At 39.7% G+C, this 121,896-nt stretch overlaps 2 protein-coding genes across 6 annotated transcripts; one reads left to right on the top strand and one right to left on the bottom strand.

Moving 5' to 3' along the window:
- Window positions 1-425: 425 nt before the first annotated feature.
- On the top strand, window positions 426-38,130 carry gfm2 (GTP dependent ribosome recycling factor mitochondrial 2). Of its 3 annotated transcripts, none has more exons than XM_051929511.1 (22): window positions 426-532; window positions 2,438-2,602; window positions 6,582-6,652; window positions 7,604-7,664; window positions 7,859-7,907; window positions 9,045-9,142; window positions 9,410-9,535; window positions 10,208-10,296; window positions 11,671-11,759; window positions 12,091-12,151; window positions 12,905-13,090; window positions 14,329-14,409; window positions 15,807-15,955; window positions 19,097-19,237; window positions 24,607-24,706; window positions 26,115-26,292; window positions 29,553-29,629; window positions 30,480-30,618; window positions 34,214-34,402; window positions 34,659-34,774; window positions 36,183-36,365; window positions 37,652-38,130. In XM_051929511.1, exons 3-22 carry the CDS (start codon window positions 6,587-6,589, stop codon window positions 37,772-37,774), a joined length of 2,301 nt encoding a protein of 766 aa, XP_051785471.1. In that variant the 5' UTR covers window positions 426-532; window positions 2,438-2,602; window positions 6,582-6,586; the 3' UTR covers window positions 37,775-38,130. The 3 variants fall into 3 exon arrangements, with proteins under 3 accessions (XP_051785471.1, XP_051785470.1, XP_051785472.1); XM_051929510.1 differs by having other exon boundaries at window positions 463-677; XM_051929512.1 differs by lacking the exon at window positions 2,438-2,602 and having other exon boundaries at window positions 463-677.
- hexb (hexosaminidase B (beta polypeptide)) lies at window positions 38,124-102,304 on the bottom strand. 3 transcript variants are annotated; one of them, XM_028805678.2, is made up of 14 exons: window positions 101,708-102,300; window positions 87,420-87,571; window positions 83,120-83,185; window positions 80,741-80,787; window positions 75,439-75,549; window positions 74,149-74,250; window positions 70,750-70,882; window positions 65,435-65,615; window positions 60,872-60,958; window positions 58,421-58,493; window positions 53,183-53,357; window positions 43,812-43,902; window positions 41,018-41,122; window positions 38,124-38,401 (listed from the first exon to the last, which is right to left on the bottom strand). In XM_028805678.2, the coding sequence occupies exons 1-14, from the start codon at window positions 101,950-101,952 to the stop codon at window positions 38,338-38,340; spliced, it is 1,632 nt and encodes a 543-aa protein (XP_028661511.2). In that variant the 5' UTR covers window positions 101,953-102,300; the 3' UTR covers window positions 38,124-38,337. The 3 variants fall into 3 exon arrangements, 2 of the variants coding, with proteins under 2 accessions (XP_028661511.2, XP_028661510.2); XM_028805677.2 differs by lacking the exon at window positions 53,183-53,357 and adding an exon at window positions 47,115-47,298 and having other exon boundaries at window positions 101,708-102,298; XR_007935370.1 differs by lacking the exon at window positions 38,124-38,401 and adding an exon at window positions 47,115-47,298 and having other exon boundaries at window positions 41,065-41,122; window positions 101,708-102,304.
- Window positions 102,305-121,896: the final 19,592 nt, after the last annotated feature.

Raw genomic sequence — 121,896 nt, 5'->3', positions numbered from 1 at the left:
CTGCATTTTTAACACTCTTTAATTTAATATTGTTTTTTATCAGTATGCTGCTGCTGGAGTATGTGAATTTCCCCTTGGGGATTAATAAAGTATCTATCTATCTATCTATCTTATCTATCTATCGACTCCTATTTAACACTAACGTTTCACTAGAGACAAATGTTTTCTAATGCAGTGGTTTAAGTTAAATCCTAGGTACCTCCTGTGGCGTCAGTTTAGGTAATGTTCTTCTCTGAGATTCTATTTTTCCTTCTTGTTTTTATTTGTTACTCTTATATGCCTTAAATAATTTCTACAATGTGTAATTTCAATTTGTATTGATATAATTATAATCAATAAACGTTTTAAAAAATATAGTCTATATGAAGCGTCTGTGTTCATCTCTTCTCTAGGATGCGACTGTATTACAACGGAACCAACGAGCGTCGGATTGTGTTACTGCCGAGGGGGCTTATTTTACAGCTACACAACACGTGTTTTCCCACTGTCATAGAGTATGATTGCTTTCTGCGGATTTTACTGTAATGATAACGTAATTTGCACCAAACAGTGGCAAAGTAATTAAACGCATCGCTGTTAATGGAATAAATAATGTTAGTGTAATTGCTGGATAGTGATTACCGACTTGACTGGTGAATTTAACAAGAGATGAACGAGCACAGTGGAGCGTAGTGCAGGTAAGATGAGTGACGGATTTCCAGTGACTGCCGGTCGGATTTGTGACTTATTTAGTGTTGTGTCCCGTCAGAAAAGCTGACCGCTAAAGGTCCATCTGGCATCACTGTCTGTTCATCTCTGTCAATGTGATAAAGTGTACTGGGAGAGTGAAGTGTCCCATTATTTTTGTAGAAGATGGACTTTTATTCATAGAGGTATAGGTAACGCGGAACAGAAGACCAAGTTAATAGCACGTTAGGGCTCTAAGATTTCGGTGTAATACGATTCTGCAAATATTAGCTGAGTAGAAAAATACATTTAGTGTTGGGCGAAGTGCAGTGTTCTCGTCAAAATAGTTCAGAGCTAAGGAAAAAAGCAAACCGTGATTACATAGAACAGCAGTTTCAAAGTCACTTAATTAGCGCACCAGAGTGGCGCTTACTTGTTTTACGACCGGGCTTTTAATCAGGTGCTGATTCGTTTCCTTAACGTTTTTCAGTCATGCGGATTTAAGTATGAACTGCAGTGTTTTGGTTAGCATCTGTTAGTTGTACCAGTATGACCAATTGTGGGCGTGATTCTTCCTTTAAATGTACTTATTTGGCGGACGTCTTTATTGAAAGGCAACGTACATTTGGTTACATTTCTTTTGTTTTTCCAGTTGGAGCACAGGCAGCGTTTGGAGGCCAGACGTCCCGGTTTCAGGCTATGTGTCCAGTTTTGGCTGACCACACGATTCTTCCATTTCACCAAAATGGTTGGAATCTTTGAATTGCAGATTCATTCACTTAAAAAACAACAAGAAGCTATATTCTACTTTAAAATCTAGAATAGTATCATAATAGTGTAACAACTTTAAAACCAAACAATAAGAACAATATAAAAAGCAAGCAACAAAATAAGTAATTCACGCATAATAATAATAATAATCATCATCATCATCTGTTGAATTTTGACAATAAATAGAAAAAAAAAATAGTTATACAAATAGAACCACATATAACACAGTAAAAGTGTGAGAACATTAAAATATGACTTAAAAAAAAAATAGATTTCAGTTTTGGATTAGTCTCCTGCAATTCCGTCCTTTCTGAAGCAATCTCCCATACATAATTATCATTTAACTGAACTGAGATTCAGTCTACTGCAAGTCTCTTGTCTGCAGTTCAGTACACAAACTTGCAATGGTTCTCCAGACCAGTTGGGGCATACTATTTCATTCAATCAGTCAGTGTACTGAGACGGTCATAGTCAGTCAGAGTGAACTGATCAATGGGAGGTGCTTGGTCAGTCAGCACACAGCTAATCTGTGGGAGCCAGAATTTTGGCTGGGTTGTAGGGGATCAAATACTTGTTTCTCTGAATGATATGCAAATCAATTTATAACTTCTACATAATGTGTTTTTTCTGGATTTGTGGTTGATATTCTGTCTCTCTCCAGTAAAATGAAACTACCATAAAAATTAGAGACTGTTCATTTCTTTGTAAGTGAAAAACTTTCAAATTCAGCAGGGGATCAAATACATGTTTCCCCCACTCTATACATATCATGTCTGTTGAACTACACTGTATGTGGAAACCCATATATTTTTTTGGCATTTACATCTGTCACTCTTTGTTCATCCCCACTTTGTGGATTTAAGTAAAGAAGCAAAGTTTGCAAAAAATGGAATCAAAATAATACAATGTTTGGAGTGCCTTTTGTATTTAATACTGTTACAGAAATACAAAACTTTCTTGCAAAAGTAAATTGCCAAATGGTGTATTTTTCTGACTTTAGAATGAGAGCAGAAAAAGGTGAAGAACAAGGAGCTGAAATAAATGCAAGCATGACTCACTGATTATGATGTTTGCTGAGATGAAAAATCTCTAGGCACAAAAGTACCACGTTTGAGAGCCTCTGAAGTAGTGCCATCTTCTGGTTCCTGATTTCCTGTTTCTTCAGGTATTTATAAAACACTAAGGCCGGGTTTATACTTCACGCGGCGTGACACATACCCCAGTGGACGCTCCTGCTATGCAAGCGTTTTATTTATACTCGTGCGCATACTTTACATAAATCTGGTAGAATCCGCCAGATGGCAGTGCAAGATATTATCACGGTGAGAACAGGTTCAGCTTCGCTGTGTTGTGAATTGCCTGAAACACCCATTAAATTCTGATGACACCTTACCGCAATATCTCTGTAAAGGATGTTTAATGATTAAATCCATCAATCCAGGGATGTGTCCATTCCAGCAAGCATTGGGCACAAGGCAGAAATAATCCGTGGACGGGGCATCAGCTCATCGCAAGGTGCATACAAGCACTCGCATACACTAGCGTCATTTTAGTGTCACAAAATCTGCATATTTTTGTAAGGAAACCGGAGTACACTGGACACACAGGAAACCCAGCAGGAAAACACGTAAACTCCAGGCAGGGAATACCAGCGACGTGACTCCCTGCGAGACAGCAGTGCTACCGCTCCGCCACCATGTCATCCCCATGTGTGTTATTATTAACCGTATTCATTATTTAAACGAAATTAACGATTTATCTGTAAAATGTAACATCCATACTTTAATGCATTTCATCATGAAAGTGATATCAAGTATAAACCTTAATGATTCTAAATGTGCAGAGAGTTGGAATATCGTACATTTAATGTGTTCTGTGTGGTGATCTATTGCTGTTTGCCGCTGCTGTTAGGTCAGGAGGAAGTCCAAGAAAAAAAAAAGATTGGTATGTGAGACTTTTAAAATGTATCGTGTCATTACGATTGGGACTATGCGACGCTTGAATATCAAACCACGACGAATGCATTTGTATGTCGACATTTTGCTTCACCTCATCGAACCATTCATCAAACATCGAAGCGTGCAAATTGATCTCGTAGAATCCACATAGCGACTTTCTGCCACATGTAGATAGTAACCAGAGACTCTGATGTCACATTCCAACTTTTAGCACACTGTGCCCCCTGATGTTTTGCTGGTACTGCAACTCGTGCACACATCGCGTTAATTTCTGAGGACCTGCTCAGAGGATGCGTCAAATGAACGCTGGGAATGCGTGGCAGCCATGATGCGTGCACGTACGCGTTCTGAGTGTGAAGTATAAACGAGCCTTAAGAATCTGAAGTGAGTTATAATTTGTTCATTTAGTTAGACGTTGAAATAGTTATTCAATGAAGGCTCTTGGATTATAAAAATGTAGTTGCTCATTAGCAGTCATTTTATTCTCTAGTGTCAGTGTTTTAGGCATAGGTTAAATCATAGGTTAAGAAGGCTACAGTTTACTGTCTAACAAGTCTGAAGGGGCTTCACAGAAATTCAGATTTGTATTTTTTTTTATTATAATTTCATATTTGAAAATCTCCATAAACTAAGCCCTTATGTAAGTCTCAGATGACCTAACATCCCCAGCAACTCAGTGCAAACAATTTGTGACCTTCCCTGTCAAAATCAAACAGTTCTGTTTTTTCTTAAGCTGTAGAGGCGGCTTATGTGACTGATGTGCCTTAACTTTGAAGTGTAATTCATATAATCCATCTTTGAGGAGTAAGGGACATTGGTTTATTGGACTCTGCAAGCAGAAAGGATATTCATCTTTTTTTTGCGTCATGTACCACAGCATTATGGAGAAAAGCAAAAAAATAAAAGTGACATTGTGTCTGAAGCTGCCGTACTTAAAAAGCATTCACACAGCCCTGGCACTGTTGGACAGCACATTGTTGGTTGTCAGGAAGAAGGATGAGCTTGTAAATTTTAGAAATGTGAAGCAGTGTTGGAAAGTCATCATAGAATTGTCTAATTTATCATTCCTTGCAATAACTGGTCATGTTATCTGACCTCCTCAGGTGAAAAGATCAGCAATTGGACTGAATATATATATATATATATATATATATATATATATATATATTTGCAGCTGGAGATCCACAAATCTTCATCAGAGGATAATGCTTAGACTTACAAGAATCAAAGGCAATATAAGCATTATCCTCTGATGAAGACCCCTGGCAGGGGTTGAAAGCTCAGGAATAAAAAGAACTTTATGATACGTGATTAATTTTTTCTCCCTTTGTGGATCTCCAGCTGCAAATATGCAAACCGTATCACAGACCTTCTTCCATATATATATATATATATATATATATATATATATATATATATACACTATACTGTATATTCAGTTTTCAATGGCAAAAGATGACTTAAAACTAAAAGAGGTATACACATTGCCTCTTAAATCGTGTCCTAAATGAAGGGATGTATATTCCACCTAAAGTAATGATACAGTACCTGCTAGTTTAAAGACTTGTTGAAATGACTGTTTAAAAATTGTTGAATGTAATTTTTCCAACTAAATTTAAACAACAGCATTGGATTTTTAATAACAACCAACTGCCTAGTTTTATAGGCCAGTAGTGGGAAATCTCATTTCTTTAAATCTTCCATTACAGTTGTTCTTCTGTTCAGTTATACTTCTAAATCAAATGACTACATACTGTCTTTCATGACAACCAATTGTGTAATTAGACTTAAACAGCTTTTTTGTTTGAATACTTGCTTAGTAATACTTTATATAGGATGGAAGAATTTATTTATTTATTTAACTTTAAACTCTGATTTGTCCATATTGCTCTATTAAACAGAGATTATAGTTGTAATAGGCAAATGTGGAAAAAATATATAACACTAGCTTTAAAGAGCTCTGAATTTAACTAATTTCACTGCTCTTGGATAAAGCAATACTGCATATATAGTATAATGGCGCAGCTAACTGTTTACTTCCTTGGCATTAATTAGATAGATAGAATTCTATCAAATTACGGTTATTTGCGACTTGGACTCAGGGTGACGGTAATGATCTGCTTTAGCAGTGTTATTGGGGGGGGGATGGGACAGTATTCTGCAGCCATCTAGTGAATAAAATAACACTGTGCAAAAAAAAAAAAGAAGAAAATCATGAATATTTTTATGCATTTTGTTACTGTAAGATAACTCCTCAATATTCAAATGGGGTGGAGCCTTCAAGCAAAACACAATGGCGTGTACACAAGAAGGTGTAAAGTCAGATGAATCATGTGATAGTGATAACAATATGAACTGGTCATCAGACATTGACATGGATAGTGAAACTGGGGCACATGGCCCTGTACGATTGATCACCTGGCGGTACACCGTGGTGTAAGAAGGAGCGTGGAAAAAAGGCAAATAATTGTGATCAAGCAGAAGGACAAAGAAAAACGTTAGCCCTCTAAGCACTCCTCACAACATAGTAACTGTCATTTGTGTCAGGAGAAATATGGAAGTCTATAAGCCTTGTGCTATGGTTGCCTGATATAACACAGTGGAGTGTATTGATCATATAGTTCAGGCACTGACATTCTACCCTCTCTTGTTCAAGCAACAGAAAAAATATTACAAGAAAGTGTTCAGAGAAACACACTTGTGCTGTCCTGATTATGATATTGGGCTGTGTGTGATTGTTTCAAAATATGCCACAAAAAGAGTGTGTATAAAATATGAATCAGTACAGCAGTGGGCACTAGACATAACCTTTCCTACTTTACTTATGTTGATGTTTTGATATCTTCATGTTTGTTACACATAATAACATTATTTCTTGTTTTAAAAAAAATTAAACATTTTTGATTTGTTTTTTCAGGGGTGCACACAACGCTAAAGAGGCTACTTAACAGTACAATAATAACAGACACCAATAACAAATCATAAAAATAAACTTGAAGTATTTTTGGCAAAGATTAATTTATAAGTTTATTTTGGTTTAAAACATATGGAGTAGTCTGTTTTTGAGTATTATTTATCTTCTTAACATCTACCCACCCATCCATTTTCAAATCCGCTTACCTTGAGCAGTACGCTGTAATTAGCCACTTACTAGAGATTTTTTTTGTTTTGTTTGTACTTTCATAGTGGTGATGATCTACAGAGAACACAAGATGCTGTTAAGAATCTGCAAATTGAAAATTTCCAAAGTTTCAAGTGTAAGTTTTGGACCAAGTTTATCTTTACACTAATGTGTATTTTAAAAGTAGCATTCTGAAAACCAGTTAGATTTTTTAAGTAGTGTATTAAGCAAGGGTGTTGTGTGATATAATCTAGTTTATTCAAGAAGGTTTGAATGTGTGTGTTTTATGCTGTAAACATCCTGCCAAGCAGCATCTAGGCATACATTTCAGTGCAGTAGTTTGTGGTAGTCCAGTAAATTTAAAACAGATGCTGTTGGTCCCTGCTTCTGTGGGATCTGAGGACACTACTTTTTCTTGTGGTCTTCCTTGCCTTTCTTTTTAATTCTAGTGAAGCAACACCAGAGCTCACAGTCATAGCTACTGGCACCTGCACTTACATTTTAAAGCACTCTTGCTAAGTTTGTATGCCTTTGAACTTTACCAACCTTTCTCCTTCCATTTAACACCTCACTTACCACAACAAACGCAAGTTTCTTTCTTTCTTTCTTTCTTTCTTTCTTTCTTTCTTTCTTTCTTTCTTTCTTTCTTTCTTTCTTTCTTTCTTTCTTTCTTTCTTTCTTTCTTTCTTTCTTTCTTTCTTTCTTTCTTTCTTTAACAGGGCACTGACCTGTCTTCATTCATCTGTGCACACTCTTAGTCAGTGGTGCTGTTCATGTGGCCTGTTAATTGTTTGTTATATCAACTTAATTTGCATAAACTCCCCTCCTAGTGCAGAACAGTCAGTTTACATTTGCATAGCTACAATTTAGACCCCAAAATACTGATGTATCAGGTCCAAAATTTGGACTGTGACGTGGTCCGTGGTCTTCCCCTGATCACAATAGTGAGTTGTGAAACTTTTGGCAGTGTGGATTTGTATTAAAGATATTTCATTTTACAACACACACACATTTTGAGCTTATATAAAGTACTCTGGCAAGTGTGAGCACTTAAATAGTTTATTATTGTTAATTTTTCTGTTTGTAGTTCCTGAAATCACGCTTCAGATGGAATCTTCAAGAAATAAAACATTACAGTACATGTCCAGGTAATTTCAGCATTAATTGTTGCTTTTTCTTGTTGATATGGCTTCCTTAATTGTGCAAGAATACTATTTTAAAGTTCTTAAAATCTGCAGTTTTGTACATTTAAGCAATCTGGACTAGCATTTTGAAGAACTTGCTATATAAGAAAATGGAGTTTAGATTAGTTTTATTTAATACTCTGATATTCTGTTTGCAGGTGATCAAGTCAAATCTGTGAGAACAGTTGTTAATCCACATATATCCAAGTGAGTACAATTCAGGTGTTTAATTATTGGTTGTATATTAAATTTAGTTATAAAATTTGAGTGAACAGTGCTGTCTCCCTTTACCTTAACTATTTAATTTTTTTTCTCAGTATGTTAAATAAAATATTTACATTTTTAGCACATGGTTAAAAATACATACTGAAAGGGACACTATAATCAGTTATGTTATTTGAAACTTTATATTAGCATGATGTTAATTTAGTCCATGTTATTCATGTGAAGCTTCACACTTAACATGTGTAGTGAGCTTTCAAAATTCATGAAACCTTTTTAGCTTTCACAGTCACAGGGACCTACAGCCTATGCTGGATGCACTGGAAACATGAAAGCAATCAAAGACATGGTCATAGCCTGTGACACGGCACACTAGGGCACACACCGACATACATGCATATTGGACTAATTTAGATTTACCTGTCAGTCCCAAATCTATAACTTAGAGAAGTGTAATGGAAACAGGAGTACCTGAAAGAAAAATTGCCTTGGGATAAAGTGCAAGATTTATGCAGATGGTTCCCAGGCCTGAATTCAAACCCACTTTCCTGGGGCTGTGATGCAGCAGTGCTAATCGGTGTGCTTCTCGGTATTTGCTATATGACTCTTTTTATTACAAATAATTCATTATATTGACATAAATGTAATTTTATAATCAAAAACTGAAGGAGCTATACTTATATTAAGTTATAAAGTTAATCTGTGTGTGACTTTACTGAATAATAGAAAAATAAAAAAGGGTAGATGACACTAATGCTTCATAATGGTTTGAATTCCTCTTTTTTCACAGTGTTTCCAAGATGTGCATTAACTCCTGCAACCTTAAACTAGCCAAGGTACTTTTCATTTAAAAGTGCATGGAGTTAATGCAAACAAGATGGATATTATATAAAAAAATCTTTGTGAGTTTACACTTTGCAGAAATGAACATTATGGGCAAGATATGTAATAATTTAAGTGCTATATAATTTTATGAAAGGTTTCTGAAAAACTTATCAACAAATTCAAAGCCAGGTTTCACTTGTTGGTTATACAGAATATTTTTTTTTCTTTTCTAATTTTTTTACTCATAAACTGAATGTGCAGAATTGATTTTTTTTTCTTTTTTTTCCATTTTGACAGAATTCGTAATATAGGTATCCTGGCACACATTGATGCTGGAAAGACTACAACTACAGAGAGAATCCTTTACTATTCCGGATATATTAGGGCACTTGGAGGTGATAATTATTATATTGACAGCTTGCCACATTCAGAAAGTTCAATTCTTTTTAAATAGTGTATTAATTAGTCCCTCTCTTCAGTGTGTGCTTATTTGCATTTTATGGAGTGAGGTTTTTCTTATTTTTTTTTCATTTGAAATGTGCCTCTTAACAGCTGAAGAGGTGCACTGTAGTTTTTCTTAGTACATAACAGCAAAACCCTGCCTGTCATATTTAAATACATCATTTGTGATTCCTTTTAACAGTATTTTTTAATTTATTCAGATGTGGATGATGGAGACACAGTCACAGACTTCATGGTGCAAGAGAGAGAAAGAGGCATCACTATTCAGTCTGCTGCAGTAACCTTTGACTGGAATGACCATCGCATTAATTTGATTGACACACCAGGTAGAAATTGGATACCAAGGTGTTTAATAATTGGTTTCTTTAACTTTAGCACAGTATAGAAAATGTGATTCTAGCATTAATTTTGTTTTTCAAATATAACAGTTATATTCAAGTTGTTATCAAATGTTATGTAAATAATTACAGTTTTTGAGCTGTTCAGACCTTAATGCACTCCTAGATTCAGTGTAATAAAAACTAAGTAGGCTGACGAAAGTGCTAATGTGATATATATGCTGTTGAGTGGAGTTTTTTTTTCCTCTCCTCAGTTGTCAACTACCCATAGTTCCGTGATCATTTTAATGGACAGAAACTCATAGGTTTCCTTCATGGTGATCAGTTTGTAACTGCTTTGTTTTTGCTGTTTTTATACAAATCTGTAATTAGTAATTTGCAAAGTGGTCATTGTATTTTTCGCTGTGAACTTGTTACAATGTTCTGAGCCTGCACTCCATGAAAAGCACTATTCAAAAATGAGAATATTTTTGCAGCTTTTCACGAATGCTTATAACATAAGATCTATCTATCTATCTATCTATCTATCTATCTATCTATCTATCTATCTATCTATCTATCTATCTATCTATCTATCTATCTATCTATCTATCTATCTATCTATCTATCTATCTATCTATCTTTAAACAGGGGTATAAATGTGTTTGCATTGCACGATAGGTCATGTAGATTTCACAGTTGAAGTGGAGCGAGCATTGAGAGTGCTGGATGGAGCTGTAACGGTTTTTGATTCTTCAGCAGGAGTTGAGGTGGGATCATTTTTACGTTTGATTGTTTGTTTTAGTGAATTATTGAGTTATTTAGCCCTAATTATACAGAATAATGGAGCTTATTTTCAGGAAGTATGCATTCTTGATTATCAAGAATATTTTGTGATCAGAAAAAAACCAATGATGTAATTTCGACAACTGCTCAACAATAGTTTGTTAACATTAGTTTATATTTTCACTTGTTTGTGATGCTTAGGTATTTTTGCCATGTTTGGATGGGTTATCGGCATCCTTGATCCACATTGAAATGGTGGTACATTTTGTCTGGTGTACTGTTCCATCTCCATTTTGGGAATGGTTTGGAAAAAAAAAAGCATTACAAAATGTTTCATAACAAATGAGTCACTGTTATGTCTAGTTGATCTAATTGTTCAATTATCTTGCCTACTATGATAGTAACGTTTAGGAAGAAATCAGAAATTTGTATTTTTTGCCTTTAAACATTTAACTTCCTTTTACTATTTTCTTTTTAATTCATGTTCTGGTTATTGAAGTCTTTAGTATTTATTTTATTTGCACATATATCTGCACTTTTTATCAATAATTGTATTTGGATATAATTAAGGTAGTAAAGCCCACAGAACAAATATAGTAAAAGAATGCCAAACATTAAAAGCAATGAAGAAAAAAAGTGGACAGTACTTTTTTTTAACATTTAAATATCATACTAGTACACTTTTCTGTATGAAAATATGAGACGGGGAAAAGGCCAGTTAATTAAGCAATTGGGTGAATTACAAGTAAAACTGGGCCATTGATCTTTGAAACAATTTGGATTGAAAACCTGCAGCCACAGGGGCAATGTTTTACACAGGACAATGAAGTCATATATATAGTGTTTATAGTGAACGTTTTAGTTATTCTACTGAATGTTTTGATTCTAATAAAAAAGAAAACAACCTTAAGTGATGAGTAAACTACAACAGATTTGCAAATACAAATGGATTTATAAATGCACATTGATAGATTAAAGAATCATTGTCTGAAAGTAATTTAAAAGAGGCATCTTCTTTGGGTTTGGACATTGGCATCAACAGATCTCTAGGTATAACGTGTGTCAGCAGTATTCAATAAAAGTGCATTAATAATTCAAAATGTTTAAGATGCCTAATTTAGCATATTATACAGTCTGTTCTGGTTTATTTGTTTATTATGTGAATTACTTGGCTTACACATAAATTTCATAAAACAATTTTCTAGATGTCGGATATTTTAAAAAACTGCTTCAAAAGTTTTTATTATACTGTACAAAACTTTTATATAGAGTATAGAAAGCTAAGGTAATTACATTATATGATTTGATCTAGTATTTTTATTTATAGAGCCTACTGAACTGATTCCCATTTTCTTTAGGCACAGACAATGACTGTGTGGAGACAGGCAGATAAACACCATGTGCCAAGGATCTGCTTTCTTAACAAAATGGACAAAATTGGATCAAGGTAGCCAAACACATTCTCTTTTTAAAGACGTTATCCTCCTCTCAAGTAACTAAAAATCATACTAAAAATATTTTTTATTTTACATCCATTTTAATGTGATATTTTGTTACAACTTCCTTTTTGCAAAGTGAATGCTGAATATAGAGAGGAATTATGGAGGATTTTCAGCTCTTAGCTAACAGGAGCATTAAATGTTATTATCTGTTTCCAAGCATATATTGTAAGCCTTCATATTTAAACTCATCAGATTAGATGGCTTCTTGAAACAGTTATTCAATGTGCTGCTTTTTTATGCCCTCTCAGAAATGTCACTATATTTTTTTATGTTTAGTTTTACCTACTCTGTTGAGAGCATCAAGAAAAAACTGCATGCCAAGCCCCTTGTTCTACAGGTAATTTTTACACACTTATATTAATATGGAAAATAAACAAAGACAAAATTCTATGATGCATGTTAGAATTAGGTAAACCATCTAAGATAGTTTAAGAGTGTTATGTTTTCTAACTATGGTTGTGTAGTTTTCTGACCAGCAGTCATAGTCAAATTATCCTTCCCCACCCCATACCATTCTTCTTTATTATTTCTCTCTGTACTTGATTATATTAAACACCTTTAACTAGCACTTTTGCAGTCAGTCGAAAATGTTAATTAAAGAGAGTTGGTCTGGGTGTGCTTCTTTTATATTGATGTCTTCTTTTCTCACACCTAACAGTAACTGCAAGATAAGATACTATTTTGGGTGTGATGCCCCCGTCAGTACTCCCAATATTCCAAATACTCTATACATTCTTTTCCATGCAGAAAGTGTAGTTTCAACATTCATTAATAGTAATATAAACATTTTTTAACGGGGCATAAATGGAGATATACAAAGGTTGGTATTGGTTGACAGTTTATTTTCCTATTATATAGCCCAGTGTAGCTAATTTGGAAAGGAACTTTTAATGATACGTAGTATTTTCCTAACCGCACAAACACCACACACATAAACCAAAAGAAAAATGTTCCCAGTTTGATTAAAAATAAATAATTTTAGTTTTTGAAGTGATGCTGGGAGTGGATCTAGCCCCATGACCCAAAGTTGGATTAAGGTGATGTGAGAATGTTCTGTTGTATGTTTCTTCCTATCGTGTGTCTTCTTTAGGTTCCCATTGGAACAGGTAAAAACTTTAAAGGAGTTGTTGATCTTATTACTAATGAAAAAGTTATGTGGGAATCAAATTCCAATGAAGATGATGGAAGAATATTTGAAAGGAAACCTTTGACTTCAAAAGATAACCCTGCCCTTCTAAAGGAAGCCAAAGATGCCAGAAATAATTTAATAGAACAGGTAACCAGTTTAAAATTTGTAAACAATTGTTTTGTGTCTCTTTTAAGGTTTCATTTTCCAAAAAACTTGAGGAAAGCTTAGTAACTTGCTTAGATTGGGGCTGGGTACATTAAAAGGGAAACTCTGACTTTTTTAAAAAGTTCACTAAAGTTCTTACTTACAACGTTTGGAGTATTTCCTCTGTGGCTTACAAAGTGACAAAGTTTGTTGAATGTGTACTACTAATTCAACGTATGAATATTCTTAAATATAAGAACAGTCATACTTTGGAGCTTATCATAATTTTTGCCAGATGTTTTACTAATACTCAAGGAGCACCTGGGACCTGAAATCTGGTCTCCTTATTGTGAAGTAATATCACTAGTACTGTGCGTCCATGCTGCCATTTTGCCCACTAATGTACTGGCCTTTTCTTAGCTCTGTTATCCATTGCCTTGTCTGTTCATTGTAAGACTCTGTCATTGGGAGTATTACAGTATATGTGGACTTACTGTATATAGTGATATTTTAAACCAAATAAATTGGAGTTATGGAAAGACTGGGTTAGATAGCAGCTGAAGAAAAATCAGATATTACAGAATAACTGTGCATTAGTAGTCTTTTCATTAACTTTGTGTCACAATTAATGACTTTTGTATTGGCCGATGAACATTCTATGTCCATATACAGTATGTATCATCAGAACCTTGCAACAACAAAGTTATTTTTTATAGCAAATGTAGGATATATGACAAAAGCTCTATGGCTTTAAAGAAAAAGATGGAAACAAAAAATAATTTTTTAATTTCTGAAAAAAAAAAAAAACAGTCCTCAGTAGAGTCAGATTCTTTCGAATCAAATGAATGTTCTAGAGACATAGAGACAGCTCTGCTCAAATAAGGAAACAATGTTTTTAATTGGGTCAGCACAGACTTTTGTAAAGATGATCAGATCTTTGTGTCAGTCTTTAAAGAGTAACTGTTGCCATGCATTTCCTGGTACTTTCCGAAAAGATTATTATTTAGACCATTAATGGGTAGTTTTATCACATTAAGTTATGGTCGTCATTGTTTGTAGTCTTGAGAAGAACTTGGGCAATTTTTTTTTTAAAATCAGTTTTAATGTGCTGCATAGAATAAACCAGATTACAAGAAACCATTTATCATTACTGTTTTTGCACCAGCAATTTGAAGGGTCATGGCATAGCTGCAAAACCACATTAATGACAACAGTATAAATAAGGTTATTTTTTTTATCAGGTTGCTGACCTTGATGATGAATTTGCCGAGATAATTTTGGGAGACCTGTGTGAAAATATTGATGCAGTGCCATCTTTACAGGTTTGTATTAAGTTTAAAGACAGCAGCATATGAGTCCTTTTAATTCACAGATTGATTATAGAAATAGTCTGCTTTAATAGGCTAATAATACACTATTTGAAATTAAGAATACATATTTCATTACTTTGAAATACAGTTTATAAAGCTGGTCTGGTGTTTACCATTTTACTAACCTGAAAAATGTGTCCTGGGACAGCAGTATGGATTCAGAAACTGTACCCGCCTCTTTTTTATTTTTCTTTTTTTTTTTTCTCCATTGTGTGTACAGTAAGAAGATTAAATTAGAAAATGTAGTATGTTACAAATAAACTACATTTTTCTGTACTCCTATCAGTTTTCTTTTTACACCTTTTTCCTCACGGGGCAATGGCAGCTGTAGAATAGAACAGCTCTCAGTGAAAAGCATGGACTTTAAATGGCATATCATTTTTTTAGATGGCACCCTTAATCAGTCACACAAACATTGTGTCAAATTTGAGTTGTCAATTTCCTCTTGTCTACACTAAGGGAGGAGACTGGTGTGAACACTTTCAACTTATGTAAACTCTCCATTTAAATAATCATTACCAGATTTGAATTATGTTCTTCATGCTGTAATAATAATTACACTGACTAGTGTAATTTATGTGTAGATTTTTTTTCTTTTAATCAGAGACTAGATATGGCATAAGCACACTGAAATGCATTTGATTGTGTACTGTAGAAATAAAAAAATATTATAATTATGGGTATTGGGTGGCATTGTGACACAGTTGTAGCGCTCCTGCCTCGTAGTGAGGCAACTGGGGTGTTCCTTGCATGGAGTTTGCATATTCTCCCCATGTCCATATGGGTTTCCTCTCATAGTCAAAAGACATGAAGGTCAGGTGAATTGGCGTTGACAAATTGCCCTGTGGTGTGCTCCTGTCTTGTGCCCTATGATTGCTGGGATAGGCTGCAGCTGCCCTGTGACACTGCTCTGGATAAGTGTGTTTGGAAGATGGATGGGTGGATTATGAATAGCAGTTCTGCCTCATGGATCTAGCATGGTGGGTTTGAATACTACACCCTATCTTCCTTGTGGAATTTACATGTTGTCCCTGTGTCTGTGTGAATTTCCTACCACATCTCCAAAGTGGAACCATTGTAGTTAATTGGCAACTCAGAATTGTGCCTGTGCTTGTCTGTGGCCCCCAGCATGGACTGATGTCCTGTCTAGGACTATTTCCTACTTTGCCTAACCTGTTATGACTTACACTTTTCTGTTTCTTACATGCAAAGAGCCCATATCTGATAACACTGGTATAATATTTCAGTATAAAGTAGGCATACATTACTTATTTTATTATTTTATTAAAACAGGAGTTCTGACCTTTCTTCTTTTTTCTTTTTTTTTTGTTTTTTTGTTTTTCACTTAGCTCCAGGCTGCAATTCGTAGAGTCACACTGGCCCATAAAGCTGTACCTGTTCTATGTGGAAGTGCCTTAAAAAATAAAGGAATTCAGCCCTTGTTAGATGCCATCACCTTGTATTTGCCTGCTCCAAATGAGCGGAACCAGGAATTATTGTAGGTATTTCTTTGAATCTGTAATTCAGTGTTGTCAGAAGGAGAGAACTACTTGGCAACTACTTGGCATAGCATGTCCAGTTAACTTCCTACCTATTTGAACAAAAAAAAAGTCCATTTTACTTCATTTTATTTTGTTAAAACAGGTAATCTGAAGATGGATGTGTCAACATTGACATTTATATTGAAGGTAGATTCGTTTTGAAAGATGACATAATGTCAGACCTGAAATAATAAAACAAAAACTATGAACAACTTGAAATATAAATGAAGCTTACAGGCCCTGTTGTTTTCTTCATTGTGCATTGGTAGCACAGTTTCTTGTCCAGGGTTCAAATCCCAGGTGTTGCCTTTGTGGTGTTTGCTTGTTATCCGTATGTTGGCATGGGTTTCCACCACATTCTCCAATTTCTCCCACAGTCCAAAGACATGCACCTTAAGTGGATTGGGGATGCTAAATTAGCGTTTGTGTGCGTGTTTGTGTGTGAGTGTGTTCATCCTCCAATTCACTGGCACTCCATCCAGGAATTGTTTCTTTGTTCCTGTCTTGTTCCCTGTGTTTGTGGCATTGGCTCCGGATCCCCCATGACTCTGCTCAGGATGAAGCAGGTTAGAAAATGGATGGGTGCTCCTTCAAAAAATAGAACCTGCAGCATGTGTGCTTTCTATGAAGCTTATAATGTAGGCACAGTTACAGTATTTGCCATTAGAGAGTCTTCTGTCCACATACTTTGTGTTATGCTCACAAATAAAGGAAAAGGACATTGCACCAAAGTATAGATTTGCACCAAAAGTATAGATTTGCTGTAAGAGGTCAGCCTTTTTATAATTATTTGGATATCATATTACTGAATTTTAAGAGGACTTTAGTGTTATATGTGATTTGGGAAACATGTTTTCTTTAGTGGTAAAGTTCTTCTCTGGAGCCTTTGATGTCTCTGTGAAGCTAGTCCCACTTCAAAGAGTGTAAGATTATATTCCTTGGCCTTTCTTTTGTGTTCATAATAAAAACGTTTATAAAACAGGACTACAAGCTAATACAGCTATTTTTTTCTCATCACTCCAGAGTACTATCTGTGCTGCTCACACTGTGTAAACCTTTTAGGCAGCCAAGATTTTCTAACACTGGCCACACTGCTGTTCCAGAGATATTCTGTGGGTTGGTTGGTTGGCAGCATGCGCTGAGACCACGTTGCCGCACCCACCTCTGTGCAGCTTTGCAAATGTATTTATGGTCTGTGCCTCTTCTTTTTGAAATTTACTTGCTTTATAATTGTTTTTTCTGTCTTTTTGAGTTTCTGTAGTCCCTCCTGTTCACAGTAATAATACTGTATTGCATAACTGGAATGTGTACTAATATTAAATTAAAATGCTTACTTTCAAAGTTACACCTGTTTTTGGGAATTTGTTATCAATCAATTCCCAACTTTTACTTTGTCTATCACATGCCATGTAGCCTTTTTTGTAGTTTTATGTTGTATATCTTGTCTGATTTATGACATTCATTTTGTGCTCATCAGTGCTGCCTTTTATTTGTCTATTTGTGTTTAGGGTGCAGTGGTGGCAAATTGTTGTAGAATTGTCGTAGAATTCTTGGTTCAAATACTGTCCCACTTGCTGCCTGTGTGGAGTTTAAATATTTTCCATGTGCCTGAGTGTGTGTTCTTCCAGTAACCTTGGGTTTCTCCCACATTCCATTGACACAGAGGCTTGTCTGTTTGATACGTTTCACACTGGCCTGAATGCCTGATGCTGACAACATACCTGTTTAAAAGATTTTTAATTTATTGATTAATTCTGCATTTATTTGTGTACTGTAATCTGTTTTGTTATGTAAAAGGTCTTTGAATGGTGTGCACAGTTTTAAAGATAACTTCACACATGGGTTCAACATTTATAATATAGTATTCATTGTAAGCCTTCAATTGTCATCTGATTGGCTATATTTAAGTTTTCGAGACTCTGGGTTTAAATGGATTTTTGTTCACAATATAAATAAACCAGATTAACATTGGAAGTAGAATTAATTAAAATTCAGTTCAGCTTTTCAGGTATATGAAATGTAATAAATTTAAGACATCTTAATATATAAAGAAACACATTATGGGATATCTTAAACTCATTTCAGGATACCTCAGATACATTTTAAGATATCTTAAATTCATTATGACACATCTCAAAGTCACTTCTTTGGACTTTCCTAGTTTTTCAATAGCACTTCTGATCATTTTAAGATATCTCAAACTGTACAGGAAGCTGTTTTGAGATATTTAGAAGTATATTTCAGATACCAGAAAACAAAAAGAACGTTGTTTTGAAATAAATGGAAACACATTTGACATATCTCTAACTATATTTTCGATATCTGGAGATGAACATTCTAATATGAAATAACATTTGTCCTTTTATAAATATCTTAAAGTACATACAGTATTACTATGTCTCAAGTGGTGCAGAAACCCATTTTGATATCTTAAAACTGAGTCAATGTAATCTTGTAATCTTTGAAACACATTTCGAAACATCTTAAAATGACAGAAGGTTCTGTTGAAAAGGTTAGCCATTTTAAGGGGAATATCTCAAATTGCATAAGTCAAGATACCTGGAAATATATCTGAGACATAACAAATCTGAAAGTGACTAGGATATCATTTTAGGGTACCTTGAAATGCAATTGAGGATTTCAAACAAAAAATACATTTAAGTTAGCTTGAAATAGACTTATATTGAGTTGTCTACAGTGTAATTCACTGTCAGATATCTTAAAATGCATTTTTAAATCTATAGTTAATTTGGCTGCCTATATCAAGTGTTTCTTTCTACTGCTCTGTTTCTTTATTAGAAGTATAAGTCGTGATCACTTTGTCTTTTATCGAGAATGGTGGGCTTTTACTTTTCTTTTTTTTCTGATCAGATGGATAATTCAGTTTTTTGTGTGTATGGGAAAAGAGCATCTAAATCTACACCTGCTTTATTTCAATCCTGCCTTCCAAAAGTAGATCCATAAAATCTATACAGTGACAGGGCTGTTTGTGTAAAGTACATGGTACCTTATTTCAGTAGTTTTAAAAACATGCTGGTCTGACCAACTGCCAATGATGTATTAACATGTGTTTCTTCTTTTTTTTAATCTTCATGTAGGCAGCACTATGGGGATGAATTGTGTGCTCTGGCATTTAAAGTCCTACATGATAAACAGCGTGGTCCATTAGTATTCGTCCGCATTTATTCAGGAACTATGAAGCCGCAGTCTTCCATCTACAATATTAACAAAAACATCACGTATGTACCAAAACTGATTTTTACTTGATATGTTGTTTTACTTTGCAGCATTGTGACGATGCGGGTTCGCTCCATGCTCCCATCTGACTTCTGGGAGCTCTTGAACCCGACACCGTCGGTAATGTCACTGATGAGCTAGGCAGTGAGGCACAACAAAGCAAGGGGATGGTGCAAAAGTGCTTTTATTTAAAATCAACAAACAAAAACAAAGTATCCAAATTAAAGTGCAGTGCATCAAAAATTTTTAAATAAATAATCCATTAAAACAGAGGTGAATCCGTGGAGGTTTAAATTCAATAAATACATCCTTTTAAAAAAAAACAATGAGGTTAAAATAACAGCTGGAAGCATCCTTTGTTTAAAAAATCCGGTGCATACTTCTTTACCCCGGCTACTCCCCTGCTTCTCCCTTCCGGGCCCCACATCAGGGGAGTCACCCTACCAGCAAAATGCAACTCCTTCAATACGGGTCCGGTAGCCCTCCAATCCCTGGCTACGTTGGGCTCCAGCCGGACCGAGACTTGGGTTTCTTCCCCCAGCGGCCAGGGTGCTCACGCTGGGGCTCAACACGGCCAAAGCCTCCACGACTGCCACTGCCTTCTTGGCGTTACGCAGTCAGCCGTCCATGATCCTGATCACTCCTGCTCCTCTGCTGAAAAGCTCAGCAGGAGTGACCCAATCCATCCACCCTGAGTGTTGGCCAAACATTCTCTCAGGGCTCTCCTTCCAGCTGACTGCCTTTGCTCAAGCGAGCCTGCTGTCGCTCGCTCACTCGCACTGGCTCCACACTTCCACTCCCTTAACCTCCATCCTTCTCCCTTAACTTTTCTGTCTACTCCTAGCTGCCTCGCGCTTCTATTTATTACGGGTACGTGGATCAGATGTTGCAATTAGCAGCTCCCAGCACCAATTACGGATGCGGACGACTCCTCACCTGTGCACTTTAGTGAGGACCGTCCGCATCACGCATCACACGGGAACCACTCTTGCCACACATACCACGTCCCCTTGCTAAGCCGCGAATGTGGTGATTATTTATTTAAAAGGTGGCCTTTTTGACGTGAGCTGTGGACCCTCTACACCACAAGCATACAGTTAAATTTTGATAATTAAGCCTTGTCAACACTGGGTAGTTTTTTGCAAGTAGTCAGACTATATTATACTTTATACCAAATATATAGAAAAGATTTTTGATTTTAGTGAATCAAAACAAAGTGTAAACATTTTACTACATACACTTCTTGCAGTAGGGAGTTGGTCCCTATTTGCTATCATGATATGGCTCAGTATGGTATCAAAAATGCACACCACAGCTGCTAGGCCACATCAAGTCTGCCATTTTCCATTGTGGTTGTAACTTAGCAGATGATGAATCTGTACTCCAGATAGCTTGTCCTCCTTTTTCCTTATAATTCCTGGTAATTTCGTTATAACCCTCCTCAGATCATCTCAGGAATTGTTCAGACCTTCTGAAATGGAGCTTTACTCTTCTTGGATAACCCAGTTTGTATCTTGGCCAAGTGATGTACTTTAATAATTTTCACATATTACTTACTATACTATTTAAAACATTGTTTTGCTTTTGTCAACGTATTCAGTGTATTACATGAAATTACACTTCACACCAGCCAGGGGTTTTCACCGTTTCCTCCTCTTCTTCCATCAGTGTTAGTGAACTGGAATTAGGGTTAATCAAATCCAGTGATACTATTCCAGTGCCTCATAGTTTGCATTCAGTAGCCTTTTGAAAATACACTTTCCTGTTATTGATGACAGGGTGTAGCTCAGTTTCATCATTGACAGCCATATTTCATTTGTGGAAAGGTATGACATGATGTGTCTTCAAACATGTCTCTTTCAGCACTGATGTTGTTAACCCCTGTTAGCTGACTAACTTTAGCTCCCCTGTTATGTGCGTAAGTTGTGTTGGTATTTACCTGTTCCTTTCATCCAGTGTTTGCCCTGACCACTAGGCTGTTGTGTCCTTTATGTATTTTGTATGGTTACTCTGTGAATTCCTTATATCAGCAATACTGTGATCCTAAAGAAAATCATCATGGTTGCTGTTTTTAATTCATTTTTGCTGATGTATGTCATGGCCTCAAGTTAGTTGAGTTCAAAGTGATTTTAACTTTAGTTGAGATCAGGTATCTCTCTTGATTTATTTGTGCTTCAGTCTGCTTACAGCTGCCTCCTTATTTAAATGTCTACACATGGATTCAGTTACTGTCATTCACTAGGAAGAAGAGGTTAACGTAAAGAAATGGGCATAAAGTGCATGTCTCAGTGAATCTGATTTCCAGTATTTTTATTCTTTCCCCATGTACTGACAGTGTTAAGTGTATTCAGAAAAACTTTGGAAATATAAACTTACATTTTTACATAAGCACCATACAGAAAGTAAAATTGTGGCCAGACTGCCTTGATCCATATATTAAGATCATGAGTTTTGATTCTCAACTTTATCAATATTCTTCTAGCCTACTTTGTTCTGTTTTGCCCCATTCACGACATTTTGATATTGAGCATTTGCCTTTTAAAAACTGAAATATAATACTGCATGTTATGGTTGCCTTAATATGCAAGGCTTATCCTCTTCAATAAGAGTATAATGAAGAATCTGAAGACAGCAGGCCATTAAAAATTCCTGGTCATTCTATTCACTGAATCATTCAAAAGCCCTTTTACGGTCAACTACTATGAATGCAAAGTGCAGACTAGACACATAAGTGTTTTTTGTTTTTCTTGCGTTAGAATAATACAAATTTGTTGGTACCCTTACAGCTTATTAAAAAGTGCTGTTGAAAAGCATTTGTCCCATATATACCTGGATGCCTTTGATATGTCATTGAGTAAAGCAAAGCAAATGTGAAAAGAGATCAAGTATTGCTTATTCTACAAAGATATACGCATTTGTTGTACCCCTAGAGAAGATTGGAGTGATTTTTCAAAATAGCTGGGTTTTTCTTTCTCTCCCATCAGTATCACATGTCTCCAGTTGTGAAATCAGACATTCAATTGATGTATGTGGAGAAAAGTAGTCACTCTGTTGTTTGGTATCATTGTGTATCCCACACTGAACATGAACAAGAGAAAGCAAAGGAGGGAATTGTCTGAGGAGATCAGAAAGAAAATTATATACAGTCATGTTAAAGGCAAAGGCTATGAGACCATCTCTAAGCAGTGTGATGTTCCTACAACAACAGTTGCAAATATTATTAAGAAGTTTAAGATCCATGTTACTGTAGCCAGCCTCATTGGATTATGTCAGCAAGACAAAATTGACCCCAGAACAGCGAAAAGGACAGTGAGAATGGTAGACAAAAAGCCAAAGACAACTTCCAAAGAGATACAAGCTGAACTCCAAGGTCAGTGTCTGATCACATCATCTGTCACTTTCTGAGTGACGGTGGGCGCAATGGAAGAAGATCCAGGATGACTCCACACTTGAAAGAAAAACATTAAAAAACCAGACTGGAATTTGATTGGAGTTTTTTGGCAATGCACATCAAATCTCTCTGTACACAGACAAGAAAATTAAGCCTTCAAAGAAAGAGCACCATAACTACTGTGAAACATGGAGGAGGCTCAGTTATGTTTTGAAACTACCTTTGGCACAGGATGCCTTGAGTCCTGCTGGAAACAATGAAATCTCAAGACTATCAAGACATTCTGCAGCAAAACGTCCTGCCCAGTGTCAGAAAGCTCTGTCTCAGTTGCAGGTCATGGATCCTCCAACAGGATAAAGGAATGGCTAAGGACAAAACATTGGACTGTTCTGAAGTGGCCTTCTATGAGCCCTGATTTGAATCCCATCACACATCTGTGGAAAGAAACGAAACATGCAGTCTGGAGAAGACACCCTTCAAAACTGACACGGCTGGAGCAGTTTGCTCAGGACGAGTGGGCCAAACGACCTGTGGACAGGTTCAAAAGTCTCATGGAGAGCTCCAAGAATTGCTTGTTTGCAGTGATTGCCTGTAAAGGTTGTGCAACAAAATGTTTGGGTCCCATCGTTTTTGTCCACGCCAATTTTGTCTGTGTTATTATTTGAAATATTCTGTTGAATCAAAACTCTAAAGCAAAATCTGATTTTTGTTAAATACAGAACAAACAATGATGGGTGCCGATTTCAGAGGCAATTGTGAGTTCTTTTTTCTTTTTGCCACTTCTGCATACTTACCTAACAGCAGTCTTTTTTAATAAAAAAGCAGAATGTGCATTTTAGTACTCAGTGGTTTGTTTCCTGTAAACATACTTTATTTCTAGAAAGCATAACCTTCTACATTATGTATAATGCAACATCAAGAACAGATGATTGCTGCTTTTTTTACCACTAGGGCTCGATTGCAGTCATTCTGTTTTTGTGTCATATACAACATATAACTTTAAACAATAAAAAGATGGAAAAATCTGTAAAATTAGCAATAGAAATACCCTACGACAATAACAATTGCGGAAAAGAAGAAACGTCTAACATAACATACTGCCTGTCTTATCGCACTTGTGTACCGGGGTTAACCAATGCCAAGAAGCAGGTCTACATCCAGCTGAGATGGTATTTGTGACGCATGTGTTCACAACCAAGGCCGTAACTCCAATGAAAGATTTTTACAACAGCACCTAGAATGGCCGTGAGTGCACTGCACAACTACGTAACTTAATTCACATCACAAAATTTGTTGAGCCCTGGCTGGTTGTTTTTGTAACTTATTTTGCAGGGGACACACACTCCCTGAAAAGTAGATTCTTTTACCTTGGGCCTAATACTAGTCCAAAAATATCTCCACACTCCTCCATATGGATGGAAGAGGAAAAAAATGCTTGCACACTAGCACACTAGAGAATAAATGCAAGTTTAGATGCTGATTTAAGTTTCTGAAATAAGTAGCCCTAAAGCTCTATTGTCATGTTTGCACATTCTTCCAGTGTTTATGTGGCCTTACCCAGGTACTCTGTTATTCCTCTTTAACTGTCTCCTGCTTTCTGGTCAGTGCCACAGTCTCCAGCCCATATAACATAGCTGGTCTCACTACCGTCCTGTAGACCTTCCCTTTCACTCTTGCTGATTATACCCAAAGACGAGCGTGTCAGGTTAATCGGCAGAAACAGATAGGCCCAGGGGAGGATGAATGAGTGAGTGAGTGAGCTCTCTGATGGATGATGTCCTTTTCTGGCTGGTCCCTACTTTACAGGTCCAAAAACCCCAACCCTGAATTGTATTAAACAGCTTTGAGAATGTTACATTATTACATTCTCAGGTAGCTCTCTCTAGATAAGAAGTAAATTAATTTCCTATGAAAGGGAATTATCTGTTAAGAGACATTTTGGTGATAGTATTCAAGATGCTTTTTTACGTATCTTTTCAGAGAGAGAATGAGTCGTCTGCTTCTCCCCTTTGCTGACCAGCATGTTGAAATTTCATCTCTGACCAGTGGAAACATTGCACTTACTGTGGGACTCAAGCAGGTAATTAGATTTTTGGACAGTCAGTACAAGCAGGGTGCCATGGGAGTGGAGATCTGATGTTGTGGCTCTAATCCCATGCTTGGTCGTTGTTTATGTGGAGTTTTCCTCCTGGTACTCTGGTTTTCCCAGTACTGCCAGGATATACTTCAGCCTGAGGCGACTCTAAATTAGATGACTCAAGTTGTGGAATGGTGTGTTATGAGTCTGTATAGGTTTTGCTTATAAACGGATTATCATGGGTGCTCTGTGGTGGTGAACTTTCTTTCTTTAGATATTCTGAAGGTACTATGATTTATATGCAATGTGGCAGGCGGCTGGCGTCCATGCCCAGCCGGGACGCCCCTGCACACTATATTCAGGGGGAGCAGCCCTGGACAGTGCAATACCTCCCCCTGGATGCTAGATGGCCGCCCCCCTGGTGTGGAGCAGTGCCTCAGTTTCCCACAGGGCTCCCTGGGAATTGGAGTTGGGTGCAGCCCTGTTGGGTCCCGCAGGCACCGCCAGGGAGTGCTGTGTTTGGGACTCCTGAGCCCGTGTGGGCAGCAGATTCATCACACCTGGAAGTGCAGCCGGAACTCGGTGATCAAGCACCTGGAGCACTTCCGGGTGAACTATAAAAGGAGCCAGCAACCACCACTCAGTAGCCAGAGTCGGGTGGAGGAGGACAAGGTTGCTTGGGAGGAGTGGTGGTGCCAAGGAGAGGAAAGTGCTTGTTGTACTGGTGTGATTAGTGCTGGGACTGTGTATTACCTGTGGGTCACGGGGAAAACGTGTGCCCACAGGGGAAGAAAATAAGTAGTTTATTTTATTGTACACGTGCCTCCATGTCAATCTGTGTCGGGTCAGGCGCTATATAGCGTCAAGCTTACAGCAGGTTATTGTGGTTAATTGATCTTAAATAATTGATCTAGTAAACAACAAAACCTCATTTTATATAGTACTTTTTCATACTGACCACTGTCTCAATATGCGTCACACATACAATAAAAATAGACACATAAATAATTCTAGAATTGCACTTGCAGTTTCTTAGAATTATACATTGAGTCTTCAGTGGAGATTTAACTTGCAGATTTGTGCTTTGCTTCTTAGTGTATTAGCATGGGAGATCTTTAACTTCCATTATGTCTGTCCATTTTTATAGATGGCCATAGTACATTAACACATTGACATCAGAACTGTGTCCTTTTCTGCTGTGTTGAACTATAGTGGGGATTATTTTTTCACACCTATTGTTTCACCATAATAAAATGTTTTAAGTCTTGCTTTAAGTATATCTCTTTACAATATTTTTATAACTGTATTAATTTCTACCTTGTGCATTATTATAACAAAGATGCAGAGTCTAACTTACACATTGCACCTTTCTTTGGAGATGTGCATTAATGTTTTCTCTTGCCACCATTAGACTGCCACTGGAGATACAGTTGTTTCAGCAAAGTCATCTGCAGCTGCTGCAGCCCGAAGAGCAGAAAAGGATCAGGGAAAAAACCAAGACAGGGAAAGGCTGATGCTCGCCGGAGTTGAAATCCCACAACCCGTCTTCTTTTGTACCATTGAGCCCCCGTCAATGGCCAAGCAAGCAGGTGAGATCCTAAAATAAGTATTGGGTTCATCACAAAGTGCACCATGTAAGAAGACTTACAACTTAACGTCCAGTTAATGGTTTTAGAAAATATCAGTTTAATTTTATGGGCTAGTAAATGTCTGTAAATCTTTTCTGTTCAAGCTGCAGCTTTTCATAGGCCTGTGTTTTCGGTCAGGCAGAGGCCTATTTTTCAACTTTTACTGAAAAAATTGTTTTACCACATGGTGTAATGTTCTTTGTGACATGAGTTCTGTATTCTTTTTACTGGTGACACATTTTCTGCTAAGAGGACAGCATTTATTTCACAGGGGAACATGAATGCCAGCAGACAGCTGATGCTGTTCTGCAATGACTGCCACACCAGCATTGCTTGGAAAAAAAGAATAAAAGTTCAGATAGTTGTTATATACACTAACAGTAAAACTATTGTTCTATGACTGCAATTTACTGATATGCTAAGCTCTTAGTTGTAACTTGTTTTCCATTGACTGTTATTCACATTACGTAGATCAGGGGGCCCCAACTTCCGGTCCCGGAGGGCCGCAGTGGCTGCAGGTTTTCATTCTAACCCTTTTCTTAATTAGCATCTGTTTCTGCTGCTAATTAACTTCCTTTGAATTCATTTTCATTGACTTGCTCTTGAAGACTCAGACCCCTTAATTGTTTCTTTTTCCTTAATTAGCAGCCAAACAATAATGAGATACAAAATGAGCCAAAACATGATCAGCAAACTGTGTCCATCATACAATATCTGAAAATAAAGAAAGATGAAGGTCTCAGGAATGTTGATCTGCTCAGGTCCGCAAAACATTTCAGCAGTTGCTCTTAGAAAAGAGAAAATCGACAATTTCACAAATGTCTGCTATTGCACAATGAGAGCAGCAACAAGCCTTGGAATTAAAGAACGAGTTTAATTAACAACAAGACTCTGCACCTCATTAAGCAGCTGGTTGGAATGAAATTGGTTGGAGTTTAAGGCCCTGACTTAGCTGGTCCTCTGTTGGCTCACTCACTTCACATTTCATTTCTGTTTAGGTGGCTTGTAAGGAAAGAAATTAAGCAATTCAGGGGAACAAATCTTAAAAAACAAGTCAATTAAAATTCATTCAAAAGAAATTATTTAGCAGCCTGAAATGTAGAACTACCAGGTTTAAAAACAGTTTTTTTCCTACTGCCGTTCGTCTTTTAAATGAAGCATTTTAGTATTTTACTAGGGGGCTCTGCCCCCTGCTCGCTTCGCTCGCCAACCCCTGGCGTTGGGACATGACAAAGAGTGAGATGTATGAATTAGATATAGAATAGTGTGCAGCTTTGGATGATGCGCATAGAAATATCAAATAAAGTATCAAGAAGCGGAAAGCAAATGTCTATGCATTGGAATGTAGGTGTGTTGTTTTCATCAGGACGTAAATGTAGAACAATATCTCTGTGAAATGGAGGCTCACCATCTTTACTTTGAAAGACAATTGCCACTTCATTAACGACGGGCAGATTGTATCGTCTTGGATCTTGTTCTTTGTCCTTTATCAAGACCAAAGCAAATGTAGTTGCCGCTATACCTTCTGCATTTGCTTTTGTATTTGCCTCCTTTTCAACTTCATGTAGCATTTTTATAGACTTAGCTAATGGGTGATTGTTTATGACATGAGTGACGTTTCTCATTATAAGCTCTGTGCATTGTTTGTTTTCAGGAAGGTTCATGCGTTGATAGATTGCCTCATCTGGATCTAGGATGTAGATTTGTGCATATTTGCGTTGTTGATTTGTTTCAGGGTGCACTGTTCCAATGCGATGCAATATTTGTCCACATATGCGAAAGCAGTATGGGCCATTGCCTTTTGGTGGCCTGATATGTACTCCAGTAGATGCAAAAGCAAATGAACTATTGTAGGATCTAATGCAGTTCATAAAGTTTTTACTTTCAGGCACATCGTTAGTTAGAAGCTTCTTTAGATATTCAGGATATGAATGTAAAGGAGGCAGTCTAATCTGACCTTTTTGACAACAACGTGTAAATTCATTACTTGTATTGCCAGTTGTTTCTTCTGTGAAGTTAAGTGAATGACAATGATTGCAAATGACATTCATTAATCCCAATGAATTTTCCTCAATAGTGGATTCCTTATTGAAGGCGTTTTCAGCCATTTTGCGTAAGCGTTTAACAGGTGTGTGGCGTTGATGTCCGCGACGGGCATGTTTCGCTTTTTGCGTTTGATTGCCTTTTTGTTGCATGTCCATTATTTGTGACGCGCTATTTTTTTCTTTTTTGCTGCCTTGCTGTTGTGCGCTCGTCTGTTCTTTTTTTTTGGTGTGTTTAGTTTCGTGTGCAATGTGTTTCGTGCTTTGCCCGCGTTTGACTACTTTTTTATGTGCCTTTTCCTTTTTTAGGTGCTTGTTGCGCCTCATTTCTGTGACTCCTTTTTGTATGTGCTCACTCCTGTTTTCTGTGGTCTTGTCCGCCTCTCGCGGCCCCTCATCCGCCTTTGTCGCCCTCTTTTGTCCGCCTTTCTCCGACTCTCGCGGACTCTTTTTGCGCCTGCGCCTCTCGCGGACCCTCATCCGCCTCTCTCGCCCTCTTTTGTCCGCCTTTCTCGGCTCCTCAGCCGACTCTCGCGGACTCTTTTTGCGCCTGCGCAGTACGTCTTTTTGCAGCTACGGCCCATTGCCGGATGTGCCTGCGTCCATCATCCGGTTTAGCATTCTCGGTTAGTAATATGGATTGTAGGCTGATTTTAACTATGTGTTTTTATTAATGTCTTGTGCATCATATTTTCGTTCTGCAGCACATCTTGGATGTTCTGCTGAATGACAAATAAAACTGAATTGATTGATTGAATTGATTGATTGATTGAAAAACAGGTCAGTAATTAAGAAAAGGGTTAGAATGAAAATCTGCAGCCACTGGGGCCCTCCAGGACTGGAATTGGGGACCTCTGACCTAGATAAATAATCATTTTATTAAACTCCTTGATTGCTGTCCCTCTTTGTGTGAGTGGTTGTGTCCACTCTGTGATGGACTGGTGTCTTTTCCTGGTTTAGTCCTAGTGTTGTGTCTAACGCTATCGGAATAAGCCATGCCTTTAGAAAATGGCTGGGATGGCTAGAGTTCATGTGTTTTGTATAATCTGTATCATGCTCCACTGTTCATGTGCATTTTTATTGGACATGTCCTGCAGTTGACTACAAAAAATGCTTTGCTTTGGTTAATATAGATTTACTTTGGGATGTAATGAGATCTTGTACATTTTTTTCTTGCAGAATTAGACCATGCCCTAAACTGTTTACAGAGGGAAGATCCCAGCCTAATTGTCAAAATAGATCCAGACTCTGGACAGGCAAGTGGAGTGTAAATCTTGGGAGCTCATGATTTAAGTGTAACTGGAATTCTCTCTCATCTGTCAGTAGTACTGTATATTGCAAATCAGCAGAATGTACTTTAAATAATAATACATAACTCACAAATTGAGGAACATTTCATAGTCAACAAAGCAGAACAATTGTGCTGTTTTGATAAGTATTAGGTGCAGCTTGGAAAAAGACCTGCCATCATGTCACAATGTGTTTACAGGTGTGTGTGAGCAGGAAGACCCCTTAACATGTAGGAATGTTAAGACTATTTATCTGTGACATCTGTTCAGTTTTAAAAATAGAGGAGCCAAAGCCTGCCCATTTTTTAAAACTTAAAGAATAATAAATGTAATTAGATGAATTTGTTTAAGGTACAGATGCAATTTAAACTTGACAAAACACATAAATATTGCATTTACATATATTTGAGATGCTTACATCCATCCATCCATTTTCCAACCCGCTGAATCCGAACACAGGGTCACGGGGGTCTGCTGGAGCCAATCCCAGCCAACACAGGGCACAAGGCAGGAACCAATCCTGGGCAGGGTGCCAACCCACCGCAGGACACACACAAACACACCCACACACCAAGCACACACTAGGGCCAATTTAGAATCACCAATCCACCTAACCTGCATGTCTTTGGACTGTGGGAGGAAACCGGAGCGCCCGGAGGAAACCCACGCAGACACGGGGAGAACATGCAAACTCCACGCAGGGAGGACCTGGGAAGCGAACCCGGGTCTCCTAACTGCGAGGCAGCAGCGCTACAACTGCGCCACCGTGCCGCCCGAGATGCTTACATGTTTTGTTTATTTGCTGATTTCATTTTAGACTGTTCTGTGTGGAATGGGAGAGCTGCACATTGAGATTATCCATGACAGAATTAAAAGGGAGTTTGGGATTGAGGCTGACCTTGGGCCACTGCAAGTGGCATACAGAGAAACCATTATGAACACGACTACTGCCTCAGGTATGTGACAAGGTCTTGAATCATTCATGGACTTTCTGCAACGCTGTAACAGATACAGCAGGTCTGGCAAAATGACATTAAGACATGGTGCTTCAGTTTGCTCCCACACTCCAAACACGTGCAGGTTAGGCAGATTGGAGTTGCTAAACTGACCCGTGTGTGTGAGTTCACCCTGACATGGACTGGCACCTTGTCTAAGGACACCCTGTGCCTGCTGGGATCCAGCTTCTCCATGACCCTACTCAGGATAAAGCCGGTTTAATAAATGGATGGACTGGTGGATATGAAGACATTGTAAGTGGAGCCTCTGTTTTAAAAAATGGAAAACTTCACTTGTATTTTGCTTTCTTTACATTAAACATTTGAAGAAGAAAAATGACCAACCCTGTATACAGTAGGATGCCAAGACATTACACACACAGGTCTACATTTACTCATCAATTAAGAACGTTCAGTTAATCTAGCATGTCTGTGTAATGGGGGTGAAAACCATTGGGAAAAATCGCACGCAGGCCCGTCACAGATAGAGCACTGAGGTGGTGTACTGAAGCAGCTGTCATGAACACTGAAACACACCGAGTACGAAGCAGGGCTTCCGACTATCAAGGACCAAACTCCAAAGTGACATGTAGTTCATGCATTTGTGGCTTGATTTGTATGTTTTTAATTGAACAGCAGAATCATTTCTGTTGTAGCTTTTAACACATGTTTCACGAGAGCCATTACTACCCTTGCTTAATTCTTTGTTGTGATGTGTGTAAATGATATTAGATTGATGGTTAGAGGTTTGCACAGCAATTCTGTGTATTTATAAAGATAGTAAGTAAAATTTGTCCAAGAAAAAAAAAAGTTTTTAGTTCTATCTTGAGAAGCAGAATCAAGTTGCATTTGTTGCATATTTCATGTAGTACTAGGGTATTGTACCGTGTTAGCCATTATGAATGTAGTGAAAAGTCAAGCAAAATGACACATTTTATTGGCTAACTAAAAAGATTACAATATGCAAGCTTTCGAGGCAACTCAGGCCCCTTCTTCAGGCAAAAAGAAGAAGGGGCCTGAGTTGCCTCGAAAGTTTGCATATTGTAATCTTTTTAGTTAGCCAATAAAATGTGTCATTTTGCTTGACCTTTCATTGCATATTTCTTGAGATTTAGCTTGTTGATGACATCCTGATGATGTAGAACTCTGAATTTAAAGCCGCTGTATTGTTCTAGCATGTGCACAGACTCAACACATTCATCTTTAGTTTTGAGTCTCAAAATGGGTCACATTGATATGCATTTGCAGAAGCAAAGAGGACAAAATATAATCAATCTTGTATTGAAAACTGAATGTGCTCACTGTTTGGGTTTTAGGTCATAATCAGGTTTGTCATGTTTGAAGTTGTCTCCATTGCCAGAGCCACCATATATTTTTGAATTCTTTTTCTTTTCCATTTGAAGTGAATGTTTCTTTTAGTGCCCATAATGCCTTTGACACGTAGGGTGAACACTTCACTAAACTGTACTTGGCACTAAACCAGTTGCTGTGATAACTTAATTTAAATCTCGTCGTCCAGAGTGACCGTGTTCAACACATTTATTCAAAAGGTTAAGTGTATCCATTTAAGTCTGGGCGTCTTGACACTTCTGGCTAAAGCTGATTTCTGACAGACAAGCACACTTTGACATAACATTTTTAATGGTGAACAGCACCTCAAAGAGAAAGCAAATGAAAACTACGTGACATGCACTGGGTTGCCATTAAACATAAAACACTTGCTTCCTTGTCAGAGGCCTTAGCTTAGAGGTGTCAAACTCGAGATCTGCAGGCCAGATCTGACCATTCTACATTTTTAAAGCAGCCTGCTTTATCAATATTCAAAATAAGTTGCCTAAGGCCTCACAGTGACTGCTTGATTTCAACGAAAAAAAAAAAACAAACACCTTTACCATGCTGTCCATTTTAAGTAGAGATTGTATCCATGTGTAATTTAGCCAGATGACATTTACTCTTAGAATTAAAAGTCGTTTCCAGTGTCTGCTTATGTGTACCACACTACACCTGAGTGCACAGAATGGAAACTGAGGGCTCATACAAGTGACGAGACAAGAAGGTGACACACCACACTGCCACAAAGAACTTGTGTTTTTGGCATGCGTGATTCTGATGAACATTATTGGAGTTGATATTAGTAAAGTCATAGATTAGCACCATCTAGTGGTGATGTTTCACATTTTTACTTTAGTTAATGATGTCATTGAGCTGAGCCTCTGGCATTGATGCAGACAGAGCACACATTTGTCTCGCAACTTCAGCTTTAAACCCTCAACTCAGTTTGGCTTTTGAAGGCATTGTCAGTGTGTAGAGACGTTTCACCAATGTTTATTTCTTTATATTCATGCATATTTGATGGACTATTAAACAACTGTTTAAACATTCTTAGTGGAATATTTAAAAGGTACAACATTTCTGTACTTGCCTTGTTATGGAAGCTTTCATTGCATTCAACAGTACTTGCAAGTACATTCTTACTAGCTGTGCCGAGATATGTACAGAGGATGTTTGCTATTCATTTGAATGTTATTTATTTTTATGTTTATGAAACAAATATGTAATTCTGTGTTTAACTGTATCTTATGATTTCACACGTCATTGTGTGTTGTTGATTTGCTCGTCTGTCCCAACTAGCTTAAGTAAACAAAGCCAACTGGAAACTCTTGTCTGTGTGGTCACTGGAAAAGCGTCAATCTAACGGTGGACTCAAGCAGGGCACCCAAGGCAGAGGGCAGGGCACAGCGTGATGCCAGTAGCTCAGCTTCACGCACACACACACCACTCCGCTCACTTTTTAAAGCTGCAGTGTCAGGGCAGGCCACCTTTCTGTGACTTGCCTGGCTGCTGCCACCACCCTACGTGATGCTTTTGTCTTTCCTGCTGACTTGAGTGTTGCATTAGGATAGAAAACACATTTGGATTTCAGGTCGTGTTAAATGTGGTTGCATATGGAAAAAGATGATCCGCTGTGGCAACCCCTAACAGGAGCAACCAAAAGACAAAGAACAAGTTAAATGTGATTGCTATCCATTTCTGACCAGCTCCAGATGTGGTCTTTGTGAATCCTCACCAGTGTGTTTAGAAATATTTTTTATAATGTTTAAGGTCAGGTGCCACCAGACTGAAGTGTGTTAATGCATGTGTAAATGAGAGTATTTTGCTTTATCTCCCAACAGTCGCTCTCACTTGACTTTATGCACCCAGATAATTTTTTCACTCCGTGTCGATTTTAATTCCCTGCCTGCTGGTAGTTTCCCTAAACCACTGCAATGTCTAAGATAAATAAAAGCTGATAAAAAGAGGAGGCCGTTTCAAGAGACATCATGATTGTGGTGAGCAAGCAGGTACCCATGAGTCTCATTTGTAAAGTTAATAAGACAGCGCGGCTTGTTGATATTTCCTGACCTGCATTGGGTATTTTGGCCCTCAAGAAATTTTGAGTTTGACCCCCTGCTTTAGCTAGTAGGCCACATCTACCCAGAAAAGCCCCTTTTAATTTGTTTTTGCATTCTTTATAGCCAGTACAATACATTAAAATGATTTTTTCCTTTCTGGGCAGACACACTGGACAGAACAATTGGAGGGAAGAGACACTTGGTGAACGTGCAGCTTACGGTGTCACCCTGGCCGCAGGAGGCATCAGTTTCTACCCCAGTGATCAGCTATGCAGAAAGTGTACAGGAAGCAGCACTGGCACAAGATATGAAGAACGCTGTGGAGAACGGAGTCCTCTCTTCCTGTCTTCAAGGTCCGTGCTAATCTGCAGTTACATCGAAGGGGGCACATTGATGCTCTTTCATTTTAATAGGCCAGCAATGGTGAAGCCAACTGGCAAGCAAATCAGTACTGGCATTTCAAATTTTTGATACAAGCTTTCTGTTGTTTTAATACTGGGTGATTATAAAAAGATTAGAGAAAATGAAAGAACAAGCAGGGACCAGTGGTAGATTGTGTATGCCAATAAACAAAAGACATTTTAAATGACGATGTGCTGCTTCTTCCAGGTCCCCTTTTGGGCTTCCCAGTGCAAGGCGTGCAGGTCACAGTGCTCTCCGTCGCAGCAGAACCAGGAACGTCTTTGGCCATGATTTCTGCCTGCTCTTCCCGCTGCACACACAAGGTACAATTTTTTTCCAAATGCACATGATTTACAGTCTTTCCCCCATGCTCGACATCGTAGGGTGGCAGAGGGGAGAGCTCAGTTGACATCGCCAGGAAGTGTTATGCTTCCAGTGCTTATGCTGCGTTCCATTTGAACCGGGAAGTTGAAATTTCTGAGTTCCAATTAGAAAGTTTCAACTAGAACACCCCACAAGTCAGATTTCTACTCGGAAAGTCGTGAGAATCTCACCAAACCTGACTTCAAAATCCAAGATGGCTGCACTGTGCATCAACAGATTATACGATTTATAAGCACTTTGGTCTGTTTGTGTCTCATTAAGTCAGTCGTACACGCAGTACTGTTCAACTTCTATCTGTGGACATGCTGTTGCAGTGTTTGGATACCCAAAGCACCTCGTAATGCATTCTTCTCAACTTGTTCAGGCAGTTTCCTGTATTCCAAAACACCAAGCACCACAGCTTTTCCTGGAGGTGTTTGTTTTTGAAATTTGGAACTCGAGACAGAAAGAAAAAAGCAGCAGAATATTAATAGCCAATTAGGAGAGAGGTGTTTTGATTTAGGCTGTAAAGAGTACAGTGGTGCCTTGGTTGCGAGCATAATTCATTCTGGAAAGCACTCGTATATCAAAGCAAATTTCCCCATAAGAAATAATGGAAACTCAGATGATTCGTTCCACAACCCCAAAATATTCATATACAAATGATTAATACAAAATATAAAGTAAAAATACATAAAACAAATTAACCTTCACTTTACCGTTGAAAAGAATCGTGGCTGGTGTGAGGGAGACGAGAAAGAGGAGATGAGGAAGTTTATGGTGTAGGACAACTTTTATAACTAATGGAATGCCTGTTATCTGTTGGCTCACTGGAATTGTTTTCTTTTTTTTGCGACTTTAACAAGGAAACTGTCCAATGGCAGGTGCTTTTACCTCCTTTTGAAGATTTCACGGAAATGTGACATTGCATTGTCGTTAAACAGATTCATCGCTCGCACACAAAATAAAAAAAATGCTTTACGCACACACACGTGGTCACAATGCTATAGTAAACGGTATACGCTTGTACGGATGTTGACTATACAAGTGAGGCACGCCGACTGATACTGAGCATGGGAGACAATTACCCACAATCCTGCAGAGAGAGAGAGAGAACCACCATTGGCTCAGTTGTGATCACGTGACACTCGGCAGACAGTGTATACATACTACTCGTATTGCAAGACCTCGATCGTTTATCAAGTTAAAATGTATTAAAAATATTTGCTTGTCTTGCAAAACACTAACAATCCAAGGTTTTACTGTATTAGTTTAAAAATTCACATTTACAGAAAATTAAAGGATTTTTCATCTAGCCACCATGCATTTACAGTAGATGACTGCTTTATTTTCCACTCTGGCGTACAGGCATTGAAACAAGCTGGATGTCAGATCTTAGAGCCGCTGATGAGTTTGGCGATTACTGTGGATGAGGACTATCTGGGCCTGGTGCTGGGGGATCTGGCGCAGAGAAGAGGCAACATTCAAGAAGTCCAAAGCTGTCAAGACAACAAGATGGTGTCCGCATCTGTGCCCCTCGCTAATATGATGGTAGGTGCTGTCTAGCAATCACATGGAGGTGTTCGTTTTAGTTTTTTTTTTTTGTCCATCAGCAATATGTGACGTCCTGTTCACTGCATACTGCTGTGCCACCTGACATTTTTAAACACAGGATGAGTCAAACTTATGTTAACACTAATGGTACTGCTATGTATATACTTATATAATTTATGTGCCACATATGCTACATGTGTTGAACATCAAGGCGAACAGGTCGAGACATTCTTGTAAATCATCTCACACATATGAAGTCTGTTTTGTGAATAAATTGTTTCCGCCATTCAAATGTTAACATAATTTAATTTTGACTCACCCTGTATAATATTAAGAAATGCTTTTGCTGTCACTGAATTTCCTGATTTGAAATGTGATTGATAGAATGTTAGTTGTCCTCAGGAGGAAATCTCAATAAATAAAGACTTTATAATGACAAACAAGTCCCTCTCAACTATATACCAGAATGACTAAAGACAGTCCCAGTATTGCTGTTGGTATAAAGGAGCCCCCATTGCGTTTACTGACACACTTCTGCTGGCTGGAAGTCCTCAGTGTTACTGTGTCAGAGAGGATGTGCAGCATTGTTCATAATGGCACACACACAGATTTGGGGGTCCAGAGTGCATCCCATAACTGAGCCCCCCTCTTGAATAAGTCTGGTTACAATAAGGCTAACACCTCAGTGGTAGAGGCCCCCATGGTGCTAAATAATCTCATTTTTTCTTAGGATGTTTTAGGTTTTTTACTTATTAGTCTTTTAACATGCCCTACTTATTATATAAAGCTTAGCAACCTGAGCATTCAATTTGGATGACACCTTTAACTTGACATTTTATTTTACACTGTTGTTCACTGACAATGAAGCAAGCCAAATGAAACAGGGGATTAGAGATGAATGAGATGCAATCCATCATATAAAGACAAACCTACATTTCCAGTATAAAATGTAGAAATAGACAATTGTTTTTGATAGAAGTTGATTACTTTCGTTTTTTAACCAACCTATACATTTACTAGAAGATGTTTGGTTATTGTTAGCACAGCTGAGACCCATTTTTCTGTTCAAACGAGGAGACCCACTTCAAAAAATCCACTCAGTAAAATCAAGTTGTGAGGTGAAGGTCCCTAAAGTCCTGCTCTCCAGCCACACTACTTGGTTGTTTATTCCACGCGTCTGTGGTTCTTTATGTGAAGTTCTCTTTATAGTCGTGTCCCCTGATGTGTCATCACCGAGTGTAATCCATTGCCTTAATGTTTTTGGCTCCTTCTCCATTTTCTAGGGCTATTCAACTGTTCTCCGGACATTAACCAGTGGGACAGCCACGTTCACTCTGGAGCTGTCCAGCTATGAGGTGATGACGTCACAGGACCAGAGTGCCCTTCTAAACAGAGTGAGGCACTGAGAAGTCCATACCTTGCACTGGACCGGCTGCATTTTCTTTTCTTACGCACTGCACTAGGACTTGGAGCTCAGGGGTGTGTGTTTTGTAAATTGTGATCTTACATGAACTGGACTTGATTACAATGGCCATTCCAGGCTGGTTCCTGCCTTGTGCCCAATGTTGCTGTCAAATTCCAGCTTCCCATAGCCCTGAACTTGGGGTTTGGAAGATATGAATGGATGGTTTTCTATGTTTACTGTAAATGTGATCAACAGTAGTGCTAAAAGGCACTTGATTGTATTAATCTTATTTTATTCTACACTGTCTTTAAAAAAAGCTGTAATTGAGTAAATAAGAGACATCAGATTACTTTATAATACAGAAATCATATTCATTTTTATTTTGCAACAAAAAACCCTGATCTGCATGAAATCATTACACATTAGATACACTTATTTGTAATTTAACATTTCACAGTAAACATAGTGACTTGTTTAAATGTTGTTGTCATCATCTGAAAAGTGCAAGCATGGGCTAATGGCTGTGCAGTGCTCCCTTTTGTCGTGAGGCGCTCCAGAGATTCACTACAAACCTTCGTACTCGTAGTCGCAGTGCCCTACAAAGAGGGGTTGAGCTCTTACGCCGCGCCTGTAGGGAAAACAAATGTAATAATTACACAGTAAGATGACGCTTAATAAATCTGTACTGTCTGATTATGGATAACAAACCATTACTATTATCCTCCACCAGAAGCCATCATATCAGGGTTCGATTCAGTCTGTCCATGTTCTTTATTTTGTTTTTTAAAGCCCTGTTCTGATAGGATCAGACTTCAGAACGTACGTCTATACAGTCACTGTTACCACAAAATATCAGTAATTTTTAACCACCGATTTGAGTGGGATATGGAAAAATTACAAAGATAAGCGTACCTCCTATGGCTGTTGTCACATTAAAACAGCCTCACGTGGTGTAGCTACGTAACTATTGGTGGCAACCAGGGTTAGGAAGATCTGCATGCGGAGCAGGGCTGAAGCTCTGTGCCTCATCCTCACCTCACATAGCCATTTGGGATGTGAGGGCACAGTTAAGGAGTTGTGCAAGAAATGTCCTTCTGTCATGGAGTCTTTCAGAGACTGGACAAAACATTGAGAATGTATTGTTGGCGTTAGCTTCTAGCTCGCCATCTATAAACTTACCTTGAAGTCAGACAATCAGCATGCATTTAGTGTTTGTTAAAACATTATTTAGACCTAGAAGAGTCAGGCAAGTTGTTAACCTACCAAAGCTGCAAGTTTGAGCCCTCTGACAGGAATTCTGTGTTTGGAGCTCCTTTGTCCACAAACTCGTCCACCACAGGAAATGACAGAATTTTAACAGCACACTGATGTGCTAACCTGAGCTTAGTTTTCAGAGATGCTTTAGCGCAGCCCTTAAAGAGTTATTGACATGAGCGATTCAGCTGGGATTAAAATTACCAATGTCCGCCTGTCATAATGACTTTATCTAACCATCTGGACCAACCCTGTCCAAATAGGGCTTAAGACAAGTAAGTCATTTTAAAAGTCTAAGGGGCAGATTATTAATATTTTTTTTCTTTTTTTGTAATGAATTTTTTGAGTGAAGGAATTTAAACGTATAAAAAGGGACCAGCTGAAAATGAGAAAAGTTAGAAACCCCACAGGATGACCACCCGTCCCACCTTAAATAAACCTTAGCAGCAGAGTCAAAAATCAACAAAAAAACATTGGTCAAAGTTAAGAAAAATAATTAGGCAACAGAGGCAGGAATCACACCACCGACTGAACCTAACTGTGCTGTAACTGTGACGTCAGTGGGCAACAAATCCTAGCAGGCTTCACTGTTGAGAGTTGAGTGGACCAGTTCTCAATGGACTCCAAGGACATGCCATTAATCCATGAGGGAGACAGTTGCCAATTGTCAAATGAAAAGCTCAGCTATTTTCAATTGAGAGGCATAAAGTAATTCACCTGCCACATTGCCAAGACTGCACAGCTCTGATTGGTGAGCGCAAATGAAATTAAGTAAAAACAACCCAAAGGACCGTGGAGGAGCACCGGCGCTGTCTGAACTCAGTTCCTCATTAGAGACACACGTGCACTCCGTAGCCTGTACATGCTGTGACAGACGTACAGGATACATCAGCGTGGTCTCCACACACGTGCCACTGCTACCCAGACATGCCCTGCATAAGCTTGATTACTCAACGCTGTCCCTACTTGAGTACTGGCAAACAAATACTTTTAAAGGTCTGCTGCGTAACTTAAAGCAGATGTAATTAATCTTTACAGTGCAAGAGCAACTAACATTTAGTGACTTGTGCCTGACCCGCTATAGCGTATACAGCAAACAACATAAATGTACAGTGCATCCGGAAAGTATTCACAGCGCATCACTTTTTCCACATTTTGTTATGTTACAGCCTTATTCCAAAATGGATTAAATTCATTTTTTTCCTCAGAATTCTACACACAACACCCCATTAATGACAACGTGAAAAAAGTTTACTTGAGGTTTTTGCAAATTTATTAAAAATAAAAAAATTGAGAAAGCACATGTACATAAGTATTCACAGCCTTTGCCATGAAGCTCAAAATTGAGCTCAGGTGCATCCTGTTTCCCCTGATCATCCTTGAGATGTTTCTGCAGCTTCATTGGAGTCCACCTGTGGTAAATTCAGTTGATTGGACATGATTTGGAAAGGCACACACCTGTCTATATAAGGTCCCACAGTTGACAGTTCACGTCAGAGCACAAACCAAGCATGAAGTCAAAGGAATTGTCTGTAGACCTCCGAGACAGGATTGTCTCAAGGCACAAATCTGGAGAAGGTTACACAAAAATTTCTGCTGCTTGTACATGTACATGTGATTTCTCAGTTTTTTTATTTTTAATAAATTTGCAAAAACCTCAAGTAAACTTTTTTCACGTTGTCATTATGGGGTGTTGTGTGTAGAATTGTGAGGGAAAAAATGAATTTAATCCATTTTGGAATAAGGCTGTAACATAACAAAATGTGGAAAAAGTGATGCACTGTGAATACTTTCCGGATGCACTGTATAAAGATGGCACATGTCACAAAGTGAAGGAGTCTACAGATAAGTCAAACTGGCCCTGTGGCACAACTCAGAGTGTGTCCAGTTGTGCTTATAAAGCTTCACTAAAACATCACTGAGACTACAAGTGGCTGGCAGATTTGTGAATTTTCCATTTGCTCATTAATGTCTACAAATGAACACCTACTTGACCATGCGGCAGCGGTGAAGAGTCAGGCGACTGTACGCATCATTGAGGTTTGTTACGTCTTCAGAACTCCACAGCCTTTCAGCAACAGCACTGGCCCGTGGCCTTTAAAAACAAGAAAAAAAAGTTTGTTATTAATTAAACAAGTCTGGGAGTTTGCTGAGCAACAATCACCATTGTGCATGGCACCGTATCTCATCTAGTATCTCTCTCAGGACAGAGACTGGGACTATGACATGCCGCTCTGAGAGCCCTGGTTACCGTTTCAAGGTTTGTGGTTGGCACACTGAGGACTGAACGTGAGCGCTTCATTGATGTGCCGTGTGACTAACACCACTTCAAACGTGTGTAATTCTAAGAAGTAAGAGCCGTCAATGACAGACACTGTAAGCAGTCAATAGGATATGTGTGGTCAGTGCATTTAATAGGCTTTGCACTTCTAGACAGAAACTGATTATATTCCTAGACAATATTTTATTATTTCTCCTTATAAGTTTAAACTGCTTTCTTTTTCTTTTATTATAAACAATTCTTGCTTTTTTCTTTTGTTGCATCAGTCTGTGAGAAAGCACTTCTTGTGGTTTGCTAGATGTTTCCACAGGTTTAGTCCCCAGTCAAACACCGATTAGATAATAAACCTAAAAGCATTTCCTTCCTAATCCATTTGGTTTGTTTAATAATAATAATAATTCATTACATTTATATAGCGCTTTTCTCAGTACTCAAAGCGCTATCCACGCAGGGAGGAACTGGGAAGCGAACCCACAATCTTCCACAGTCTCCTTACTGCAAAGCAGCAGCACTACCACTGTTTGTGACAGCAACCACACTGACCTGAGACCTTTGATATCCTTCAGTATGAAGCAAACCCTGGAGCTGTTCACATGAGATATGAATGTGAGCTGACCACAGCACGGACTGTGCATGATGGGGAAACTCTGTGCGAGCTGTGCCTGTCGTACTAGGCACTCTCTGCTGGTAACCAGGCAGTATGCTGAGAGTTTAAATATAAGTCCACACGTACATACACATTGACATCAAACAGTGTAATGGTATTAGCAACACTAGAACAACATTTTAAACAATCAATGAAATTAAGTGAAACAATTAAATATAATTTATATGTGTAATTCAATTTACAAAGGCAGCATAACAACATTAAAGAATAGATATATAAAAGTCAATGTATGTGTGTGTATGTTAGTGTGTTCCAGCATCACTTCCGAAAGGCTGGAGCAATTTTCATGAAACTTGGCACACATGTTTCTCATTGGTCGACTAAAAACACTGTAGGGTGGGGCGTGATCCTGCTGTCTTGTATGCATGTTATCATCCAGTTGACACTCAGAATGACCACCAGAGGGCGAACTGGAGGTGACTGCCAGCATTCTATATGTTTGAGCCCACAGCACCCCTGTTGCTTTTGAAATTAAATAGAGTTGGCAGGTTCCGAGCGTCAACTGGATGATAACATACATACAAGACCGCAAGACAAGCACATTAGTGAGTCTTCATTGTTTGTTAATTTATTTATTTTTTATTATATATTTCTCAAACAATTTAAAAAAAAAAAAAAAAAAACTTTTTCTCCTGGGCAATGCTGGGTATTATTATAATAATAATCACAGGAATAAAAAAGTACATTCCAATGAAAATGATCAGTTGAGAGTCAAAATATTACACAAGGTCAATTTGACCTGAAAGATCACTATAATACAGAAATGAAGCTAATCAGTCCACAATAATAGAAATTATATCATAAAGGTCAGAATCATGTAACATGTGGAAGAAGTGAATCCTCAAAATACGTTGGCCGTATCAACACATACTTCTGAATCTCAGGAATTATATTTCTGATGTTATCGGATTGTAAATTTTCATTGTAATGTACTTTGTTTTTCATGTGATTATCATTATATATACTGTATCTTTTCTTTATTGTTGTTACATTATATATATATATATATAAATTATTTCTCAGTTGTTTCACCTAATTTCATCGATTGTTTAATACATTAGTACTATATATTGTTCTACTGCCTGCTTGCCCTCGTGCTTGTTCTGCTGAATACTAATGGAGTTTTCCTGGCAGAACATCATGTGGGTTGTATGTTGAATGATTTTTATATAGAAGGTTGGTATAAAATAATAATTTGTGGTGTGATTAGTGTTTGATGGTGTGGCTTTGAGGTGATGAAACCCTTTTCCAGAGTGCATTTCCCATCATCGAGCCTGGTCCATTCATGGAGCTATCATGTCATCAGAAGGCCTGTTGATCGGCCGTGCCTTAGCAATTCCTCATCTGCTTACTTATTAATATATCTGTGACGACTCCTGCTCATGTGAACAAACAACTGGTAAAGACTGAGTGCAGCTCACTGCCCTTCTTCTCATAATGAACATAAATAGTAACATCAACTCTGCTGGAGTGATCTTTGAAGTAAAGCTTTTGTCCCACCTGAAGCCTTTTTTGTAGCTGGAATAGCAGATAGAGAATCCACCACATATAAAAAGGCACCTACAAAACTGCAAGAGCACACATTTCTGAAAGGCTGGTCTTTGGAGCTGCCTTAAAGCCTGAGTTTGAGTGAGTGTGAAAAGTCACATCACATGAGAAAAAAATGAACTTATCCTCAAGATGACAGCATTCAGTGTGCAGATAGGACTGGGGCCATAGTATTCCGCTTTCAGGTTGTTTAATATACGGGCTTTTGACATCAAATTACAAGGCCTAATAGCAAACTGACATTTCTATTTGACTGAAAGACATTGTGATAAGAGAAGAAAACAGTACCAGAGCCTTGACATGAGGTTGGTGGCGTCCACATACTCTCCCCAGAGACAGGCCTCTCCTCCAATCACCAGCTTCTTCTGCTCATCCGTCCCTACAGTTTGAAATTTAGGAACACAACAGTTAAAGAAGGAAATGTCTGAGAATGGAAGACATGAGTACTGTCAACACTTTAAAATGGACCTGTCATTGTATCTTTTGGTGAAAGCAACCTATTTAATCTAATGAACTACTGGCTGGATTAAAAAAAAAGGTGTTTATAAATGGCACCTATGCAGTGCTTTTATTTTTCTTTATTCATCTGTCACTCCAGCACATCAAACGAACACGTTGCACCACAAATGTTCTATGACCGTATAGCTAGGAAGGAGAGTGCATCTTTTAAATGAGGAGAATATCAAGAAAAAGGGTGGAGGGCTTCATAGAAAACAAACTGGAGCCCCACCATGAGTGAGGGGTCACCTCAGTGATGATGAGGAGTGTGATGGTGACTGCTGATACTGTCAACTGTTCAGGTTAGGCGCAGTGTATAAAAGTGAAATCACTGCTGTCATTCGGCTATTTCAGAGTAAAGTCTTGCTGTTCAGTAAGCAGGTCCTTTATTGGGACGAACCTGTGGCAGTGTGACAATTCCCAGCAGGGGCTGATGGAAGGATGCCTTGACCAGTGCACAGGTTAAAAAAAGATGGAGATCAGAGGAACAGTGCAGAGCTGCTACGTTTCCACACACAATGTCTAAGGCTATGTCTCCACTACTACATTTTCATTAAAAACAGATTTAAAACAAAAACCATCTCTGTCTACACTTGTGTTTTTGCATCATTTTCAAAAGTATCTCCACGTAAACTAAAATGGCTTAAAGTGCATAAGATGTAGCTGTATAAGACACCCTGGGCATGTGTGCATTGGCAAAAACAGGAAGAGGAAGTGTCCTCCTTGAAGGGATGATTACACCACCAGTCATGGTATTTATCACAACACCGTAGCGGCCAGTAAATTATTTGTCTTTTGTGCATGTATGCCACATTTCAACTGCATAAAATGCAATTCTGATGCATAAAGGAAAGCAACACAACAAACAGCCTGAAAATGAACTCCTTTATGTGCACTACATTGGAATCTGGTTTTCTGTCAAGGAATGAGATGTTGTGATGACCAGGATCCAATCAGAGAAGGGCCACGTAGTAAGCTTCAATAAATCAGAGCACAATTAGAGTCTGCCTTTTCAAAACGATGTTTTCAGTGGCCATTTACAGAAATACACGACTCGGGAAAACATTTTCAAAAGTCTCTGTGTTTGGGGGTTAAACAGGGCAGGGTAGTGAAAGGCAAAAATGAAGACTAATGTCTGCGGTTTAAAATGCAAATATATTAGTGTGGACCAAGCCTAAGTCAGGGGTCTCCAACTGCAGTCCTGGGGCCTCATGTATAACGCCGTGCGTAGAACTCACACTATAACATGGCATAAGCACAAAAGCGGGAATGTGCGTACGCACAGAAAAATCCAGATGCAGGAATCTGTACGTACGCAAACTTTCACGTTCTTCCACTACATAAATCACGATCAGCGTGAAAAGTAACGCATGTGCACGCGCCTTCTGTCCCGCCCCAACTCCTCCCAGAATTACGCCTCTTTGAATATGCAAATCAATATAAATAGCCTTCTGAGAAAAGACACTCTATGTCACTCGATCAACTTCCTTTTGTTGTTTATACCACTGTTTAAACCAACAAATAGCACATTTTTCCTTGCCTCCACTTGGTATTCGCTGAAATTATTCTATTTTCCCCCGTGCTTTTGCCATTGCCTTTTCACAGAACGCTGAGCTTAAGAGCTATTTATATTGATTTGCATATTCAAAGAGTTGTAATTCTGGGAGGAGTTTGGGGAGTGGCAGCAGGCGCGTGCACGTGCGTTACTTTTCACACTGACCGGGATTAATGTAGCGGAAGAACGTGGAAGTTGACGAACACACAGATTTATGCATCTGGATTTTTTTGTGCGTATGAACATTTCCGCTTTTGTCCATACATCATGTTATAGTGTGAATTCTACGCACGGCATTATGCATGAGACTCCTGGTCTGGAGTTGTAGACCCCTGACTTAAATACATGTGCAAATTTCCAAATTGTATTTATAAAATACATTTTAAAACATTGTTAACCAAAGTGACTTACATACAGTATAAAAGGCGAGAAAGAGACAGTACAAGTTACAAACATATGATAATTAGCACAGACACAAAACAAGAGGAAACAAAAATAAAGACATGCATCTGGACCAGGGGGCTCTGGAGGGCTGCTGTAGCTGCAGGTTTTCATTCTGACCCTTTTCTTAATCTGTGAGCAGCGTTTGCTGCTAATTAACTCTTTGCCTAGTTGCAACTGACTTGATTTTAGAAGGTTTAGTTTAAATAAGACTGTTCAGACAACTCCAGTTTTTATGTAAATACCCTCAATTTAATGTTAAAAGCTCTTAGTCTCATTTCAAAACCAGTATGCTCGGCCAGTCGAGCCACACTATTAGCAGTTGTGCCACTTATGGACTGCACTGTACACTGTAACTGGTACTGCGCTGTCAGATACTTCAAAGATTTCTGCACATCACTGTTGGGTTCTTTTTTCCTGGTTTTCTGTGGTGGCATCCAGTGCCACTGCCATCTTGTCAGAGCACTCGACGCCTTGTTTGTTGCTGAGCTAGTGATGGCTGCTACTTCTACTGACGAGTCCCGCTGCATTAAATCTTCTAGGATGGCCAATCAAAACAGAACTGGATCAATGGAGCACATTTAAGTGCTGTAAAATGCCCATGTGGACTCTCTGGTCTTTTGACCTTGGAGTCTCCTACAACATGGCTGTCAACCTCAGCAGTAATAGGCTATTCACCAGGTCTGGGGTTTGACCCCCCTGCTCTAGAGGTTTATTTTCTCCAGCTTTCTGCCGGCTGGAGTTTTTTGGTTTTCTCCCTGGGAATCGGTTCATGGTATCCTAACCCCATAGCACTACATTGAAGAACCCAAAATAACAAAACCTGAAAAATGCATCAACAGGAGAGACCATAACTGTCTGTCTGTGCCAATGCATGGCTTTCTGTGAGGAGGTCTGATGTTGCTGACTGTTATCAAATTTGGAAGGCTGAGGCGAGAGAAGAGCTAAATGTTTAAAAGAACTGCTTCAGAGTTTACGGGTGACACTTTGAGCAGAGCAGTGGTCTCATGACAGTTCTACTTACGTAACTACGAGCTCTTCTAAGACTAAAGCCGCTTATAACAGAGGAATAAAAAAAAAAGACAAACCCAACACACCGTTGAAACTGCGTGGATCAACTTTGTAGATCTGCTGCCAGTCTTGCCCGTAAGAGATGACGTTGAGGTACCAAGGAGATGAAAGAAGAGTTTGAAAGCCAGCAGCAGTAACAGCTGCCATTTCCATCTTGTACTGTTGGTCGCCGCTGCCCTTCCATACATGAACAACTGTGTCTAACTTTAACTAGAGACAGAAAGTGAACAACGGGGTTTATGTGCACTTGTTATGAAAGGCAGGTATTTTCATGACAGATCAAGCCATGTGCCATCATTTCAATCCCAAATTAAATGCTTGCACTTCAATCAGTCCTTCCAGTCATCTCCTATTTGGCCTTGTGACTCCACTAAACTGGTGACATTAAAAAGCGTTAAGAGTTAAAATACTTACAACCAGAACAGGCCTCCCTCCATAAATGGTGATACAAACATTTCTGTGATTTCTATTGCATCCATATTGCAAACTCCATGCTATATTGTGTGTCTAACTGAAAAGAAGCCAATGAAAACTTTGCAAAGTGCAAACATAAAGGGACAGATTTATTGACTGAATTTAACGCACTGAATTTTGACTGAAAATAAGTATTTGGTCACCTACAAACAAGCAAGATTTCTGGCTCTCACAGACCTGTAACTTCTATAAGAGGCTCCTCTGTCCTCCACTCGTTACCTGTATTAATGGCACCTGTTTGAACTCGTTATCAATATAAAAGACACCTGTCCACAGCCTCAAACAGTCACACTCCAAACTCCACTATGGCCAAGACCAAAGAGCTGTCAAAGGACACCAGAAACAAACGTGTAGACCTGCACCAGGCTGGGAAGACTGAATCTGCAATAGGTAAGCAGCTTGGTGTGAAGAAATCAAGTGTGGGAGCAATTATTAGAAAATGGAAGACACACAAGACCACTGATAACCTCCCTCGATCTGGGACTGCACGTAAGATCTCACCCCATGGGGTCAAAATGATCACAAGAACGGTGAGCAAAAATCCCAGAACCACACGGGGGGACCTAGTGAATGATCTGCAGAGAGCTGGGACCAAAGTAACAAAGGATACCATCAGTAACACACTACGCCGTCAGGGACTCAAATCCTGCAGTGCCAGACGTGTCCCCCTGCTTAAGCCAGTACATGTGCAGGCCCGTCTGAAGTTTGCTACAGAGCATTTGGATGATCCAGAAGAGGGTACTTTTTTTCTTCTTCCCATTGTATTTTCCCATTCCAAATACAGTGATCCCTCGCTATATCGCGCTTCGTCTTTCGCGGCTTCACTCCATCGCGGATTTTAAATGTAAGCATATGAGAATATATATCGCAGATTTTTCACTGCTTCGCGGATGTCTGTGGTCTACAGTACATGTGCTTCCTCAGTTGATTTGCCCATTTGAATTCAAACAAGGGACGCTATTGGCGGATGGCTGAGAAGCTACCCAATCAGAGCCTTCGGTTAAGTTCCTGCATGCTGCTGATTGGCTCAGCGACGGAGTGCTGCATTAACCAGGAAGTCTAATCTCACTCATTCAGCATTAACGCACGTTACTGCTACTGCTGCAGGAGCCGTATCCAAGCGCCAACAGAAGATGCAAATGATTGCAGAAAAGGTAAAAGTTTTGGATATGTTGAAGGAAGGAAAGAGCTACACCGCTGCAAGACACCATTACAGCATCAATGAGTCCACGATTCTTTTTATTTAAAAAGGAGGAAAAGAATATAAGATCTACAGCCGCAGTGTCCTTTAACCAGGGTTCAAAACGAGTTGCAAGTGGACGTGATAAGGCAGTAGTCTGGATGGAATCTGCTTTAGGGATTTGGATTGAAGAGTGCTGGAAGAAGAACAACGGCGGTGCTACACAGTCGCCTGAAGAGGCTCCTTTAGAAGAGCTGTAACGCTATCCTTTGTAGTGCAGTAAAATGAAACTCATCGTTATTGGACAAGTCATCGTGTCATTGTTGGTGAGTAACCATAATTAATTATTTACGTACAGTACTTATAACATGTACATAGTTTAGTGTCACTGTACACACATTTTACTGTATACAATTTTTCTTGCATTGTACGTATTTATTGCTGGTGGCCTGTCTGTCGTAATGGCTGTAACATATGTGATATCGGAGACACTCGATATCTTTAAAATAATATTTAGGTTTTACTGTATGTAAACTGTGTTTACATACATAATTTCAATGAATCTTACCTAATATCTAAGAGAATACAAAGGGTTTATGCTGTATAATTGTGCGTGAAATGTTTATAATAGTGTGGGAGAGTTTGTAAGGGCTTAAAATATATAAAAATAACCATATGAACATATGGTTTCTACTTCGCGGATTTTCTTATTTCGCGGGTGGCTCGGGAATGCAACCCCCGCGATGGAGGAGGGATTACCGTACTTTTTTTCCACCATAATTTGCAAATACATTCTACAAAAATCAGACAATGTGATTTTCTGGATTTTTTTTTTTCTCATTTTGTCTCTTATAGTTGAGAGAGGCCTGTAATTTTCATCATAGGTATACCTCATCTTTTTAAGTGGGAGAACTTGCACAATTGGTGGCTGACTAAATACTGTTTTGCCCCACTGTATCAGATGTGTTTTTTTTATTGCATATGTTTTCATGGTGGACTTTAAACTTGGTAAACTAGCTAAGATGTCGAGGGCTGTGTGAGATAATACAGGGAGGTGGGTGCGGACATAAAGTAACACGTTTAAAGGGGACTCCATTAACTGTTGTTCTAACAAATGACTTGCTGTTGCAAGTGTGCTGATGAACTGTCCTAGAGATTCTTGTCCCATCTTCAGGCTGTCCTGGATGTAAAACAGTCTAACATTCTTACACATTAAAAATATTGACAGCTCATTCCCTTTAACATCTATCACATGTTATATCTGGCAGGAATCATTCTGCCTCACTTCTTTCCCATTGGCACTTATAGGTTATAATGGGCAGCCGGGACACCTCTGTAAGGGAAGGACCGGGGGAAGAAGCTTGGACGGGGCAATAATTCCCCTGGGACGACAGAGGGCAGCAGCACCCCCGATTTGCTATAGTGCCATGGGGGTGTGTGGAGAACGGTTGAGCCCTCCTGTGCAGGACTGCCATCACACACAGAAGTGCAGCCAGAAGGTGATCATGGAACAGCTGGAGCACTTCTAGGTGGTCTATAAAAGGAGACAGCTGCCACAACTCAGGCAGCCAGAGTCGGGTGGAAGGAGGAGTGGAGGCAGCTAAGAAAGAGGAAGAAGGGACGGAGTATTGTGTGCTGGTGCTTATGTACTGTGCTGTAGAGAGCAGGGTGAAACGCTCCCCAATTACAAATAAAAGGTGTGTTGTGTGCCAAAGTCGTGGTGTCTGTCTGTAATCCGGGCTTCTTTCACAAGGTTTATGAATTCAGATGGTTTGAGGAACACTCAATAGCCTTTCCACTGGTATTAACTGATCTTATACGAGCCTCAACTACAACATCTGAATATAACTCAACTCCTGCACCATGAGCAATGGTGGTCAACAGAGTGAGTGACAAGATGAGCATAATGTTTTTATTTAACAAGTTTTGATAGAACTTCACCAACCAACTTAAATAAATAAGGTTCATACATAAAATGAAGTTTACTAACAGCCACTGCCAAGTTCATACCAAGAATGTCTGTAAGGTAGATGGTACAATGCCATACACAAGAATGTATAATCAGCATATCAATTGATATCATGAAAAGACCCTAAGAAATGAGAGTTAGTCCCGCCATGCAGAATGCCATGCAGAAAGTGATGACACTAAGAGAAGGTAAGCACAGATCCTGGCTTTACAACAGTCTTAAAACAAAAGTGCATATCTGAAATATACGTAGAAATAGCTAAAAGATCATAATACTCATGACGTATAAACATTGTCGGCTCCACCATCAGTACTCAATGTTAGTCATACAGCTGGATTAGGCAGGCTTGAAAAAGGAATGGACTAACAGAAGGATGTGAATGTGAGTGTCCCACCATGGCTGGCCTAAGGATGAAATGCTGAATGATGGGCCTGCTGCTTCAATGGCGCTGAAGAGTGTGTGGCTTTACAATGGGAAGAAGAACGTCAATTCTGATCATAAGTGTTAAAGAGATGAGAACACAACACATTTACCCTGGGACTCTCCAAACCAGAGGTCCCATTTAAATGAAGGCTTTGTTTTTTTTAACAAGTGCACTGGTTTGTTTGTAAAGATGGTAAAAAGGAGACAAACAATTAAAGCAGTTTACTGGACAGCAGCACAGAAAGGTTTCCTCCTGACAGCATGGCCACAACTCAGAGAATTGCACTAATATTTGGCTATTTCCTACAGAACATTTAACAGTCTAAACAGAAAATGTGAGAGTTTTGATAAATAAAATCTTTCAAAGAAAAGAAAAAAAAACAACAACTCGCTGATCTCTGTGGCTCTCTGAACCGAACTGGAGTCGCTTGCTAACGTTTGACTGTTTTTATTGTATGTTCATTTTATGAAATGCTGTACATGTTTGATTAGATTGTGCTTTGATCTTGGAATGTGTCCCAGTAGTGAAAGAGTGAATTTATCCTTTAGGTGGAAGCACAGAACGGATGCAAGACGACTCGTACTCTTAAAGGCGTGTATTTCAAGTTCAGTCCTGACCTGTCCAGCCCACTGTGGCTGAATATTCTCATCTCGTACCTTAATTAAGTAAGCTGCTATTCCCCAGATTCTATGTTGGGTGCTAATACAGAAATGATAAAACTGGGTTTGCTAAATTTGAATTGGACTATGGCTACCATGTACAGTAAGTGCATTACATTGGAATTGTATTTTTCCCTCTTTTAATTTTGATTATGATGAAAATATTTAAAAGCAACATGATTTCCATTTTGATTTTCCAGGTGTTCTAGTTATTTAAGCAGTTCTTGACAACTGCTTAACTGCAGACACAGACACTAGTGGGTCTGACAGAGTAAATGTTAATTTATGTAACTCTTGGTCAAAGAATAAGATCATCAACCCTTGACACAAAGTAAAATGAAAAACAAGGAAGCCAAATAGGTATGAAAAAAACAGATGTATATTGAATAACTTCTTTAAAATGAACTTGAAACTAAAACTTTACTATTAAGTATTGGTGCAACAGTGACAAAAAGATCTAACATGATTTAAATAAAAGCACTGCATATGAGATTTTATTTTAAATGTTTCAGTGGTCAACTTTAAGAAATGTATGTACAGTGTGAGATATGGCCGGCCATTCATCCTGGCCAATACCCCCAGGCCGCCAGATGGAGCCCTCCTTGCAGCATGGAGGTGCTCCGAATGCCAGCAGGGAATTATGGACAACGGAGTTTTTATGCACAGCCCTGCCTGCTACCATGGGGGCCGTCAGGAGTCGCTGCAGGGAGGCCCAAGGACATGTATTTCCCCTTTAACCCGGAAGTACGTCTTAGTCACAGCGACAGAGGAAATGACGTACTTCTGGGATGAAAAAGAAGAGTTTTGATCTGACCCGGAAGTGCTGAGAAGTCACACGGACTGAGGGTTCAGAAGCGCTTCCGGGTCAAGGATTATAAAGGACTCTGGGAAATCCCAGACAGGCGAGCTGAGTTGGGAGGCAGGGTGGCTAAGCGTCTGGGAGTGGAGGATTGTTTATTGTGTATTGTTTATTAGAGTATTGTGGAGTGGTGGTGTTTTGTGCATAGTATTATTATAATACAGTAAATAATTATTGGGACTTTTTACCTGGTGTCTGATGCATTGTCTGAGGGTTCAAGGGAGCGAGAGCACCCCCCTATCTGTCACAACAGTTATAACAGAGGTATTTGTGATTTAGTGAAGGTCTGCAATAAGACATTTGTTGTGGTAACCTAATCAAAGTTAACTTTTACTGTTTAAGGAAAAGACAAAATGGATTTTGTGTTTCATTTTGTGTGCCATTCAGCACTTTTGAGCTGATTTGTTGAAAGCACACAATTATTTTGTGCATTTCTATACAAATATAAAACTTTCATACTATTAGGTTTTCAAATTACATTTCAAGTACACCATTAAATAATCTTAAAAGATAAAGCAAATCTACTAACCATTAAATTTAAGAGGCTCAACTCTGTAGTATTTCTGCCAGTCCTGCCCATAGCTAATGTAATCTAGGTACCAGGGTGCCGACAGGATGGTGGGAAACCCAGCTGACGTCACCTTATTCAGCTCTTCCTCAACTTTGTTTTCCATCCAAACTTCAACTACGGCATCAGGTCTGAGCTGCAAAGATTAGAAGGCAGGAGGTACTGCTACATTACAAAAATGCTGAGCAGCACTTAAATTAGGAAACTATGTAATTACACTTGAGTATTTTATATTGCTTTAGTGGCTATGGCTGATTTCAGGGTTGACAGACATGTCAAATATCTGGCATGTTCCAAATTTAAACTGTTCCTGCCCTAAAGGACAATACATTTTTATATAAAACTTAATTAATAAAAAAAACACAATGATGTCCACCTTCTAAAGTCCGTCATGTTATACACATATCCCTCCATGATTAGCCTCCTACTCACTTTGCTTTTATTTCTTTTTCGATGAGTTAGTGTTGTTCAAAGAAACAATAAGTCTGACTTCCATCACTTGAGATGGCTTTCAAATCTAGCATATAGCAAAAATTAAAGTTACCTTTTACTAACTGCTCAGTAAGAGTCGGACGAGTTTCTACCTGTGGTTCCTGCAATTTGTTTTAATGTCTCTCTTTAAAATGTTGGTACAAAAAAATGGCAGAAATTTCATTTTACAATAAAATGAAATGTTCAGATCAGTATAAACATCTGTTAAATTAAGGCTCACAAACTTGGTCCTAGGCTAAGAAACGTAGCCGCTGGTTTTTGTAAGCACAAAGGAAATCTTGACGTGAATAAGCAATAATTATTAACAAAGCCTGCTTATTCTGAAAGATCTGTCAAGATTTAGCGGTTTTTAAATTGCTATTTTTTAGCTGCATTACAAGGGACAGCAACTTCTTCCATGTGTCAAGAGTTTTCCGTGTGAAAGCCTTTCAGGATCTTAAGTACCCTCCATCTGTCAACCAGCCCTTTAAAACAGCTTAGTTGAAAACAAGAGCTGATTTCAATGTTTATCACTCAAATTCCTTCAGGTTTTACCTCTCCTCTCTTCATAATGGTGAACATTTCTATTAAGTTAACTCTTACTCTCTGTTGGCTTATGCCAGAATGATTCACGTCCTTCCATTTTTCCTCATATTTCATAGTATTGAGTCCTTTTTTTTTTTTAAAAGCACTGTTGGAATTGCCTATTGGCCAAACTTCAGATATCCAGATGTGGTTTGTGACCTTGGAACGGTAGACAGATTTTGTGAGCACTTTGAAGAAGAATACCTCTAATGAAGTTAGAACTGGAAATCAGGCCGATTTTTAACATGTACCCATATGGACTAAAGTACTGGGACACACCTCTTAATTGTTGAATTCAGGTGTTTCAATCTGACCCTCAAGCACCTAGCCATGCAGTCTCCATGTATGAACATATGTGAAACAGAACGAGTCATTCTGAAGAACTCGGTGACTTCACGCATGGTACTCTGATAGGATGCCACCTTTGCCATAAGACGGTTCATGAAATTTCTTCCCTGCTGGATATTCCAGTCAACTGAAAGAGGTATTATTGGAAGGTGGAAGCTTTTAGGAACAACAGCAACCCAGCCACAATGCGGAAGAACACATTAAGTCATAGAGCAGGGTCAATGACTGCTAAGGTGCCTGGTGTATAAAGGTTGCCAATGCTCTGCTGATTCCATAGCTGAAGAGTTCTAAACTTCCACTGGCATTAATGTAAGCACAAAAACTGTGTAGGGAGCGTCATGGAATGAGCTGAACAGCTGCACGCAAGGCTCACGTCACCAAGTGCAATGCCATGAGTCGGAAGGAGTGGTGGAAACGTGTTCTATGGTGTGACGAATCACGTTTCTCTGTTTGGCAGTCAGATGGGCGAGTCTGGGTTTGGCGGATGCCGGACTCCACCATGAGGAGGGATAATGGCATGGGGCTGTTTTTCAGGGTTTGGCCGAGACCCCTTACTTCCAGTGAGGGACAATCTTAATACTTCCTCATGCCAAGACATTGTGGACAACTCTATGCTTCCAACTTTGTGGAAAGAGGTTGGGGAAGGCCCTTTTCTATTCCACCATGACTGTGCCTCAGTGCTCAAAGCAAAGTCCATAAAGACATGGTTGGATGAGTTTGGTGTGGAAGAACTTGAATGGCCCATACAGAGCCCTGACCTCCACCCCACATCTTTGGGATGAACTGGAATGGAGATTGTGAGCCAGGCCTTCTTGTCCAACATCACTGCCTGACCTCATAAATGCTCTACTGAATGAATGGGCACAAATTCCCACAGAAACGCTCCAAAATCTTGTTGAAAGCCTTCCAAGAAGAGTGTAAGTTGTTAAAGCTGCAAAGGTTGGACCAACTCCATATTAAAGGGTATGTATTTGAAAGCAATGTCATTAAAGTCCTTGTTGATGTAATGGTCAGGTGTCCTAACGCATCTATTTGTTACAGTCAGACTCACCCCCACATACAGTAACTCTTGATTGACAGTGGTCATGCTCTTCAGCGCTCGGGTTTACGCCCATGTAGAGGCCCCCCGAGTGCCAGTATATTTACTGTCCCATATTAGGTGCTGTTCGGTGGGAATTTTTACTTTTTTCTTTTTTTAATTTTTACAGGTGGAAAATATAGTCAATGCAATGTGAATCTGAGTTACAAAGGAGAGAAGTCCAACACTTATTTAAATATTCAGCATTTTTAGAAATAAAGGGTCTGGCATTTGAAAGAGTACTTTCTAATAACCACAAGGGGGCTCCGCCCCCTGCTCGCTTCGCTCGCCTACCCCCGGCGTTGGGTATCCTGAAATACATTAGTCGAGCTTGTTCGTTTTGGAGCCGTGCCCGCTTTGCCCGCGGCATTTCAGACGCGCGTTGTAGGCGCCTGCGTTCATTGATTTTTATCCAGGCGGGCTCGTGTTTGTATATCCGTCAGTCGAGCTCGTTCGTTTTGAACCCGTGCCTGCTTTGCTTCCGCAGTTTCAGACGTGCGTTGTAGGCGCCTGCGTTCATTGATCTTATCCAGGTGGGCTCGTGTTTGTATCGTTGAGCTGTATTGTGTTTGAATTTGGTGTAAAGCGTTCAGCGGTTTGTACAATCCCAAGCAGCACATTATTCCTAACTTCACTCCGCAGTAGTGCCACTCACAATATGGTGGTGACGCCTGCGCCTTCGCTCCGCAGTAGTGCCACTCACAATATGGCGGTGACGCCTGCGCCTTTCGTACTATCTTTGTGGACCTGTGGGGCCTCCGTAGCCTCTCACGTTTGACTCTGGGGTGCAGCGCAGAATCCTCTTTTCTGTGTGGTTGTGTCGTTAGTGGTAGCTATGGGCACGTTGTTGCTTCATTTCTCATTCACGTTAGATGAGCTCTTTCGTTCTTGGGCTGTGACTCCTTCGTTCGCGGTGGATACGACTTCGCTTGCGGTTTATGGAACGCGCGCCTGCGCAGTACGTCTCATGGTCCCATCGCCGTGTCCCTGCGTCCATATTCGGTGTATTCTCGGTTAGTAATATGGATGCTACCACCGGGAGAGTTCTGGACTAATAATAGATTATCCATAAGAACTGCCATGCTAGAGCATAAGACGTTTCCTGAACAACAGGAGGTCATTTGGTTCATCAGTGGGTGTGTTTGGTTAGCTAATAGCGAAGCTGTTCTAATACATCATTGGGATATTTTTTTCTGCTGCAACTGCAGGATTTGGTAGTCCGTTCCAGATTCCCAAAACCCTGTGTGCATTTCCCTCCTTCGGCCTTAAATGCACTTGCCCTTAATTTACATCAGTGTCTTTGAGTATGGTGTTTACTGTCTAAGTGAAAGAATTCTGCTGGATCAACTTTACCAATATCTTTGAGAATTCTGATGACTTGGATTAGATTAAACACACAGCCCTCTCTTCTCAAAACTGAAAAGGTTTAATTCTCTGTCAGAACAGGGCTTGTCCTTTAGTACTGGGATGCACTTGGTTGCTTTTTTTCTGCACGGTGTTAACAACATAATGTTGCTCAAAACTTTACCTGATATGCCAATGTAGTCTGGCAGCACGTTGACAACGCAGCATGAGAAAGATCAGGGATATGAACTCTATGTGGTATTAATTTGCTCAATAGTGGTCAGTCCCTGTCATGGAAGCGATCCTAGGATTTTATGGTGGAAACCAGTGATGCCAGAAGCTGCCAAGTTTAAGAAAGGACTTTAATTTACAGTTTACCGGATAGCATCCTGATATTACTGTAATGCAGAGACTAGCCAAGAAGGTGATACGTGCAGCAGGGGCTAGTGATCACCACATTAGTGTGGGAGTTAGGTAAATCCATAAGGTTTAGACTGTGTCAAAGACGGTTTGGCAAACTATTCAATGACTCAAGCAAGGCAGGCATAATATCAAGCCATTCTCAAAAAAGCTGAAGAAATGTTGATCTTGAATGTGGAGATAAATGATTGGGGAAAGAAGGCTTTGAGGAGCTGCAGTGGATCCACTCTCCTCAATGGAGGCAGTACTGGAAACATAACAGTGGCCAATGCTACTGTGTTAATTATAAAGCTCTGTAGTGACATGCAGGTATGCACTAAAAATATAGCAGTAACACAAATTGTTTTACTTTGCCAAATTCATCCCTTTTTGGTTTCACAAAGGAGAGTGGAGTTATGTTTGTTAAATGACCTGCAACCGTAAATCAGACACATCTGGAAAGCAACGGAATACATGGATTACACAATGGAGCTATGTGTAACTTCCCGTGTAACGTGTAACAGTTATTTCCCAAAACTGTTATAGCATGATAATAAAATAAAAGCCTCCTTGTCGTTGTGTTGTCTCTTGGCTAAGATATGGCTAGACTGTAAACCTTAACTATGCAAGGTTCAATGCCCAAAATCCTAATCAAGTCAATTAGACTTCCTGTAATTCCATGTCTTTAGTAAAATTGCTTTGTGTAGCTGCTGCTTTGGAATGATGAGGAGCTCTCAAAATCTACACTGTTTACTTCTTTAAAGAAAAAAATGGCTAATGAAGCTAAAAGCATTTTAAATAGATTAGATGAGTAAATGATTTCAAGCCTACTGGAACAGAGCCAGAAATCTGAAGAAAATCATGACCAGGAGATGCCCCAAAAGATTTTAAAATCTTGAAAGTCAATCATGCAATCATTTAGAAAAATGAAATAAAAGACCATTTTTAATCATTATAGCAGCACGCTTACTTACCTTTACATTATTATCAAACACTTCTTGCCAAACCATATATCCTTTTCCAGTTTGGGCAACAATGTCCAAAATCCTAATATCAATAGATATAACAGTAGTTAGCAGGCTGCACTATGCCTCCTTGTAAACGAGACTACAAAGTAACACATTTAAGTATCTGTACAAAAAGCGTTTGAGGTACAGGCATTGAGAAAAAAATGTGGTCATGTGATTTAAATTTAAACACAGTCGGACTATTTTGCTGAAATTTCAGTTATTGCATTTAAATATTGTGGTCAGAAAAACTAAAATATGCTGTTGTAGTCTCTGACTTGTTTGGCTTCTATGAACACCCTAACTCTACAGTATAGTATTGCATGAAGGGTTTTTGGAATTAACAGCTACAGGAGCTCAGACAAGATTTCATCAGACAAGGTTATACCCTCAAAACAAGAGACACTCAAATAAGAAGAGCTACTGCCATACCCAGAGACAACCTTCTGGAATATAAAAAACAAAGACAACAAGAACCGCATCCCCCTTGTTGTTACCTACAACCCACATCTTGAAGCACTTCGAAAAATTATAAAAGAACTTCAGCCAATGCTAAACAATGACCAAACACTGAAAAATGTATTTCCTGAACCTCCCCTCCTGGCATACAGACAACCACCAAACCAATTGTCCGAAGCTCCCTAAGTGAACCAACAGAAAATGGCACATCTCCCTGCCTACAGAAAAGATGTAAAGCATGTGCCCACATTTATAATACAGACCATGTAGTTATACCACACTGCCGACTAGAACATCACATAAAAGGATCATTTTCTTGCAGATCACCTAATTCTCTGCATGAAATGTCCTGACACTGCACTCTATGTGGGAGAAACTGGACAAACACTCCACCAGAGAATGAATTTACACAGGTTCCACATTAAACATGGCAACACAGATGTTCCTGTGGCGGCCCACTTCAACAGCCATGGACACTGTGAGAGGGACTTTAAAGTGCTTATGGGCAACTTCAGAACACAGCAAGAGAGAAAAGAATGGGAGGTTAAACTCGTGCTAAAATTTAACACATTGCAACATGGCTTGAAAAGAGTTTTATGGCCAGGTATGAGGATTGTTTGCATCTCTTAGACTTGACACAGACTAGCTGTCTACAGACCCACATTGCATTGAAAAACTCATCAGAAACATCAAGAGACTTTGTTGGACAGTTATCTTATCCAAAGATCTTGACTATACAGTACGTTGTTCTCCTCTGTTGCTAAATGAATCTATTAATTTTTTACATTTAAGATTTCTCACTTAAAGATTTACCAGTGTTGTTTCTTGTCCTAGTGTCTATATAAACAAAGGGAACTCCAGTTTCTATATTACATCTTGCTTGAAGACAGGGCCTGAGTTGCCTTGAAAGCCTGCATATTGTAATCTTTTTAGTTAGCCAATAAAAGGTGTCATTTTTCTTGACTTTCCCCTTGGAATTAATAAAGTTTATCTAATCTAATTTCAGTGTATGCAACAGAATTCCACTGTTTCTTCACTGAAGATGACATATTTCCTTACCACTAAATATCATAAGATTTGTGTAATTTCATTTCGGAGAAAGGATGAGGCTGCCACAGGCAGTTGATGGTTAAAAAAAAGTCCAAAGTCCTAAAATTTATGAAAGATGACAGAGGGGAAACAGGTTTTAACTGATTTGTACATAAACGACAGATAAACAGCTTACATTCACATACAATGAGACAGCATCATTATATGGTGTGTGTTTTTAAAGATTGTCAGGACTTCTATTGCATATTGATTTTTTTTCTAAACATTATTATTCAAGTTTTCAATCAAGGATGTGGTCTTTATTTCTGCCTATTTGGACCATTTATTAATTTTCATTCTTTTTGAAATTTTCATAAATAAAGTTAAAATCAAAAAACTTTGTACAATATGGGAGGTGTCCAAAAATTATTAAAAACAAGTAAAATATATTGAAAATCATTTACTTTTTTGCTTCCGCAACAAAAAATTAGTCAAAGTGACAGTAGCAAAGTGCCACTCCCACAAAGCTTCAGTGTCTCTTCTGGTTGTCTCTGTTGAGTTTTCATGTTCTCCTCTTTTACCTTACAATATTTCTCTAGGTAGTTTGGTTCCCTTTCACAGCCTAAAATGTAGATGTCAGGTGAATTTCCCACTATGTGTGAGTGTAAACAAGTGTGAGAATGTATGCCCTTTGATGGATTGTCATGCTGTCCCGGGTGTGTGTCTGCTTCTTGCTGAATACAACTGGAATAGACGCTGTAATGGAGAAAAGTGGGCTAAGGAAATGGGTGGATAGAAAAATGTGAAAAGCACAAAGGGAACAAAGCTTATCCTAGTTTAACAAACAATCTGAGTATTTTAGAGAATGGAAACATGAAGGGAAAGCTTAACACAAGAACTTTCAGATTTTAGAAATTTGGTTATTCTTACTTGGCGATGTAAAATGACTCCAGCTTGCTGTAATCTTTCCCAAATCCTTGTTCATCCATAAACGTTTGAATATCAGGGTTTGACTTCCTATAAAAATATAGACAGATAACTTAAATTAGGTTAAAAGTTTCTTCTACTTGTATAACCATTTTTAACATCAACTGATTAATTAAGTCTGACAAATTCAATGGTAAACAACGGATTCATTACGGAAAAAAAACATACAGGTTTATAGGTTTTTCATTTTATGAAACATAAATGTATTTCAGTTTGATTTTTGAATAATTCATGGATAAAAGACTAAGTGCATTTGCACAAGTTTAAAGCTATATAATGAATAACAAAAAATGTTAAAGAATACATGCATTACGTACATAAACACAAAAAGTAGGTTAAACGCACAGTAATTTTAATTTATATAAAAGAAAACAAATTGGGTGTGTGCTCCCCACGACTTTCTCGTATACTGAGATAGAGGAAAAGGTCATCAGAATTACTTCCAGTTGCACGATATTTCTCAAATATCACGTCTTTGTTTCTCATCATAACTAACTGATAATATCAATAAACAATCATTTACCTCTATTTATAATCAAACTTTATATTAAAATGATATTTTCTCACTTAGTGAGGTCGAAAACGGTGGTGGAATTTTTTCATGATTATATACTCATTACCTAGATTACGCGCAAAGTAAAAAAAAGTCACCTAAACATAGAAAAAGTGTTAGTATTATATAATCTTTGTTGCAATAGGTTAAACTGCATTTAGCAACATTTAATTATGATAATGATGGTGGAAATAAAAAAAAAATCATAAAATTAAATGTATTACCAGGAACACAACTGGGATGTAGCAGCTTTTTGTTCTCATTACATCTTTATATTTACATGGCATGCTCAATGTTTACACGTTATTGTTAAACTGATGATGTATAAATTAAGATAAAATTAATAATAGGTACTGAAAGAATATGCATTATATTGAATACAGTTTTTAATATCATGTATGCATTTATATTTCCATGATACAAAAAATGTGGATGGTTGTTTAAATAAAATACTAGTTCCGGTTGAGTAATTATTCTCAAATTTCATATCTGTTTGCTTTTTATCATTATAAATATCTATACAAGATTTGAATCATCTATCTGTAATTATAACCATAGTTTGACTGAAAATTTGCGAAAGTATTTAGTTAAAGTACCACTTTCGATTGCTGGAAGTGGCCCAAAAGTTGATAGGATTCCTTATTTTAGATATAAAGTAGGTGTTCAAAATCTCACTGACCTAGGTCAAAGCGTTTTTGAGTTATCGTGTTTACACACAGAGAGACAATTTCTAAAATGCTATTTTTGGAATCAGGAAGGTCTAAAATGTCAAGATTCATCAAAATCTCGAGGTTGAATTTTTTTCACGATTCCTATAATTTCTCTATATTATGTATACTTGAAAGTAAACAAACAGTCTTGGTACCGTAAGTCTATTAGCATTATAAATGAGCTGTGGCTCACTGATTACAGAAGAGAAGAAAACAAAAATTCCACTCAACATAATTTCTAGAAACGTAAATCTTGAGTAGGGGTGCTGGGGTGTTGGAAATTCAAGATGAGTTATAAAAGATTAAGTTGCAGTTCTGCTGACCAAGGTCAACTGACCACCTACCCCTGGCTGGGTATCTATCTTACTAAACCACAGTTAATTTATGCACGGCGGACGCACCTAGGCGCATGCCCCAGAGTCAAACGCAGCGGCTTCCCAAAACGCGGTGGCTTCCCAGAGTCAGTAGATGGCACCCAAACAACACAACCTGTGGAGTCAAACGCAGCGGCTTCCCAAAACGCAGCGGATTCCCAGAGTCAGTGGGTGGCGCCCAAACAACACATCCTGTAAACTAGACTTAATGAACGAAGACGCCCACACAAAGAAACCGCTTTAGTTCAAATATGGTTATTCAATTAAATGGAAACTTTACCATGCCTACGACTTGTGAACTAAACCTGAGGTAAAGCGTGCACGCCAGGTTGTACAGCAGCCTGGACGCGACCGCCCACACCACCGCATATACCCTCCATGATATTTCATCACGCAGCGGCTTCCCACCGAAGCACATATTGCGCCGTAGCGCACGCCTCAGAGTCAAACGCAACGGCTTCCCAGAGTCAGTAGGTTGCGCCCAAACAACACAACCTGTTCACTACACTTGCTCTAATCCACTGTGCCAGTAATATAGATCACATAACGGTCACAGATTCAAACCCAGCAGCTTCCACGACTCAGTAGCTGGCACACGAACACCACAACCTGTAAACTAAACTTGCTGTGCTCCACTCTGCCAGCAGTCAGTGTCAGCAAAGGCAACAGAATCACGTCTCCACAAAACGAAACCGCTTTAGTACAGATATGCTTATTTAATTAAATGACATTTCCCCAGGCGCACCCACCCTCCATGATATGTCATCCATCCAAATATCGGACGGAACAGAAACTGATTGCCATTCTTGGATTTCCGATTCGCTAGCGAATCGTGGGCTTACTTGTTTTACAAATATTATCTTATATATTGTGGAGGAGTTTAATAAAAAGTCTAATAAGGAGATTAAATCCCTTCATGCTTAGATTCCAAGGCTTCTAATATCTCTCTATTGTTAATGCTCAAGCGTTAACAGCTTGGCTTTACAAAAATGACAACAAGTGCCACAAGAGGATACTGATGGGAGAAGCAGAACAGTGAGGGGTCAGTAACAGTTTATAGCTGCTAAGCTTGTATTTTTGTGCAAGTGACAAATACATTGAGCTGAAATATGAACATCTAATTAGCAGCTTTAATTAGTATGTTAGACAAAAGTGGTAAGTCTTCACCTTAAGTTAAATCCTGAGACTAATGGAACTCCTCATTCCATTTAGGCCATGTATCTAAAAGTTTAACATCCTACTGTTTTATTAAACCCTAGAATCTTTACCTAACTGACATCCAAAGATTTTATTGTCTGATATTGATAAGTAAATACTGTAGGGCCTGCATTGGCTACGTAAGAAAGATTATTTAGAAATCATCCCTAAACATAACTGGAAGCCAGTGTAAGGAACTGAGAACAGCAGTTATGTGGTAATACTTCTTAGTTGTATAGCTTTTGAATTAATAAACTGAAAGATATGGAAAGACTGTCAATAGCACATTTTTTTTTTATATATAAAATACCTTAAATCTTGATTTTCCCCATGGGATTAGTAAAGTTTATCTATTCTAATCTAATCCTTTTATATTATTAAAATGGAAAAAGCATGATTTGTGTAATGAAATAATGTGTGTATTAAGAAAGAAGGCCAAAATTGTGTTCCAGCCGCTTTTAAAACTTTGTAAACATTATTGCAATAGCAAAAAAGCAGTAATAAATATTTAAAAAGCATGGATGACATTTCAATTCATTATTGCTTTACAGAAGTTTTTTTTTTCCTTTGTTGTCACACCACTGTGTTAAAAAGCACAAACACATACAATTCGCTGTCAAAAACGACTGAATTCACCATTATACATGTTTATACAGTTTAGAAATAGTCACATGTTTTTTTGTGACACTTTAAAAATCAACTGTGAAAAGGAAGTATAAAGAGCCTTTGTTATTCATTATAGGCGGAATTATTTACTCATTGTTGAAGCTGGCACTTCTGTTGTACCCACTGAAAAAAGCGTTTAGCTGGAAATTTAATAAGAATGGCCTAGAGCGTAAACTTTTTTTTTTTATTTTTAAACACTAACACTAAAGGGGCTCTGCTAAGCTAGTCTGTCAATAAATGACTTTATTTGTTTCATTTCCAGTTATACAACTCACAGTCCATACTGTACATCTGCCCAATGCTGGTAATGTTAATCATATCCAAAACCATCTAACAAAAGCACTAATCATTGCAGTTATGCAACTATTTTAGTCTCTCCAAAAAATGTAAAAGTCAGCTGAAATACTTGCTGAGTGTCTTTAAGGAAGTTCCAGTACCAGACAGTAAGCTCAAACAGAAAAGCAACAGTCCTCACTGCCACACAGACTTACATGGAGGTGAACCTCACTTCAAACTGCAAAACGCACTTTCAAGGGCTTGTAAATAACTCTGTCCAGCCTTTCTACTTAGACCACCCTGGCAAGAGCAACTCTAACAGCAGTCCAAAACCTCTGGCTAAGAATCTCTGGGGTATCCTAGCCCCACCACCATGCCAAGGTATTTAACCAAACAAAATCAGGTTTACATTTCAACTGCACAGAAACAGAATTATGATTTGACTGATCCCTTCCTTGTACACAAACACAAAGATGCAGGCATAGTTATTTTTACCATTAATATGTGTTAACGTTCTCTTAGAATTACATGGTCATTCTAGAAAGCCCTATTTAATGCTTCTGAACTTAAATTAATAAAAAAAACCTGCTTTTTCATTTCTTAAACCCTTCATTTTCAGGCTGAATGGCAGTGTCTACTGTAAAATGTTTCCTCTTCTAATTCTCAAAACTAAAATTTTCCTGTCTTTGGAAGAATTTTAAAAACATAATATTTTAAAGACAAGACTTACCAGCAGGTGAAATCCACTTCATCACCTCCTAGGTGGACATAGGCATCAGGGAATACGGAGCTAACCTCTTTAAAGAGAACAGACATGAAGTCATAGGTAGTGTTCAGGATGGGATTCACTGGGCCATAGGTTCCAGATGGTGCAACCCCAGAATAGCAAGTTGTAAGAAGGTCTTTCTGACCTGAATGGGACAGGAAAAATGCATATCATGTTGTACAAATGTAATGAGTTGATTGAAGGCAACTGTTAAAATGTTTAACATTAACTCCATTCCCCACAAGTCAAGTCAAGTTGGGGAGCATGGACTGGTACAGTGCATTGCTGCACTCACCACACGATGGAACAGCTTGAGATCCCAGTTGGCAAACCCCAGGCAGACATGCGGTCCAGTCCCACCCTCCGGAAATGACCCTCTATTTGCCGCAGCCAGGTGTTACCTGGGTGACCCCTTGGCCTGGTCCAGCCACTCAGGTCCCCAACAATGAGGATCCTACGAGATGAATCACCCTCAGGGAAACGCGCCACATGGCCATAGTGCCGTAACTGACGCTCCCTCACAATGCAGGTAATGTGCCTCATTCAGGACTCCATGAGCAACCGCTCATTTGACACAAAGTCAAACCAACGGTACCCAAGGATTCTCCAGAGAGACACAGTACCAAAGGAGTCCAGTCTTCGTCTCAGGTCACTGGATAGCGTCTCACCAGGACTCTAAAGACTTGGACCTTTGTCTTTTTGCATAGATACTGGGAGCACCACACACCCCTTTCCAGCGACCTCATGACCCCCCCATGCTCTCCCAATCCGTCTACTGACTTCATAGGAAGAGTTACCAGAAACATGAATGTCACTGCCAAGATAAGTAAACCTCTCGACAAGGTCGACACACTCTCCGCAGACAGACACACTGCTGATGGCTGTGCCCAAGAGGTCATTAAAGGCCTGGCTCTTGGTTTTTATCCAGAACACTTACAAGCCCAGACACTCAGACTCCTCGCTCAGTCTCTCAAGCGCCCCGATCAGAGCCTCCATTGACTTCCCCACAAGTACCCCATTAGTGTACAGTATAACAGTGTATTTTAAACCATTCAGTTTCCGAGACAGCAGAAAGGCTTTGTTTGCCCTATTTATTATACAGATAAAAAAATAATATGTATTACAACTTAACTGATAAAAACAACTGAAAATAATAACAATCTGCTAACAACTTTACATTGACCATCATAAGAGTTAAAAAAGGTACAGTGTACAGGTAACAAGCACTGAATGATTTCTTTAAATAGGATTTACATTAAAACTCCAACGTTAATAACAGCAAAATAAACCTCCGTTAATAATTTCTCCATTACATATACAGTACATAAAATAATTTCAATTACGATATACAAGCCTTTCATGATACCACTGAAAATAACGAAAAAGAAAATGTGGCAAAACAAAGCATATAATATGAACAGCAACACTATACATAAATGGAAGGAAAACACAAAGCCATGTAAATAAAAGGATTCTTATACTGTGTAATTTATAACATCACATGCAATTCCTCACAAACAGCCTAAAAGCAGCACCTATCCAGGTATTAACTGTTGCACACAGTAATTAAAGGAATAGTCCACTTGTCGCATAATCCTTATGTCAGTTATCCAGTCATATGCAAAATTGCTTTTCTGCTAAAATATTGTTAAATAAATACTTCTGGAATCATCTGCAGACAAAAGGTCACTCCTATGAGGCTTTAGGTTTCTGGTTTATGATGTACGCTGATAAATCCAGACATATTTATTTACCAATATTTTATCCAACAAATGCATTTTGTGCCAATGACTGGATAAATGACATGTGGACTATGCGACACAAGTAATGCAAGATTTTTTTTTTTTTTCTTGGATGTTTTCACACTGTTTGCCTTTGTACAGCATCGGTCACTATTGGTTTCTATTAGGTCATAAACTTCTTTCCCTCCATTTTGTATGGAAACATGAGATTAGTTTTTTTTTTTTCTTGGCCACCCCTACAAAGTATAAGGGCTAGGTAACATATTAAAAAAATATTTTTGGGTGGGGTATTCCTTTAATCTAGACATATCTTTATATTTCTATGGAAGGGAAATATCCACAATCTCGTCAAAAACAGCTGACACACCGTTGTCATCACAAGGCATGAAATTTTAAGCTAATAACATTTTAACGTGCAGGCGAACCTTTCTGTCATTTTTGTATGTGTCCACTGGCCCATTTTTTCTACAGCCACTGTAAGAGATGGGAAATGGAAACCAGTAGCAGTGCTACTGAGAAGACAGTTTTGTATAAAACACACTCTGGCAAACATGAATTTTAAATAACTGTTAGAAACAGCAAGGCGATACCACAAATGTGAGTGCATCTGTCACTGCATGCATTTGTCTGCACACTGTAGTTATGTTGCTCATTTATTTGTTTTTAAGGATATATTTGTGGTGTAATCAGATGGTGGTGAATGTTGTGAGCTAAGTATGGAGGTGAAACACACACTTTGGTGGAGATGGCCATCACAAAAAAACCTGTAGGAAGGAGATCTGGGCACAACCAACCCACCTAGTAAATCCAGATAAACGGACTGTTACCATTTTAACTGCTGTGGAAGAAACCTTAATACTAAGACAGATTATAATTTGGACATTTAAGAATTAAATTTGGTAAAACTGAGCAGCCAATTCCCAAAATAAAGTGGAAAACATCCACCCTTCCTTTCATTTTTATCTTCTGCTTATCCAACTCAGGGCCTCATGTTGAGCCATGTATTCTGTCTAGTGGCATTGGGCACAACTGAAGAGTGAATAGAGATATCACTCTGTTGCACACTCACAAACACATTTACTAATACTGGGAAAATGTAGCGCCTCCAAGTAACCTGACAGACACGCAATGGGGGATCAACAGGGAGAGCAATTGACACAAGCAGATGGGTGTTGGAACTCTGTAATTAATAATATATTATCATCTAAAAATATTAAGCCAATAAAAAAGACAGCACAATTGTAGTTAAGAGGCTTTCAATTATCCTATTGGATGAATATTTGAATTTATAAATCTCTATAATGCATGAAGTATGTCATCTATCAGTAATAGAGCTAATTTACTAGTCTGTTTGTTTATGTGGAAATATGTACACACACACACACACACACACACACACACACACACACACACACACACACACACACACACACACATATATGCAGCTTGGAGATCCACGAAGGGAGAAAAAAGAATCACGTATCATAAAATAGTTTTTATTCCTGAGCTTTCAACCCCTTTATTCCCCCTATCAGGGGTCTTCATCAGAGGATAATGCTTAGACTTACAAGAATCAAAGGCAATATATAGTAACACATTAAGGTTGGCGGGAGGTGACTAAGTCCGTATGGCCGGGGGGGTGGGGGGGTTCTATTATTGGGTGTACAGTTTATTTATTATGTACATGTTCTTCTTAAGTTGGCATAGGCTGGATTTATGTCCAAGTGTCTGTTGATGGCGTTTTCATCTGATAGCCAAGACTCGGCCAACTCTCTGGCACTTTTAGTACTGGCCTTAAATTTTACTTTTACATTGTCCCAGTTGAATGTGTGTCCTGTCGATTTAGTATGTGCATAGATCAAAGATATTGCGTCCTTTCTTCTGATGGCGTTGCGATGTTCCTGTACACGTGTTGAGATTCTTTTTGACGTTTGTCCTATGTATACCGCTGAGCAAGAATTGCATGGAATACTATAAACTGCGTTTCGTGTTTCTGCTGTCGATTTCTTGTTTTTAGCATTAAACAGGACCGTGTGCAGATTGTTCGTGGGTTTGTGTGCTATTCTGATGCCCCACTTGGTCAGGATGCGTGCTGTGCCTTCTGACACACTGTGGTGATAAGGGAGTGAGTACCAGGTGGGGGGGGGGTTTTGATTTAAGTCGATTGTTTGCTGATTCATCCGGCGTCTGCTGTGTAGGCTCCGATTAATGAATGTTTTTGAGTATCCGTTCGAGGTGAAAAGGTGGAAGAGATAGCGTCTCTCATTAATTTTTGTTTCCTTAGTATTACAATGAGTGTGGACTCGTTTAAACAGGGTTTTCACGCAACTCCGTTTATGAGATACCGGGTGGTTGCTGGAGAAGTGTAGAATCTTGTCTGCATAGCATTGTTTGCGGTAAACAGTTGTGGTCAGGGTGGTGTCACTATTTCTTTTGATGTAAATGTCCAGGAAGCTGATGTGTCGGTTCATTTCTTTTTCCATTGTGAACTGGATTGCAGGGAATATTGTGTTGATGTGATTGTAGAACTCATTCAGACCTTCTCTTCCATATATATATATATATATATATATATATATATATATATATATATATATATATATATATATATGTATATATATAATGTGTTAAACCCCATTATAGCAAATACTGAAGTAATGAAATTTTCAGAATAACGAATACTTTTGTTGGCCCAAACAAACATTCATACAACATCATGTTTAACGAATTTCGTTTAAACAAAATGTAAATTTCAGTATAACAAATGTTTTTTTGACCAAAAATGGTCACTGAAGATAATAATGTGATGCAAAAAATACTTAATGCTGCACCTATACTTTCCGTGCTGAGTGTCTGGAGCCCTGCAACAGGCTTTTTCAAAGAAAAAGAGAGTCTGTTGTGAAATTTCTGGTCTTGGAGAGAGTGCAGGTATGACATCATACACATAACTGAATTCTCAGTCAGTGCTCCACCTAGCATCTGTGTGGGTAGATCTGTTGCGTGTGGATACTGTACTGTTCAAGTTTCATAGCAGTTCAAGGTTTTCTTTGAGATGAACAAAAAAACAAATAGAGGAATGGAGTCAGTTTATACTGAAAGAAAAATTAACAATCTTGGATAAAGCTAATTCCAAAATGAAGAAAAATGACATAGCGAAAGCATTTGGAATCGAGTCTCATCTTCATCTAACATCTCACTTTCATTCTTTGTATTTTCATACCTGTATTTCTATTTTAAAAAAGTTACATCCAAGGTCTCATTTTTATTCAAGTATTTCTGGGTAACTGCTAAATTAGGAAATTATAAAATAAAAATAACTTTTACTTTTACATTTGTAAAAGAATCGCTTCTCTTTAAAGGTTTACATATTTTATGTTCAGATAATTAAAGTGAAAATGTTAATGTGCCTATGAGGAGATGTGGATGCATTTGCTCATCGCAGCGTTATGCTGACTTTGACAACTGTCATAAATTAGGTTTCATATCACATGTGAAAGACCTGCTGAGGAGAAAGGCATCATATGACTGTATACTCACCAAAGCCCCAGGACTGAGTGTGACCAGGTGTGTCAAATTCTGGAATAACTCTGATTCCACGTAATCGAGCATATTCAATTACAATCTTCACATCCATATGTGTGTACACATGAGTGTATGGGTGGTATGAACCCTGTGGAAAATCCACCCAAGAAATAAAATAAATGCATCATGTAAATAGCTTTGTGAAATGACAAAGTACACAACTCACACTTTATTTTTACTTTCTATATTCTGCACCGAGAACATATTTTTCTATTTCTTTAAATTCATTTTTTCAAATTTCATCATCACATGAGGTTCCTCCCATAAGAAGATTAATCTTCACTTACAGGGTGGGTATTCTTACAAAAGCAATGCTTGGATTAAATTTACATATGTACTGTATGTACATATTCATATATTCTCATACTTACTTAATTCAGGTAAGGGCTGTAGGCAGACACTGCCTATCCAAGATGAACTGGGTGCAAGGTAGAGAAGCCAGCTACGGACAGGGTGCCAATCCACTGCAGAGCCACTCACACATAACTACCACTGGCCAGGTTATTGGCATTCCCATACTAACACATATATGTATGTCTATACGGATGTGGAGGAAAAGCAGGGTCCTTGAAGAATAACCCACACAGACATGGGAAGAATGTGCAAACTTCACCAAGACAGGCAGAAAATTGCTTCACCAACCTACATCTGTTCTCTTTTTTTTAAATGAAACAGAATGATCCTTAATGGTAATAAAACAATTTCCAATTTGAACTATGGCATACTTGTTTCTTAAACTGATGATCACCTTGTCATTAATCAGGGCATCCAAGAAAGCAACAAAAAACTGTATTAATGGGATAAAACTAAACACTGATATACGTAGCAATATAACAATAATGGGTTTGAAGTTACTGTTAAAGGCTATAATTTAGCATAGTGGCTTTAGGCAATTCTGGAAATTTGAGTTAGAGCAGGATTAGGAGAAGAAGGTTTAGTTTAACTAGAGCTAATACAGTATATACACTGTAAAAACATATCTATGACAAGAAGACGCGGTGACTTTTGGGAGCGTTTCCAAGTTATCCCCAAACCAAATATTTAAAATACAAAAAGATTTTAATAATTTTAAGTGAAGTTTAACACTACTAAGAGAATACAAAATAAAAATAAAATAAAAAGCATGACTTACACAGGTTTGGAATATGCAAGTGGTTGAAAATGACTATCACATGGGCTGACTGGCCCAGTCATCCACTAGTACTCTCAAAGCACTCCCTGCTCACCTTTCACAAATCCTTCAAAAACCTTCTCCACACTCTGGCCTTTTCTTCTTCCTGCCAACTGAGCTCTTGCCAATAATTTACCTGACCAACACCTAGCACAATAGACCTTTGACACAAGGGTCTTTCAAGTCCTGGTTATTTATATCTTTCAGGCATGGCACACAAATCACCTCTGAAGTGCTGGTGCCATGCAGAGGCCCCTGGGTTTGTATTCCTTGAGTTCCCTCTAGTGGTCCCACATGCTTTCTTCACTGATGTGTCTTCTGTATTATAGTCATGGACAAATGAAGCCTAGTAGTTCATAGAAGGCCACTGTACTGGTGTTCCATACCATCCCATACTGGTTGTGGAAGTACCAATACATTAGTGGACATTCTTCTATGCCTTTTCTTTATTAAATAAGGATTTCGTGAAGTCCTCATTTTGTCTGATAGTGTCCATGGTTCATATAACCCGAGTCACTACCTATCAACGACTGCAAATCCGTTATCATTTACATATGCAATCATGAGAATACTGAATTAAGTGCTAATTAACACCAGACATTAAATTTGAACAGCCATTTTTCCAGGTTTACCTAGGTCAGTCTATCACCTCTAAACTTTTTTCCTCCACTGTCTATGCTCTTGGACATCCTTTGGGAGTGGTTAACCCATTTTTTCATATCATCAGACACCTCTTACAACCACATCTTCTTTGGACTACAAGTTGGCCTCATCCCCTCCATTTAACTCTTGTTGTTTCTCTTCAAAGAAATCATCCTTTGCTGTTCACCCCACATACAAACCCACCCTCCCATCAGCATAACACCCAACATCTCCATAGCATTCACCTGTGAAATTCCACACATCCACCTGGTCATTCTCATCTCTGCACTTGCCAGGTTTGCTTCATGTTGCACTCTCATTAGCCATGTCTCACTTCTATAGAGCATACTACTCCTCAGAACAGTAAACTTTACTCTTCAGTGCCACAGAAATTTATTTAGAAGTGAGAATGAGGGACAGCTCTGAGAATTTCTTCAACTCACTTGTTGCCCTGGCTGTGACTGCTATACCTTAACCTTTGTCTGGACTCAGTGTCAACCTAAGTAGCTGCACTTCCCTGCTGTCTCCAAAACACCTCCATTGCTAGTGCTGTATCTCAATTTACATGTACTACGTGAGCATTACTCTCGCACACTTTCTGCAAAAAAAGATTCTGCCTGTTGACTACCTTTCATAAGAACTACATTTCTTACACAACCACTTCTGCCAAAACATGTACTAGATTTAGGCGAACCCAAACCCCCAAACATACTTAACACACATGCCATACAGCCGTGTACACACCTCTATCATACCTACTGCCCCTTTGTCTCCAACCACCTTTTTGGTCTTCTTGCATTCATCTTGAGACCTTCCACATTGGATTTGTTTTCCATTTCATTCTTCTCTTTTAATTCTGCTTCAGTTTTTGCCATCAAAATAAGATCATCAACAGATCCCCACCTTCACCTCAAAGCTTTTAATTATTGTCATTTGCTGCTCTGGCCATTGTCCGTGCTTCTTAATAAAATGACATGATTGTACACACTAAATATTTCCCCACAACTAACTCCTCTCTCACTGCCCACATCTCATCATGTCTCGTGACATCCTGTCAAATGTCTACTCCAGATCTACAAATGTATAATGTTGTTCTTTTCCCAGATGATGAAGATGAAATACAGTATGCATTTTATATATATGTTGTATAAATAGTGTAGTTCTCACTTCATTTCATTTTTTGATTTAACTATTTTAAGCCACAGTACTCTCTTTAAACATTCTTCTATCAGAGATCAGCCAGAAGTTAATCAAAGATAAGGATTAAAATGAATGAAGGACTAAAAATTGATGATGTTTATGTGCATCATTTTTTCTTACATAATAAATATAACTTTATAAATTCAATATGCTTTGTCTATAAAATATACAACTAATAAGAGTCTCACATATTTCACTTCCAAAAGCATACTTCTCTTACAGAAATGTACAATAATTTGTTTGCAAACAGTCACATAAAATGTTACGGTCCAGAAGATGCTTTAAAGGAGAAAAACAAGAGATCACATCAAAAAAGTTCTGTTATAATAAACTTGACATACCTTATCACTCAAATCTGGGAATGCTGTGCTTTGATAGGGGAAAGACTGGTCATCCACAATGTGCCAGTGAAATACATTAAACTTGTTCATAGCCATAGCATCCTGCAGAATATGTTGTAGACGATGTTAGTTATAGTTTGAATACTAATTTACAGTTAAACTATTTTTTGACATTATTGGAGTTTATGTGCCATCTATTTCTTATGCATTGAAATTGGCAGAGGTATTTTACAGTCTTTTAGGAAAGGAAGGAAGGAGGAACTGCACATGAGACACAGGAAAATCTAAGTTAAACAAAGTGCATCCATCTATATGTAAAAATGTTTTTATATAAAAAAAAATCTGAAAGGGCATCATAATTTAAGACAGCTTCTTTAGGAATCCAGAAATGTAGGAAGAGCTAAACGCATTGAAATGTGACATATGATGGAAGATTGATTGGGCCATCATGGTGGTTTAGTTTGCAGGGATGTTACATTATAAAGCTGTCTGCGGATTTGGATCAGTTTTCAAATAATTCTGTTTCCAGATTTTTCTTTACTGAGTAGAGGCTCACAGGGCTTAAGCAGATTTACAGATAACATTAACAGTAAAGTATAACCTAACAAATGATATGCACAAATATAATTAAATATATAAAGAATTCTATATCTTTTATTCTAAGGTAAAGAAAGTAGCATAAGTTCCAGCTAATATTAGATACAACTAGTTTAACACCACCAACTGGTGTGTAAATCTGCTATTGTGTGAGCTCAGGTGTATCCCTTCTCCAATGTGCCTTTCTACTTAATCTCACTGCTGCCTTATTTAGATCCCCACTAAAAGCAGCTCACATTGGGTTAACACTAGAAGCGCCTCAGCCCATACCAAGTGCAGTTGTGTTTTTTAATCATCAACAGTGTGCATCTCATACTCCTGTCCTTCTTTGATCTTTCTTAAGTTGCTGTATTTCAAACGCCCATGTTGTTGTAACTCTGAAATTCTATTCAGAAAACACAAGGGATGTGCAAACTGTATATGTAGCTGCTTTGTGAAATATGTAGCATTTAAAGCAGCAGTCTGTATCTATTTTATACTCAAAGTGTGTTTCAGTATCCACAAAATTTGAAATGGCCAGTTGAGCCCAATTTTACATTTAACACAGGCAATAAACTTCTTGTAGCATAGTGCAGTGTTATGGTTTGTGAAGTCAACATTCTTAATAAATGAACAAAAACATGTTGAAATATGAATAAATCCAAGAAACTACTGATGGAATCTCATCAAAATATCACATTAACATTTCCTCACCAAGTTAGCAAGAATGACTTTAAGTGGCAGGAAATGACGCGATGAATCTAACAAAATCCCGCGATGTTGGAACCTTGGAAAATCCTTTATGTTAGTCTTGTTGATCTGATGCTGTTTCCATAATTTGGTAGGAAAAACAAAACACAAAACAAAAATAAGCTGTTAATATTAAATCAATTTGTAGGTGTACATAGTAAAATATTTGAAAAATAAAAATATGCAAACTAGTAATATCTGACTCAAGAGTATTCCTCAGTAAAGACTGGTACAATCACATTAGCCAAAAAAAAAAAGGTTTGAACATTTCAATTAAAAATAATATTCAATGTTACTTGAACAAAGGTTAATGATTCTGGGCATTACATGTAAGTTTGGCTTGTTTTTTTTTTCTTTTTTTTTACTTAATCATTAATATGGGCAATGACATCCTTCATATCTTCTGAAACAATACGATGACCAGTGAGATTTTCTACACTGGATGGGATGGATGGATATGAAAGGCACTATGATAGATAGATAGATAGATAGATAGATAGATAGAGCGAGCTATAGTCCCACAACGGATTCCTGGGGGATGCCACTTCTAAACATCACCCAGCTGTGATACCATAACCCTATACATCCAGTGTTTAACCTAATTTTGCACCCATCTAATTCCCACTTGTTTCAGTTTGATCACTAGCCTCTCACATGGGGTTTTATTAAAAGCCTTCTGAAAAGCAGGACACAAAATATGATTGCATCATTTTGTTGCATCCTTATAGAATTTCAACATAGTAATGAAACTTGATCTTCACCATCTGAACCCACGCTGACATTTCTTAAGAAATGCTTTAATTAATTTACTCATAATGCATGTTCAGTTTTTAGGAATATAGTTAGTTCGACTTCCGTAAACCTCCTATAAAGAAAAAAAAATGTGGACAGTGTTTTCCCTTGCCCGGACGCAGGCCACTGTGGCCCCCCTCTGGAGCCAGGCCTGGAGGTGGGTATCGATGGCGAGCACCTGGTGGCCAGGCCTGAACCCATGGGGCTTGGCCAGGCACAGCCCAAAGAGGCAACATGGGTAACCCTTCCCATGGGCTCACCACCTGTAGGAGGGGCCAAGGAGGACGTATGCAGTGTGAATTGGGTGGTGGCCAAAGGCGGGGACCTTGTCGGTCCGATCCTCGGCTACAGAAGCTGGCTCTTGGGACGTGGAATGTCACCTCTCTGAAGGGGAAGAAGCCTGAGCTAGTACGCGAGGTTCCGGCTAGATATAGTCGGGCTCACCTCGACGCACAGCTTGGACTCTGGAACCAATCTCCTTGAGAGGGACTGGACTCCCTACCACTCTGGAGAGGTGTCGAGCGGGTGTGGGCATACTTATTGCCCCCCGACTTGGAGCCTGTTCATTGGGGTTTACCCCAGTGGACAAGAGGGTAGCCTCCCTCCGCCTTCGGGTGGGGGGACGGGTCCTGACTGTTGTTTGTGCGTATGCCCACCTGGAGGGGATGCTAGAGGGCATACCTTCTGGGGACTCCCTTGTTCTGCTGGGAGACTTCAATGCTCATGTGGGCAATGACAGTGAGACCTGGAAGGGCATAATTGGGAGGAATGGCCCCCTGATCTGAACCCGAGCTTTGTTTTGTTATTGGACTTCTGTGCTCATCACGGATTGTCCATAACGAACACCATGTTCAAGCATAGGGGTATTCATATGTGCACTTGGCACCAGGACACCCTAGGCCTCAGTTCGATGATCGACTTTGTGGTCGTGTCGTCGGACTTGTGGCTACATGTCCTGGACACTCGGGTGAAGAGAGGGGCGGAGCTGTCAACTGATCACCACCTGGTGGTGAGTTGGCTTCGATGGTGGGGGAGGATGCCGGTCAGGCCTGGTAGGCCCAAACGTGTTGAGGGTGTGCTGGGAATGTCTGACAGAGTCCCCTGTCAGAAGTAGCTTCAACTCCCACCTCTGGCAGAACTTCGACCACGTCCCGAGGGAGGTGGGGGACATTGAGTCCGAATGGGCCATGTTCTGTGCCTCTATTGTTGAGGCAGCTGATGGCGGCAATCCCCAAACCCGTTGGTGGACACCGGCGGTGAGGGATACCGTCAAGCTGAAGAAGGAGTCCTACAGGACCTATTTGTCCTGTGGGACTCCAGAGGCGACTAATAGGTACTGGCAGGCAAGCGGAATGCGGCTTCGGTGGTTGCTGAGGCAAAAACTCGGGCGTGGGAGGAGTTTGGAGAACGACTTTCGGACGGCTTCGAGGAGATTCTGGTCCACCATCCAGCATCTCAGGAGGGGGAAGCGGTGCAGTGTCAACACTGTATACAGTGGTGTGAAAAACTATTTGCCCCCTTCCTGATTTCTTATTCTTTTGCATGTTTGTCACAGAAAATGTTTCTGATCATCAAACACATTTAACCATTAGTCAAATATAACACAAGTAAACACAAAATGCAGTTTGTAAATGGTGGTTTTTATTATTTAGGGAGAAAAAAAAATCCAAACCTACATGGCCCTGTGTGAAAAAGTAATTGCCCCCTGAACCTAATAACTGGTTGGGCCACCCTTAGCAGCAATAACTGCAATCAAGCGTTTGCGATAACTTGCAATGAGTCTTTTACAGCGCTCTCGAGGAATTTTGGCCCACTCATCTTTGCAAAATTGTTGTAATTCAGCTTTATTTGAGGGTTTTCTACCATGAACCGCCTTTTTAAGGCCATGCCATAGCATCTCAATTGGATTCAGGTCAGGACTTTGACTAGGCCACTCCAAAGTCTTCAGTTTGTTTTTCTTCAGCCATTCAGAGGTGGATTTGCTGGTGTGTTTTGGGTCATTGTCCTGTTGCAGCACCCAAGATTGCTTCAGCTTGAGTTGACGAACAGATGGCCGGACATTCTCCTTCAGGATTTTTTGGTAGACAGTAGAATTCATGGTTCCATCTATCACAGCAAGCCTTCCAGGTCCTGAAGCAGCAAAACAACCCCAGACCATCACACTACCACCACCATATTTTACTGTTGGTATGATGTTCTTTTTCTGAAACGCTGTGTTCCTTTTACGCCAGATGTAACGGGACATTTGCCTTCCAAAAAGTTCAACTTTTGTCTCATCAGTCCACAAGGTATTTTCCCAAAAGTCTTGGCAATCATTGAGATGTTTCTTAGCAAAATTGAGACGAGCCCTAATGTTCTTTTTGCTTAACAGTGGTTTGCGTCTTGGAAATCTGCCATGCAGGCCGTTTTTGCCCAGTCTCTTTCTTATGGTGGAGTCGTGAACACTGACCTTAATTGAGGCAAGTGAGGCCTGCAGTTCTTTAGACGTTGTCCTGGGGTCTTTTGTGACCTCTCGGATGAGTCGTCTCTGCGCTCTTGGGGTAATTTTGGTCGGCCGGCCACTCCTGGGAAGGTTCACCACTGTTCCATGTTTTTGCCATTTGTGGATAATGGCTCTCACTGTGGTTCGCTGGAGTCCCAAAGCTTTAGAAATGGCTTTATAACCTTTACCAGACTGATAGATCTCAATTACTTCTGTTCTCATTTGTTCCTAAATTTCTTTGGATCTTGGCATGATGTCTAGCTTTTGAGGTGCTTTTGGTCTACTTCTGTGTGTCAGGCAGCTCCTATTTAAGTGATTTCTTGATTGAAACAGGTGTGGCAGTAATCAGGCCTGGGGGTGGCTACGGAAATTGAACTCAGGTGTGATACACCACAGTTAGGTTATTTTTTAACAAGGGGGCAATTACTTTTTCACACAGGGCCATGTAGGTTTGGATTTTTTTTCTCCCTAAATAATAAAAACCATCATTTAAAAACTGCATTTTGTGTTTACTTGTGTTATATTTGACTAATGGTTAAATGTGTTTGATGATCAGAAACATTTTGTGTGACAAACATGCAAAAGAATAAGAAATCAGGAAGGGGGCAAATAGTTTTTCACACCACTGTATGGTGGGGATGGTGCACTGCTGATCTCGACTCTGGACATTGTGGGTCAGTGGGGGAAGTACTTTGAAGACCTCCTCAATCCCACTAACAAGCCTTCCAATGAGGAAGCAGAGCCTGGGGACTCAGAGGTGGGCTCCCCCATCTCTGGGTCTGAGGTCACCGAGGTGGTCAAAAAACTCCTTGGTGGCAGGGCCCCGGAGGTGGATGAGATACGTCTGGAGTTCCTCAAGGCTTTGGATGTTGTAGGACCAGGCACTGCTCATCACTTGTCCAATACAGTCCCCACAGTGAAGCATGGCGGTGGCAGCATCATGCTGTGAGGGTGTTTTTCAGCTGCAGGGACAGGACGACTGGTTGCAATCGAGGGAAAGATGAATGTGGCCAAGTACAGGGATATCCTGGACAAAAACCTTCTCCAGAGTGCTAAGGACCTCAGACTGGGCCGAAGGTTTACCTTCCAACAAGACAATGACCCTAAGCACACAGCTAAAATAACGAAGGAGTGGCTTCACAACAACTCTGTGACTGTTCTTGAATGGCCCAGCCAGAGCCCTGACTTAAACCCAATTGAACATCTCTGGAGAGACCTAAAAATGGCTGTCCATCAACGTTTACCATCCAACCTGACAGAACTGGAGAGGATCTGCAAGGAGGAATGGCAGAGGATCCCCAAATCCAGGTGTGAAAAACTTGTTGCATCTTTCCCAAGAAGACTCATGGCTGTATTAGCTCAAAAGGGTGCTTCTACTAAATACTGAGCAAAGGGTCTGAATACTTAGGACCATGTGATATTTCAGTTTTTCTTTTTTAATAAATCTGCAACAATTTCAAAAATTCTTTTTTTTGTTTGTCAATATGGGGTGCTGTGTGTACATTAATGAGGGGAAAAAATTAATTTAAATGATTTAAGCAAATGGCTGCAATATGACAAAGAGTGAAAAATTGAAGGGGGTCTGAATACTTTCCGTACCCACTGTACATACCAAGATAACACTTGGATTATGCAACACAAGTAAAACAAGTTTTTTTTTTCTTTTTCTACTAACATGTTATGCGTCATTTGCTGTTGTGCAGTATTCCTTCAAACACTTTTACAAAGCAGCTTTAAAAAGAAATGTGTCAGTATTCAAAGGAAATGACCTATATTCATGATTCTTGTTGCCCACTGTTATCTTATTGTGAGGTTCAAATACACTATACCAGGTTATCATGAATGCATAGTTTACAATACAATAGGTCAAATTAAAAAAGGTAATTAGAAAACAAAAAGCATGAGAAACAGTCCTTAAAAACATAATTATACAAAGGTTATACAGTTTTATTGCAACATGAGGAAAAGTCAATAAATGCATAATTATCATACCATTCCATTGTCATCTTGGTAAACAAGCTGGCTAAATGTTTCAAGTCCTGTTTAAAAAAAAAAAAAATATATATATATATATGTTTTAAAGAAGTAAACATACTAAATATATAAAACTAAAATAATTCTAGCTGTACCAAATTTAATGTACAATTTAAATGTGAAGTAAATAATCAAATCTAGTCCCATAAAATACATCTAGTATGTATTCAATTCATTCATTAATTATTTATTCAATTTATTCATTCATCTGCACTCCACTACAAAAATAGTTCACATTACATAACACGAGGGTTCAATATCAAAGGCATCTTTACTTCATTCAGAAGACAATGGTAACAACAAAAGAACAATATTTCTAAGCCAATATGCAGGTAGTCAAATCCATCCTACTGATAAAGTTCTGTTGCAGGTCATACACATTTCTTTTAGTTTATTTCAGAAAGTTTGGTTTCTATGTTTTCAGCATTCTGTTTGAATCCTATGCCCAGTCAATAATATCTGTGTTAATTCTGCACATTCTCCCAACTTCTGTCCCCTGTCAGAGACTGAGTGTAGGTATTTACCCCGAGATATACTAACATCCCTTCAAACACCGTTTCCTGATGTGCGCTCAATTCTTCCTGGGTAGGGTTCATATCCCCACAACCCTGAATTGGATTGAGCTTGTTTGACAAAGTATAGTACTACTGCTTACCTTCAAGTCAAGTCAAGTTGGGGACCATGCACTGGTACAGTGCATTGCCGCACCCACTACACAATTAAACAACTCGGGATCCCGGTTTGCAACCCCCCAGGCAGACACGCGGTCCAGTCCCACCCTACGGAAATGATCCTCTATCTGCCGCAGCCAGGTGTTACGTGGGCGACCACTTGGTCTGGTCCAGCCACTCGGGTCCCCAACAATGAGGATCCTACGAGCTGGATCACCCTTGGGGAAACACGCCACATGGCCGTAGTGCCGTAACTGATGCTCCCTCACAATGCAGGTAATATGCCTCATTCGGGACTCCATGAGCAACCGCTCATTCGACACAAAGTCAAACCAATGGTGCCCAAGGATTTTCCAGAGAGACACAGTGCCAAAGGAGTCCAGTCTTCGTCTCAGGTCACTGGATAGCGTCCATGTCTCGCAATCATATAGCAAGACAGGAAGCACCAGGACTCTAAAGACATGGACCTTCGTCCTTTTGCATAGATATCGGGAGCACCACACACCCCTTTCCAGCGACCTCATGACCCCCCATGCTCTCCCAATCCGTCTACTGACTTCATACGAAGAGTCACCAGAGACATGAATGTCACTGCCCAGGTAACGTCAACACTCCCTCCACAAACAGACACACTGCTGATGGCTGTGCCCAAGAGGTCATTAAAGGTCTGGATCTTGGTTTTAATCCAGGACACTCGCAAGCCCAGACACTCTTGGGCACACACGCTTACCATACACAGATTAAAAAAATAGACCCTTAAAACACTTCAAATGTCTTCTGTATAGTCAAGCTTTATGAAACTTAATGTATGATGTAGTGTACTATGGATAATTATATGCAGTAGTGGGCAATATGGCAGATGATCCAGGATACCAAATGAAATTCTTCTTCTGGATTTTGTGATAAAACGTTTTTCCGATAAGCTAAAAAAAAATTATCTTCATATATAATATGCTACCATGGCTGTTTGTTTGTCTGTCCAAGATTTTAAATCACCTGTAGCTCATTCAGTTACTGTCAAAATATGACAGGGGTCCTGGTGCCAACCAGTAAGTCTACAGGTACAGTCTATAGTGGACATGTTACTTATTTTTAAACAAATAGCTGGAATTCTATTTTACAAGTAATAGGGTAAACAAAGAAATAATCATATTTTTCTGTTAAATTCCTTAATGGCTTCAGTTGAACCATCAGTCAACAGAATTTTTCAGCAGGATAATCCTTGATGCCAAATGGTAAGGAAAAGAAGATAACACTGAACTCAGCTTAACTCAGTGAACTTGAAAGACACCAGACATCATTCCAATCAGCGTCCCAGAGGTGTGACATCACCCACAGCACCATAATGCCACCCTTAATTATTACATATATCCAGTAATACATCCATTTGTAGTCTCTATATCCTTTTCTAGAAAATGGGGACCAAACCTATCTTGACTACACCAGTTCCAAAATAGGATGGGTATTAGTCCATCACATGACACAGACACACCCAAAGCTACTAGCACTGGACCAATCTCGAACTCACCGGACAAAAATCCACAAACACAAAGGTACAACATGCAACACCACTTGGACAGTGACAAGGATGGAGTTGTAACCCAGGTATTGTAGCAATGTTCCTTCCATAATTCATCACATTTAAAAACAAAAATAAAAAAGTTACCTCTTAGAGCACCCCAAACATTGGCAGCAGTCAGAAGAGATATTGGTTGATCAACAACAAGGGTATCTTTGGAAAGCAAAAAAAAATAAAAGTTATCTATGCACAAAATGTGTTGTACTGTACTTAAGAACCATTCAGACTAATAATGTATCAGACTCCTGCACCTACATTCTAAATATTAAAAGGGGCCTGTAAAGATCTTTAATGGAGTAATGCCAAGCTCAGTGCTAACTACACTGTTCACAAGAGCACAAAAAGTGACCAAACGATGCACTTATTAAAGTGACTTGTTATGAAAAAGTGAGCATGACCGCCTAACCTCAGCCTTCTGTTTTTAGAAGGAAATAATGATTGCAGGGTTAATTTAAAATGTGTAACTTTTAGTCTACTGTTATTTTTTATTAATTAGGGGCATTTGAACTTTGTCTCAAAAAGGTGGACTAGGTGTGCTAGTATAAGGTTAACTGTATGACTAACTTCAGTTAAAACTCTTCAGCTATACGAGTTTTAAGCTTTATAATGATATCATCCTCCTTGGCAATGCGCAAGGTGAGCTAAGAAGGCCAAAAAGTTTTGAGTACAAAATAAAGCCTGCAGACATAATCAACCAAGTTTCTTAAAGGAATACTCTACCAAAAGTGTTTTTGGTTTGTTTTAAACTTCTTACATACCCTAAATTGTTTATAGCAATGGCTGAAAACTATTGCAAAATAATCAATTTCTAGAAAAGGAGTGAGAAGCACATTCTTATAGGATTGAGCTTTTGAAATGCAGACCGAACTGTTCACTCATTCATTGGTCATAAAGACAAAACTACAGAACGTTTGGGTTTTTCATCACGAGTTTGTGAAACCGCACCAATGAATTTACATTCTGCTTGCTGAAACACCTTGGATATGACCAAAATAAGGCATACTTTCCACCTGATAATGTTTTGATTTGATTTTTTATAACCTCTAAGTGTACATCTCTCTCAGACCAGGCTCTGTAAATGTTGATATCATATGATACATCACGGTAGCCATTAAATGAGCTATTACAGAGCAAGACCTCTGGCCAATGAATGAAGTTAATCAAATAAAATTGTAATTATACATTTTCAGAAAAACAATGTCATTGACAGCAAACAAACTAAAATAAAGCTGTATTTACTATTTGTTTTACTTCAAAAGTCAACATAATATATAATTTGGCTAGGGGTGTCCAAACTTTTGCACAGAACTGCACATACACCTGGATACCTGACATATGCATTATGCAACACGAGTAATCAGAGATTTTGTGTTTAATGGATGTTTTGAAATTGTGATTGCTCAGGCTGGACTGAGACTGAAGCCCACCGTATGTGGAATTTTGTGATCTCCATTCTCCATGAAAACATGAAATTTAAAGCTTTTCTCTTTTGTCATCACTACAAAAAACGGCATGCAAGTAAAAGATACAAACATTATCATCCTGGATGAAGTATTCCTTTAAACTGCTCAATGCCCTAGCAATATTTGGAAGGTTTGTAGCACTTTTGTAAGAAGCTACAAAAAACAAATCTGTAGTACATATTGCTCAGAAAAAAGATACAGGGTTAAATTGTTAGACTGTAGAATAAGTTCTGCCAAGAAAGGCTTCAGAGATTTTGTCACGATTTAATAGTGTATGAAATTATTAAGAGTTCTGTCTCTCTATATATATACCCTAAGTTCTTGTCTATAAGCCGCGGCTTATCTAAGGAAAAAAGTTGTGAAAATGAAAAAATAGAATATCGGCTTATACATAAATCCGGCTTATACAGTAATCCCTCCTCCATCGCGGGGGTTCCGTTCCAGAGCCACCCGTGAAAGAAGAAAATCCGCGAAGTAGAAACCATATGTTTATATGGTTATTTTTATATTGTCATGCTTGGGTCACAGATTTGCGCAGAAACACAGGAGGTTGTAGAGAGACAGGAACGTTATTCAAACACTGCAAACAAACATTTGTCTCTTTTTCAAAAGTTTAAACTGTGCTCCATGACAAGACAGAGATGACAGTTCTGTCTCACAATTAAAAGAATGCAAACATATCTTCCTCTTCAAAGGTGTGTGTGTCACATAGATATAGAAAACAATCTCTAGCAAACAAATCAATGGTGCTGTTTGGCTTTTAGGTATGCGAAGCACCGCGGCACAAAGCTGTTGAAGGCGGCAGCTCACACCCCCTCCGTCAGGAGCAGGAGCAGGAAGAGAGAGAGACAGAGACAGAGTTTGTTTTTCAGTCAAAAATCAATACGTGCCCTTCGAGCTTTTAAGTATGCGAAGCACCGTGCAGCATGTCATTTCAGGAATCAGCTTTACAAAAGATAGCAACGTGAAGATAATCTTTCAGCATTTTTAGACGAGCGTCCGTATAGTCTAGGTGTGCGAACAGCCCCCCTGCTCAATCCCCATACGTCAGGATCACAGATAGTCAGCACAAGAGAGAGAGAAAAGAGTAAGCAATCTAGCTTCTCAGCCATCTGCCAATAGCGTCCCTTGTATGAAATCAAGACCCATTGTCCGCAGAAATCCGCGAACCAGCAAAAAATCCGCGATATATATTTAAATATGCTTACATATAAAATCACAATTTAAATGACCGCTACGCGCGCGTGTTGACTCGGCGACGCCCAGAGCAGAAAGAACGCGCTCCGGCCGCTCCAACCGCGCCATGCGGGGAGTGAGAGAGACGCCAATATCTCACACTCTCTCCCCCCTTAAAGAAATTAAATGGGTGCGAGTGAGACCACTGACCTCCCTCCCTTCTATTAGTTATAGGTTATAGTACGTTCGGCTTATCCATGAGTCCGGCTTATCTATGATACGATTTTATTTTAAAAATTCGTATGATTTTTGGTCTCCGGCTTATACATGAGTCCGGCTTATAGACAAGAACCTAGGGTATATATATATATATATATATATATATATATATATATAATCCAACGTCTGTCTGTCTGTCTTTCATGAGAGAACGGATTCAGCATTTCGGTTGATTTTGCGACCACTCTCATCGCGCTAAGTATCATAGTTCGCTTGCGGTTTCCGATTTATTTGACCGAATCCGAGAAAGACACAGCACACCGAGAGGAGGGGAGCAGGGCCCTCCTCACTCACACACCAGCCTTGTGGCGAATGTTACATCCACTTCACTTAGTTAGCGAACAACAGAACTACTTAATAGATTTAGATCTTTTTTTTTCTTTTCTAGAATTTGCTTGAACATTCCAGTTGATTTTGTGACTTCTCTCACTGGGCTAAGAATCACAGTTTGCTTGCAGGAGCGATATATTCGTGCTAATCTGAGACAGAGGCTGAGGGCCGAGGGGTGGGGGGGGGGAGCTTGACGTCAGGAGTAAGGAGCCAGGCATGGCCCCCCTTGCTGTCCTGTTTCACTTCTATGTGGGTGGAGCCGCAGGGCACAGCTGGGGTTACATAAAACAAAACAAAATAAAACATGCAGTACCAAAACCTAGGATGGTATGTATATATTTATATAAAAGAAAAAAAAAAACTCTTATTATTCAACAGCAAAAACAAGCTCAAGCAAAATACATTTTTTTCAATTGTATGAAATTTGTGAATCAGAAAATTTAAAGACTGAGGGTGTCTATGTAAATGTATGAATCAATTTACAATAATAAAAAGAAAAAACCTGGACAAATAGGCGATATGTCCCCTTGTAACTTGTCCACTCAGGTAACATTAGTACATAAGAACTCTCCAGACATGACAAACATTTATCAAATACAGACTTAAATAAAGGGAGTCTTGACTTATTAAACCTGAGCTAGCTGCACTCAAGCAAAGACTGCAGAATGGTAAAAGGTTACCTATAGTAGAGAGCCACCACACATAAAATACATTGTTTAATATGCAGATGTTACCTAAATGTAAAGGTCTCTAAAACACAAACATGATCAGGAGGGAATAAAATGTCTTTTTGGTAAAATTCACTTGAGTAACATAATCAAATCATGTTAATGCAAATTAAAACGCAAGTCATTCGATTTTCTTTTTATCTGTCTTGAATAAAAGCATCTGCTAAATAAAGAATAATAAAAGGTGCATTTCAAATTTTATTTTATTCTGGTACCAAATCACAATTACAACTTATATAAATCTATTCTAAATACAGTCACTTATTTTCTGAACTGACCCTTTCTAGTACAAAATCATGGGGAGCTAAAGCCTATCCCAGCAGCACTGGGTACAACACAGAAGTAACCCTGGAAATAACAAGAAAATATGTATATGCAAAATTAAATACATTACTCATGTCGATCACTTACAGGACTCATCAGACTTGAAGTTTGGATAGCCATCGCACTCTGGATCAGAAGATGTGATTAACACCTGCAATTGGGAGACTACTGCATTTGAGTTGGGCTTCTTCAGGTATCCCTCCCTTGTGTTAGGCAACCTAAATATATATTCAAAATACCTGTGAAGAAAACAGGTTTGTTACTGATTAAATATTGTCCCTATACCTAAGTTAATGCCAGTAAAGACAGAAGTTAAGGAAAATGCATTACTGAACATCACTGAGCATACCATTGAGCATACCAAACATCATAGTCAAAGTAGTCAGCTGTTCTGGTATTTGAGACAAACAGCTACAGTACTTCATTAATATAACGTACATTTCTAAAAGTTTTGATCCTGACATATTAAGAGAAATACCAGTAAAACCAACCAGTAGAGCCCATAAACACTAAATATGATTTGCTACAACATTCACAAAGGATTTCTATAAAAATAATCTCGCCTGTGCAACAGCTACTCCATAGCTTATTTGACATCTCAATGAAATCAAATCCCATGGTGTAAAGGTAGCAGTCACACTGTGCCTGGTCTAGAGAACAGCACGGGTCTGGCATCTCTTTAGGTCCAGAGTTCTACATCTTTGCAACTCGTGCAGCTTTGAATGGAGATGTTGCTCTGAAGATGAAGATGGATAATTCACAACTTTCTTTGCTACATTCCCCTGTATGGACTGTAAAAAAAAGACCAAAGCCGATCAGTCAAATACTGACCAGTTAGGCCTTTACAAGTATATAACCAAGAGTGGATTAACCCTTACCATCATAAATATCTTTTCATGGTTATGCTCGCACTGGCTTTTTCTTTGACTTTTTGTAGCACTGAACTGTGGTGTAGTGGGTCCACAGCTCACGTCAAAAAGGCCATTTTTTAAAATAAATAATCGCCGCACTTGCGGCTTAGAGAGGGGGCGTGGTATGTGTGGACGGAGCGGTTCCCGCGTGATTCATGATGCGGATGGTCCTCACTTAAGTGCACAGGTGAGGAGTCGTCTGCATCCTTAATTGGTGCCGGGAGCTGCTAATTGCCACATTTGATCCATGTCCCCGTAATAAACAGAAGCACGAGGTTGCTAGGGAAGGAGGAAAAAAAAAGAAGAAAAAGACGAACGGAGGTTGCAGGTAGTGGAAAGCTGGTGCAGGAGAGAAGGAGAGCAAGCAAGCGCAGGCTCGCGCTGTATGCAGGCAGCTGAGAGAGGCGAGCCCGAGTGGGGTGTTTGGCTGGCACCCGAGGGCTGACGGAAATGTGATTGCTCCTGCTGAGTGCTTGTTGGGAGCAGGAGTGACCAGGAGAAGGTTAGCTCGCCGCAGCGAAGGGAGCGGGAGTCGGAGATTTGGAGTAGAATCCCTAGTGTGAGCGTCCTGGTCGTTGGGGGAAGCCAAGTCTCGGTCTGTTAGGGGCTAAACGAAGCCAGGGATCGGGAGGCCACCAGACCAGTCGATCAGAAGAAGGTCAGCTGCATGTAGGGTGACTCCCCTGGAGCACAGCCTGGACGGAAGAAGCAGGGGAGTCAACAGTAGAAAGGCACCGGGTTGATTTTAAAAAAACAGCTTCCAGCCATTGTTTTAACCTCGTTTTAAACGATTCTTTTTCTAGTGGATTTTAACCTCCACCTATCACTCGTTTTTATGGATTATTTATTTAACCCCTTAACCGCCCTCTGCCGGATATATCCGTCATCGTAGCTTTATTGCTGACGCCTTACTACCGGAATTATCCGGCACATTTGCCTGTGGTTATGTGAATGCCTGGCGCGTAGTATAACTGACAGTTTGGCTTGGGTATTATTACTACGTTGTATTTCGACAACTCTGCGCTTGTATTGGCCAATCACGTGATGCGATTCGAAAGTGAAAGCTGTGAATATGGCGAAACGTAAACTGACTTCAAGTGAGGTTTTGCAGGCGATTTTGGACAATAATTCTGATCATGATTGTAGCAGTTCTGAAGAAGATTTTAGCGACAATGATGATCAGCAACGTGCGCTGCATGATACTGTGAATGACAACGCATTGGATGATGGCGATGAGTGGGTGTATCCCCAGCATCTCAACTGGACTGCTGCCCGTTATCTGAGCCAGATATGAAAGATCCAAACCGTGACCGCTTGTTCAAGCTACGTCCTTTGATTGACCATTTATTTGAAACATTTCAGCAGGTATTTCAGCAGGTAAATACTGCTTGAATAAATGTAAAGTAAAAAAACAAAAATTGTTCAGATTTCTCCTGGCATGGGGAATATTTAGGGAGTTGGCGGTTAAAAGGTTAAAGATTTTTGAGATGCACTGCATTATTTATTTAAACACTTTGATTGTTGTTGTTTTAATAAAAGTACTTGGCACTTTTGCACCATCCCCTTGCTTTGTTGTGCCTCACTGTCTAGCTCATCGGTGACATTACCAACGGTGTAGGGTTCAAGGGCTCCCAGAAGCCGGATGGGAGCATGAAGCGAACCCGAATCATCACATGAACAATCACCATGCCTGCATTGTTTTGACTGTGGGTTATACTAATTTCTCCAGGTTTTATTCCGAATTATGAAACTCTTCTTAAAATTTCTCCAAATTCAAACTAATGACTACTTCATGCTTCACCTTTGAACACTGAATGTGAAAGGCTCGCAAGAGGCCCTGCAACACCTGTTGCATATATAGAGGACCAGTCCTGGTGAAAGCGGACTGGGCAAGAACAAATCTCCAAAGGCATACTGCTCTCTAGCGTTAGACATTCATGGAATTTCTACAGAAGGAAGGAAAAAAAATGTACTTCCAGTTTTAGTTTCCATGTTGACATGGTCTTTATATGACAAGCATAAATTAAAAGCTACTAGTGCTAGACACTTGTAAATCCCATATTTTAGTACAGGAGACATAATCTTTTGTCCCTTATAACAATCAGCACCACCGCACCTTTCATGTTCAGGATTTCTCAACATTTTGTTAAAAATGTTAACACTTTATTACAACTTAACTGTAACTGTTGCTATGAACTATTACTAAATGAAACCATGAATATTTTTGTTCGATCATTTTAGTTTCAAGAATAAATCAAACCAAAGTAATGTACACTCTGACTCATTTTGTGTTAAGTTTGCATTGTTCAAAACTGAAACCTGGTGTATTATAGCAATGAATATTACAGACTCGCTTAATTGAATGCGTTCATATTTCAAATAACAGCTCAGGAGAAAAAGGAACAGTAAGCTGGGGTGCAAAAAACATGGGATTTTCCTCTTTAGCTGCGAACTGTGAAGTTTACTTATCATGGAGCTGCCCTTTCAGATGGACGAATACATTCATATTGCAATTTTATTTTTTTTCTCCATACTTTACATACTGTTGTTTTGTTGCTCACAGCCCTGCTAAAAAAAAAGACCACAGTTGATTTTGATTCAACCAAACACACTGAACAGTCTTACGTCTATGGTGTATACTTGATGTCATATTATTTGTTTAGCATATCTGAAATATTTTTTTATTTTAATACCAAGATATTGGCTGATTTATCATGGTTCTCTGCTTGCAGTTGTCATTAACAAAGCATGCAGTGTGTGATGACTGTTTCTGAGTCACCCAAGTTTACATACACTAACTGCACTGCAGCGGAAATAGTGTACGTCAAGCTAATGAGAATGATCAGACGACACCCCCGATAGTGAGATGCTGCTCTTATATGATGCCAATACCACTATTTTGAATGAAAACCTTCATATCTACCAGATTTTTAATAAGATTAAAACAGGAATATCTGAGACTCTACAAAAGACATATGTTGATGTAAGCCAAATATAGACACTATAAAAGAAATATGCCCTCAGTTCTAGATAAGATTTTAAAAAATACTGCTGTTCAACCTAAAGATAAGAGACACGAGATCTAGCACTGTGTGATTACTACAGCAACAGTGAACCCATCACGAGCATCTGCAGGCAAACCACTTTATGACTATGATAAGAAATTAAATGTAATCATTTTTAACAGTAATTCCTTTTAATAATTTACAAATGTAATGTTATTGTGTATGTACAGAAAAGCAGAGATTAATTCAAATGAGAAATGTAAAAAAAGCTCTGTTGTATCCACCATTGGGTGTTTATTATCAATATTTTTTAACTGGGACAATAATTTTAGTTTTAAAAATAAACAGAAGCAGTATATACTCCAAGTGATTTTATGCTACAGTATTTCTATGTTGTCATGAATTGAAACTTTATGTACTATAGCTATGACTATCACAATAATGGATTTTGCTTTCAGGCTGTCTTGATTGAAAAATGTTTGACTGAAGACAGGTATGCACTTCTAAATGAAAACATATTTTAATTTACCTGTGATACAGAGGAAACAAACAGTACATAACAAACATGAGGAAACACAGGCCTAAACAGTTTTAGATTTTTAGGCACTCTAAACTGTTAGAGAAGGCCAAAGAGGTAGAGTTTCTGTAACTGCAAAACAAGCTAGTAATGCATGCAGGGAAGATTTAACACCTTCTCTTCTGCAAGCTTCACACAGATTACTTTGCTTCTTCCACCTTATTCACAGGTGTGTACTTTACTGTGATACAGATGAAAGTAATACCTGTAGTGAGCACGGGAACGAGTGTCACATAATCATCCTCTGGCTGAATGTTGCCCGAGTTCATTCTTCATAACAGTGAGGGATATTTATTCAAAGGATGGATTTTAATTCTAATGCAGCTGGTCTAGCTTTCATAAGTCACAGTACAGCAATTAACCAGAGATTCCTCTGCCTTCAACCCATTTTATCAGTCCCAGCAAAGCTTTCAACCACACACAGTATCAAAGCAGCAGTACAGTCAGTAGAATGCTGTGAGAATCCATATTACTAATCAAGAATGGTAAACCAGAAGGCACGAATGCAGGTACACGGCGATGGACCCAGGAGACATAGTGCGCAGGCGCCTACAGCGCGTCTCATAAACCGCAAGCGAAGTCTGATCCACCGCGAACGAAGGAGTCACGGCTCAAAAACGAAAGAGCTCAACTAACGTAAATGAGACGTGATGCAACAATGCGCCCATAGCTAACGACTAACGACACAGCCACACAGAAAAGAGGATTCTGCATTGCACCCCAGAGTCAAACGGAAGACACTACGGAGTCCGCAAAGGTCCACAAAGATAGTACGGAAGGCGCGAGAAAGTACGAAAAGCGCAGGCGCCTACAACGCGCTTCTGAACTAAACGTCCACACTACACAGCATGGTCCGGCTAATGAGAATAAACAAACTCTCCATATTAAACGTACGGCATCCGCACACATCCAAACCATATAGCATATGTGAATCACATTACAGTGATGCATTATTAACAGTACAACCACAGAAAACGCTCCGTATTAACAGTAAGTGCAATTATCCATATATTACTAAAGGTAGACAACGGATAACTAATGGAGTCACGGTCACGGCTCCGACCTTTGCGGACTCCGTAGTGTCTTCCGTTTGACTCTGGGGTGCAGTGCAGAATCCTCTTTTCTGTGTGGCTGTGTCATTAGTCGTTAGCTATGGGCGCGTTGTTGCTTCATGTCTCATTTACGTTAGTTGAGCTCTTTCGTTTTTGAGCCGTGACTCCTTCGTTCGTGGTGGATCAGACTTCGCTTGCGGTTTATGGGACGCGCACTGTAGGCGCCTGCGCACTATTTCTCCTGGGTCCATCGCCGTGTACCTGCGTCCGTGCCTTCCGGTTTACCATTCTCGATTAGTAATACGGATTACTAACGGTAGACAACGGATAACTAATGGAGTCACGGTCACGGCTCCAAAACGATCCAGCTCAACTAACGGAGCTACAAAAACGAGCCCGCATGGATAAAAAAAATAAACCTAGGCGCCTACAACGCGCGTCTGAAAAAGTGGAAGCAAAACTGTCTTGGCTCCAAAACCAAACAGCTCGACTGACAGAGCTACAAAAACGAGCCCGCATGGACAAATACAATGAACGTAGCGCCTACAACGCGCGTCTGAAACTGCGGAAGCAAAGCAGGCACGGGTTCAAAACGAAAGACAACAACTGACGGAGATACAAAAACGAGCCCGCCTGGATAAAAACAATGAACGCAGGCGCCTACAACGCGCTTCTCAAACAACGCAACCAAAGGAGTCACGGCTCCAAAATGAAACATCTCAACTAACAGACATACAGAAACGAGCCCGCCTGAATACAATTAATGAACACAGGCGCCTACAACGCGCCTCTCAAACAGCAGAGGCAATAGATAAACGGCAAAGAAAGGAACGACAAACAGCCGCTAAACAATTCCGCCAATTAGCTGACAACGCATTCTGTAATGAGTCCACTATTAATGAACATTCATTAGGATTAATGAATATCATTTGCTGTCATTGTCATTCACTTAACTTCCCTGAAGAAACAACTGGCAATACAACTAATGAGTTTACACGTTGTTGTCAAAAGGGTCAGGTTAGACTGCCTCCTTTAGATGACTTTCCTGAATATCTACGGAAGCTTCTAACTAACAATGTACCTGAAAGTAAAAACTTTATGGACTGCATTAGATCCTACAATAGTTCATTTGCTTTTGCATCTACCGGGGTAAATATCAGGCCACCAGCTGGCAATGGCCCATACTGCTTTCGCGTATGTGGACAAATATTACATCGAATTGGAACAGTGCGCCCTGAGCCAAATTACAAACGCAAATATGCACAGATCTACGTGTTAGATCCAGATTACGCAATCTATCAACGAATGAACCTTCCTGAAAACAAGCAATGCACAGAGCTGATAATGACAAACGTCGCTGAAGTCATAGAGTTCGGCGTTCATCTGACATTAAAGTTATAGATACTCCATACCAAGGAAAACTCATTCAAGGACAACACACCATCTTTACTACAAATGTTGTGTATAAAGAAATATTCCAATAAATCTTTCTAATGTGCCATGCTATGGGTTCTTTACTTCCTTTGTTCATCATCTACACCTTTACACTCCACTATATCTCATACATACATCAATGTATTTCGGGTTACCCAACACCAGGGGTTGGCGAGCGAAGCGAGCAGGGGACGGAGCCCCCTAGTACACTACAGAATTATTATTATTACTTCACAACAGATCTACAGCGTTTGGAAAGGAAAGACAGATATATAAAAACTCAAACCCTTCTGTTTCAAAGGAGAAAATGTACAGTGTCAGCATTTACACTCCTGTCAATAAACTGATAATACAACCCCAACATCTATCAAGATGATACAACAAAGTACACAAAAAAGAAGCGCACAGTTACCTTACATGTTACTTACTGAGCAGTGCAGTGCTTAACACTTTATACACTTGCTTTATACAGAAGATTCCATTAACAACAGGCTCATGGCACATTACCCATCATGCACATTGATCTGTCCAGCATCTCCAGTTTTCTCCCTACAAATGACCACGATAGTGTAATCAGCCATCCTAAAAAGGTCTGGAACAAGTAAGTGGGGTGTATCCTACAGAATAGTGTTTACAGAACGAGTCATCATGATACAAAATATAGGTTAAATCTCAAAATGAATCCTTTGAGTGGTAAATCTTAAAGCACGGTGAAAGACGTAATCCAGCGTCACAGTCGGGACAATAATAGCGCATTTCTTTTTGGATTTTTTTTCCAGATTTATCAGTTTTCGAACAGCACATTGCATAGGTACAAGTTATAATAAATAAAATATCTACCAATAAGACACTCTGGATTGATCCGTGATGTGCTGGGTCGACTGTGTCTCTTTAGCGGTTGTGTGGATAGTGGATATGCGCCAATGATTTGTTCTATAAGGTGGCATGGAAAGTTTGCATGAGATACAGTTTGGCCAGCGTTTTGTTTGTATAACATGAATACATTCCAAATGCTCTGTTCCACTGTTGCCTGTACAGTGACTGTGACTGCATTATGTACAGTGCTAAGACGACAAACATCTTTCTTGTCCTTCCATTTCAGCACAAGCACTTAACCACTGACCAAGCTAGTAGTGCACCTCGCTGTAATTTAGCTCTAATGGTTGGGATTCACTGTTGCATATGTGTCAGTCTTTCTTTGCAGCAAGATGTCAAACAGCTCTGGCGAAGTATATACAGTAAATCATCCATGGTTACACAGTAATCTCGATCCAGCAGAGCATCTATCACAGTCAGTACTGATGACGTAGCAATGCCGTACTGATTGTATTTCGGATCCAACATTGTCCCTTTCCCAGTGTACAGAACCGAATTCCAAATGTATCCTGTTTTAGACTCGTAAAGCTTTATGCCACATCTTGCACTTTTTGATGTGATGTACTGTATGCATGACAGTCTGCCCTTATAAGCCATGAGACTTTCATCTATGCTGACATCGCGGTCTGGAATGTAAAGGCTCTGAAATTTTACTAAAATCGCCTGGTATATCTCTCAATTTTTTTTCATTTTGGGTGCTGCATGGGTATTCTCATCAAAGTCTTCACTGTTGGTAAAGTGCAGATATTTCATAATTTGTGAAATGCTACACTCAGACATATTTCTCCAAAGAATGGCAGCACTGAGAGCATTTTTACAGCCCGAGTGATTCTCGGTTCTAACATTTAAGCAAGACGCCTCTGTACAGTTGCCCAGTTTTTGCAGCCCAAGTAATGACTGTGTCTAATGCTAAGGAGGGTACATAGACAGTACAAAACTGTAGTCATACGGAAATAGAGTATATTTAAGAATGCAAGCAGCTTTTCGGGATACAACCAAATAAAAATGGAATGTTATTATTTTTTATTCTCAGACAAAATAATAGTTTTAAAAAATATGTCACTCTGTCATTATTCTGTTATTTATCTACATCATAAGACACATTGCCCAGTGACTTTTCTTTGGCCTACAAAAAGCAAACAGCAACCAGATTCAATTTTCACAAAAAATGTTTTCAAAAGTGTCATCCTCTTATGCTTACAGTAAGTGTTATATTTACAATGCTAGATCAGTGGTATTTCAGGCTTGTGATTTAGAGCTTTCTACTTCTCATAATTTAGTTCCCTTTCATGACTTATGACAGTCATAATGAGTTGGTATTGAGCAAGTTTTAGAAATCCAGTGACTCACCTAAAAATCAAAGAGGCAAAAGCTCACATTTAGCTGCTGTATAGCTTTTTTGTAATTGAAAAATATGATAAACTGTGGTGGGTTGGCACCCTGCCCGGGATTGGTTCCTGCCTTGTGCCCTGTGTTGGCTGGGATTGGCTCCAGCAGACCCCCGTGACCCTGTGTTCGGATTCAGCGGGTTGGATAATGGATGGATGGATGGATGGATGGATAAGCTGGGTATTAAATGGCCGAAATTTGACATAAAGTCACTTTGATATAGTGTCAACATTTGTATTATGGATTGTAAGTTTCAATAACCTTTTAAAATGCAGAAAGTACAAGGTCCTTTTTGTTACTCACAGATATCACTGTTCCTGTAACTCTAAAACCCACACATTTTTGGTTACAAAGGTGAGATGACAGCAAGCTTAGTGCATCAACATGAAACTGAGTTTCATATTGTTTCCCCAGTGCAAGCACATATCACTTTATGTATGTATTTTTGGTTAGATTAACCCATCACTCATTAGTCACCTACAAAGAAAATTATTATTGGTTTGTTTATAAACCTGCACTTTGTTCCTTTAGCAAAATGTTATTAACCTGTGATCTGTGGCCTGAAGTTTTTACACATGTGACTGGCATCCAGGAACAAGGAACAAATCTTAGCTTTTTCATGAATTTCCCAAAATGGTTGCTTTCTGCCTTGTGTCCAATACTGCTGGAATAACTTCCAGCCCACCAAAACCCAGAACTGGGTGGGAGCCAGGAACTATACCAGCAGAATCAGGTGGCAGTCCTTTGCAGGACTCAGTCATGCACACACTTACTGTATGTGGGGACAATTTAGAATCATCAGTTAAGCTAACTATCTGTGGGGATGTGGAAGGGAGGAAAAAATATACTATAAAGAGGAAAATCACGAGGAGAGTGATCAAACTTCACGTAGATAATAACCAATCACAAGATTTGAAACCAACACAGTGGATTCTTGAGTTATCACCCACAACAGCAACATTTATTTCTATACCACATTTTCATACAGTCATATGCAGCATTTTTGTAAAGATTTGCTTTGGCTGAAAGTGAAATTTGATTTATGCTACAAACCAGATTAGTCATGGAAATTGTGACTCGGAGGTTCACTGTTTAAATTTATTATCGAGTATTAGTCTTATACAACTAGACTGGCAGCTGGAGGGAAAATATATAAAAAAGAGAGATTTGATTACCTTTTGTAACTTCTGTATCTGCTTCCACATGGGACCCTGGTTTAAATTTCTGCTTTTAAAATCACTCAGACTAGTTCTATTGCAGTTATTTATGAATGTGAAGACTTGCTGATTAGGCAGAGTGGTGATTCCTAGCTGATCCTGTACAAGTGCAAGTGGGCCCTATAATAGCCTTCAGCCTGCCAGAGCCCTGTACTGAATTAAGCGAGTTGCAGAAGGTCACGTTATGTTACTTGCTTCACTTTAAATTTCATGTACAGAATATATTACATAAAACACAAGTTTTGGGGTTGCAAAATTCTGGATTTTAATTTTTGCTTCATTTTTTAAAAATGTATTTAGAGATGCAAAGTTGTCAAGACATTAGAAGGAGATGATTTTTTGGATGGGTTAAGTCCTCACAACATGGCTTTTTACACTCTCACACCTGCTTTACCCAAATGAGAATCACTGTGGGTTCAGAGCTTATCTGACACAACTTTATCTGAGGCAATAATGTTACAAAAGTGCAGTAGACTGCTACTGGGTCAAACCAAAACAAGTGAAAAGAATCACTGTGATTGGTGGGCCCCAACCGAATTCTCTATGATAAGAAGATGAAACATATTGCCAAGCTAATCAAATATTCTTCCATTACATAAAGAGCTAAAAAAAGGACTCTCTTTCAGCTTTGTAGCAATAAACAATTGTGCTAATATACACATTCATGTCCAATAAATATACTTTTTTAACATGCTCGAACCCCAGAAAATCATATCCAAAGCTAAATGCAAAAGCAAATTGTACATGGGTCCTAATTTTTGGATTTAGCATATAACATGCTTTTGGTATGCTTTCAGCCAAAGATAATAAAAAGGTTTTCTTTCTACTGCATGTTACAAAATGTAAAATATAGTTTGTACTGCACCCCAGTTTGATCTGGTTTTTAAAATTGGGTACTTTTCTATTATCATGACATAAATCAGTGGGGCTGCTGTCCCGGTTACTTAATTTTTGAATTTTAAATTATTAGACTGGCCTACCCCAACCACAAATACTAACCTTACAGTTACCTATAGGTCCCTAACGTTAATGTCCCCTTTTGGTGCCTAATCTTAAAAACAATAATACGACTTGCATCACGATAATAGAAAAGTACTGGAAATTATTATTGTAGCTGGAAAAAACTTAAAGTGTGTATTTATTAGTGTGTAATAAATTAAACTAAATTTAAGTCTGACAGTAAAGCATTAAAAGCAATTATAACATCCATCCAAAATTATTGCTGTACCTTATAGATTTACGAGAGCTGAATCCACTTCTGAAACTGGAATTTTTCTACCACAAACCGTTTCCCCAAGATATTGGTTTCAGTAAAATAAAACAACTTATGTTATGTTTGTGTTATGGCATGCGTATTTTTCATGCTCAAAATATTATTTTAAATATATTAAGGGCTGAAAAACAGCAGTCATCTTCACTCTTAACAGCAGACGTGGTGGAAACAACCCAAAATGAAGTATTTGCTTTGAATTTTTGCTCTTAATCAGTATTTTTTTCCTCACTTTTTATTCCTTCAAAGTAGCCAGCAATTAACGTTTAAAAGGTAAGAAATATGCCTTATTATTGTTCTGGAAAGAGAAAGTTATTTAAATGTGTTTTTTTTTTTTCACTTTACAGATTTATGCAAATTTGGGTTGACCCATCCATTGTCTTGACCAGGTAAGTGGTAGGCAAACGGTTAAAAAAAAAAATACAAACTCTCCTTTTATTTGGGGAAAAAGTGTGTGCCTCAACTTTCTTGGGAATAGAAAACTACAAGGGGCCTATTTTGTTTCGCAATCCCGTAAGATGCCATCCTGTTTAAGGCATTAATGGCCACGTTGACTCTACAGAGGTAGGACCCAGAGCTAAACAAACTCATTCCTGCTGTTCAGCAGCAATCCTCCTCTCAATTAGAGGCTTAATATTAACTGTGAAGTCGATTTGGTCTCGTCCGTTACAGGAGATGGATGTCTGAAGCGGAGCTCCGTTAGCAGCGGCTTTATTTTCTCACGTATTTCTTATTATTTAGAGATATCCTGTATTTACCCAACCCGAGGAGCTTCCACTACAGTATATAAACATGAGTAACAAGAAGAGAGGTCAGAAAGAACCGGAAAAGCAACTTAAAACTACATCAAAGTCTAGACAGACATCAAGCCCAAGTGCGAGGTACGGCCTCTCGGAGACTGACCTGGAACTGGCAGACGAATTTGCAGGCTTCCTAGGACCTCGCTCCACTGCATCGTCTCCAGTCGAGAGTGAAAATGGGAGCGAAGATGCAAGTGATGCAGGTCACGATGAAGAAGAAGATCAATCAAAACTAGAAAAGTTTCCAGGGCAAGATCCAACCTGTGAACGCTGCAACCAAGCTCCTGCCTCACTGGGTCACATGTTTTGGGCCTGCACCAAATTAACATCATTTTGGACCAAAATTTTTAAGTGCCTTTCAGACAGCCTTGGTGTCACAATCCCTCCTAACCCACTAATAGCTGTGTTTGGTGTTCTTCCAGATGGATTTGAAATGGATAAGGACAAGCAAACTGTGATTGCATTCACTACACTTTTGGCACGCAGACTGATTTTGTTAAATTGAAAGAATCCTAACTCTCCTCTAATAAGTCATTGGGAAACCGATGTTTTATATTATTTGAAATTGGAAAAAATCTAATTCTCAGTTAGGGGATCTGTACAGAATTTTTTCAAAACCTGGCAGGCCTTAATCAATAATATTTTAGAATAAGAAGAAATAATTATTTCCGCATTTCTTTTCCTTCTCCATTTATCTTTGTTTGCCCTATTAAACTCAATAATTTAGGCATGTTTACAAGCCTTAAGTATTACTCCTTTGGCCATGCTCTCCTTCTCAGGGGTGGGGTTTGATTTGCTTTCAATCCTATTTTTTGTAAAAATCTATCTATATGTACGGAATGATTACAATAAAATTAATTTAAAAAAAAAAAAAGAAAACTACAAGGAACTTCTTGAGGACCTTCTCTCATCCTGCCTAGTTTTTGGAGGAAACAAGTCTTTAAAAATCCATTTCCTACACTCTCATTCGTGAAGATGGGAGCGGTCTTTCATTTCATGTAAGAATTCCACTGTACTCGGTACACATGACAATAATAAAGCCACACGAGAGGATTTTGTCCTTGCTGTCCAAAACAATTGCCTGACAAGTAAGTGGTGATAAACAGACCAAAGAATAAAGGCCGTTGTCCCTATGTAGATGCGTTTTATTTTCACGTCAGTTATGCTGAATCTACAAACTCTTCTAAGAAATGAACTCATAAAACCGATTTGCTGATAACGGCAGGTGCGTAACATTCCAGGGAGCCCCGTGGTGCTACAGCGGGGCGGTGCGGTGCTCCCCCTGTAGGTCACTAGCAAACCTGCTCTCTCACATGATGATCGAAAAGGAATGTGTCAGGAAAGGTTGGGCATGTGACTGTCACTACAGTTTAAAAGAATCTGCATGTTTGCATTGCTACCTTAATGCTACATTACAGTAACGAAATAACAGCATTTCAAAAAGTCGCCGATAAGAGAGAAACGACTTTAAAAAGTAATCAAAATGACTCGAACCGGTGCTACCTGTGTCAGTTTCTTTTGTTTTTTTCAAATTGAACATTTAAAACCAGACACTTCAAATTGCACATCCATATACGGACTGTTACTCCATTTAAAATCATACACATTTGTCGATTTACACATTAAATCCTTGATTTCTGTGGGAAACCTTTCCTTTTTAAAACGAAATTCAATCGGCAGGACTGAAACAATTCCTTCTAAAGAATGGCGATCACACACATACGAAGTAGCCCTGGCATTTACAAATAAACGATGTTCTCGTATATTCTATTTACAGTTCTTGAAATCGACCTTCTTCGCGTCCAACCCCGCACACCACCCTATTGTCATCATGCGGTTCTCACCTGCGGAAAGCTTCCTGCAATAGGAAACACCTGGGCCCCGCAGAAGACTTGGCGGAGTGGGTGATCTCGAAGTTGGAGCTGTGCAGCTCGAAGGACACTTCAGAAATCTGGATCGCTTGAGGGACGGGCCACACCGAGCCATACTTGGACTCAACGAGTTTCGGTGGCTTCTTAAAGGTAGCTTCCCGGCCCAAACAAGCCGTAGTGGCGAAGAGGAACACGCAGAGCCCCAGAAGAGGTGCCATACCCAGAGCAGTGTTCGTTCCCTCTGTGCGCGGCAACAGTCAGCTGACAAATAACAGGATCTCCAAGCAACTCTTAACTCATAAAAAAAACAGGAAATAAGTGATCTTGTACTTTTGATAATGCAAATGACCAGCGTGTGCACACACGCCGAAAGGACTTATAATGAAACTCCTTGGAAAGTTTATTTCGCCGTGTACAAGGATAATGTGAACAACACTGCTATTTATTGTTAGCAAGTTTCTTTTATAAGCTTCCTAGGGCGGCGGACACACCGGTAACACAGCTCTCCCTTTTTCCTAAAAATGTCGGTGACTTCTGTAAGCGCTGGTTTGTACTTCCGTACACAGTAATATATGTACACGATACACCTACGTGCACCCTTTGTGCGACATAAAATTAAAACATCTAACAGTGATACTCTAAAAGCACCGGGAACATGTCACTAGAACGTTAAAGCATGTGACTCATGAGTACGACAGTTACCTAAATGAGCATGCGTATAGGTGTACTTTATTACCCCGAATAGCGGCGAATCTAGGAAGACCACAGACTGCTTTTGCCGTATTATGCAGAATAATGGCGAAGCTACATTTTGAGGCGCTGAAGCTTGAACCAGAAACGAGGGTCTGGGTAAGCACTGTGATCTTCTTCAGTACGTTGTTTCATGACAGACGAACACAATTTCCGTACTGGATTGTCTCTCATGTGAATAAAAAATGTTTTCGAGTTATGCTGGATTGGGGGGAAAATTAGGGGAATGTTAATGATGTATCTTAGAACGATGAAATAAAATACAGAAAAGACCTTAATCATTATAACCTATTATTTTTGAGAAATAAATAAAAGTTACCGAAATATTGTCCTTTACAATGACAGCAAGCAACACAATATGCTTTCATTTTTTCAATTATAGCTAGCCTAAGATATAGAATTTTATTAAGAGTTTTAATTTCTGTCGTGTTAAGTGTTTAAAGTTATTTAGAATTATCTTATATTAAAAATGTTTAGAATGAAACATCCCTAATTTTGAACATTTTTTCATTTATTGCTAACCTACATGATACTTAAATAACCATTTAATTTTAATTGTAATCATTATTTTGTATTGAATTACACTGTCTTATTATCCATCCATCCATCCATTGTCTCCCGCTTATCCGAGGTCGGGTCGCGGGGGCAGCAGCTTGAGCAGAGATGCCCAAACTTCCCTCTCCCCGGCCACTTCTTCTAGCCCTTCCGGGAGAATCCCAAGGCGTTCCCAGGCCAGTCGAGAGACATAGTCCCTCCAACGTGTCCTGGGTCTTCCCCGGGGCCTCCTCCCGGTTAGACGTGCCCGGAACACCTCACCAGGGAGGCGTCCAGGAGGCATCCTGATCAGATGCCCGAGCCACCTCATCTGACTCCTCTCGATGCGGAGGAGCAGCGGCTCTACTCTGAGCCCCTCCCGGATGACTGAGCTTCTCACCCTATCTTTAAGGGAAAGCCCAGACACCCTGCGGAGGAAACTCATTTCAGCCACTTGTATTCACGATCTCGTTCTTTCGGTCACTACCCATAGCTCATGACCATAGGTGAAGGTAGGAACATAGATCGACTGGTAAATTGAGAGCTTCGCCTTGCGGCTCAGCTCATTTTTCACCACGACAGACCGATGCAGCGCCTGCATTACTGCGGATGCCGCACCGATCCGCCTGTCGATCTCACGCTCCATTCTTCCCTCACTCGTGAACAAGACCCCGAGATACTTGGACTCCTCCACTTGGGGCAGGATCTCGCTACCAACCCTGAGAGGGCACTCCACCCTTTTCCGGCTGAGGACCATGGTCTCGGATTTGGAGGTGCTGATTCTCATCCCAGCCGCTTCACACTCGGCTGCGAACCGATCCAGAGAGAGCTGAAGATCACGGCCTGATGAAGCAAACAGGACAACATCATCTGCAAAAAGCAGTGACCCAATCCTGAGCCCACCAAACCGGACCCCCTCAACGCCCTGGCTGCGCCTAGATATTCTGTCCATAAAAGTTATGAACAGAATCGGTGACAAAGGGCAGCCCTGGAAACGGGTTCGACTTACTGCCGGCAATGCGGACCAAGCTCTGGCACCGATCGTACAGGGACCGAACAGCCCTTATCAGGGGGGCCGGTACCCCATACTCCCGGAGCATCCCCCACAGGATTCCCCGAGGGACACGGTCGAATGCCTTTTCCAAGTCCACAAAACACATGTAGACTGGTTGGGCAAACTCCCATGCACCCTCCAGGACCCTGCTAAGGGTATAGAGCTGGTCCACTGTTCCGCGACCAGGACGAAAACCACACTGTTCCTCCTGAATCCGAGGCTCGACTATCCGACAGACCCTCCTCTCCAGGACCCCTGAATAGACTTTTCCAGGGAGGCTGAGGAGTGTGATCCCTCTGTAGTTGGAACACACCCTCCGATCCCCCTTCTTAAAGAGGGGGACCACCACCCCAGTCTGCCAATCCAGAGGCACTGTCCCTGATGTCCATGCGATGTTGCAGAGACGTGTCAACCAAGACAGTCCTACAACATCCAGAGCCTTGAGGAACTCCGGGCGTATCTCATCCACCCCCGGGGCCCTGCCACCAAGGAGTTTTTTGACCACCTCGGTGACCTCAGTCCCAGAGATGGAGGAGCCCACCTCCGAGTCCCCAGGCTCTGCTTCCTCATTGGAAGACATGTTAATGGGATTGAGGAGGTCTTCGAAGTACTCCCCCCACCGACCCACAACATCCCGAGTCGAGGTCAGCAGCGCACCATCCCCACCATGTACAGTGTTGACACTGCACTGCTTCCCCTTCCTGAGACGCCGGATGGTGGACCAGAATCTCCTCGAAGCCGTCTGAAAGTCGTTCTCCATGGCCTCCCCAAACTCCTCCCACGCTCGAGTTTTTGCCTCAGCAACCACCAAAGCCGCATTCTGTCTTATTATTATTATTTGAAAACACCTTCTCATACAGTACACACACACACAATTTTTAAGCCATGTGGACTAAAGTCATTTCTGAAACTTAAGCTTTATCAGTTTAAGAGCAGAACCAACCCTGACAGCTTCTGTAGATTTGCCAAAGCCGTCTACTCGTCATTAATGAATGGCATGCAAGTCGAAAATTAGTGTAAGCCAACCTAATTTGGGGTGTTCAAGTATCTCGGGGTCTTGTTCACGAGTGAGGGAAGAATGGAGCGTGAGATCGACAGGCATCTGCAGTGATGCGGGCTCTACATCGGTCTGTCATGGTGAAAAAGGAGCTGAGCCGTAAGACAAAGCTCTCAATTTACCAGTTGACCTACGTTCTTACTCTCACCTATGGTCATGAGCTATGGGTAGTGACCGAAAGAACGAGATCGCGAATACAAGCGGCTGAAATGAGTTTCCTCCGAAGGGTGTCTGGGCTCTCTCTTAAAGATAGGGTGAGTAGCTCAGTCATCCGGGAGGGGCTCAGAGTAGAGCCGCTGCTCCTCCGCATCGAGAGGAATCAGACAAGGTGGCTCGGGCATCTGATCAGGATGCCTCCTGGACGCCTCCCTGGTGAGGTGTTCCGGGCACGTCCAACCGGGAGGAGGCCCCAGGGAAGACCCAGGACACGCTGGAGGGACTATGTCTCACGGCTGGCCTGGGAACGCCTCGGGATTCTCCCAGAAGAAGTGGCTGGAGAGAGGGAAGTCTGGGCATCTCTGCTCAAGCTGCTGCCCCCGCGACCCGACCTCGGATAAGCGGAAGAGGATGGATGATAAGAAATGTATAGATTTACTTCACAAGATGAAAATGTGTACTAAACAAGAATAGCTCCGTCAAATTTTGAAGTATTAAATGTGTTGTTCAATTAAAATGTTTAAACTTAAAATATTCTCGATTTTAATAGAAATTTAATTTATCACCCTCTGACAGAAGTCCGTAGTGGGATCGATCCCAAGTGAAGGATTAAAAATAGCATCATATTCCTAATCACTGACTGTGAAATAGTCTACAAGGATACCCCACTGCTTATGTTTTAAATTTGTTATTTTTAACATTCTGGGGGTGGTTCTCAGAGGTTAGGGCCACAGATGAATAATCAGATATCAAAAATAATAGCATTGTGATCAGCAACCTTGAAATAGCATAAAACAATCAATTTCCATTTTTCAAAGATTTGTGAAAAGGAGGTACTTTGACTCCTTGTATCTCATTTGGGGGTGAACCCCTGGTGATGGTCGATATGACATGCATAACTTCAACTCCTTCTGACCATTGTTGCTGAAGAAATCTTTTGGCTTACTCTTCATCATAAGGGTGTAATCTCCTACACAGGCCTAAAATTTAGGAGTTTTCTTATCCAGAAGGTGCTGCTTTCTTGGAGCACTTTTAGCACACAGTATGCCAAGTAGGGCCTCTTGGGGGTCTTTTCTGCCCACTGTTATCAGGCATTTCAATACTTCCTCCTGTGGTATTCATTAAGTTTATTTTGAAATACTGAACAATATTATTTATTTATTTAACATATCAATTGATCGATTGTTTGGCTATTATTTGTGTTTGTTTTTATGTTTCTGCTGCTGTATGCATCTGAATTTTCCCTTGGGATTAATAAAGTTCGTCTAATCTAATCTAGAGGTCTTAAAATAGGAGGGAGCCATCAAGACAAGTCAAACTGTATGTAAGTCAGTGAGACAGAAAGCACCGGACTTAAAAAAACTGAAGTGATCTTAATGAGAAGTGAAGCAAAATGACACATTTTATTGACTAACTGAATAGATTACAATGTCCAGGCTTTTGTGGCACCTCAGGCCCCTTCTACAATTAAGGTGAAGAGGGGCCTTGAGTGGCCTTGAAAGACAGTGAGGGCAACCTAGCACATTAGTAAGGTCCCCTGGAAGTTCTGCTCCTTCCACTCGAGGTGCTATGAGAAGTGGATTCTCCAGAAGGTAGCATTGTTATAGCATTATTATCATTCTTTAATATTATTTATTGTATCAGTATGCTGCTGCTGAAGAATGTGAATTTCCCATTGGGATTAATAAAGTATCTATCTATCTATCTATCTATCTATCTATCTATCTATCTATCTATCTATCTATCTATCTATCTATCTATCTATCTATCTATCTATCTATCTATCTATCTATCATTGTTCTTGAGAGGACCACCGAAGAAAGAGGAGCTCAGACAAATGTTACATGGTTTAGAATAATTTGTTGCCATTTCATTACTTTTCAACTATTCAACAAATTATTATACATATACACTGTATTCTGTTTGTTTATGCTGACAGTCTATCTGTTGTTGTATAACATGCGCGTACATTGATCCTGGAGAAACACAATTTCGGTCAGCAGTGCATTTCTTGCTCTACGGGTTGAATGCAATAAAGTAAATCCAATCCAAACTTTGATCCTGTGTTGTTTAATCTTATGGAGTATTTCTGTTAAAATTTTCCTTTTGAATTTAGAAGTAAACTAGGTTATTGGGATGGGACCCCAAAGTTTTGCACTGTTAGGCCTGCCTCCTTGCCGCCTGTCACATTCTCCTTTTTTAATTCTGGGGGGAAATTCTCCACGCTTTTATTATTATTTTTTATTTGTTCTTTATTTTGCCTTATACAATTTCTTGAATAAGGAATTTGTTAGTTTTCGTATACCCCTTGGGGTCAGAGCGCAGGGCCAGCCATTGGACAGCGCCCCTGGAGTAACTGCAGGTTAAAGGTCTTGCTCAGGGGCCCAGCAAAGTAGAATGTCGTTTGGCAGTAATGGGAATTCGAACCGACAACCTCCCGGATACCAGGGCAAATCCCTAGCCTCAGAGCCATTCATCCTGCATTGACTACTGTAACTCCTGATAGGTGCCCCTTCTAATCTGTTATCACAGCTCCAGTTGGTTCAAAACTCTTCTGCAAGAGTCCTTACCTTACACAGACCTGCAACAGCAAGCATATAACAGCCATCCTGCTGTGCCTTCATCGGCTCCCTCTGTCTTGCATATAACATTCTATTACTGACCTATAAAGATTTAAATGGCCTGGCACCAGACTACATCAGTAACCTCACCCATCACTATGCTCTTGTCTGCTCACTAAGGTACACAGATTTTGGTAATGTCCTTGTGCCCCAAGCTATCCTGTGCTATGGGTGACTCAGCTGTATAGCGCCCAGATTTTGGAACGACCACCCTAAATTAATTCGATAAGCCGACTGAAATCATTCTTTGAAAAAATAACTTAAAACTCATTATGTTCTGGGCGACTCTCTGGTTCTTCTTTCAGTTTGCCCTCTCTGTCCAGGTGCTGTGGATGATTTGTGTTTGTATCACATATTATGTTATTGGTTCAAGGTTTTCTTGTAGTAATTTGTATATTTTGTATTTTTATTCTGGATTATTGTCCTTTATTCTAATTCAAAGCTTTTTGTTTCCCGTATTTATCCTTATTTAGTATTTTATGGGTGGCACAGTGGTAGTGCTGCTGCCTCGCCGTTATGGAGACCTGGGTTCACTTCCCAGGTCCTCCCTGCGTGGAGTTTGCATGTTCTCCCCGTGTCTATGTGGGTTTCCTCCCACAGCCCAAAGACATGCAGGGTAGGTGCATTGACGATCCAAAATTGTCCCTAGTGTGTGCTTGGTGTGTGAGTGTGTGTGTATGTGCCCTGTGGTGGGCTGGTGCCCTGCCCGGGGTTTGTTCCTGCCTTGCGCCCTGTGTTGGCTGGGATTGGCTCAAGCAGAACCCCGTGACCCTGTAGTTAGAATATAGCGGGTTGGATAATGGATGGATGGACGGATGGATAGTATTTTATGAGGATTGTGATAGACGGCCGGAACACTTGCTTGGCCGGGACGCTCCTGTATCCGAAGGACAGGAGGAGAGACTGTGTTCTGGAACATTAACCCCCCCAAGAGTGCTAGAGGGCAGCCACCCTTGGGATGCAGCAGTGCCATGGATTTGGAGCATTGAAGCTCAACCCTCCTGGGGTCGGTAGCCGCCACTAGGGGGCACCTGGAGAACTGCTGAGCCCTTGTTTGCAGCACTTCCACCTCACCTGGAAGTGCTGCCAGAAGTAAGTCAGTGAGCACCTGGAGCTCCTCCAAGTGCCTTGTCAAAGGAGCCAGCGGCCACCACTCTGAAAGCTAGAGTCGCGAGGAAGCAGACGAAGCTTGCTGTGAGAGGAATCGAGGTGGAGAAGAAGATGAAGAAGAAGCAGGAAGGCTTTTGTGCTGGACTGTGTTAGGTGCTGTGCTGTGGGGGCAGAGAAAAAGCGCTTCCCCATGTGAATAAACGTGTGCTGTGTGGCAAACTTGCGTCTCTGCCTGTCTATGTTGGGTTAGGGCGGCTGTACGCACCCCAGGGCTTCACAGGATATTATTTGTGTCAAATGTCATATACTGTATGTCGCATTGTTTTATTCTATGTTAATTAGTGTTCCCTAATTCTATTTTCCTATTTATTTTGTCTTTTTTCTCTTTCTTCATTATGTAAAGCACTTTGAGCTACATCATTTTTATGAAAATGAGCTATATAAATAAATGTTGTTGTTGTTCATTTTGAATTTCTGTGAAGCACTCTGAGTGTGGGAAAGGCACTATATCAATAAAATGTATTATTATTATTATTATTGTGCAGGAGTCTGCTAGCTAACAGCATTCAAAGAGACATGCCATCAAACTCAGAATCTGCAAAAAGACCACATTGCCATATAATATAAGTTGTATCTACTGGTGCCTTTTGCAAAACTGAATACACACATTTCCCAAATGTACATTTTCCATTCTGGAGCCAGGTAAACGTTTGGCATATGGGTTCACTCTGACCCCAGATGAGCAGCATCAGTTGGACCCGGGCAGAGTGTTTGAGCGGGCAAAAGATTGAAGAGGCTGAGGGTGCATGGCGTCCCAGAACACCTGAGCGGCATGGCGGAAGTGGCCACTGAAGGCATCAACAGTTCTTTATAGAACAATTTGCTGTTAAGGGGATAATGCTATTCCTCCAGCTCTCACATCCCTCTGCTTGTTACACTGGACTGGTTTAGCACTAAAACACTTTAGCATGGATCGTGGACTATCTTAAAGACAGACCTCAGTATGTGCGTCTTGGGAACTGCACGTCTGACATTGTGGTCAGCAACACAGGAGCGCCACAAGGGACTGTACTTTCTCCGGTCCTGTACAGCCTATATACATCGGACTTCCAATACAACTCGGAGTCCTGCCACGTGCAAAAGTTCGCTGATTACACTGCTATCGTGGGCTGCATCAAGAGTGGGCAGGAGGAGGAGTATAGGGACCTAATCAATGAGTTTGTTAAATGGTACGACTCAAACCACCTACACCTGAACACCAGCAAAATCAAGGAGCTGGTGGTGGATTTTAGGAGGCCCAGACCCCTCATGGACCCCGTGATCATCAAAGGTGACTGTGTGCAGAGGGTGCAGACCTATTAATACCTGGGAGTGCAGCTGGATGATAAATTAGACTGGACTGCCAATACTGATGCTCTGTGTAAGAAAGGACAGAGCCGGTTATACTTCCTTAGAAGGCTGGCGTCCTTCAACATCTGCAATAAGATGCTGCAGATGTTCTATCAGACGGTTGTGGCGAGCGCCTTCTTCTACGCGGTGTTGAGCTGGGGAGGCAGCATTAAGAAGAAGGACGCCTCATGCCTGAACAAACTGGTGAGGAAGGCAGGCTCTATTGTTGGCATGGAGCTGGACAGTTTGACATAAAGTATCTATCTATCTATCTATCTATCTATCTATCTATCTATCTATCTATCTATCTATCTATCTATCTATCTATCTATCTATCTATCTATCTATCTATCTATCTATCTATCTATCTGTGGCAGAACGACGGGCGCTCAGCAGGCTCCTATCAATTATGGAGAATCCACTGCATCCACTAAACAGGATCATCTCCAGACAGAGGAGCAGCTTCAGCGACAGACTGCTGTCAATGTCCTGCTCCACTGACAGACTGAGGAGATCATTTCTCCCCCAAACTATGCGACTCTTCAATTCCACCCGGGGGGGTAAACATTAACATTATATAAAGTTATTGTCTGTTTTTTACCTGCATTATTATCAATCTTTAATTTAATATGTTTTTTTTTTGTATCAGTAAGGTGCTGCTGGAGTATGTGAATTTCCCCTTGGGATTAATAAAGTATCTATCTATCTATCTATCTATCTATCTATCTATCTATCTATCTATCTATCTATCTATCTATCTATCTATCTATCTATCTATCTATCTAACACTGGTGGACCTCTCAGCTATGCTCACAATGGCTCTCTTCATGCATGGCAGACCAGAACAACTTGCACTCCTCAAATGTTCAAGTGATTGAAGTCCCTGTTACCCTTGAGGATGAAGGCTCTGAGAAGAGGACAGTGTAGCGCCCCTGGGTCTGGACCTGAGAGGGAAATTCTCCTCAGGTGTTTGTGGGCTGTCTGATGGGCCATGAATACCTGGAGAATATGGCATAAAAGCAGTTTGATGAGCAGCATTTAGATACAACACTCACACAGCACTTTCCACACGTGTCCCTGCTGTTAACATCCATCGGCTTTGATGTGTGGCCACCAGTGAGTCTCAAATGTGGACTGTCACCTTTGGTTGGCACACAGAGTTGAGGAAAAGAGTGGCATACACATTGGCATTCACCCCAGATGAACAGAGTGAATCAGAGCTGGGTATCGTGCATGAGCAAGTAATGGCTGGGAGTGCATGGAGTGGCAGAGCACCTGAGCAGTGTGGTGGAAGCAGCTGCCTATGATTCCAATGGTCCTTTTTATGGCTGCTACCAGCATTCATCAGAAATGGGCTAATTTTCTACAAGACACCCATCCACATGTTCTGATTCTGCTTACTGCAGCTCAGGCATGAGAAGAGCAGAGGCCTAGTCCGTCATCATTCAGCAGAACAAAGCTAGAACAAACCCTGAATGTAATGAAGAAATTGTCAGTCTCACCACTTTGCAGTTTAAATATCAACTCACTTCCTTTGGAATGCAATGATAACACAGAATGAAAGATGGAGCTAACACAAATATGAAGGCATTGTAATGCCTTGGACAAGTTGCATTAGCTGGGAGATGACTGAATCGCTGAGTTAGCAGGCATTTCATAATAGACAGATAGTACTTTATTTGTCCCAAGGGGAAATTTAGCTTTAACAGAAAGTCTAGAAATAATATAACAACAATAACATCCATCACACACACACACACACAAGAATTACAAAAACAGAAGAAAACTTGACTAAAGATAAGAGAGTAGACACAGAGAAGCATTATAAGGGCGTATTATCATAGGCATGAAGAAGCCCCAGTAGTGTTTCTTGACACATTTCAGCTGCATAATCCATTGGCTAAAATGTTTCAATAATAGTTCTTCATAGAGTGTGTGTGCAGTACTGTTCACAATGGCCATCAGTTTTGTCTTCACTATCTCCTCAGCTACTCCCTTCAGATGATCGAAAGTGCGTCCCATAAGTGAGCTTACCAATGCATTGCAATGCATTACCAGTGAAGCAACTAGACCAGCACTCCACAGCATAGAAAATCAAACTGGCCTTCAGAAAGTTGTAGAACATATAAAGGATGACACTACCCACATTAAAGGAACGCAGTCTCCTAAGAGGAGAGTCTGCTCAGCCCTTTCTTCTATGGTTCCTCTGTGTTACTAGAACAGTCCAACTCTTGTAATTAATGTGAACCGCCAAGTGCTTGTAGCAGTGCGCCCACCTCCACATCCAATATCTGAATCGTGACTGGGCATAGAGATTGTTTGGTGCAGTGAAAGCCAATTACCGCTTTCTTGATTTTGCGGACAATTCTCCTTGCAACACAAAACAAAGTCTCCAACTGACTCCAAAGCTCTGCCTCATCCCCTTTGTCAATATGCCCGATTAATGCAAAATTTACGCAAGTGACACGACCTGGTGGTTGGGAACTGATAGCGTGTTGCCGTACCCACCACACGACGAACCACCTGGACTGGGACACCTCAGCACCACACTGGAACAGTCTGACTGACTGACTTAGAATTCAAGATATATGGAGTGAAGAGAATTGGAGACAGGACTGTGTTGTTCCAGTGTTGTGTTGTTCCAGTGTTGCTTACTGTCACATCAGAAACATAGTCCTTGAGCCTCACAAGCTGTGGTCTCCCCATCAGTTAATCCATTTTCAACTTGGATATCCCTAAGCTTACCTCTTAACAAGGATGGCTGGATAGTTCTCAAGGGACTGGAGAAATCAAAAAAACACAATCCTCTCAGTGCTGCTAACTTTGTCCAGATGGGAATAAACCTTGTGTAGCAGATAGTAATTGCACCTTCTACTTGATTCTTTGTCCAATAGGAAAACTGCAGTGTGGCCTCTCAAAGGCCCCAAAATGATGTGGGACATAAGAGCCACCGGAAGAGGTGCCTGCCATCTTTGGAACTGGGAACAAGCGGCATAGGTACTATATACAGTTAGGTCCATAAATATTTGGACAGAGACAACTTTGTTCTAATTTTGGTTCTGTACATTACCACAATGAATTTTAAATGAAACAACTCAGATGCAGTTGAAGTGCAGATTTTCATCTTTAATTCAGTGGGGTGAACAAAACGATTGCATAAAAATGTGAGGCAACTAAAGCATTGTTTTAACACAATCCCTTCATTTCAGGGGCTCAAAAGTAATTGGACAAATTAAATAACTGGAAATAAAATGTTCATTTCTAATACTTGGTTGAAAACCCTTTGCTGGCAATGACAGCCTGAAGTCTTGAACTCATGGACATCACCAGATGCTGGGTTTCCTCCTTTTTAATGCTCTGCCAGGCCTTTACTGAAGTGGCTTTCAGTTGTTGTTTGTTTGTGGGCCTTTCTGTCTGAAGTTTAGTCTTCAACAAGTGAACTGCATGCTCAATTGGGTTAAGATCAGGTGACTGACTTGGCCATTCAAGAATTTTCCACTTCTTTGCTTTAATAAACTCCTGGGTTGCTTTGGCTGTATGTTTTGGGTCATTGTCCATCTGTATCATGAATCAATTTGACTGCATTTAGCTGGATTTGAGCAGACAGAATGTCTCTGAACACCTCAGAATTCATTCGGCTGCTTCTGTCCTTTGTCACATCATCAATAAACATGAGTGTCCCAGTGCCACTGGCAGCCATGCACGCCCAAGCCATCACACTGCCTCCACCGTGTTTTACAGATGATGTGGTATGCTTTGGATAATGAGCTGTTCCACGCCTTCTCCATACTTTTTTCTTGCCATCATTCTGGTAGAGGTTGATCTTGATTTCATCTGTCCAAAGAACGTTTTTCCAGAACTGTGCTGGCTTTTTTAGATGTTCTTTAGCAAAGTCCAATCTAGCCTTTCTATTCTTGAGGCTTATGAGTGGCTTGCACCTTGCAGTGCACCCTCTGTATTTACTTTCAAGCAGTCTTCTCTTTATGGTAGAGTTGGATGTCGATACGCCTACCCCCTGGACAGTGTTGTTCACTTGGTTGACTGTTGTGAAGGGGTTTCTCTTCACCATGGAAATGATTCTGCGATCATCCACCACTGTTGTCTTCCGTGGACGTCCAGGTCTTTTTGCGTTGCTGAGTTCACCAGTGCTGGCTTTCTTTCTCAGGATGTACCAAACTGTAGATTTTGCCACTCGTAATATTGTAGCAATTTCTCGGATGGGTTTTTTTCTGTTTTCGCAGCTTAAGGATGGCTTCTTTCACCTGCATGGAGAGCTCCTTTGACCGCATGTTGTCTGTTCACAGCAAAATCTTCCACATGCAAGCACCACACCTCAAATCAACACCAGGCCTTTTATCTGCTTAATTGATAATGACATAGCAATGGACTTGCCCACACCTGCCCATGTAATAGCCTTTGAGTCAATTGTCCAATTACTTTTGAGCCCCTGAAGTTAAGGGATTGTGTTAAGAAAATGCTTTAGTTGCCTCACATTATTATGCAATCGTTTTGTTCACCCCACTGAATTAAAGCTGAAAGTCTACACTTCAATTGCATCTGAGTTGTTTCATTTAAAATTCATTGTGGTAATGTACAGAACCAAAATTAGAAAAAAGTTGTCTCTGTCCAAATATTTATGGACCTAACTGTATACGTCTTAGACAGGTAACACAGCTAGGACAGATTTATTTGTTGTTGATCAACCAAAATCTTTTCTAACTGTTGCTAGTGTTTGATTTGTTTTAGTAGAATTTCTTTTACTTCTTCCTTATTTTGTATGAGAAAAATTATGAAAATTGGGTTCAATGAGATGTCAAGCAAAATGACACCTTTTCTTGGCTAACTGAACAGATTACAGATCTGATTTCTCATTGCATCCATAATGGCTAACGTGGTGCAACACCCTACTACTTAATATTGGGTTCAAATATTTTATTTTGATTTTTGAATTGATTTACACATTTTAGGCATAGTGCCTGTCTTTTTGTTTTTGTTTGTCTATGACCTAAATAACTAATGAACTGTTGAACTAATCATGTTATTTTCTAATTATATTCATTTGAAAAATTGAATTATTTAACAGGTACATGGAAACTTTCCTATAGAATTTTGCAAAACCACATTGGATCCTCACATCCTGATTTGCTGGGGTGAGAAAAATAATTTAGTCAAATTTATTCAATTACACTTATAGTGAAATGCAAGAGTCTTAGTTTTTTAAAGGACCCACTTTGTTATTATGAGCTATTGAGCGTAGATTGATGGGCAGTAATGTCAAATTTATCCATTTAAAAACACATCTATTAATTTTCAAAGCCATTTATTCCAGTTAATGGTAGTTGGGGTTTAGGTAGCCTATTCCAGCAACATCATAAGCTAGTGAGTATTGAAATCGGTTTTAATCTCAGGATTTCTAATTCAGAGCTCATTGGAAGGATGACCACTAGAAGGCAGCAGAGTCAGACCATGTTGAATGTTTTGTTTTTAGGGTTTTGTGTGGTATTCTGAGGTATGACCACTAGAGGGCAGCGTAGTTGCATTTACAAATTTAACATCAGGCACAGGCATGTTACAGGTTTTTTTTACAACTTCTAAAACACATTTTCTATAATTATATCACCTTTTCTCAAAACCCTAAGCACAAATCTAAAAACTTTTAACTGTATATGCCTAAATAAATCTCTGTAAAAACCGAACAGTTGGTTCACAATAATGTTGACTTTGCTCACAATGAAACTTTGTCATTAAAACCCACACATATGCATCAGATTGATAGACACTACTTCCATCACAGTGACAACAGTCAATTGAAAACACAGTTTCTAAAGCAAAGATTTTGATGAACTGATAAAAACTGCACAAGGGAAATTATACATGTCTAGGTAAACTACAAACATAGAAGGAACACAATGCAGACCAACAAACTGTTTCACTTTTATTCAGTAAATGGAAATGTGTTTTTTGGAATACACATCTCCCTTTATTGTACCCCCTAAAAGTATACAAGCAATTGAATATGATAAGCAAAGAAAAAAGAAAGAATGTACAAACATAAAAATATATATTTTGCATAATAGTACTGAAAAAAATCAGTCATTCTGGATCATGTGGTCACCCTGAGTCAGGCCAAATGGCCTCATGTGGCGACATCACATGCTATGTCCTCTATAATACGGCAGTGTGGGAAATACTCACTGCTGTGATGATTTAATCCCTGGAAAGACTCTAAACCATCGCCATTGCCTGAAGAATATTTTCCCTTTCATAAGGATGTCTGTCATACACCATTGAGGAACTGAGGAATGGAGAATAAGGTGGAGGGAGGGCATTTGTGAATCTGCCATTACTGTCAAACTATTCACCGACTCCGATAGAAACGGACGTTTTCCCAGATAAGCACATAAGACTGGTTGGTCCTGCTGTTGCTGTTTCTGTGCCACCAGTGCATCTCTAAGATCCATTGATAAACGACAGATGTGCTGTGTTATGTGGTGCCAAGATGGTATTCCAGTGGTGGACTCCATGGTGACTGATGGCTGCACAGGGGCTGACATTCCAACCATAGACAATTACATGGTGATCTCTCCTCTTCCTCTTTACAAGGTTGAAGCCTTGTAGATGAATTCCTACACCATTTCCATTGACTCAAGCTTAAGAAGCATTCTGTTGGTCTTATGTAAATGTATACAGTATGTCATCTTCCACTACTATCTGGATGTTTTTTCCATTCTGTGATAAGGCAATAAAGCTGGTTTGTCATTAACAAAGTATTTATTCTCGAAGATGGGAGCAACAGAAGGAAGCATACAAGTTGGTCCTACTGCTTGCAGGACTGGGTGCAGGTTAATGCCATACCCAGGATGAAGCAATTGCAGGTTAAGGGCCTTGCTTGTTCAGTCACTTCTGACATTTACAATTCCAATTGCCAGTGCAGGTGCTTAGCCTCAGAGCCTCTAGTACATGGGTGGGCAAAGTCATTCCTGGAGGGCCGCAGAAGCTGCAGGTTTTCGTTCCAACCCAGTTTCTTAATTAAAAAACAATCCTTGACAATAATTCCATTTCATGGCTTGTTAGTGCTTCAGCTCTGCCATGTCAGCTCATTCACATATCATAGATTTCTGTTTTTCCTTTCTAAGGATATCATGCAGAAGATTTGAAATCTAAAACAGATTAGTAATTCTCAGTCCTTCACTTTTTTCTCTTCACTTTCTGTCCAAGTATTTAATTAAACCAAATAGTGCACGATAAACACATACAGGTGTAAATGGAAAGAAGCGAAATGCAGAACTGCTGGTTTCTTTTGTCATTTGCATCCGATTGCTACTAGGAGGTAATTAAAAACCAAGAATACAGCTGTTTAAGACTAAAATAAGCAAGAAGGGTTCAAAATCTTAACAAGTGAGACAACTAATATGAAGCAGAAGTGTTACTTGAGCAGTAAGTGTTTCTTATTTAGCAATTTGGTTGGAACAAAAACCTGCAGCCACTGCGGCCCTCCAGGAATGACTTTGCCCACCCTTGTACTAAAGGCTCTGAGGCTAAGCACCTGCACTGGCAATTGGCAATTAAATACTTGGACAGAAAGTGAAGAGAAAAAAGTGAAAGACTGAGAATTACTAATCTGTTTTAGATTTCAAATCTTCTGCATGATATCCTTAGAAGAGAAAAACAGAAATCTATGATATGTGAATGAGCTGACATGGCAGAGCTGAAGCACTAACAAGCCATGAAATGGAATTATTGTCAAGGATTGCTTTTTAATTAAGAAACTGGGTTGGAACGAAAACCTGCAGCTTCTGCGGCCCTCCAGGAATGACTTTGCCCACCCATGTACTAGAGGCTCTGAGGCTAGGGACCTGCGCTGGCAATTGGAATTGTAAATGTCAGAAGTGACTCCACAAGCAAGGCCCTTAACCTGCAATTGCTTCATCCTGGGTATGGCATTAATCTGCACCCAGGTCCTCCAACTAACAGGGTTGGTGGCAGAACTGGTACTCCAGACACTGTAAAGAAAACTTTACACTGTTGAAGGTGTCACCCGCTGCACTTGGGTCCCAGTCCAGGTGGTGGGTGCAGCAACGCGTTATCAGCACATGCTCCCAACCTCTCTTTCTCCTGATTATGGATGCAACTGAGAAGCAGTTTAGATTTGCTATTACCTGCTAGTCAGCTTCCGTTGGTCCAGAATGCAGTCAATAATTGTTGCTCTTATCTCATTTGTAATTGGATGTTGTTGCCATCTTCTTCCTACTCCTGTCCTTTCCTCTTCCCCTTCCTCTTCCTCTTCCATTTCCATGGTTCCTTTGTTGATTGTTGAGCTCCATTTTACCAAACAAAGAGATTACCCAAGTCCCCTTTTAATGTGTGCATTCCAATCACATTACTATTTCCTCATTGGTTGATTTGACCATTGAACCGTGTGCTAAGAATTAAGATTGTTTGTTAGAGCAATGAAAGCTCTGCACTGTTTGTGTTGCACTGAAGGTATGGCGGTCCTGTGTTTTGAGTGGCAGGGCTTTCTATGAGACAGCATAAGGCTAACTTTTCTTTGACGTGACACTTTTGTTCAGGGTTTTGAAAAGAGCATTTAGAACACGGGTGTCGAACTCAGGTCCTGGAGGGCCGCAGTGGCTGCAGGTTTTCATTTTAACCATCTTCTTCATTAGTGACCAGTTTTTGCTACTAATTAACTCATTTTGCCTTAGTTTTAATTAACTTGACTCAGGCCCCTTAGTTGTTTTTTTCCTTAATTATCAGCCAAACAATAATGAGACACAAAACAAGTTGCCTCATGACCATCTTACCAGTGCCCATCATATAGTTTCTAAAAATAAAGAAAGGTAATGGTCTCGGTAAGGTTGATTGCTCCGGTCACCAAAACATTTTGACAATGTTCTTAGAAAAATCAACAGTTTTGGAAATGTCTGTTGTGGTAGAATGAGAGCAGCAACAAGCCATTGAATTAAATAACGGGTTTAATTAACAGCAAGAATCAGCTTCTCGTTAAAACATTAGTTGGAGTGAAATTGGTTTAGCTGGTCATCTGTTAGCTCATTTCACATTTCATTCCTGCTACCATTTAATGAAGAAAGGAATAAATTCAGGGGACTGAATCCTTAAAATCAGGGATATTAAAATGAAGGAAAAAGAAGTTAATTAGCAGTGAAAACTGGTCATTGATTAGGAAAAGGGTCAGAATGAAAACCTGCAGCCACTGCGGCCCTCCAGGCCCGGAGTTCGACACCCCTGTTTTAGAAGATTTGCAGATCTGCGTGTTTTGTAATAAAATTTTGTCAAAGGTTGTGCCAAAGGTATTATGGCAACAGAAGTTAAGCTGTGTATAATAGTGTTTGGAGTATCAGTTTTAGTGTGTTAGCAATTGAAAAAAAATATAAGCATAAACCTTTTTCTGATTTTTCTTGACGACACACTTTCTCCTCACCGTCAGCATTTGCCTGCTGCCTTGCAAGGTAAGTTGACCAAAATGCTGCTATGTTACGTCTTTTACACTCAAGAATTCTGGACATCCCTGCTACTTCTTAAGCACTTGAAAAATAATAATAATGATAATATTTAAAAAAATAATTTATATAGTGCTTTTCTCACTACTTGAAGTGCCTTACATATTGGGTGGGGATCCACTTCAACCACCACTAATGTGAAGCATCCACCAGGACGATGTGACGGCAGCCGTTTTTATGCCAGTATGCTCACCATACATAAGCTGTTAGGTGGTTGAGGGATGAAAGAGATAGCCAATTAGAAACAGGGGGTGATTAGGGGGCCAGAATGACATGGCCATGGAGGGCAATTTAGCCTGGACATTGGGATACACCCTGCTATTTATGAAGGATGCTCAGGGATCTATGATGACCACAGAGAGTCAAGACCTCAATGTTATATCTCATCCGTAGGACAGCTCCATTGTTACAGCATAGTGTCCTAATCACTGCTCTGGGGCATTGGGCTCCACATTCAGACCACATTGTAAGCGTCCCGCTGCTGCTCTCACCAACACCTCTTCCAGCAGCAACCCAAATCTTTCCTAGATGGTCTCCCATCCAAGTACTGGTCGGGTCAGAACATGCTTAGCTTAAGGTTAATGACCTCTTCTGAAGTGCATGTGGTGTGGCTGCTTGAAAATTACACATAAGCTTTAGATACATTATTAAATATTTATGCCGTTTTGTACATTCTCTTTTGATGCTGCTCTTAATGTTTTATTCTTACAATCTGACCCAATGGCTACGGCGCTAGACTTTAAACCACAAGGCTCCAGTTTCAATCCCTGTGCTACTTTGGTAAATAATAGGTGTAAACAATTGTACTGTAGTTTTTTACTCATAAAGCACTGTAGGAGGAGGAGGTTAGGAGCAGGCGCTGATACAGCGCATTGCCGTACCCACCACATGATAAACCAACTCAGGATCCCAGATTAGGACCCAAGTGCAGCCATGCAACGAGTGACACCTCAGCACCACACAAGTTCAGATGGAAAGGAACTAATGTGAGTTTTTTTATGGTGGTCGGAATGCCAATTCTGCCACCAACCCCCAGGTTTTTCCATGCAGGGCTGGATGCAGATTAACGTCATACCCAGGATGGAGCAATTGTAAGTTAAGGGCCTTGCTCAAGGGCCCAACGAAGTAGAGTCCCGTTTACAGGATTCGAACCGGCAACCTTACGATTGTCAGTGCAGATCCCTAGCCTCAGACCCACCACTGTAGGATACTGTTAATTAAATAAAAACACTACCGAAAATTCCTGTCCACGTGTCGCATTATTCTTGATGGTTCTTGAAATGCTCACTATGAAGATGCTACATACAGAGATTTGTTTTTACTTTGACATTGAAGAATCTTTTTCTGCTGATCGGTGTCAAAAAAGCCAAAGTAAATCTGTTGTGATTCATTAAAATGTGAAAACATCCATGGGGGGGGACACATTTTAATATGTACTGTAGGGCCTTATTATTTATAGATATTAATCCTTGAGATGTTGCTACTTGGAATCAGAGGTTTCAATGTTTGTGGAATTATTTTTTTTCTTATGCTTTCTTGTTACTTATCTTTTAGCCAATGCTTTCAACAATTTAAAATACAGTATGATTATCAATCCATCCATTTTCCAACCCGCTGAATCCGAACACAGGGTCACGGGGGTCTGCTGGAGCCAATCCCGGCCAACACATGGCACAAGGCAGGAACCAATCCCAGGCAGGGTGCCAACCCACCGCAGGACACACACAAACACACCCACACACCAAGCACACACTAGGGCCAATGTAGAATCACCAATCCACCTAACCTGCATGTCTTTGGACTGTGGGAGGAAACCGGAGCGCCCGGAGGAAACCCACGCAGACACGGGGAGAACATGCAAACTCCACGCAGGGAGGACCTGGGAAGTGAACCCGGGTCTCCTTACTGCGAGGCAGCAGTGCTACCACTGCGCCACCGTGCTGCCTCAGTATGATTATTGTTCATTTAAT

This window comes from Erpetoichthys calabaricus, chromosome 7 (genome assembly GCF_900747795.2).
Source record: "Erpetoichthys calabaricus chromosome 7, fErpCal1.3, whole genome shotgun sequence".
Taxonomy (NCBI): domain Eukaryota; kingdom Metazoa; phylum Chordata; class Cladistia; order Polypteriformes; family Polypteridae; genus Erpetoichthys; species Erpetoichthys calabaricus.
The sequence above is the reverse complement of the archived record's forward strand: the minus strand, read 5'-3'. Positions and strand labels throughout refer to the sequence as shown.

What these genes read in the sequence shown, in the direction of transcription:
- gfm2 (XM_051929511.1), top strand. Translation starts at nt 6,587, where the DNA reads ATGATCTACAGAGAACACAAGATGCTGTTAAGAATCTGCAAATTGAAA. An exon ending in GTTAATCCACATATATCCAA is followed by an intron (nt 7,908 to 9,044) that starts GTGAGTACAATT and finishes CCATTTTGACAG; the next exon opens with AATTCGTAATATAGGTATCC. An exon ending in ATTCTTCAGCAGGAGTTGAG is followed by an intron (nt 10,297 to 11,670) that starts GTGGGATCATTT and finishes CATTTTCTTTAG; the next exon opens with GCACAGACAATGACTGTGTG.
- hexb (XM_028805677.2), bottom strand. Translation starts at nt 101,952, where the DNA reads ATGGCACCTCTTCTGGGGCTCTGCGTGTTCCTCTTCGCCACTACGGCT. An exon ending in TGATCCACGCAGTTTCAACG is followed by an intron (nt 43,903 to 47,114) that starts GTGTGTTGGGTT and finishes TTCAAACTGTAG; the next exon opens with GGACGGATGAGCAGAAGAAG. An exon ending in CACCGCTGCCGCATGGTCAA is followed by an intron (nt 38,402 to 41,017) that starts GTAGGTGTTCAT and finishes TTTTCCCTACAG; the next exon opens with GCGCGGCGTAAGAGCTCAAC.